General features: G+C 42.3%; 5 protein-coding genes across 5 annotated transcripts; 4 read left to right on the top strand and 1 right to left on the bottom strand.

Annotated features, from left to right (window-relative positions):
* Positions 1 to 5,199: 5,199 nt before the first annotated feature.
* On the top strand, positions 5,200 to 8,156 carry NPPC (natriuretic peptide C). Its single transcript, XM_066605724.1, has 3 exons — positions 5,200 to 5,326; positions 6,308 to 6,616; positions 7,922 to 8,156. Exons 1-2 carry the CDS (start codon positions 5,234 to 5,236, stop codon positions 6,605 to 6,607), a joined length of 393 nt encoding a protein of 130 aa, XP_066461821.1. The 5' UTR covers positions 5,200 to 5,233; the 3' UTR covers positions 6,608 to 6,616; positions 7,922 to 8,156.
* Positions 8,157 to 35,802: 27,646 nt separating this feature from the next.
* Positions 35,803 to 38,006, top strand: LOC136631436 (natriuretic peptides A-like). Its single transcript, XM_066605723.1, has 3 exons — positions 35,803 to 35,988; positions 36,652 to 36,940; positions 37,849 to 38,006. The coding sequence occupies exons 1-3, from the start codon at positions 35,872 to 35,874 to the stop codon at positions 37,863 to 37,865; spliced, it is 423 nt and encodes a 140-aa protein (XP_066461820.1). The 5' UTR covers positions 35,803 to 35,871; the 3' UTR covers positions 37,866 to 38,006.
* Positions 38,007 to 43,401: 5,395 nt separating this feature from the next.
* NPPA (natriuretic peptide A) lies at positions 43,402 to 48,595 on the top strand. Its single transcript, XM_066605722.1, has 3 exons — positions 43,402 to 43,570; positions 45,094 to 45,417; positions 47,973 to 48,595. Exons 1-3 carry the CDS (start codon positions 43,454 to 43,456, stop codon positions 48,000 to 48,002), a joined length of 471 nt encoding a protein of 156 aa, XP_066461819.1. The 5' UTR covers positions 43,402 to 43,453; the 3' UTR covers positions 48,003 to 48,595.
* Positions 48,596 to 56,561: 7,966 nt separating this feature from the next.
* Positions 56,562 to 92,265, bottom strand: CLCN6 (chloride voltage-gated channel 6). Its single transcript, XM_066607468.1, has 23 exons — positions 92,115 to 92,265; positions 86,063 to 86,122; positions 84,641 to 84,706; positions 83,299 to 83,364; positions 82,177 to 82,243; positions 81,515 to 81,621; positions 81,311 to 81,437; positions 80,971 to 81,038; positions 80,502 to 80,560; positions 79,782 to 79,914; positions 79,468 to 79,581; positions 75,456 to 75,622; positions 75,251 to 75,377; positions 73,816 to 73,945; positions 73,569 to 73,722; positions 73,330 to 73,489; positions 70,675 to 70,781; positions 70,255 to 70,441; positions 68,697 to 68,854; positions 65,938 to 66,094; positions 65,666 to 65,773; positions 62,914 to 63,039; positions 56,562 to 61,506 (listed from the first exon to the last, which is right to left on the bottom strand). Exons 1-23 carry the CDS (start codon positions 92,184 to 92,186, stop codon positions 61,426 to 61,428), a joined length of 2,601 nt encoding a protein of 866 aa, XP_066463565.1. The 5' UTR covers positions 92,187 to 92,265; the 3' UTR covers positions 56,562 to 61,425.
* Positions 92,266 to 92,370: 105 nt separating this feature from the next.
* Positions 92,371 to 109,827, top strand: MTHFR (methylenetetrahydrofolate reductase). The gene is made up of 12 exons (XM_066607467.1): positions 92,371 to 92,488; positions 100,449 to 100,687; positions 100,829 to 101,067; positions 102,155 to 102,265; positions 102,592 to 102,785; positions 102,941 to 103,191; positions 104,014 to 104,148; positions 104,228 to 104,408; positions 104,526 to 104,708; positions 107,359 to 107,460; positions 107,536 to 107,655; positions 109,092 to 109,827. Exons 1-12 carry the CDS (start codon positions 92,459 to 92,461, stop codon positions 109,287 to 109,289), a joined length of 1,983 nt encoding a protein of 660 aa, XP_066463564.1. The 5' UTR covers positions 92,371 to 92,458; the 3' UTR covers positions 109,290 to 109,827.
* The last annotated feature ends 34,352 nt before the right edge of the window (positions 109,828 to 144,179 follow it).

The following is a 144,179-nucleotide window of genomic DNA, read 5'->3' as shown; positions in this document are numbered from 1 at the left end:
CTATTACTACTGAGGCCATTGTGGGGTATCACTATTACTACTGGGGCCACAGTGGGATGTCACTATGACTACTGGGGGCCGCTGTGGATGTCACTATTGCTACTGAGGCCACTGTGGGATGTTACTATTATTACTGGGGCCACTGAGGGGTATCACTGTTACTACTGGGGGCATTGTGGGATGTCACTATGACTACTGGGGCCGCTGTGGGATGTCACTGTTACTACTAGGGACCACTGTGGGATGCCACTATTATTACTGGGGCCACTGTGGAATATCACTATTTATACTGGGGCCACGGGGGATGTCACTATTTATACTGGGGCCGCTGTGGTGTGTCACTATTAAAACTGGGGGCCACTGTGGGGTGTCACTATTACCGCTGGGGCCACTGTGGGATGTCACTATGACTACTGGGGGCCGCTGTGGATGTCACTATTGCTACTGAGGCCACTGTGGGATGTTACTATTATTACTGGGGCCACTGTGGGGTATCACTGTTACTACTGGGGGCACTGTGGGATGTCACTATGACTACTGGGGCCGCTGTGGGATGTCACTGTTACTACTAGGGACCACTGTGGGATGTCACTATTATTACTGGGGCCACTGTGGAATATCACTATTTATACTGGGGCCACGGGGGATGTCACTATTTATACTGGGGCCGCTGTGGTGTGTCACTATTAAAACTGGGGGCCACTGTGGGGTGTCACTATTACCGCTGGGGGATGCTGTGGGATGTCACTATTACTACTGGGGCCACTGTGGGGTATCACTATTACTACTGGGGCCACAGTGGGATGTCACTATTACTGCTGGGGCCACTGTGAGGTATCACTATTACTACTGGGGCCACTGTGGGATGTCACTATGACTACTGGGGGCTGCTGTGGATGTCACGATTACTACTGGGGACCACTGTGGGATGTCACTATTACTACTGGGGCCGCTGTGGAATATCACTATTTATACTGGGGCCACGGGGGATGTCACTATTTATACTGGAGCCACTGTGGGGTGTCGCTATTACAACTGGGGTCCACTGTGGGGTGTCAATATTATTGCTGGGGGCTGCTGTGGGATGTCACTATTACTACTGGGGCTACTGTGGGATGTTACTATTACTACTGGGGCCACTGTGGGGTATCACTATTACTACTGGGGCCACATTGGGATGCCACTATTACTACTGGGGTCAGTGTGGAATGTTAGTATTACTGCTGGGACCACTGTGGAATGTCACTATGACTACCGGGGGCTGCTGTGGGATGTCACTAGTACTACTGGGGACCACTGTGGGATGTTACTATTACTACTGGGGACCGCTGTGGGATGTCAATATTACTACTGGGGCCACTGTGGAATATCACTATTTATACTGGGGCCATGGGGGGATGTCACTATTTATACTGGGGCCGCTGTCGGGGGTCACTATTACTACTGGGACCATTGTGGAATGTCAGTATTACTACTGGGGCCACTGTGGGATGTCACTATTACTACTGGGGGCCGCTTTGGGATGTCACTATTTCTACTGGGGTCAGTCTGGGAAGTTACTATTACTGTTGGGACCACTGTGGGGTATCACTATTACTACTGGGGCAACTGTGGAATGTCACTATGACTACTGGGGGCTGCTGTGGGATGTCACTATTACTACTGGGGACCACTGTGGGATGTTACTATTACTACTGGGGACCGCTGTGGGATGTCACTATTACTACTGGGGCCACTGTGGAATATCACTATTTATACTGGGGCCATGAGGGGATGTCACTATTTATACTGGGGCCGCTGTCGGCGGTCACTAATACTACTGGGGCCACTGTGGAATGTCACTATTACTACTGGGGCCACTGTGGGATGTCACTATTATTACTGGGGGCCGCTTTGGGATGTCACTATTTCTACTGGGGTCAGTCTGGGAAGTTACTATTAATGTTGGGACCACTGTGGGGTATCACTATTACTACTGGGGCAACTGTGGAATGTCACTATGACTACTGGGGGCTGCTGTGGGATGTCACTATTACTACTGGGGACCACTGTGGGATGTTACTATTACTGCTGGGGACCGCTGTGGGATGTCACTATTACTACTGGGGCCACTGTGGAATATCACTATTTATACTGGGGCCATGGGGGGATGTCACTATTTATACTGGGGCCGCTGTGGGGTGTCACTATTACTATGGGGGGCCACTGTGGGATGTCACTATTACTACGGGCGGCCACTGTGGGATGTCACTATTACTACTGGGGCTGCTGTGGGATGTCACTATTACTACTGGGGCCACAGTGGGATGTCACTATTACTCCTGGGGCCACTGTGGGATGTCACTATTTATACTGGGGACACTGTGGTTTGTCACTATTTCTACTAGCGGCCACTGTGGGATGTCACTATTAACACTGGGGCCTCTGTGGGATGTCACTATTACTACTGGGGGACCGGTGTGGGATCTCACTATTCCTACTGGGGACTGCTGTGGGATGTCACTATTACTACTGGGGCCACTGTGGGATGTTACTATTATTACAGGGGCCACTGTGGGGTATCAATATTACTACTGGGGACACAGTGGGATGTCACTGTTACTACTGGGGACCACTGTGGGATGTCACTATTACTACTGGGGCCACTGTGGAATATCACTATTTATACTGGGGCCATGGGGAATGTCACTATTTATACTGGGGCCGCTGTGGGGTGTCTCTATTACAACTGGGGGCCACTATGGGGTGTCACTATTTCTGCTAGGGGCTGCTGTGGAATGACATTATTACTACTGGGGCTACTGTGGGATGTTACTATTACTACTGGGGCCACTGTGGGGTATCACTATTCCTACTGGGGCCACAGTGGGATGTTACTATTACTACTGGGGCCACTGTGGGATGTCACTATTTATACTGGAACCACTGTGGGGTGTCACTATTACTACTGAGCTTCACTATGGAATGTCACTATTACTACTGGGGGCCGCTGTGGATGTCACTATTACTACTAGGGCTACTGTGGGATGTCACTATTACTACTGGGGGCCACTGTAGAATTTCCCTATTACTACTGGGGGCCACTATGGGATGTCACTATTACTACTAGGGCCACTGTGGGATGTCACTATTACTACTGGGGCCTCTGTGGGATGTCACTATTACTACTGGGGCCACTGTGGGGGTCACAATTTATACTGGGGCCACTGTGGGATGTCACTATTACTACTGGGGCCACTGTGGGATGTCACTATTACTACTGGGGCCACTGTGGGATGTTAGTATTTATACTGGGGCCACTGTGGGGGTCACTATTACTACTGGAGGTGCTCTGGGGTTTCGCTATTACCACTGGGGCTGCTCGCTATTACCGCTGAAACCGCTGTGGGGGGTCATTATTACCGCTGAAGCTGCTGTTGGGGGGTCACTATTACTGCTGAAGCCACTGTGGGGGGGGGTCACTATTGCCACTGAAGCCGCTGTGGGGGGTCACTATTGCCGCTGTGGGGGGTCACTATTACTGCTGGGGCCACACTAGGAGGGGGGTCACTATTACCGCTGGGGCCGCTCTGGGGTGGTCACTATTACCACTGGGGCTGCTCTGGGGTGGTCCCTATTACCGCCGGGGCCACTCTGTGGGGTCACTATCACTGCTGGGATATGTTTATATGAGGCAGAAATGCTGTAGAATTTCCTCAACGGAAATTTTCGTGGCAAATTCCACAGCATTTCCGCATCAAAAAGCAGTCGAAATCTGCACGCCATCTATTTTGAAACAGCCCGGTCCTTTTAAGAACGGCGCAGGTAAAAATCATACGTCGTGATAAGCCCCGCCCCCTGACCTGTTGGCACTTTGCGATAAATAAGTGGGTTTTGGGTTGCAGTTTGGGCACTTGGTCTCTAAATGATTCACCATCACTGGCCTATTCTAACTTTATACCACTTATTAGTTGGCTTAGTTTTCACCAAAATTTAGGCCAATTTTTGTCACATGATGTTGCATCCAACCCTTTTGTTGAATGAGTCTTTAAAAAAGTTTCTGAAAGTGTCTAAAACATACAGTAAATCTGGCATCAAACATTTTCAACAGTTTTCTGGTGCAAGTTGTACCAGAAAGCTGTCAAATGTTTAATAGTAAATCTGCCCCTGTATGATATTCAACTTTGCATTATATGTTCTTCTCCACATCGTATGTTCTTCCTCTACATTATATGTTCCGTTCGATCACATTATATCTTCTCCATATCCTATGTTCTTCTTCTCCATATTGTATGTTGTGCTCCTCCACATTATATCTCCTCCGCATTATATGTTCTTCTCCCCCACAATTTATGCTCTGTTGCACCCCATTACATGTTCTTCTCCTCCACACTATATGTTCTTTTTAAGGTATGTTCTGCTTCGTCACTGCATATACTGATCTTTCATATCTACTGTACTCCTCCACATTGAGTATTATGCACATCCACACATTCCCCTTTCTCCATTTTGTATTAGTCAAACCACCATTGTTCTTGGTTATATTTCCCTTATTTACTTAAAAGTTTGTAAACCTTTGAGCAACACTGAAAGTTTGAGGAGAGGGAGAATGAAAAGAAAATGAAAGAGGAAATAGAATTATAGTGGGTACTGGAATACTGCCATACAGTGCCCAAATAATACCTCCAAACTTGCAAAATATTGAGGGTAAATAAACTGCATAGTATTCTATAACAGTGAATGTGTTAATGGTAAAGCCCCTGGGAGTCTAGGACAATGAAATGGTTAATAGTAGAGTTCCCAGTAGTCTAGAGCAATGAGGGTTTATATTTTCCCCTCTCATTCTGCCAGTCCTTGTGTTTCCAAGTGTCCAGATTGTAACCTCATAACACTGGTCCTGGGGACAAGAGAGATAGGGGATCAGGGACAGAAACAAGGGACAGGGACAAGAAGACAAAGAGAATATACAGAATATTAATGTAAATTAAAAGGCAAAATCAACCCCCTCTTTTCTTTGATACATCAAGTAACCCATACTAAATATATACTTGCAACATGTCCTATATACAACTAATATAATACATAGGAAATATGGAAATTCTGGACAAGATAGTCAGAAGAAAATAAGCAGCCAATGGGTAGAGTGTGAGTGGGATGGCACCCCTGGTGGGGCATGAGAGATATAAGGAGAGGACTATAGCTCAGACCTGGAAGGACGCATAGAAGACTCCACCAGGGCAGTAGAAGCAGGGAGATGCATTACAAGCGCAGCACTTGCCTTGGATTACTCATGATCCTCATCTTCTGCAAGCAGCAAGCGAGAGCCAAACCGATGAGCAGCCTGCAGGTGAGATCCATGCACTACTTCATTATATGTTATGTTACATTCTAGATACATTGTTTTAGGGCTGAGCTCAGGAGAGGAATAAAAGAAACATATGGATGAGTCTTTAAAGGAGTCCTTCTATTCTCCAACCTGTGACTTTCCAGCTGTTGTGAAACTGTAACTCCCAGGATGCCCTGACAAGTGAAGGCTCTCCAGTTGTAGCTTCACAACTGCTGGAGATACACTTTCATGACCACAGCATATTCAGTAACATTTACCCATGATCTGACCAGCCTGAATTGCTAAAGGTGCAACCAACTATGTCACTATGGTGACTTTCCTTCCAAAAGACGATGCACTGTGATCACGATTTGTGTGCAACTGCATGTTGTCTTATGGGAGCTAGAGGGTTAATGCAGTGAGGGACATTTAGAATCAAAACTGGTGCAAAGGAAAAGCAGAGCTGTTGTCTTTAGCAACCAATAAGATCTCATTTTGAGGTTATTGAAGGGCATGGGCAATTACTTGACTTTCCCTGTACTCAAGTTTTCATGAATCTCTCCCACTATATCCCAAATATGACGCCGATTCGAATACTTGCACTAGAACGTGAGACAAACTACAAATAGAAATTCTAAAATTCATTGAGAAAACCAATTTATTGCATACGATAATAGAATGATATGGTTAGCTGATATGGGCAACTAAACTTTTCATTCCTTTTAATATATCTTTCCCAACTATCACCTAAACTATTTTTGTTTACTCAGGCTCTGCTGTGTACAGATGTAGCAGAGCTGCATGTGCGTGATGCAGTAGTTGAATTGGTTATTATGAATAATTCCTTTCAATGGGATATCTGTGATTTTACATAGGACTGTAGGTAAACCTACTTCATTATGCTGCATGAACAATGCAGAGTTAGATGACAGAGTCAGCTCTGCTATATCTGTACAAGATACAGTGGTGATTCTACCATATATTAATAATTTGCTCTTACAGAGTTTGTCCAGGTTACTCGAGGACAACTTTGACCGCTCCTATGGGTCCGATGAAGCAGATCATGGGGAGTTGGTACCAAATGACTCACTGGACCAGCTGCACCCTGACAACCAGTGGAACAAAAACAGGGTTGATCAAACGGAGGGTTCCCATTTAAATGAAATCACCCTGCAGCAGCTGCTCAGTGACCCAGCAGGCGCCTCCAGAAGATTCCAGCAGAGGAGCAAGAAGGGCTTTTCTAGGGGATGCTTCGGGGTGAAGCTGGACAGGATCGGGTCACTCAGCGGTCTGGGCTGCTGAAGTATCCAGGTGAGTTGGTATAAAATCACATCAGTGTACTGAAGCAAGTTGCAGCAGTCAGGGCATGCTGGAGGTTGTAGTCTGAGATGACTATTGTGCATTGGGGCATGTCAGATGCTCTTGTATTATAACTGGATCTTGCTATGCACAGCCTAATGTATTACAGACAGTAGTGATTATATCACACTTATAACATACAGAAGTGGGTTAAGCTGGTGGAGGTTGGAAGGCCAGGATACATAAAGTACTGATATTAATATATTGATAGTAATGAATGTGTTGGGTTTTTTTCTCTAAAATTAAGTGAATTTTATCTGATTGCCCTGTGAGATAAGAAAAAAGCAGCAACCAGAACTGCCACCAAAATTATAAGAACAAGAATAGTAAAGCTACTCATTAAAGACACAATACTCTTGAGCTAGAAAGTCATTTTACTAATTGTCACCACTCCCTCCAAGATCGTGCAATTTGGGGTGTTATTAGTCCTTCGTTCAAGGTGGCGGGCACAGGTGTCTGGTGCCAGGCTTTGGGCACACTCTTACATGAGATCCAGATGCCTTTATCTCTCCTGTCTCCTTGATCTTTCATAGACTTTTTATTTGATTTCCCTCTCCAGCAGTAAGTGACAGCCTGGCAGGAAGAGCTGAGTAATTACCGCTGTCCAGGGTGCTGACAGCATGCAGAGCCTCTCAGCTGCCCCTGCTGGGAAGGGCTAAATGTAGAGTCATGATGGGATTTAATATCCAAGGAGAACATAATTTATTAACTTATAATGATGCTATGAAGAAACAACATTCCCAATATAATTATATGATGGTCTAGATATCTGTGCAATCCACACAATTATGGACCATCCACTGTAACTGATGGAGCAGGGACAAACTTGTCAGATGTTGCAAAGCTAGCCTGATGTATCAGAGCTAACTTACTTGTTAGAAGTCATATCTTGACCTGTTATGTCTATGCAGGTAAATAGTGAATCATGGTGGTGCAGTTACATGATTAATTGAACTCTACTACATCTGTGCATCCATATTATATCCCGATGGTTAAAACCTTGTATCCAACAGAGAGTTATGTAAGTGTAGTCCAGAGAAAAGGAACTGTTTGCATGTCAGAACAGCAGTAAGGATACTTGCTCTTTTTAGATACTCCCTGTCTGAACACTATGTGGGTAATGTATAGTTTCTAGTGCAGGGGAGAAGCTGCGCCCCTTCTGAACGGTTGCTGTCGGTTAGCACTGTTACTATTTGTACTGATTCTTATAATGGTATTGCTATAATAGTTCAGCTGTCACCCTTCATCTCCTTACAGATTGAAAATGAATTTCATGTGCCAGTTATTATTCAGGTCCACAACAAACACCCTGTTAATTGCCGTTAATGTCCATTATGCCTCTGCCATCACCCGGTCACTGTTGCTGTCCTTTCTCCGACCTATGCAGAATGGTCGTCACTTTGAAGAATAGAAATTTATTTTGGACTCTGCCTGTTCCATGAGCGCTGTATGTTGTAACTTGTAAATGTGACAATAAAGTTGTTTCCACGTTTGTAGTTCTGCTTTCTGTTTATAGGAGGATGACACTGAAAAATGCAAACTACTGAGAACTGTCTGCTTAGGTGCTGCAGCGACTCCCCCATGCTTTACACTGCAGTTCTGCTTCAAAGTTCAGTGGTTCCAGCTTAGTTGCATTGTCAATTGGAGTCTGAGGTAGTCTGAAATCTACCTCCTCTCTCACCAAGGATTGAGGGCTGTGTTCCTCCCCATTCTTACATAACTGCTGTTCTACCTACTCAGTTTGGGGGGAATTGATTGTGTACTGCAGTATGTTTTTGCTATAAACTGTGCTAAAAATTGTCACACCATTGCATGCATTGCTTGTCAAAGGATGGAAAAGTGGGGACATAGTGCTTCAAAAATTACAGAAGATGGCCATATTCACTGGTATACAGACAAAAAATACAAGGGCAGGCATAGACACCACATTCCTCAGCATGCAGATGAACTATATGGAGAAGCATTGTGCAATATACTGATGATCAACCACCCACATGCCTAACATATATTGGGGGATTAGCTGTTTAGTATTATACTTGCACACAGATGAGGTATGCAAAGAGTGCTAGACCAACTGATACATGTGCTGCGCCATGCAGGCTTATAACCTATTAATGATGCCACATACAATTTGGTCCAGCACATTGCCCTGCACCTCAAAAGTAAACCCCATTGGACCAATACACTGGACTCCAAAATGCTTGCTGCAAAAATAATGATACATATCATTTATTTTCTGGTTTTAGGAAAGTCCAAAATATGTCAAATTTATTGAGAAGCATGTGCCATTTAATATATTTGGTGCAATTCACTCGAGCAAACTTCTTTTAGACTGATCTATGAAATGCCGGTCTTACTAAATGTGGGCCATAATCTTCTGTATATAAGCACATGGGGGCCTGGAAGTGACTGCAAAGAGTAATTACACACTACAAGCAGCTGCAAGAAGACACTATGGAATAGATGCACTGAGACACGGAGACTACCAGCGATGTTTGCATTAACCCTTTTATAATTTATACCTCTTCATTATCCTACTCAATCAGGAAATTTGGCATTAACCCCTTCACTACACTAAACCTCTCACAACCGGTGGATGCTGGGAATGTTCACAGGATATCAATTCTATTCATCGCCAGATAATGAATCATCCTTAATGATCCACCACTGTTCCTAGTTTACTCTTTTTATACAGGTTGGATGATTGCATTTAGAATGCATTTGTCAACCGGCAATACCCTAATGTGATGCTCTTGTAAGTGGGGCATCGTATATAAATGAGGATGGTGTCACATTGCAGTCTGTGACTCCAGCGCTGGTTCTGTCCTAGTTTCTGTCTTTCATGCGGTCTTCTTTCTATCCAGTGTAAAAGACTGACAGGGAAGGTAACTATGTAGAAGGAGATCAAAGAGGTCCTTGTCTTACAAATTCCCCCCTATGGTTCCGTCCTGGTTTCCATCCCTATGTGGTTTTTATTTAGTTACTTTACACATTTATATAGCACATACTTATTCCGCAGCGCTCTGTATCACATACTGTCACCAGTGAGGCTCATAGCCTAACTTCACCTATCAGTATGTTTGTGGGGGAAAACTGGAGTACCCACGTAAACATGGGGAGAACATACAAACTCCATGCAGATGTTGTCCTCAGCGGGATTTGAACTCAGGAACTAGTGTTATAAGCCCTACCCTGATGTATGGGGTATGGGGGGGTTGAAATATAAGCCCTTCCGTGAAAATAAGCCCGAGCTACACTAGGTGAAAAAAAAACCACACAGCAATACTCACCTAGCCACCAGTGTCTTGGTCCATCACGCTGGTCTCACCGGGGCTGCTGTGTCCTCCGCACTGACAGAGGATTCTCTTCTTGGTAACGGGGCTTTAAATACCCCACATCCAGCAAGCGAGCACTGTGATTGGATCGAGCGCCAGCCAATGAGAGCCAGTGCTTTATCATTCACAGCCATTCAGTAAAGGACATCACTGAATGGCTTAGATTGGTTCATCGAGTGCCGGCTCTGATTGACTGGCGCTCATTCCAATCACACCACTCACTTGCTGGAGGCGTTGCTTGCAAAGCCCCATTACCAAGAAGAGAATCCTCTGTCAGCGTGGAGGACACAGCCGCCTGCTGCAACACCAGGGAGACCAGCGCGAGGGACCAAGACGCCGGTGGCTAGGTGAGTATAAGACATCCCCTGAAAATAAGACACTGTGCCTCTTTTGGGGCAAAAATTAATATAAAACAGTGTCTTATTTTTTGGGAAGCATGGTACTAATCACTGAGCATTTTCTGAATAAAAGATGGAAACCAGGATGGAACTGCACTGGATTCACAAAACGCAATGTGAAATCAACCTTATAGGTACAGCACCATTATTTTCACGGGGTGAGGCATACTGTGATAGCATGTAGCATTTCTTAGACCTATAGTGACATGGAAGATTCAAGCAAGAGCCATCAGCCATCTTGGGTATGACCTGAATTTACATAATTTCTGCCCTTCTCCAGTTTAAGAGACTGTACACACCAAGTGTGAGGAAAGCCATGAACCTTCGCACGTCTTCTAGAGTCTGCAACCATTACATGTTTGTACCACTTAAAGTTACAGTAACTAGAAAAAGAGTGCTTGTGCCTCTACACTCTTGTTGGAGCAAACAATTGTCTGCAATGTTCCAGAAGGGGTTAGTAGCATCCTTTACACTCCCTACCAATAAATGCAATACCACTTTGAATGTACTGGGTTGAATAGATAATTACACATACAGGTGTTGTTTATGGTAGTCTATAGTCTGCAAATGGAGTGCAGGCTATAGGCTGTGATCAATAAATCTAGATTCAACCAGTGAAAATGACTGTGAGAGTGAGGAGTATAAAGGGGTTTTATGTAAATCAGGATTCATTGTATAATGAAACGTTCTACAACTTTCTACCAAATCTGTTTGCTTGCCATCATTGATTAGCAGCATACTTGTTTACATTCAGAGGTTAGAAACTCGACAGATCTAATACAGTTATACCACTTTTAGGTTGGTCTCAGTCAGTGGTTCCATCGCAGATCCGGTTGCAAATACCGAGAGCAAAAAGTGCTGCGTGCAGCGCTTTTCATTCTGTCCCAAAACTGGGCAGCTGGGCGGAAAGCAGGCGAATCCCATTATAGTCAATGGGGTCCGTCCGGCGCTGTTCGGTTCTGCCTAGAGACCATGGGATTCCCCTTTCCTGTGTCCAGAACGGAATAGGAAGGCACAATCCCCAGTGCCAGTGTGAAAGCACCCTTAGACAACCCTTTCTTCTGAGAGGAGCCAAAATTATCATCACTAGTACAGGTAGACTGGTAAGGCATGGATGCAGTCTGTGATCATCTTGTGTATTTCCACATAAGAACCTCGAGAAGTAGGTTTTTCAGTAAGTTTTTGAGTGTGATGAACATGAAACATATATTGCTATACCCCTATAAACAATACCAGCTGCATTATATAGCACTATATTGGGCCATCTTCAGTTGCCGGAAGGACCCGAAAGCGGCCAACGAAGCAGGAGCACTCTGACGTGAAATTGCAGGTTACTTTTTAATTGGCTCTTTATAGCTCTAAAGAATTACCTGTGTCTGGTCAGTGATGACTATGATGTGCAATCCGTTAGATGGGCACAGTTTTATTTAATTGGCACCACTGCATAGTAAAATATGCTTTTTTTAAATTGGAATTGAAACAGAAATTTTCCACTAATCTGAAAACTCTGGGTGATTATATTTTTTATATATACTTGTAGCAGTTAGTGCTTTATTTTTTGCATACAGAGTTCCAAATCTACACCATAGATAGATTTAAAAACATACCTCTCTGACTTCCTGCAGCTGCCAATAGATGGAGATTTATGCATACCTCGTATGAACTATATATGTATCTGTATAGAGTACGCTCTTAGGCTCCCTCTTGTGGCAGATTCAGGTAGCCAGGAATTGGTTAATCAAATTTAAGTCTATGCAGGAGGCTCTGTGTTAGAAACACTAAATTTAAACTGCTAAGATATATTGTGAAAATATCAGTACAAAATTCTAGACCTACAGAAAAAAACATAATATGTTCAAGGTAGGTGAATTTGAATTTTCTGGAGAGCTCCATAGATCCCTCTCTTAACTTACTGGCTTTCTTAGTATGCTATTAATCAAGGGGTAGTTTGGGCTCTTTTCAACTGATGACCTATGCTCTGGGTAGGCCCTCAGTAGCTGCTGGTTGGGGGTCCACTGCTCTGGACCCCCCCTCCATCAGCTGATTGTCTAGCCCGCTGCCCAGTGCTGAAGTTCAGATATTGGGACCAGCAGACAGTGAAGGAATTGGGAGCACTGTCTTAACTCCCATTGAAATCAATGGGAGTGGCACACTGCTATTACACTTCAGTAGGAGTGAGGTTGGCGCTCCTACTTCCTCGCTGAATGACAATGTCTGGTCCACTGCACTGGACAGCAGGTCAGATGATCAGCTGATGGATAGGTCATCCCTTTAAACTTGAAGTGCTAAAAGTGACCTTTCCTCTTGCAGCAAAATTCACGATCACTACAAAAAGACTGTCTGTTTCCCCTTTAATAAATCAGCAGGAAGACGCTGATATTATAACTAAGCCTCTTCCAGTAATGTATGAGTCAAACAAACAGAAAAACAAGATTCTTTCACTTATTAAAAGTCCTTTCTTGATAAATGGGGGTGATAGCTGATGGCACAGGAATAAAATACAAGCGGTCCAGTAAGTTCAGGATCACGCACAGTCCATAAAAGGACAATTATGTGAACATTAAGGAACACAAACCTTGTTACATGCAACCTTGATGCCTCCCATCCCCCTCCTTTATGTGTGTTTACTGATATACGTTATTTCCTTTGCCAGTTTATAACATCATTAGCTTCTGCCTGTAGTGTTGAATTGTCCCATTGCCTCCAGTACAAAATAAATAAGTATCAGGATCTTAGTGGCTAACATCTAGATGATGCATGGAGATATGCTGTATGTGAATACAATGTTTCTCCAGCCCCAACATATCATTGACGAATCAAAGGGGTTGCATGAGAAGGCTTGGGCATGATCATGATCTTTATATACAGCTAGCTTGTTCTCAGCTTGATTACTCCTTATGGGAAGGAGTTTCCTTTTATGCCAATATCCTACATTCTAACTGTGAATGTTCAGCTTTAGCACAATGTTATTTAGAGGTTTTTCTGATACAGAGCTCAGAATTCCCTATGTAGACACAGAGGTTACAAGATAAGATCCAACTCCTGCCACCACCTCTGGCATCATTACCATTACTTATGAACTTACTGTCTGACACTCATATACTGAAATCAAAGGTAAAACAGCATCTGATGAGCTCCCAACTCCCCCTAGTGGAGGATAAACTGTGTCTTTTAAAGGGAATCTGTCACCAGGTTTGTACTGTCCTATCTGAGGGCAGCATGAAATAGTGACAGGCACCCTCATCATAGCCCTGGTTCACTTTATTGTCAATTTTGTGTGTGGTTTTCATAAAATCACTGTTTATCATGCTGAGCGAGCAGAGCGCTGAGTGAGCCAGATGTCTGCAAATTAATGAGCAACAGGCTCCCACCAAATGCTGATTGACAGCTTTCTCCCTATTGCTGTGCATAGGGTAAAAAACTGTCAATCAGCAGCAGTTAGTTGGGAGTAGCTTGCTGGTCATGTATACAAGGATTCCTGGCTCAAAAATCCCTTTGCTGATCTACATCATGCCCATTTCATCTGAGAGAACCTGTAAACCGCTTGATGATGTTAAAATATACATGTAACCCATTTGGAGAAGCAATTAGTTAATATGTACAGTGCGGTCTATTTATGTAGCCCTTGATGTCTACACTATATGGACAAAAGTATTTAGACATTGCATGTTTTTCAGAAAGAGTGCCTTTTTCTTCTATTTAGTAACGCGTCGGCCCTCCTTTTGCTTGTATTACAGCGGTAACATGTTGCAGCATACTTTGCACAAGTTCTCTGTAAGTCTGGGCAGGAAGAGCTTGCCATTCCTCCTGCAAGGCTGTAAAAAGAGATTGTTGTGAGGATGGGCGTGGGTGGCGGTGTCGTACCCTTCGCTCAAGTTCGTCCCACAAGTGCTCAATGGGATAAATGAATAGTTATTACAAGATGAGCAGCTTTTTATTTTACCCATGCCCTTCCCAGCATACCGTTCGGCAAACTCAGTATTTGCATATTTGTTGATTTTCTGCAGTGTCCAAATACTTTTGTCCATATAGTGTATATTCTGACATCTAAAAGCCACAATTTGGGCCCAAATGCCAAAATCCTTCCTTTTAGGGCATATAAAGCACACCCCACCACTTTTTAAAATAGTAGGTGAAGCCACTAGCTCATAGCTGGGCACATGCTTTACTTAGATTGGTCTGTGAAACACTGGCCTAAATAAATATCCCACAGTGTATCTGTGTACCACAATCCTTCCCCTTTAGAATATATGCTCACTATTTAACATTATATCATTTATGGGTTAAACATTTGTTTCTCAGATACACAGCTCTAAATTCCCTGCACAGACATAAAAAAGGATCAGAATCTTGCTGCCTGCTGTCACCACTAGATGGAAATAAGCAGTTTACTGCATACCACTTATAAATTGACCTTGAAGGGGTTGAGCAGTTACTGGACAACATTCTCCCTATGCAAACTGTGCTAAAATCTAATATAAATAAGCCTACATGCTTTTTCTTGCACCGCACTTTGCCCCCTTTGCTGTAACTTTGGTGTATGATGTTGGTGTCATTAGATGACACACATGCTCACCGTGCCGTAAAATCATCAAATGTGAGTGTAATACATTCATGGACTGTCAGATGGGTTGAAAGATACAATGTTAAGTCTATGGGCAGTGCTGCTGCTTCAGGCATGAGCTGGAATGAGTGAAGCGTTGCTAAGCAACACAGCATACCATGCTAAGCTGCCCCATACACTGCCCAACCAAGAGCGATAGAGAGACAGACAGAGAGAGAGAGAGCGATAGGGACAGAGAGAGAGAGAGAGCAATAGAGAAACAGAGAGAGCAATAGAGAGACAGAGTGGGAGAGTGATAGAGACAGAGAGCGATAGAGAGATAGTGAGAGAAAGAGAGATAGAAACACCGAGAGAAAGTGATAGAGAGACAGAGAGAGAGAGTGATAGACAGAAAAAGATAGTGAGACAGACAGAGAGAGAGAGCAATAGGGAGACAGGTAGAGTGATTGAGAGACAGACAGATAAAGAGAGCAATAGAGAGATAGACAGATAGAGCAATAGAGAGACAGACAGATGGAGAGTAATAGTGAGACAGACAGAAAGAGAACAATAGAGAAACAGACAGAGAGCAATAGGGAAACAGACAGAGGGAGAGTGATAGAGAAACAGAAAGAGAGCAATAGAGAGATAGACAGAAAGAGAGAACGATAGAGAGACAGAGATAGCAATACACAAAGAGAAACAGACAGAGGGAGAGCGATAGAGAGACAAAGAAAAAGAGAGAGAGCGCATAGAGAGACAGAGAGAGTGATAGAGAGACATAGAGAGAGCAATAAAAACAGAAAGAAAGAGCAAGTGACAGACAGAGAGAGACAGAAAGAGAACGAAAAGGCAGAGTGATACTGAGATAGAAAGAGAGAGAGACAGACAAAGAAAGACAGAAAGAAAATTAAAGAGACAGAGAGAGACAAAGCAATATCGAGACAGAAAGAGAGAGACATAAACATAAACAGACAGAGAGAGAGAGACAGACAACGAAAGAGATAGATAGACAGAGAGAGAGGCAGAAAGAGAGAGACAAACAGACACTTTAAATAATCACCTAATCAAGCAGATTTAGAAGTTCACAACCACCCCTTTTGAAACATTTTATGGGACCACAGCAGGGCTACAGCGCTGGATTACTGTGTCAGAGGAGGGGTAAGTACTGATCCCTTGGTTATTTTAGCACAGTTAGTGGTATGGGGGAATGTTGTCCAGTAACCAGACAGCCCCTTAAAAATAAAACAACATGCACTAATCTCAATCTCTTTCTGGTGGTGGCTGCAGGCAGCCTGAACAGTATCACTGAGCCTCATATCTATACAGAGCATTTGTAGCTCTGATACTGATACATTGTAGCTATGTCGATAAAAGATGACTCACTGACTTTTTAATGCCCTTTGTTTACCAATGTTCTTAATAGAGTTCATTTTTAATGTTCCTTATTTACGACTTTTTACATTTTTACGTGATAAAATATTTTGAATTTCCAGAGCCTGGCATCTGAGGAACACAGATTTAGTATTTCGTAGGAAGTAAATGTATCTATATTTTCATCAATACGTTTCACTCCACAAATATGGAGATAATTGTCCTCTTCATCCACACAATAATGCCTTCTCTGCAGAGTTACAGCCACTCTGGGGCACTCCATAGGCACTTCATCTGCACATGGCAGAGGCACACTAGTAGATATATGGGTTAATGTGTCCTGAGGGCTTTATATATAACAATAAAAGAGCAAAAAGCATGCTCACCAGAGCAATATATATGACTTTCCCTTCCATTAGCATAATTAGAGGGGGCTGGTGGGCATGTGTCCTGGGTTTTGGGTTTCATCGGAGGGGGCAGCAAGCCACTCTGTCTTGCTTAATGTATTTAAACACAGGGCGTGGGCTGCACGCTGAATCAATCCCCTTAGTAAAGTAAAGCCTAATCACACCAGTTGTCTGCTGAGAATTGTAGTTGTATATCATCTAGAGAGCCACATGTAGGAGAGCACTGGGTAAGCCAGCAGGTTCACATGACTTCTGCAGACTTGTCTCCATATAGAGAAGGAAAATCCTGCTTTCAAGCAGTAACAAGGCAACTCTCATGTCCTCTTAACCCTAGTGGACACCTGGAGGAGCCAGTAGAGGGCGATACTGCAGTAGTTCCCCTTTCATAGTACTTCGCACAAACGATAAAATGAAAAGTGAAACGGCTCTTGTGACAGTTCCTTTAATGGTAGACCGTAATTATAGAGCAATAAGCTATTTAATAGTTTACTAATGTTGGCATAAATTAAGCAGGAACGCATTTAATTAACCCCTCATCAGACTATAGAAAGTGAGTGGGTGATACCTTGGGGACAGAGACGCTAGTAATAGCATCTCTGTAATTTCATCCCACTATGAGAGCTAAATTAAAACAAACCCTTTCAGTACCACGGACAGCTGCCAGGCTTCATCAAGCTCAGTGAGACCAATATATCATGAGGGCGGAAGATCTGCCTTATTATCCAGCACAGGAGTCTTATATAGTTGGGTTCATGAAATTTAGGGCTCATTCCCATGAGCGCATGCAATTTTGGTCCATAAAAAGCACCCCATTTTTATTGGATGTGTATATGCTTGTTACATGCATTTTTGATGCATGTATGTGTTTTTTTACATCTGTATTGAATCCACATTTACTGCATTTTTGACACATGCAAAAAAAAAAAACACAAGAAGGCACAATTGATGCCACTTTTTCCAACTGCATCCTACCAAAATGTGTAAAAAACACAGTGAATATACATGAAACTGTATTTTTGTGGGAGTTTTACACAATCCCATATACTTGAATGGAAGGTTTTAAAGTTAAAATCTTAAAAATATAATGAAATTTGAATGTGAAATGCAACAATCATCTGAATTTAGGATTTTTAACCAAAGGACTTTTTTCAGGGAACACATCAAGGTCAGCTGCTCTGCAGTACAGAATGCAAATTGTGGTTTGAAATTGCATGCAAATTATTGTAGATTACTTTCAAACCCTTTGATTCCACATATCCTGAGTTTGAAAGACAGCATTACAACATCCTCTAGTGCAGGATTTGGACAGTTTTGCTCTTTAGGATAAAGAATATTGCCATCACAATGGCAAGGAAAGGGTAATTAACCAAAGAAGACAGACTATTATAACCCTTAGAAGAGTAGGTTTGTCCTACAGGGAAATTGCTAAGAAAGTCAAGGTGGCAGTCAGTACAGTTTCCTATACCATCAATGGTACTTGGAAACTGGAAGCAACTCTGTCAGGAAGAGGTCTGGAAGACCAAAGATCACTACAAAATCAGATGACAAGTTTTTGAGAATTAGCAGTTTGCATGATCAGCACCTCACAGCACAAAACCTTCAAACAGCTTTATGCAGCATTCAATAAATATGTTTCCATTTCAACTGTGAAGAAAACACTTTTATCTGCTGGTTTCACCGGTAGAGTAAGAAAGCCACTCCTAAGATTGCAAAATATATTTAAAAAAATAACCTGCCTGGGTAAAGCAGCACCTCCATTGGACTACTGGAGAGTCAAAATTTGACATCTTTGGTCCATCACACAGGGTTTTTGTATGCAGTCAAGTAGGTGAAAGGATGATTACTGACACTGTGACACCAACTGTCAAACATAAAGAAGGAAGCGTGATGGTCTGGGCTTTTTTGCTGGATCCAGATTTGGCAACTTGCATCGGGTGATTGGCATACTGGACAAAAAGGGCTACCACAGAATTTGATAGGCTATGCAGTACCCTCTGGTGTACACCTAGTTGGTCGGGGGTTCATATTACAGCAAGACAATGATCCAAAACATACTTCTAGGTTACGTCAGAGCTACGTAAGAAGTCAAGAAGAATCTGCTGGTAGGTTTCAAAGAATGGAATAGCCTGCACGGTCTCCAGACTCAAACCCCATTGAGGTTGTTTGGGATGAACTGGACAGAAGGGTGAAAGCAAAGTGACCTACAAATGCAGCACATTTATGGGAACTTCTGTAACAATGTTAGGATGAAATTTCTGCACAATATCTGAACGCAATTATAGAAAGAATGCCTCGATCGTGTAAAGCTGTTATATCGGCTAGAGGTGGCTAGATTGATGAGTCAAAAATCTAGATTTAGGCCTCATCCACATAGGCAGATTTTTGCTGTGGAATCCAGAGTGGGCGTCCGCCTCCAGGTTCTGCAGCAATAACTCTCCTTAGCATGCTATGGCAAAATGATTCTTCATGCACATGACCAGAAACCAATTGCAGTTTCCGCTTGCGGATGAAAAATCCTACCATGCTTCATTTTCCTGCAGTTCCCGCAAAGACGGCTTCCATTGAGATAAATGGAAGCCGTCCGACTCGCGGCCTGTCGCCAATTGACATTGCGGACAGGCCGCAGATTCCGCGGGAAAAGCAGGAGTTAAAAAATAAATCTGTACTGTGCATGCCCAACGGTGAGCTGTGCGGACCATCCATAGTACAGATTGAGGAAAGCAAAAGCAGGTACGCACGGACGCCACTTCTGCCGTGTGCATGCGGCCTCAATTTGCTAAAACAAAGTTAAGCCCTTATTTTTATTCATCCTTGTTTATTTGTTCTATTCTTACATTTCAAAGTACATTTTAGACACTAAACTGTGTAAATATCAATACAAACTGGAAAAATTGAGGTGTACTTAAAGGGGTTGTCCCGCGCCGAAACGGGTTTGTTTTTTTTTTAACCCCCCCCCCCCCCCGTTCGGCGCGAGACAACCCCGATGCAGGGGTTAAAAAAACAAACCGGGTAGTACTTACCCGAATCCCGGCGGTCCGGCGTCTTCATACTCACCTGCTGAAGATGGCCGCCGGGATCCTCTCACTCCGTGGACCGCAGGGCTTCTGTGCGGTCCATTGCCGATTCCAGCCTCCTGATTGGCTGGAATCGGCACGTGACGGGGCGGAGCTACACGGAGCCGGTATTCTGCACGAGTGGCCCCATTGAAGACAGCAGAAGACCCGGACTGCGCAAGCTAATTTGGCCATTAGAGGCCGAAAATTAGTCGGCACCATGGAGACGAGGACGCCAGCAACGGAGCAGGTAAGTATAAAACTTTTGATAACTTCTGTATGGCTCATAATTAATGCACAATGTACATTACAAAGTGCATTAATATGGCCATACAGAAGTGTATAGACCCACTTGCTGCCGCGGGACAACCCCTTTAATCCCTGTGCTCTCTATTTCCATAGAGAGAGCTCCCTGTATAGTTTTCATATGTTTGGCTTCAAAGCCTCTGATTCCCCTTTACACAGCTAACAGCTCTATACAGTAATATGATAAAGTTGTCTGCCTGAAGCTGCCACTGGGGGGAAGCTCACTGGAGACAATTTTTTTTACTGAGTTTAATGAGATCTTGCATAAATCTGAATGTAGTGAGCCCCCTAGTGGTGACGGCAGGAAGCCCCCGTAGTGGTGACTGCAGGAAGCCAGAGTTTATCATATAAGCCTATGGCTAGGTGAAGGGCAGGAGGGGATTTGGAACTCTGTATCAGACAAATGGAACAATGACTGCTAGAAGGATAGATGATGAAACTGACCAGCACAGATTTTTGACCTATTTAGATAAAAAATGGTTGGTATGCTAGAATTCTGATGCAAAGATATAAAACCTATACAGTTTAACCAATGAAAGGCATATATACCTTAGTTGCACTGACTGTGGCTGCTTCAGGGCTGTTCACAGTGGAGCTAACTCAGGATGGGTGTGGAGAACATATGCTCAGCTCCCCTCTATACAGGCACTGAGAAAACAAGAGAGCGGAGAATTGATCTAAGGGTCCTAGAGTGAAAGGGCACAGCTATCAGAGCTGCCTGTACCATGTGCTTAGGGGTGTGCTGTTGTCATAGCGGTGTCATTTTCATCTTTCCTACCCTTTAGTCATATTAATAAGTATTTATCCTATTTTACATCCGTTTCCCACTAGACTATAACTGACTGTGACCATTTCATTGATTTCCTAAGGTGCACGTGGGCCGTCATATGGCTGTTTTTTCCGTAGTCTATGGGTGTCTTCCACTCATATACTGACCTAAGTAGACATCCTGTGAAAGTAAAGGCCAATTTACACGCAAAGATATTCTTTCAAACGATTGAAAGTTTTAAGGCCAATTTACATGCAACGATTATCGCTCAAAATTCGTTCAAATGATGGCATGTGAGTGATAATCGTTGTGTGTAAATGCTGCCATCGTTCACTCTTCGGTTGAATGATGATTTTAAGGTGAGATTTTAAAGTGCACAGGAGTCGGAGATTGCACGATGGCCGCGTTTATATGCAACGATTATCGCTCATTTTTGGTCGTTTGAACAAATTTTGAGCAATAATCGTTGCGTGTAAATGGGCTTTAATATGTAAAGATTGAGAGAAAGGTGTGAGACAGAGTAGCCTGTGTATGCTTATTAACAGGCTTGGTGACTCCATAGTCTGAAAGAAATGGCTGATAATACTGCTTTTCCTCAAAAATAAAACCCTGTCTTATATTAATTTTTGCCCCAAAAGAGGCACACGGTATTATTTATGGGAAGTGTCTTATAATACTTACCTAGCAGACGTTGTCCGGGTCCCTCCTGCTGGCCTCTGCAGTTCCAGCAGGCTTCCATGTACTTCTCAGCGCTGACAGAAGATCACTTGCTGGTAATGGAGCTTGAAAACCCTGCCTCCAGCAAGTGATTGCTCTGCTTGGTTCTCGAGTGCTGTGGCTTAGCCAGCCACTGCGGCGCTCGATGAACCAATCACAGCCATTCAATAGAATGGCTATGATTAGTTCATCGAGTGCCGCAGTGATTGGCGCTCGAGAACCCATCATAGCAATCGCTTGCTGGAGGTGGGGTTTACATACCCCGTTACCAGCAAGCGATATTCTGTCAGTGACTGGGAACTGCACAGAAGCCTGCCAGAACTGCGGAGACCAGCGGAAGGGACACGGATGGCGCCTTCTAGGTAAGTTTTTTTTTTTCATGTAGCATAACTTGGGCTTATTTTTTGGGTAGGGCTTATATTTCAAACCACCCCCCCCCCCACAACCATGAAAATCAGGGTAGGGCTTATTTTAGGCATAGGTATTATTTTCAGGGGGAGAAACAGTAGTAGCATCTCCCTATCCAAAGTTACAAAAGTCAGTGCAGCTCTGGAGCATAAACTGCTGCTCTAATGAATCAAATATTGTGCAGATAATTAAACAAGGTATGTCAGGAAATATTAAATTAAATAGGTTATCTAAAGTTATCCTCTATCCATGGGATAGGAAATAATGCTATAATCAGTGTGGGTTTCACCACTGAGCCCAACTGATCTTCGGAACAGGGGTCCTGTTTCCCATCCTCCTCGCTGCAGGCTTACTGCACCCCCAATAGTGAGGTTGAGATTGAATGTATTGGTGGTCGCGGATGCGCAATGCAGCTCCCTTCACTTTGAAATTATCCAAGACTCTAACAGAACTTCTACTGCCTCCCTGTGGCAGTTTATTATGGCAGTTCAACAGGTCATGAGACAGGTATACTACAAGAACTACCTAAGCAAGCCTCATTTTATCACCATTGCTTGTGTTTCTTTTCTAGTTCTCTGCTGCAAATCAAACAGCCAATATCCACTTCTGTGCACTCTAGCTATATCAGTCCCGCACCCATGTATAGCTCACATGCACTATTCACCTCCTTTAACCGCCTTAAATCATCTGATTCCATTGTACACCACAAAAGTCGCTCTCACAAACGCTCACTTACTGTATCTGCTCACCTCCCTATTCTCCTGCTATTAGCTGTTGGCGACATTTCTCTTATCTCTGGCCAACCATCTAGTTCTACTAACTTAAACCTCTTACCGGCTGCACAAAGAAACCCCTCAAATCTGCTCAAGATTCCCCGTCTACCTTTTTCTTGCCTCTTTGAGGTGTGCGCTCTGGAACTCTCAGTCAGCGTGCAACAAACTCACCGCCACTCACAACTTGTTCACCACAAAATTGCTCAATCTGCTGGTTCTCATACCAACATGGATTGAACAGTCTGACACTGGTTCCCTTCCTGTCCAAGCTATGGTGGCCTACCCTTCTCCCATACCCCCAGACCTGAGACCAGGCATGGTGAAGAAGGTGTTCTCTCTTGTGATATTCTAGCTCTCATTACGGGTGACTTTAACATCCCCACTGATGCCCCGATCTCCCCCTCTGCCTCTCAGCATGTCGCACTAACCGCCCCCATAGGCCTATCACAACTTACAGCTTCTTCCATACACAAGGATGGCAATATATTTGATCTGTTCTTTTTTCAGCTCTGTTCTACCTGACTTTTTAAACTCCCCCTCTTGTTCTCTGACCATAACCTTCTCTTCTTTAGGCCGCCTGCACACGGCAGAGCTGGATACCGCATGCGGAATCCTGTAGTGGAATCCGGCCCTGGTAGCAGTAGCGTCTGCGTGTACGTGCCTTTCTGTATCTTCATCTGTACTGTGGATGGTCCGCATGGTTTGCCGTCGGACATGCGCAGTACAGATTTTTTTTCTTTTAAATTTCTGCTTTCCCCCCAGAATCCGCAACATTTCCGCAATCTCAATTCAATCCACTCAAAACTTTTTCCGTTGCAAACGGAAAGCACAATTGGTTTACACTTGTGGGCAGGAAAAATGACTTTTCCAGAGCGTGCTAAGGACAGTATTTGCTGGGGAACCCAGAAGGCAAATGCCCACCCCCGGATTCCTCAATGTAAATCCGCCTGTGTGCAGGTGGCCTTACTCTCAAACATTCCTGTCTCCCCTAGGATACTCCTATCTCAGAGACAGACATACTGCTTTTGCAGTTGGTTTGGCTGAACAGGGGCCTAAGAGGGGAAGGGGGCCTTGGCTGCTGGGTCAGGCACAGCAGTCCGGACCCCTGATTTTAATTTTACCTAAAGTCTGATTACAAAAATAAAAACCATTACATACTCACCTCTCCATGTCCCTCCCCGGCAGCTGTAGTCGGCACCTCTGAATTCTGGGTTGTACGATCACATGACACACATGATTACTTGCCTCACTAATGCTTAAGTATGGGGACTAACTACAGCGATTGTGTGTCTCACGTGATTGACCAACCCGCAACTCAGCAGTGGACAGCAGTGCTGACCACCTCCACTAATTCACTCTCAACATTTGACTCTATAATGAAAGAAGTAGTCACCAGGCTCCCATCTTCTTTTCGCCCTACTATCTGAATGAGTGACCTTCTCCCTGACTGTCTTGGCTCAACCCATTACAATATTAAACCTCTCTTTTTTTTCTGGTAACTTTCCCTCCGCCTTCAAAAATTGCTGTCATATCTCCATTGCTAAAAAAAACTAGCTCTTGACTTGTCCTGTGCTGCCAACTACTGACCCATCTCCAATCTCTCCTTCATCTCGAAACTCCTGGAATGCCTGGTCTACTCTTCTCTAATCGCCTACCTGTCTACAAACTTTCTGTTTGATCCCCTAATCTGGTTTTTGGACTCTATATTCTACAGAAACCCCCCTTACAAAACTGTCAAATCACTTCTTGACAGGTAAATCAAATGGTGACCACTAGAGTTGAGCGAACGTACTCTGTCGAGCTTGATGCTTGTTCGAGTATTAGCGTAATCGATGGTGCTCATTACTTGAACGAGCATCAAGCTGTGTTCGACCCCGACCCAGTTTTTGGCTCCTCCCCGCTGTGACGTGCCTGTTTTGGCCCCTCCCCGCCGCGACGCAGCGCGTGTCAATGGCAAATTTTTTGTCTGGCAGGCAGGGGAGAGAGAGAGAAACACACGAACCAAGAAAGAAGAAAAAAAGCTCGGCACCTGGCGTCCCACATACAAAAATGCTCGAGTCTCTCATTGTAGCCAATGGGGTTCGTTACTCGAGAAGAGCTCTCAAATCTTACGAAAAAAGCTGGACTCGAATAACGCGGACCCGAGCATTTGGGTGTTTGCTCATCTCTAGTGACCACTCTCTACTGGTCCTCCTGGATCTCTCTGCTTCTTAGACCACCAACCCCTGCCTAAGAGATACTGCTCTCTTCTGAGTTTCCGCCTACCTCCCTGGTCATTCAGAGTATTATTCTCTGGCACTGCTTTTTCCTTCCCTCTTGCTGTTGGGGTTTCTAGGCTCCCTCCTTTTTTCATTTACATGGCCGCTACTGGAACAAAGTATCAGCAGATTTGGCTTTCAGTGACATGTCTATACTGATAACACCTGTCTTCTTAATGAGACATCACCCTTTCACTACTACAAATATCAGTGATTGTCTGTCTGCCGTCTCTATCATCATGTCCTCTCTAAAACTGAATCTTTCTAAGGGCTCCTGTCCATGGGCGATTGTGCACTGAGTTCCTCGTGGCGATAATCCGGCCCCAGGGAATGCAGTGAACGCTTTCGATAGCGTTGCTATGAAAAAAGCGCAGCCGCTCTGTCCACGAGTGGAGAATCATAGCAATTCTCCACTCGTGGGAGGCAAATCGCGGAATGCCGCGATTCTCCCCGGTGAGCCCATTTGTCAGATACGCTCACCATGGAGAACTGATAGTTTTCTCTCCTGCTCCCGGGTGGCAGAATATCACTAGCGATATTCCGCAACGTCCGTAGACAGGCGGCCTAAGACCGAACTTCTTGTGTTTCCACCTTCTAATTTACTTAATCCTGATATCTTTATCTCTGTGTATGATATTATTATAACTCCTCAGCAGCACACTGGCTGTCTTGGCATATTTCACTCTGACTTTTCCTTTGCCCGCTCTATTCAATTACTTCCTTGCTCCTGCCACCTGCACCTCTAAAACATCTCCAGAATCCAGCTCTAAAACTGTCATTATTGCCCTGATTCATTCATGGCTTGATTACTGCAACTTGTTACTAATCTGTCTTTCCCTCACTAAACTCTCCCCTCTCCAATCCATCCTGAATGCAACAGCTAAACTAATCTTTTTGTCCAGCTGCTTCACTGATGCCTCCACCCTGTGCCAGTCATTACACTGGTAACCCCTGCACTATAGAATTCAATTTAAACTTATCACTCTGATCCATAAAGCTCTCCACGGTGCTGCACCGCCCTACATCTCCTCCCTCATCTCTGTCTACCACCCTACCCATGTGCTCCATTCAGCCAATGACCCCACTACATTCCGCTGTAGTCCGAACCTCACGCTCCCGTCTCCAAGACTTTTTCTGAACTGCTCCAGGCCTCCAGAATGTGCTACCCCAGAGAATCAAGTTAATCCCTAACACCTACAATTGTAAGCATGCCCTAAAAACGCATCTCTTTACGGAGGCTTCTCACATCTCCTAATCTCTTTCCCACCCATCCTGTTTTTATGCTTTCCATCTCAACATGATCCTACTCTCCCCCTAGATATGAATATACTTATGTATATATGTAGATATTGGCTGGGGACCTTCTCACATAGCATTATGGTAGGAGGGTAGGAGGCGAGATTTTATGAATCCCATAACCAGAAAGTGATCTTCCGTGGGTGGCCAAGGACTGCAGCAAGTGCGTTGGTGCTCTGCAGAGCAGCGGGAGGACATGGACCAAGGCTGCTAGGTAATGTACTGCGTTTTTTTATGTAATGCAGCTAGGACTTATTTTTGGGGCAGGGCTTATATTTCAAGCATCCCCTAAAATTCCAAAAAATCAGGGTAGGTCTTATTTTTGGGAAACCAGGGTATGTTGATGCATCATGTGATTGCCAGCACAGCACAAAGGAAGAGAAAGCACTGAGAAATCCAAACATCAAGATGGTTTCTGATAAATATCAGACAGGATGCAGCACTGCATGGAAGTGACTGCAATATAGATAGAAGTCTAAAGTGTGACAGGCAATCAGGTGAGGAAGGCATGAATGAATAAATGTGTTTTCATTGAAGTTGCTCTTTAAGTAACAACAACTCTGCAATTTAAAATAATTTAGCACCCAGAGGAAATCAGAAGAAAGGCAAAGATGAGGGTGGAGGCAAACAAATCACAAAACGACAAAGGTGATTATAACATCACGAAAAGCAGCCTGGGCTTCTCCACTGTGAAAAATCAGGAAAGTGTTATACAATAGTAATGACAAAAAGATCTGAACTGGGTACAGAACTTTATTATCTACTCCGAACTAGAATCATAGAATGGTAGAGTTGGAAGGGACCTCAAGGGCCATCGTGTCCAACACCCTGCTCAGTGCAGGAGTCACTAAATCATCCCAGACAGATGTCTGTCCAGCCTTTGTTTGAACACTTTCATTGAAGGAGAACTCACCACCTCCTGTGGTAACCTGTTCCACTCATTGATCACCCTCACTGTCAGAAAGTTTTTTCTAATATCTAATCTGTGCCTCCTACCTTTCAGTTTCATCCCATTGCTTCTAGTCTTTCCTTGTACAAATGAGAATAGGGCTGATCCCTCTGCAGTGTGACAGCCCTTCAGATATTTGTAGACAGCAACTAAGTGTCCTCTCAGCCTTCTTTTTTGCAAGCTAAACATTTCTAGATCCTTTAACATTTCCAGATCCTTCATAGGACATGATTCGCAGACCGCTCACCATCTTGGTAACTCTTCTCTAAAGTTGCTCCAGTTTGTCTCTGTCTTTTTTAAAGTGGGGTGCCCAGAACTGTACACAATATTCCAGATGAGGTCTAACCAAGGAAGAGTAGATGGGAATAATTACCTCACGTAATCTAGACTCTATGCTTCTCTTAATACATTCCAGAATTGTGTTTGCGTTTTTGGCTACTGCATCACATTGTTGACTCATGTTCAGTCTATGATCGATTAGTATACCAAAGTCTTTTTCACAAGTACTGCTCAATTCCTTCCATTTTGTATGTGCTTTCTTCATTTTTCTTGCCCAGATATAGGACTTTGCATTCCTCCTTGTTAAATACCATTCTGTTAGTCACCGCCCCCTGTTCAAGCTTTTCTAGATCTTTTTCAATACTCTCTTTCTGTTCCCTAGTGTTAGCTATCCCTCCTAGCTTTGTGTTGTCTGCAAATTTGATCAGTTTCCCATCAATTCCCTCCTCTAGATCATTTATAAAAATGTTGAACAACACTGGGCCTATGACAGAGCCTTGTGGTATCCCACTTGATGCATTCTGCCACTTGGATGTGCAGCCATTTATGACCACTCTTTGAGTATGATCACTCAGCCAGTTGTGAATCCATCTAACAGTTGCCTTGTCAATCCCATATTTGGTCATTTTTTCAATATATATGGTATGAGATACTTTGTCAAATGCTTTACTAAGGTCAAGATAAACTCTATCCATCACATTTTCCTGATCAGCCCAGTCGGTGATTCTGTCATAGAAGGAAATTAGATTAGTCTGACATGACTTGTTTGTTACAAACCCATGCTGGCTCTGGTTAATTACTCCATTTTCTTCCAAGTACTTACATACATGCTGTTTAATAATTTGTTCCAAGATCTTTCCCGGTATAGAAGTCACTATAGGTATCAATGTATAGTATAATCTTCACCACATGATAAATGCATCTGTGATCACTAACATAAAAAAGTTCTGTTATTACATGAACATTAGAACAAGTGATGTTATAGTGAGAGTTTGTATGACCAAGGATCAATGTTCACAGGAATCTATATTTTTGTACATAGGTGCAGTATAAGGCCTTAGTCAGACGGGCGTTTTTAGCCGCGATTTGCGCATGCGCATGCGTCCGGCGATTTTATAAAACCATTGCTTTGCAATGGTATCGGACACATGAGCGCTTTTTATGCGCTCGTCCGATAAATTATAGAACAGAAATCGCAGATCGCACCTATGTGCGATCTGCGATTCCTGTTCTCTTCTCTATATGCGCTCAATGGGGCCGGCGGCAGCAGCGCCGACCCCATTGAGAACATATAGAATACAAATCATTCTTCTCTGCCACAGCTGTAACAGCTGTGGCAGAGAAGAACGATGTTTGCCCATTGAATTCAATGGAGCCGGCAATACAACCGTCTCCATTGAAAGCAATGGGCTGCCGGCGAGCGCTGGATGAATTGTCGGCAAGGGCTTAAATATATAAGCCCTTCCCTGCAATTCATCCTAAAATGTGTTAAAATAAAAAAAAATTGTATACTCACCTTTCTGCTGCAGCCGGAGTTCTGCCACGGCCGCTGTCAGTTCTCCTGAACTGCTTCTCGGCACTATTCAGCCGGCGGGGCTTTAAAATCCCCGCCTGCTGAATGATCTGCCTCTGATTGGTCACAGCCTGACCAATCAGAGGCAGGTTTCACTCACACACCCATTCATGAATTCATGAATGGGTGAGTGACTGCTGCCTCTCATTGGCTCAGCGGGAGCTGCCCCTGATTGGTCCCGCTGAGCCAATGAGAGGCAGCAGTCACTCACCCATTCATGAATTCATGAATGGGTGTGTGAGTGAAACCTGCCTCTGATTGGTCAGGCTGTGACCAATCAGAGGCAACTCATTCAGCAGCCGGGGATTTTAAAGCCCCGCCGGCTGAATAGTGCCAAGAAGCAGTTCAGGAGAACTGACAGCGGCCGCGGCAGAACTCCGGCTGCAGCAGAAAGGTGAGTATACAAATTTTTTTTATTTTAACACATTTTAGGATGAATTGCAGGGAAGGGCTTATATATTTAAGCCCTTCCCGACAATTCATCCCGGGCTCGCCCGCAGCGCATTGCTTTCAATGGAGCCGCCTGTATTGCCGGCTCCATTGAATGCAATGCGCTGGACAGCTCCGGCCCGTTTCTAATGAAACGCGGCTAGGAGCAGATTTTCGGGCGTTTTTTCGGCCGATTTTTCGGCGCCGGTCACGCGATTTGCGCATGCGCATCCGTCATGCGATGCGCAAATTGCGCGAAAAAACGCCCGTGTGACTAAGGCCTAAGGGCTTTTTTTAATGCAAAAGTAAATAGGACTCAAACACATTCAAATTTTCATGCAATGTGTTTTTCACATTAAAAAGTTGTTTTGACTTTTGTATAATAAAAAAATGCAGCAAAATCCGGTGAAAAAAATGAGAAAAAGGCAAGTGTGCAGGAGCATTATGCTAGTGATATTCTTGTACATAGGAGGCACTATTATAGTAGTTATAATCTTGTATATAGGAGGCAGTATTATAGTAGTTATAAACTTGTACATAGGAGGCAGTATTATACTAGTTATATTCTTGTACATAGGGGACAGTATTATAGTAGTTATAGTCTTGTACATAGGGGACAGTATTATAGTAGTTATATTCTTGTACATAGAAGGTACTATTATACTAGAAATATTCATGTACATAGAAGGCAATATTATAGTAGTTATATTCTTGTACATAGGAGGCAGTATTATAGTAGTTATATTCTTGTACGTAGAAGACAGTATTATAGTAGTTATATTTTTGTACATAGGAGGCAGTTTTATAGTAGTTATATTCTTGTACATAGGAGGCAGTTTTATAGTAGTTATATTCTTATACATAGGGAGCAGTATTATAGTAGTTATATTCTTGTACATAGGAGGCACTATTATAGTAGTTATAATCTTGTATATAGGAGGCAGTATTATAGTAGTTATAAACTTGTACATAGGAGGCAGTATTATAGTAGTTATAAACTTGTACATAGGAGGCAGTATTATACTAGTTATATTCTTGTACATAGGGGGCAGTATTATAGTAGTTATATTCTTGTACATAGGGGACAGTATTATAGTAGTTATATTCTTGTACATAGGGGACAGTATTATAGTAGTTATACTTTTGTACATAGAAGGTAGTATTATACTAGAAATATTCATGTACATAGAAGGCAATATTATAGTAGTTATATTTTTGTACATAGGAGGCAGTTTTATAGTAGTTATATTCTTGTACATAGGAGGCAGTTTTATAGTAGTTATATTCTTGTACATAGGAGGCAGTTTTATAGCAGTTATATTCTTGTACACAGAAGGTAGTATTATACTCGTTATATTCTTGTACATAGGAGGCAATATTATAGTAGTTATAATCTTGTACATAGGAGGCAGTATTATATTACTTATATTCTTGTACATAGAAGACAGTATTATAGTAGTTATATTTTTGTACATAGGAGGCAGTTTTATAGTAGTTATATTCTTGTACATAGGAGGCAGTATTATAGTAGATATATTCTTGTACATAGAAGGCAGTATTATAGTAGTTATATTCTTGTACAAAGAAGGCAGTATTATAGCAGTTATATTCTTGTACATAGGGAGCAGTATTATAGTAGTTATATTCTTGTACATAGAGGTAGTATTATAGTAGTTATATTCTTGTATATAGGGGGCAGTAATATAGTAGTTATATTCTTGCACATAGGGCAGTATTATAGTAGTTATATTTTTGTACATAGGAGGCAGTTTTATAGTAGTTATATTCTTGTACATAGGAGGCAGTTTTATAGTAGTTATATTCTTGTACATAGGATGCAGTTTTATAGCAGTTATATTCTTGTACACTGAAGGTAGTATTATACTCGTTATATTCTTGTACATAGGAGGCAGTATTATAGCAGTTATATTCTTGTACATAGGGAGCAGTATTATAGTAGTTATATTCTTGTACATAGGGGGCAGTAATATAGTAGTTATATTCTTGCACATAGGGCAGTATTATAGTAGTTATATTTTTGTACATAGGAGCAGTATTATAGTAGTTATATTCTTGTACATAGGGGCAGTATTATAGTAGTTATATTCTTGTACAGAAGAGCAGTATTATAGTAGTTATAATCTTGTACATAGGAGGCAGTATTATAGTAGTTATATTATTTTACATAGGGAGCAGTATTATAGTAGTTATATTCTTGTACATAGGGAGCAGTATTATAGTAGTTATATTCTTGTACATAGAGGTAGTATTATAGTAGTTATATTCTTCTACATAGAGGTACTATTATAGTAGTTATATTCTTGTACATAGGAGCAGTAATATAGTAGTTATATTCTTGCACATAGGGGGCAGTAATATAGTAGTTATATTCTTGCACATAGGGCAGTATTATAGTAGTTATATTTTTGTACATAGGAGCAGTATTATAGTAGTTATATTTTTGTACATAGGGCAGTATTATAATAGTTATATTTTTGTACATAGCAGCAGTATTATAGTAGTTATATTCTTGTACATAGGGGCAGTATTATAGTAGTTATATTCTTGTACAGAGGAGCAGTATTATAGTAGTTATAATCTTGTACATAGGAGGCAGTATTATAGTAGTTATATTCTTGCACATAGGGCAGTATTATAGTAGTTATATTTTTGTACATAGGAGCAGTATTATAGTAGTTATAGTCTTGTACATAGAAGGTAGTATTACACTAGTTATATTCTTGTACATAGGAGGCAATATTACAGTAGTTATATTTTTGTACATAGAAGGTAGTATTATACTAGAAATATTCATGTACATAGAAGGCAATATTATAGTAGTTATATTCTTGTACATAGGAGGCAGTATTATAGCAGTTATATTCTTGTACGTAGAAGACAGTATTATAGTAGTTATATTTTTGTACATAGGAGGCAGTTTTATAGTAGTTATATTCTTGTACATTGGATGCAGTTTTATAGCAGTTATATTCTTGTACACAGAAGGTAGTATTATACTCGTTATATTCTTGTACATAGGAGGCAGTATTATAGCAGTTATATTCTTGTACATAGGGAGCAGTATTATAGTAGTTATATTCTTGTACATAGGGGGCAGTAATATAGTAGTTATATTCTTGCATATAGGGCAGTATTATAGTAGTTATATTTTTGTACATAGGAGCAGTATTATAGTAGTTATATTCTTGTACATTGGGCAGTATTATAGTAGTTATATTTTTGTACATAGGAGGCAGTATTATAGTAGTTATATTCTTGTACATAGGAGACAGTATTATAGTAGTTATATTCTTGTACATAGGAGGCGGTATTATAGTAGTTATATTTTTGTACATAGGAGGTAGTATTATAGTAGTTATATTTTTGTACATAGGAGCAGTATTATATTAGTTATATTGTTGTACATAGGGAGCAGTATTATAGTAGTTATATTTTTGTACATAGGGCAGTATTATAGTAGTTATATTTTTGTACATAGGAGCAGTATTATAGTAGTTTTATTCTAGTACATAGAAGGTACTATTATATTAGAAATATTCTTGTACATAGGAGTCAAGATTATAGTAGTTATAATCTTGTACATAGGAGGCAGTATTATATTAGTTATATTCTTGTACATAGAATACAGTATTATAGTAGTTGTATTTCTGTACATAGGAGGCAGTTTTATAGTAGTTATATTCTTGTACATAGGGAGCAGTATTATAGTAGTTATACTCTTGTATATAGGAGGTAGTATTATACTAGTTATATTCTTGTACATAGGGAGCAGTATTGTAGTTATATTCTTATACATAGGAGGCAGTATTATACTAGTTATATTCTTGTACATAGGGGGGCAGTATTATGGTAGTTATCTTCTTGTACATAGGAGGCAGTATTATACTAGTTATATTCTTGTACATAGGAGGCAGTATTATAGTAGTTATATTCTTGTACATAGAGTTAGTATCATAATAGGTGTCAAGCAAGTCATCATGTCACATGTAGTTGGTGGAGTCGTAGTAATTTCTATAATCAAGATGCGAGACAGAAGCGAGACGATACTTTAAATTTGAGTTGGCATGATTGAAAATAATAGAAAACTTATACTGTGGGCTAAGATAGCATGCAGGGGAAAGATGTCTTATATTTTTCTTTAACCCCTCTGCATCCACCATCTATATATATATACATATACATCCTACTTGTTGATGTACCATCCATACACAAGTGGTGAAACAGAATTCTTCACATGAACTTGGTCGCAACTTCCATGATAAAGTTTTTAGGAACCAGAACGATACCGTGAACTACAGAAGGAAAGTTGAAGCCTGAGAGCTTCATCTAAGAAGTATCGGAATAGGAAATAACCTCCGCATGTCATATTTCAATATCAAGGCGTCCAAGGTCAGTGGGTGATGTGTGTGGCGTTATCAAAATATTTCAAAGGAGCAGCATCAAACAGTTACTCCTTGCTCAGGATTGGTTTGCATTTCAAAGAAATGTACAGAACACGGGAGCCTTGTAATGTGCCCCAAACCATACAGTGAAGGCAACAAGTCTTTTCTATCAAGTCATAGTGAAACAGTCCACAAGCCACAAATAGTTCTTGAAGACAATATAAACATTCCTGTCAGATGCGGAAATAGTACGAAAAACAACTTTAATTTTCATAACAAGCAGAGAATGCTTCGTGTTAATTGGAAAAAGCTTAGCTGACACCCGGAACAGTTGATGGATCTGATGCAGAGGAGACCGGAACGTCACCTTAAAGGGAACCTGTCAGCCCCCCTACTGTTTTCAAGCTGTAGGCAGCATGGTATAGTGAAAGACAGACCGATTTCAGCAGTCTGTCACTTATTACGATCGGTTTAGTAGTTTTACAAATCTTTCTTTTGAAACTTTGCAGAGCTGGACTGGAGATGAGTCCAATGAATCTCATGCATGTTCATATATGCACACTGCCACCTTCTTCCTCCTCCCATCAGATGCTGATTGACAGGTCTCTCTCCATGCACAGTAATATGGAAAGACCTGTCAATCAGCATCTGGAGAGAGCAGGAGGGTTGGGGAAATATGCATATACGAATGGACATAAGCTTCATTGGACTGATCTCCAGTCCGGTCCTGCAAAGTTTCAAAAGTGACCAATAAGCCGGTCATTATAAATGACACACTCTGATCTCAGCGATCTATGTCACCATTCCATGTTACCCTGGGCAGGTTAGGGGACCTGACAGGTTCTCTTTAATCTGGTGTTTATCATGTATTATGCATCGGAACAATATTTAATCACCAGCATATTTAATCTGTTAAGTATTCTTCATATCAGTAGGTCTCCAATGGTTGTGATACCAAGACTCCCAATATGTTATATCTTATGGTAAACAGATGTCAAAGCAGTCAAATGAAAGCATTGATATAAAACTGTATATAAGAACACAGTCTAGTAACAAACTTGAAATAATGACTACATGGGATAATTGTGGGCTACATAAGTAAAGGATGCTGAATAACAGAAACTAATGACCCCCATTACAGCCCAGGGCAGTTGTCATCCAGCTTTACATAGACTGTGAATGGTAAATGCATCAGCAGTGGTATTCATTGTTACTGATTTCCTTCTCTAAGTGCCCTGCCTGTGTAAGCGCCACACTTCTAGCATTCTATTAATGAACCAGGAGGCTCGGGATGAGCAATGCTACAGGTCTTTCAAAAATATTCAATTCCAGACTCTCTCCCCAAACTAAATAGATAAATATGGAAAGGGATAACAATCCGGAACACCTGTCATATATGGCAGATCTACTACAGGAACATTGAGTTCACACATAGTCATGTATCAATTGAGTGAGGTCACTCGGCTTTCTCTACAGGGTGTAACAGCTAATTGCTTGTTCCAGGGAAGACAGACCCAAAGACGTCAATGAGGTCTGCATCTAGTGAATGGACTGTCTATGGGGAGCTGTGAGAAGCCAGCAATTATTTCCTCTGCACAGAATAGAAATCTCCTAATTTAGTTGGCTTTTTGGGATTAGCACCTGGACATGGTGTCCCAGGATGGAGAATGGGGGTGTAGGAGTAAGGGGGGCACATTCCACCAGCAGGACCCTTTATGGGAATCTTTCATGGACAGCCCTACACACAGTGCAGTCTGGAGAATGCAGGCTTGATAAGGCTGCAGATAACAGGTCACAGGGTAGGGGGTATAAATGGGAGAGGGGTTTGGTACAGGCTCCAGATCACTGGGGAAACAGAGAGAGGGAGTCACTTCCAGCCGCAGGGATATCATCAACCCTACAGAAAAGCCACCAGCTTATTCTATTACCTGCTCACAATGGAGATGAAGCTTTCTACCTTCTGCACCCTGCTCTGTGCCACCCTGCAGCTGCTCTCCTCCACAGCTCACCCCATAGCTGATCCAGACACTGACAGAGAACTCGACTCCTTCAAGGTAAGCATTAGATTGCAAGCTTTTCTGTACCAACTGCTCTATGCAAGTAATGGGGCTATAGGAAAACTAATATTGCTCTGACTTGTAGTCCTGCAACTTATAGCTATGGGTAATGAATGGCATTATGAGCAGGTTATACTGGATCTAGAGGAGCAATGCTTACGTCTAGGTAATATAGAGATATAGGTAAAGCATGGAATGCTGTGTCTTGTAGTTCTACACTGTATGAAGGAGCATTGCTTACTAATCTATAGGATCAGTTTAGACTTGGACTACGACAACTGCTTATGTATAGAAAATCAGAAATAGATGGCTAGAACACGGAATAGTTGAAAGGGTAGGACATGCTGAGAGTAGTAGTGCAACAACATGTAGAGGATGTATAGCACAGTGGTAAGCATTTTAATGATTCTCTGGTTCTATATTATCTATAGGAGCAATGCATATGCTTGGAGTAATCCATACAAGTTTCAATTATTTTGATTGCTGGGTGTTGTAGTTCCAGGTTATTGGATCAGTTGGTATGATGGCAACAATGCAATAGATTGTATGCGATGATGCTTTATATAAGAGAAGACTGTATGTGATATATGGGGGTGGGGGTCAAAGGTCATGAGGACAGTGACCCTACAGAGCATGATATATACAACATTATACACACAGGATGTCCTGGAGAGACTGGAGGAGAAACTGTCAGACATTGAAGATTTACAGCAATCAAATCCCAGTGTCCTGGGAACCAGATCAGAGGATCACGTACCGACAATAACCCAAGAAGAGGCTGGAGCCCAAATACCCGAGTCCAGAGGGGTCCCCAGCAAGTCCTTCTCCATTAACAACGCCTTCCTCAAAGGGCTGAGATCACTGCAGAGCCCCAAAATGATGAGGGGTTCAGGCTGCTTTGGGAGAAGGATTGACAGGATTGATTCCTTCAGTGGACTGGGCTGTAATGGTAAGAGGAGCTTTATATGGGTCTTTGTAGTCATTGGGGAGGTACAAGTCTCAAATATTGGAATATATAATAATCATATATATCTGTATAATGATTAGACTCATGCAGAGTCCTGTGTCTTTTGGGTGGTTCCTAGGGAAAACTACAACTTATAATAGGGCATTATAAAGTTTGTCGCAGCACAACAGCCGGAGAGTCACGGGTTGAAGTGTCATAGTGGTCTTAGGGACGCTATTACACAAGCGCTAGCAGCCGTCGCCAGCATCGCAATTTGCAGTTTATTACCAGGCTGCACCTAGACATGGCAAATATTAGCAAACACTGGTGTAGTAACACCCTGACAGTATATATACAGATGTAACACCGCTGATACAGACATGCGGTGATAGCGTTACCGGAATCTCCGTAACATTTCATTATATTATGAAGTCACTATGAATAGAGCCAGACAATAAACACAGCTCTGCTACATCTGCGCATGTTATTATAATAATGTCTACTATAGCACTATATTAAGGGGGGGACATAGTGGGCATAGTGCTAGTAATTACTTAGTACCCTATACCGTATTCCACAACAGCGTCCTCGTTACCCATAGCAACCAATCACGGACCAGCTCACATTCAGCGCTTTGACTGGTTGCTATGGTCAACGGGAACCATTTTCAGCTGTCAGACTTTTTGACACATAATTGCTGGCAGCTATATAAATAAACACAAATGGCTGCCGTCACCATGGTATTGTTTCCCATAGCAACCAATGTTTCTGACTACCTTTTATTGACTACTATGGACAAAAAAAGGCCTTTGAACCAATTCTGATACGTAGGGTCCTCCGAGTGGAGAGGCGTCCTCAGTAGTGCCCGCTAGTTCATTACATAGAATAATTCTTGTCTTTTCTCCCTGCAGGATCCAGAAGGTTTTGATACAATTGGAGTGTGGGAGAATCTTGCACTACTTGAGACCCTCCCAAGATGACTCACCGATACATTACTTTTCTATTTATGACGATTCTGTTCATATTTATTTATTTATAAGTATTTATTTCATATTTTATAATTGTAATTTCTAACACTTCATAGATCATAATAAATATATTACACACTTTCCTTCCGTCTCCATGAATTACCAAAAAAATCAGTTTGTTGGATAGTTGGGAAGAAGTTGCCTTAAAGGGGTTGTCCCGCGCCGAAACGGGTTTTTTTTTTTTTCAACCCCCCCCCCGGTCGGCGCGAGACAACCCCGATGCAGGGAGGTAAAGAAAGCTTACCGGAGCGCTTACCTTAATCCCCGCGCTCCGGTGACTTCAATACTTACCGCTGAAGATGGCCGCCGGGATCCTCTGTCTCCGTGGCCCGCAGCTCTTCTGTGCGGTCCATTGCCGATTCCAGCCTCCTGATTGGCTGGAATCGGCACGTGACGGGGCGGAGCTACACGGAGCCTGCATTCTGCACGAGCGGCTCCATAGAAGACTGCAGAAGACCCGGACTGCGCAAGCGCGGCTAATTTGGCCATCGGAGGGCGAAAATTAGTCGGCACCATGGAGACGAGGACGCCAGCAACGGAGCAGGTAAGTATAAAACTTTTTATAACTTCTGTATGGCTCATAATTAATGCACAATGTATATTACAAAGTGCATTATTATGGCCATACAGAAGTGTATAGACCCACTTGCTGCCGCGGGACAACCCCTTTAAGATGGCTGCAGACAGGAAGAACTAGCCCGATCTGACTTAGTAGTGGCAGGGGCCAACAATGGAGGGAGTCCTGGACCCGAAAGGACCCTCCGTTCCCCACTAGGAGACCACTATTCTAAATGCATCATAGGGGGCCCGGGTACATATTTTGCATGGGGACCCAGTGGATTCATCTTCCCTGTCTAGCTGCTGTACTGTTCTGAAACCGGGCAATAGAAGCGCACGCACACGCGTGTATTACAGGTCAGTGTTGCACAGAGCCGTACAAGACACGTCCATACAGAATCTGGGAGGAAAAACTGAGGAAATGTTTCATTGCATGCCACATTACAAATACGACACCTCTCAGAGGCGCTATATGGTGCCACATGGACAGGGTTGTCAACTGGACATTTTCTTTTTTCTGAACAGTTTTTCTGAAAATCATAGACAGACAACATTTTTATGGCCAAATCAGAAAACCATAATGCATAATAGCGATTAGAAGCGATAGGCGCCTATGGCTCAGAACAGTAATATGGACACTTTAGAAGAATTCATTGTAAAGTGTAAAACTACAAGAATTACAATCATATTAAGCTGAAGAAGCTCCATTAACTTCAAGAAAATCACGGGCGTATGAACCTTTTTTATGTAGACTGTAAAAAAAAAAAGTATTTTTATAGACTGTCTAGGAATTTAAGAACAATTGATAACCCTGAACATGGAGTGCCTATGAGTCTGGAAGGGTGGATTCACACCTGCACCCGGGGTACCAGTTTCCTGCTTCTCTTGGGGAGCAAGCAAGGGGAATATTGCTTCCGAATGGCTCTGCCTCAGGACGTAACCAAACAGTGCGAAACAGACCCCATTGATTATAATGGGGCTTGTTTGGTTTCCGCTCCGCTGCCTGGATTTTCGCTGGAAGAAAAAGCACTACATGCAGTACTTTTTCTTCCAGCATTTTGAGCTGGATCTGCTGCAGAACCTCCAATCAAAGACTCCAATGCAGACGTGAAACCGCCCTAATACAGTACAAAGCACATACTATATTTTCTTTCATAGGGGCAAGGATTCAGTCTTCTACTATAGTCTTGTATATATGAGTAAGTACCTTGGCCAAGGCACAGTGGTTTGCTGGCACATGCCCAGGTAGCCCCCCTCCAGCTACACCCCTGCTGTAGGGACTTCATGTGCTCTTTAGAGTGGTGCGCGCTGACGCTTTTGTTGTGTTCCTGGGCGCTAATTTTTCCTCTGCTAATTATAAGATATGAATCTAGTATTTATCAATAACATAAAAAATGTACCAAAATGGTCCAAAATGTGTTCCAACAGAGATTCTGTCACCATCTTTTTGCACTGGGGTGGGTGTGGCTAGTCTGCAGCTCATGAATATGCAGGACTAGTTTGAGGGTTGCTAATAAAATAGAGGTTTCTCCTAAACTACTGCACAGATACATACAATAGACATATCACTGTAATCAGTGTGATAGCCGCTACTTTATGGTGAAGATTGCAAAAAATGGTGACAGATTCCCTTTAAACATAATAATTATCATTAACACATTAGTGATAAAAAAAAATATGGTGGAAAATCAAGTTGTCTCTTCTGAAAAATGGTGCATTGTGCACGATATCCTCATTAATGTCACCTCGTTAGTTCTCTGTCGGCATACTGCTGGTCTGACCTTTGTTTAGCTCATTCATAACATAGGAAATGAAGTTGACATTTGCACAGTTCTCAAGTCTCAGTATTAAAGGGGACATATCCCCTTTTAAGGTATTCCTTCTATTTACAACCATTACTGGTGATGGCAGTCCTCAGATGACTGTTTTTCAAACTTTATTGACTTTTACAGTTAGTTTTCTAACTTGCAGCACCGCTGTTTTGTGTCAAATCTTTTCCATAGGCAAATGATGAACAGCACCCCTAAGGTCGTCAAATCACTTCCATAGAAACTTGTAGTCTGTGTTGCCTTAATAATGGCAAAATTTACAAAGCTCAATACAAGTTTTGGCCATACCACCAAAAAGAATCATAGCTATAATTTTAAGGCCGGTGTCACGCGGGCGTAAGCGCATTAATGTGTGCATTTGCGCCACATATTTGTGAAATGGGTGTTGCATATTTGCCCACTCATGTCTGTGTTTTACTATACTTCTTACTCGCAAAAATCGTGCGTATTAGCGTGAACAAAAAAAACATGCAACCATGATCCCATTCATTGAAATGGGCAATTAGTGTAATTTTGCATAAAACATGTGAGCTCAAAATACTCTAATGTGAACGATCTCATTGAAATCAATGGGTTCTATTTACTGAGTTTTACGTGCGCATATCTTTCATGCGTTATACGATACGCAAATCCGTGCAAGTGAATCTGGCCAAAGGCTGGTTTCACACACAGCAGAAGATATCCTCTCTCTCTCCCCCCCCCCCCCCCACTCCCAGCTGCAACCCCCCACTCACCCACGGCGCCCCCCAAATCTTTTCGCCCAAGTACGGAAGTACTCGAAAATCGTGGCGCTCGGGCGAAAAAGGGGCGTGGCCGAGTAGGTTCGCTCATCTCTACTAGGGATATAAAATGTCCCCTTGAATTGTTTCAAACTGAACTGCTTCCAGCACATTGTCTCCATACTAAGTCCCCGTAGTACATGCTAAGCACAGTGGCGCCAATCTTGAACTCATTAAACTCAGCAGAGTTCTACCTACAGTCTTACAAAACTGCCCATCATCTTGTTCGGGTCATGTAGCAGCACCTATAAAATAGTTCCAAACACACAGTAGTGGCAATGGAGTCGATATTGCTCCAACATTGCCCATACAAATGTGCCAGGCAGAGCAGTGTGTATACAAATGCCCCAGCCTCAATGTATATACTGTATACTACAGCACATATCTCCTCTCCTCTAACAGCAACGTATATGTGAGCAGCTAACCAGCAGCCACTTATACAGTAAATTACTATGGCTTCTCCAGTTGGGCAAAGACTCCAGAACTGACACATTAAAATCTAGAAATAGCCGAGGTTGGGTAGTCAGGAGTTGCACAACAGAAGTCACCGGCTACATTTAGCCGCACTGAGTAAATACAATAACTGGCTTGATTACTAAGCAAATTCCAACATATGGAAATGTACATGTGATTTGAAGGTCTCTCTACCACCATATAATTGTCATAGTCAGGGAAGATTAGGGTTGCAATGGCCCATGGACTGTATGAAGATTGTGGGCCCCCACCAGGATAACATGAACAGTGCCAGACAGACCCCACTGACTATAATGGGGTCCAGCCGTCTGCTTTCTCGCCACCTGCTGTTCTACTGGAGAAAACAGCACAGCATACGCCGCAATTTTGTCTATGATTCTGTACCAGATCAGTCTGTATTACGGACCGAAATAGCCCACTAAAGTCAATGGGATCATGTAAATGTATAGTGAATATGCATGATGCATGTGCATTCACTTCGTATTTCATATCTCTTGCTCTGCTGTCCCCACTGTCCTGGTGTTCCACACACACAGCTGGTTGGCAAACTGGCGCCCTGCGTGCCAACGACATACTCAGAGCACAGTAGGCCATTTTCCACGTGCCTGACGTGACCTGCTGCTGAGCAAGGTAATGGCGCTGTGGGGCAGGGCGGGCGCAAATATAATAGGGTCAATAGCGCTGTATTAGCTGATACTAATGGTGGTCAACAGATTGTAATAGTGGCATATAAGGTGGCTCCGAGCCCAGGGCGGTCGCCCCTACCACCCCATTTTAATGCATCACTGGTACTGCACCCTTATTATAAACTATGTATGTTTTAGACCAGTGGAACCCAACCAGTGGCTCAGGACCCTTTGCTGTGTGGCTTGCCATGGGAGTCCTGAGTTTTATCCATATGCAGACATATGCTAACCACCAAAAAGGGATAATACAGATGGCATAATACTTTTTTCACATGTATTCTGCATGGTCTACATGGCAGCTTTCGGCGCAACACGTGTCACGTGGCCAAGGATTGCACTGCAGCCCTACTCCATTGCATGTGAAGGCATCTAAATGTGGTTATCAAGTTTGGATTTCTTGTACTTGCGACATAGCAAGACCATGATGCAATCTTTTGATGCATGACAAGTGTTGCACCCAGAAATGCCAAGTAGCCCTAGCCTAAAAATTGCTCTCCATCGGTGAGTTGAATGTGGCTCCCAACCATCACTCAAAGATGAATGCGGCTCAGGAGGTATAAAAGTTTGGGGGCCCTATGCTTCAGCAATGATTTTAGGTTTTGGTGGAATTTATCCCCTCTTTATAACCCAGCAGCTCTATTTATGGTCATCTGCTACTATAACTCGCCAATAAACATGTGATGTGCAGATGTCCTGGTACAAAAATAGTATTATAAGTTTGGTAGAAGCCGGATCACATTGTCCTCATTCCATAGGCATATGCACACTGGGTATTGGTCAAAAGGTTGAATTCTCTGATTTTCCATGAGACATATCCAAATAATTCAGGTATGGAGAGGTGAGAAGCCTCTTATGGCAGGAATTTCAGGCTGTCAGCAGTCAAAGGGTCAAGTGGGCAAGTTGGCTCTTCGGAAGGCTCGCTGCAATGGAAAGGAAAGGATAACTTTAAAAGGGAATCTTCTACTGGCCTGAAAACAGCCTCTTTATCTTTCGGAAGTGATAGAATGTGGATGAGTTCATGCCTGGGACAAACTCGTGTCAGCCTAGCACATATATAACCAGTCAGTGTTGTGGCTCTTGGACAGACGGGACGGTAGACAACCATACCAACAGACCGGGAAAGAAGAGACTGGCTTCTTATAGAATTAATCCAACAGTGGCCATGGCAACCTCAATCATTGGGTACTTTACTTGCCTCCTGCTTTTTCTGGCATTGACCAAGGTCCATGGAAGTCCAGTGTACAGCTCCATGATATCATCAGACTTGTCTGATCTAAAGGTAAGACAGAAACAAAATATACTCAGATACGTTATAATGTCTCGAATAGAGAATTTACATATGTAGCAGAGTTGAGCTTGCCAATGAAGTTTATCCTGGGCTTTTTATGGGGACACAATTGGTGTCTGAGGGAGCCCCTTTACTACATCATTTAAAAATGACTCACATAGAATAAATTGGGGTGGGGGGCGGGGGGGGGGGGGGGGGGGGGGTAGATGCCTTCGTAAAAAAAATAGTAAAAACTAGAAACCCCTTTAACGGACTGCAAGATTACTCTTCATTGAAGGGATTAGTAGTAATAGAGCTCAAGATCTGAGATTTAGCCTGGTGTGAAGTGTTCACATAATACAGTAATCTGCAGGTTTTGTGAAACTATAGCTCCCATCAAACCCTAATAGCTGGAGGTCATGAAGGAAGTCCAGGGTTGCAGGGATTACAGGTAATACAGTACTTGTTTGAAACCGCTATTGTAATATTAATGCTGAATTTCCATGTGGCAAATTTACTGCAGAAATATCTGCAACTGAAAATCTATGCGATACATCTGGATGGAGTTGTTTGGTGGAAGGAAGATGGATTTCTGCAAGACCAAGTCATATGAAGGGGGCAGTCTTCGAAATTTCTGCAACAAATTTGCTGCATATGGAAACTGGTTTTGTGGGATTTATGCTAAGGACTGCAAATGCCTCCTTTTACGCCTTGCATTAATTTTAATGGAGGGCACAGCCTGAGGGAAACCAGATGTAACGATCCTCAACTCCATTCACTTACCTGATCGTGTCTGTGTACAAGCACAGGAGCGATCATCACTAGGAAATTCTATCGGGCATCTGAGCCCAACAGGTCATCCCGTGTAAGAGAGCTCTAACTCAACCATAGCAGAGGGCCACTACAGTGAGCAGCTCTCACATCTGCATTACATAAACCCCTATTGATTTCAATATGTGCTTTATAACACTTCAAACTACAAGGGAAATTAGTATTTAGCCTGAGATATCTGCAGGACCTAATTAATGAAAAGGGGTTGCCCAAAGTGATCAATCCCTTTAGTTCCCTATAGTTCAATCATCTGTTTCACCTCATTATATTGGATACACTGTAAGTGGTATAATGTGAAGCTGAATCTGGAGCTACTTTAAGCCTTATATTGAGACATTGCACTATTGGCAATTGCCTATGATATATCTATTGCAAGCATCGCTTCTGCTAATAGTCGAGGCGATACAGAAGGATCCAGCAGTCCACGTTACACCAGACTCATTGCTACTGGGAGGCTGCAGTGAAATTGTAATTCCACTAGTAGATATACCATAGTAAGTCACTCAAGATGCAATTCCCTAACGTAAAGTAGCTAAACTAAAGCTTCTTTGTTGGATCCAAGGTATTTTCTAATTTATGAATGTACTGGGAAGTAGTTTTAGAAACTCCTTAAAGTGACAGCTTCGTTAATATCATTCCTACAGACAAAGGTTATAGAATGTATTGCATTGAAACTACATTGCAGATGTTGATGTTCTCTGTAGGGTCTTCTGGAACGCTTAGAAGATAAACTTCCTGTAGAAGAAGCAGAGGTTCCAGCTCAAGACATATATATGGGAAACTATGATTCATCCGATTTGCTTCAGTCTTCTAACTCAGCTCCATCCTGGCCTGCAGAAGCTGCCCGCCTTCCCGCAGACATGGGCTATAATAAAGGGTCCTGGGCCCAACCTGATAAAATCTCTCCACTGAAGAACAAGCTGCGAGAGCTTTTGAATGCCCCCCGGAGCATGAGGCGGTCTTCAGACTGTTTTGGGACTCGAATTGACAGAATTGGGGCTCAGAGTAACCTGGGATGTGGCCGCCGGGTAAGGATCAGGCAATTTCTTTAAAAGATACTCAGAATATGTCCTCATGTATGGAAGTGCGGCTAAGAGGGTTAAGAACCTTTCACACTTGCAGAAAATGTCTGCAAGATGCACCTAAAGATGCAGCTTAAGCTGCTGCTGTGGATTTCTGTTCCCTAACCTGTGTATACATGTGGATTTTGGCAAAGAGTGTCTTTAGGTGCATCCTGCAGAAATACTGCATGCATGTGAAAGGTCCCTTAGTTCTCCTTTATAATGTCCCCAATGATCTGACAATAAAGCAGTGAAGAAAGGTCAAGATCTAGAGTAAGAGTCAATGGAGAGGGTGTAATGAAAAGTTCTGCAACTCCTTATCATTTTTATGTTACCTTTGATGCATGTGATGAGCCTTATATTCTATAATGGGGCAGTGTGCTGTCCATGGAATACACAGACAGTACACAGAGCCCACAAATACTGTTGTATACTTTTGGCCATATACCTACCCTCCTCAATGTTCCCCTACTGCCCACTGTCAAAGTCGTCACTGCATGCAACCAACTAGTACTCTCATTCTATGCATATGCAGTGGCTGTGAAAGTGGACAGCGGGGAACACCGAGGAGGGCAAATATTATATTCACATACCGGGATTTAGCATTTCAGCTCCTATGATTCCATAAGTTCAGTTTATGGGGCTCATTAGCGGCTGACAGATTCCCGGTAACTTGCACTGATGCATTGTAACAAACCATTAGGACTGAAAATATATTTGTACTACTGATGCATTTAGTTCACGGAGGATTGTGTAGTCTGGATACAGCTGTAACAAAACCTCAGCTGTGAGAAGTACTAGGTGTGTTTTTTAGTCTCTAGCTGTAAATAAGATTCAAATTCATTGAACGTAAGCAAAAGATTCTGATATGCTTTCCCTGCTTGCTGTAACACTATCACAGTAACTATATGCAGCTGCCACTAGGGGGCGCTCTCCCTAGTGGTGGCAACAGAGACAGAATGATATGTTTTATCAAGGTAAAAAAAAATCAGAGCTTCCCTGTTCAGATATATGAGTCAGCATTGAATTGTGGTCCTGGAAATGGTACCTAATCCTTTAAGGTACCAAACCAGGATGTTTTGGTAGTAAAGGACCAGATACTTTTTAGGGATTTTACTCATGTGGTGGTTTTGCTGCCCTATTTTTTCCCCTTTGACCTACAAAAAATATTTTTGCTGCGTTTTTTCCCCAATGACATATAGGGATATTTTTTATACAATTTTTCAATGACTTTTTTTTCCATGTTTTTTTATTAGGGGTAAAAAGCAAAATTTGTTTTAAATTTATAGTTTATTTTTAAAATTTGTATATTTACACTAAAATAAAGTACCGGAATGGGTTCCTCATTTTGTTTTGGACGTTTTGATATATAATTTGCATAGATATGGACTATAGGGCACATATGGAAATGGTTTAGGTTGGTGTCAGCGGTGGGCCGCCCTCTATTTTATGTATATATTTTTATTTTATTATGTAATTATTTTTTTTACTTATTTTTGCAACTATTTTTTTTTTAACATCTGTAACCCCCATGACATCATATAACACCTCTGTGGGTCGTTCACATTGTCTTTTTGTTTTCATTTCACACTTTCCCACTGTAGCTTGGGCATCCATAGGAACCACAGTTATAGGGGAAACCATCCCCCTGTAGTAACAATAATCACAAAGGGAGTTGATCAGGGTCTGCTAGGACCCTGCAACTCTGCAGTGACTGGGACTACCTGGCGGTCACGTGATCATCGGGTCAAATAACGGAAGTAACACTCCTGCTTTCTCTCTTTAGAACATAGCACTATGTAACCCAGAAAGGAGAAGGCAGAAGCAGTTAAAAAACGCTTCTCCCTTCTCCTCTGGATCCTTGGCTGTATCCGACAGCTGAGGACCTGACCTGCTCATGCTTGATTGCAGGAATAGGAGCTTTAATTATGCACCATACTATTGATATAGTCCAGGATTAAAGCCGAGGATCAAGCTCCATAAATATACAGCACTTGATCCTTAAAGGATTAATACAGTAGTCTGAAAACTCTGGTTCTCCAACTGCTTTTAAACTACAACTCCCAGCATGCCCTAACAATGGCCTGCTGTCAGGGCATGCAAGGAGTTGCAGTATCACAGCAGGTTCAAAGCTACAGGTTACTGATTGCTTTCCACCTTTCATACCTTAGCGTAGTCAGGTCCTACAGTACCTAGAAGTTGCTATTCCCTGATAAGTATCCTATTTCTAGAATGTTTAATACTGAAAGCAACATTGTGTAAACAGAACAGTCACTCATAGAATAATAAATATCCTGCATTGTAATAGCATCTATGTGCAACATGAAGATGTCACAACCAGCGAGAATTAAATCAGTAACCCTAAAGAAAAATGTCGGATACAAAAGTAGCCCCGTCCTGCCTGGAACGGACCCCGCTTTCTTGCTCAGAAGCCATGATGTGTTCCATTGCTTACCAGTTAAAAGTATCTGCTTCATGTGTCGATAGAACATAACATCATCTTCTTCTTCTTCTTTTTACAGTTTTCAAGGGAAAGTCAAGTACAAGAATAAAAGAGGATTGGAGATGCCCGCAGGAGGTCCTGCCCAACAGTTTAAAGGGGCACTCACCCTAAAATAAAAATAATCCCCATCTGTCAAGTTCTTAAAAAAAATCAATTCCATTGTTTCATAGTTATAGTAAGAAAACTGGTTAATAAATACGGACATCCACCTTTTCTAAAATCCCAAATGATATATTTACCAACTTGTGAAGAAATATGGGGGACAGTGGGACTAAAACTGTGCAAACTACCAGATTTAGCCATGAGCCATTTACACAATTAGAAAAACATGGTTGCTTTCCTCCAGAAACAGCCCCACACCTGTCCACCAGGGGTACGTGGCATTGTATCTCAGTCCCATTCAATTCTTGCAAGCTGGGCTGCAATACTTGAAACCACCTGTGGGGCAGATGTGGCACTGTTGTTAGAAATAAGCAGCTATATTTTAGCTTTCAAGGGAGGGGGATCAGATGATTAAAGCAGACCCTTTGCTCAGAAACAGCACCACTAAGGTCCATAGATTGTGTCTGGTATTGCAGTTCAGCTCCATTCAAGTACCAGTACAGACCAGAGACAAGAGTGCTGCCGTTTATGGAAACAAAAAGGAAATATTTCTTTTTTAATCTCAATCAGCTTCTTTAAAGAATCTGGGTTAGTCTACATTTACACAAGCGCGAGTTGTGTGCGTTGCGAGACACACAAAACTTGCACAAACATGAACTCCCGGCGGATATACGGCGTCCCTCTCTGCAGGGGGAGGAGGCTGGAAAAGTTGGGAGTAGTGCACTGAGCTCCCGCCCCCTCTCCACTATTTGCAATGGGAGTGGCGGGATGGGGGCGGAGCTAAGTCCCAGAACTTAGCTCTGCTCCATCCCGCCCCTCCCATTGCAAATAGTGCCGAGGGGCGGAGAGGGGGCGGGAGTTCAGAGCACTGCTCCCGGCTCTTCCAGCCTCTTCCCCCTGCAGAGAGGGACACCATACATGGGCCGGCGTGAATACCCGACCGATATATGGTCGTCTGAAGCCATCAGAAAAGAACCCACAGTTTTCAGTGGGTTCATTTACATGAATGGTTTTTCGCTTGCACCGATATCACAAAATTGCAACCTGGCCTATTTTTGGGTGGCTCTGTTCAAAAATTCCCTATTATTTCCTATGGGAGCCCAAAAAAATTAGATTTTCATGCGAGCGCGTTCTTTTCTATTTTTACTATTTGAACATGTGATTTTCACATGAACGAAAATCACATGTACCACAATGTGCAACGTTTTTCTCACCAAACGCATCGCATTTAGGTGTAAAATCGCAGGTTTGCGGGGATGATATTGGTCCAATTCTATTGGACTGATATCTCGCTCGCCCGTATAAATACACTGTCTACATCTGTAGGCGCTGCTGTGGCGGCCATAGTGATTGCCTCCACCTTTCCCCGATAATGAATAAAATGAAATATTTACTGGAAAGCTTTTAATTTGGGGGAAAACCCCCTTTACGGTTGACCCCTAGTACTTGGCGCCACAGCGCACTCAGCACAACTTTCCTATTTAAATAATGTACAAAAATCTATTTATTGTTCTAGCTTGTAAGAGTGTAGCCTGATCACTGGGGGCACCGAGCGATTCTGCTAACGAGAAGATTAGTGCTGCGGACCCACTCACCTTGTATGGAATACAGATGCGTTTTTACAACCCTCGCGGCGTCGGCTCTGCAGCTGTTGTCATTATCTCTGTACCCCAGATACATCCTGAAATGATGTAGTGTTGGCTCACACCGGCATCTCCATCTAAACACACAAGTTTAATGAGTTCTCATCTCTACATGAAGCCACCAAGAGGGGGCGTTCTTCAGGATTCTTGCAAGGCATCTGTTGGTCCTCCCAGGGACTTGTCAGGCTCTTTAATCTCAGCAGGCACTTGCAGCATTGAAGTCCTAAGGAAAGTAACATCAGTCGCTGTATTGATGTGTGGCTGGAAGAAGATTAGTGCGTCTACTGCACAGAAGATGCAAAAACTTGCCCAGAGCTTCAGAAAAATGGTGGAGTGACGGGGGAGTGTCAGGTCACCGCGTTGTTGGGTGTTGTAGAAATAAAGCTTGGTCAGTATATAGAAGAATGAAAAGATCTGCAACTTTTTTCTAAACTTCATTTGAAGTTCCCTCTTGTTGTCGGTATATAAATGAGCATGTTCCCATCTACTGAAGCTAATAAGCAGTCCTGTACACACAGCTAGGGGTCTTGTACGTATGTGCATGGATTAGTGCAGCGGTTCCCAAGCTCCAGTCCTCATGCACCCCCCAACAGGTCATGTTTTCCCAATCAGGGGTTAAATGCTGCACAACAGTAGTCAATAAAGTCTGCACCAAGTATTGCGGGTTTGAGGCAGACTTTTGCGTATTTTGACTTTGTGCCTTATGGGGAAATGCTGCAGATTTTGCTGTAGAATTTTCACCCCATGTGAGCCCAGCCTCAGGGTGTGTTTACATGCAGCAGAAAATTCTACAGCAAAATCCACAGTATTTCCGCATAACAGAGGGTGATGGAATAAAATCCGTACAGTGCCACCTATTGTAAGGCAGCATTCCTTCGAGCCAAAGTCAGACTTTTTATACAAGCCTTGTAACAATGACTGGGAATTAAAAGCCAAGCCAGACTCCATGCGCAGACAGCTGTTTCAGGGTTTTTGCCCTTCATCAATGTACTGTAGGAGTCTTGCTTTGCTAGTAAGAAGCCTGGGATGGTGGGTCAGAAACGCTATCTTTTCTCCTTAGGGAGAGCACCTAGATGGTGAGTGAGGAGACTCAAATGGCAATGCACGCTCCTCTGGGTAATATGCAAATAAGGGAGATGGGCTAAAACCTCTACATTGCCACCTATTGGATGGCAGCATTCCTTCAAGCCAAAGTCAGACTTTTTAAACAGGCCTTGTAACAATGACTGGGACTTAAATGGAGTCTGGCTTTGCTTTTAACCCTTTCCAATCCAAGTTGTATCCTGGTTTTCCTAGGGGGCTTACTCTTTTTCTGCCATTATACAACGGCGCTATATGCTGGCTAAAGCCAGTACTGAATGAGGTGACGTTGGATAGGCTCCGACCGCAAAGAGGCTTCTAACATCAGGGCTGTACAGCCTTATATCATTCATAATGTCTTCAGAGGTCAGACAGTGGATTGGAAAGGGGTAATTCCCAGTCATTGTTACAAGGCTTGTATAAAAAGTCTGACTTTGGCTTGAAGGAATGCTGCCTTCCAATAGGTGGCACTGTAGAGGTTTTATTTCATCTCCCTTATTTGCATATTACCCAGAGGAGCATGCATGGCCATTTGAGTCTCCTCACTCACCGTCTAGGTGCTCTCCCTAAGGAGAAAAGATAGTGCTTCTGAACACAGAGTCAAAATACCGCACCATCAGTATGGGTTTTGGCTCGAAAAGATACTGCATTCTTCTGGAGAAGAGTCTAGAAATTCCCAATCATTAGTACAAGGTTTGTTAAAAAGTCTGACATTGACTAGACTACCACTAGGTGCCACTATAGAGGTAATATTCCATCTATACATGAGCTATAGAGGTGTAACTTGAAGCTGCCAATCCCTGCTGCCAAATCTGTAATAGTCCCCCAACAGTTGTAGTGATGCCAAGTTTTTGGTTCCAGGGTTCACTGCATGAGATAAATAATTCATTTCAATGGGACCACCGGAGATAGACAAACAGTGAAGTCAATCACTGGTGGTTCCAATGAAGTGAACGGAGCATCGTAAAATTTGTAATCATTGCCTTTAACCCCTTAAGGATGTAACCCTTTTTTTTATTAATTTTTGTTTTTTTCCTCGTCACTTAAAAAAAAAAATCTTAACTTTTAATTTCTCTATCCAGGTCGCTGTCTGAGGACTTGGCTTTGTGGGACAAGTTGTATTTCTAAATAGTACTATTTAATGTACCATATAATGTACTGAAAAATAGTGGAGTGAAATGGAGAAAAAAATTCTGCCATCTTTGGGAGGGGGTGGAGTTGTTGTTTTTACGGTGTACACTGCAGCAAATGTGATACAATAACTTTATTCTATGGGTCAGTATGATTACTTCTGTACCAAACTTACACAGATATTTTTTACTGTACTACTTCCAAAAAAATTAAATATCTCTGGAAAAAAAAAATTCTGCTTCCATCTTCTGACAGCTGTAACTCTTATTTTTCTGTTGGCCTGTAGTTGCTATTGCTACCATGGTGGAGGACATCTGACTTTTTGATCACTTATTACATTTTTGCAGATGGGAGAGACCAAAAAAAAGTGGAATTCCGGCGTTGTGTATTTTTTTTTGACGATGTTCACCGTGCGGGATAAATAATGCATTACTTTGATATATCAGACTTATGGACGCAGCCTTATCCAATATGCTTTTGCTTTTTATTAGTAGTATGAGAAAGGGTTTTTTTTTTTTAACTTTTATTACGTTTTGTTTTAATAAAACTTTTTTGAACTGATCTTTACATCTTTTTTTTAAACTTGCGATGGTTTGATCGCTCCTGCAGTATAACACAATACCACAGCACTACATTATACTGCGATCTGACAGACAGTCCATCAGGCCACATCACAGGAATGGCTTGATAGGCAATCTGCAATAGCAGCTCCGGGGGCTTTCAGAAGGTCCCTGCTGCCACGGCAGCCAAAACGACACCCCAAACTCCAAATAGGACATTTAAACCATTAACAGCGGGTCAGTGGCTGAGAGAAACAGCGGGCACTTGCATTGTATGGGTTCCCGATCCCCATCGATAAAGTAATGTCATGGAAGGTCGAGTTTTTTAAACACCTAACGCTCCAGGATGTAGCGTTATTAAGGGTTTCTAATATAAAAAACAGCTTTCGGGTGAAGTCACACGAACGTATATCGGCTCGGTTTTTACGCCAAGCCGATATACATTGTTCTCCTCTGCAAGGGGGGGGGGGGGGGGGAGGATGGAAGAGCCAGGAGCAGGAACTGAGCTCCCGCCCCCCTCTCTGCCTCCTCTCCACCTCTCTGCACTATTTGCAATTGGGAGAGGTGGGACAGGGGCGGGGCTAATTCTCAGAACTTAGCCCAACCCCGCCTCTTCCCATTGCAAATAGTGCAGAGGGGCGGAGAGGGGGGCAGGAGCTCAGTTCCTTCTCCTGGCTCTTCCATCCTCCCCCCCCCCTGCACACGAGGACAATGTATATCGGCTCGGCGTAAAAACCGAGCCGATATACGTTCGTGTGACTTCACCCTAAAGCTCATTTTTTGCTTCCATGTCCCCCATGGTGCAGCTACTAATCTGTCCAGCTGTGGGCAAGTTCTGGTCAGTATCAGTCTCTTTTCCCTTCTGGAAGCCAACCATATTCTTCTTAGTTTCCATATACAATGGGCCAGGTTACTATTTGTACTGGCCATCGTGAAAAGAGGATCAACATGTAGAGACTCGGCTGTCGGAAAATGACTGACCATGTGCATCTTCCAGCACTCGGCACAATAGGTGGACACACGTTGCTATACACTCTGAACACCAGGTGGTGCCATACTACATAAATGTTATAACTCTTCACTAGGTAGTTTTTTGTTTTCCTTCCCTCCCCCGAGTGTCTAAATTTATAATCTATCACTGGCAGATTGTATTATCAGCAGTTTTGGCAGCTACCTTCGGCTCCTGAAGGGCCTATATAGCTAGCCAAAGCACCGAAAATTTAATGCACACTGCAGTTTTAGTGCAGAAAAAAGCAAAGCAAAACTGCATTTCGCAGTGATTCCTGAAGCAACCATGTGCAGGACCCCTTCCTGTACAAAAAAAAAGTCACATGACCTTTAGGTGCAGAGCCTGGAGAAAGAGCAGAGCTGCAAACTCCGTGGTCTGTATTTAGGGGTTTTTGTCTAGAGGTTCGAGTCTGAATTAGTTGGAGTGGTTTGGTGTCAGTATTTGTATAGGTGGGATCTCTGATAGATCTCAGACCATACCCCTGAACTATGTTAAATTTTGGGTCTAATGTTTTGAATGCGCTTTAGGCCGGTCTCACACACCGCATACTTGTTGCAGAATTTTACCACACCACCGGTCAATGGACAGTGCAACATTAGTGAATAGGGTTTTAGCCAACAGTGAAATAATTCCACTGCAGATGCGAGTTATGATGCAGATTTTCAAATCTGGAGTGTGCTCTGTGTGTTGTGCAAAATTTACTGATGCATTCATTCATTTCAATGTAATGAGGGAAACCCGAGGCTAAATCCAAGCTTTCCAAAATACAACAGGTTCTCCTTACACACTCATTTGCTGCTGTTTGCATCCTTTCTCATGTCTGTAAGGCCCCCTGCACACGCGTGGAAAACAAATCGCGGCATGCTCTATTTCGGTGCGGGTCTTGCAGAGGCCTGCACAGAAATATCAGCAGTGACGGGCCAGCTCCACTCTGAGCATGCGCCGGCTGGCCGTCACCTGGCACATAGCGGAGACAGAAGACGTCGGGAGTGGGTGAGCCGCAGGCCTCTGCAGGGACATGGGTCTGCATTCCGCTGCAATCCGACTCGGACGTCTGCAGGTGGCCTAATTTCTGATTTTCAGGTGGTCGTCTTTATTTCTTGTTCCTTTGTTTGCAATCGATTTTCGTCCAAGAGACAAGTTGCAAGCGTAGTATTCTGCCAGTAGTACACTGTCCTGCACTTGCTTGCCCCGATTTTCATGTTGCGTGGCACATTCTGTGGTACAATCTACAGGGGAACAGCGTCTTACTCAGTCTTTGGCTCTCCCCGGAGGAGTCAGGTCTTCTGGCCAAATTGTGAGTAAACCCAATATACACACACGCAGACTCCCAGTAGAGGCAGAGATTCTAGAGATCGTTATAACAATGTCTGCAGATTTGTCAGCATGCAGCCTCTGGGAAGATAGCAATGGGGTGGGGGAAAGCTAAGGAAACATCCCTATGTCCTTGTTACTACTGATGCTCGGTACCTAATGACAGAGAATGGATGGCAGAGAGGCTGGAAGGGAGACCCCCCTAGTAGCAGCCACTTTAAAAATTATTCCCAGTAGTAAAGTAACAACATTTTTAATGTCAGTGTATTACAGAAATTATGAGCCAAGGGGTCACACCAGCATAAATTAATTGTGTAGTACGCACGCATAATAGCGGTGAGTGCAGTCAATTAAAGTACATTAATCCTTTCACACTTCAGTATATTCAATGCATATAATACATGCATGGGGGGGGGGGGGGACACGACACACACAGCATGTGTTCTATTGTACCGCGCGTTATACACGCTAGAGCCCTATTGTGCTCTATGGGTGCATATAAAACACTATATATACACAAGTTGAAAAAAAATATATAAAAGAAACCAGGAAGTCAGTGCATGACAGCATGCATGAGATACGCTGTTATGCGCAGGCATATACAATCACAAGCGCAGTGATACACAACTCCACATGCCGGTACAATGCTGCCTTTTTTACACCGTGTTTTACCATATGGTCATGTGAGCCCGGCCTTATACAAGCTAATAGATGAGCAGTAGTTGTCTGTAAAGTTAGTGCCCCTTTAAAGACTCATGGGGACACCGATGGTCTCACATATTGAGCTCAATCCCAGTCTGTCTGTATGCAGGTTTTCTGCTTCTTAGATGGAAACCTACAGCAGAACCAGCGCCAGAGATAAAAAGGTTATGTGCAGAGAGCCCAACACTGAATGCCAGTACAGAAAGGTGGCGATATATACAGGCAGCACTGGTAGTAAATGACCCACATCTGAGATATAGCCAGGGCCTATGGTCTACATCACTGTAGCTCAACTCAGGTATCCCCAATGGGTCCTAATAGAGGATCTTCTATAGAGAGAACCATTTCTGAGGCACAGATCAGAATTACAGCCCTGTCCAATAGGAAGGAGATCCTGAAAACATGACCTGTTGGGGGCAATGAGCCCTGGAGTTCAGAAACACTGGGTCTACATAGTCAGCCACTATATATAATGAGATTAATACTTACGGTGGACGTGGCAGAGCCTTTGACCAGCAGGATAGGATGTATACCTTTAGGCTGGGTTCACGCGGGGCGGAATTGCCACAGAATTTCAGTGCAGACTTTCTGCATGGAAATTCCGCTGGCAATTTTTATCCCGGGATAAAGCAGCAAAGTGGACGAGATTTGCCAAAATCTCACCCACACGCTGCGGAGAAGCAGTTGCAGCCAAGCTGTGCTGAAACGGATATGCTGGATGGAAGTCATAGCCTCGGCATGTCACTTTTAATCGCCACAGCAGAATGCTGGCGGTGAAGCTGCTTTAAAACCCGTTCGGCACGAGTTTAAAAGCTGCATTTCTGCCGTGTGGTCCCGCTGCGGTCATTCTGCAACATTTATGCCCTGTGTGAACCCAGTCATGTTCCCACAGATCCCGTTTTTTTATTTTGCCCATACTTGTTCCCATTATGGAGCCCGCTAATGGTCCGTCGCCCAGTGTCAATGGCTAGTGTGATGTTCGATTGACACTACACAGTGAAGACCACTCAAATGTTCCAGCTGCACACAAGACAACCCAACCTGAGATACATAAAGTAGAGCTACACTTGGCGACATTTTCCTTTTATTTAGACATGAATTGGTAATACTGAAAAATTGCAAATTAAATTAAATACGTAACAAAAATAAATCTAGACAACCGAATATACAGTGGAGAAACGGAAAGTAGATGATTAGTGCAAACAAATAATTAGTGGTATATTATTACTACTACATTGTTACATCATGACTGGATGGTCTGTAGCCACAACCTGCAAGAAATCCTTCAATTAGGACGGTACGTACATCTCTAGTATACATATATACAGATGCATCACAGCAGAGTTTGTCATCTGGCACTACCTTTTGCTTGTATATGGCCAATGTATCTGGTTCGCAATCCTATAGGGATTATCAATTTGGACCGCAGCATCCAAGTGGTTAGACCGAGGGAGGTATGTCTGTCATAGTTAAAAGCTTAGTGAAAGCCTTCAACCTGCCTTCACTGTAGGACACCTATTACAGGGTGTAACAGGATGACACCACACTATATAATACACTGCAATACAGACAAAAAGTATGAAATATCAGAATTACTCTGTCACCTTGGCTCCCCCATAAATAAAATTAAAGAAAAAAATAAATAAATAAATTAAAAAAAAAAAAAAAAACACTCAAATTTGCCCTGCAAAAAACAGGTACTCACAGAGCTCCATCGACTGGAAAATCTAAGTTAGAGGGCTCTGAATTTGGCAACACAAATCTATTAAAAAGAAGAAAAAAAGAAAAAGTATTTTCTTAAAAGCAGTGAAACAAAAACTATATAAAATTTGGTATCACTGTAATTGTATGAACATGTAGAATAAAAAAAAACACAACAATTTTTTTACTGCTCAATAACAAAAGTGAAACCCAAAAGACAGAAACTTTTCTTCATTCCATTCTACTTTAAGTGTTAAAGTTTTCTAATACATTAAATGGTACCCTTAAAAACAAAACTTTTTCCACAAAAATTAAGCCCTTATGAGGCTATATCTACAGAAAAAGCAGGGATGAAAGAAGCTACAATGGAAACAAATGAAAACTTGCTGTAAGAAGAACAAGTTTGTGTCGCCCCGGACTGCTGCGGCACATTGGGACCCTCGGCTCCAGCACACGCATTGTGCACCTCCCCTCTATTTTATAGTCTGGTAGATCATTTTAAAGGAATGACAAGTTCAGCTCTGCTACATCTGTACATACACTCTGATGCACAACTCGAATTAGTAAAACGTCATGGGGGATGCGTAAGTACTTCATTCACATCCAGAGCTGCAATGCCACCTGTGTTGGTTTCCAGTTGGCTCCCAGGGTGCTGAGCTTCAGGGTCTGCGTACAGCTTGTGCTAGTGATTTACATTCTGGAAAGTGCAATCACAAGACAATGTACAATCGACTGAAGGAAAAAAAAAAATCCCAGCCTGCTGAGCAGCAGAGTACAACATTATTACACCTCTCTAATTGCTGGGGTGTTAGGGAATTTTAAATGCAGATTTGAATGGGACTAAAGTAGAAGACATGACAAGTAAAGGCCCATTTAGACACAACGAGAATCGCTCGAAGCCATCTTTTGAGCGATTGTCGTTCTGTCTAAATACAAGGACATAACATAGTTTTCGTGTACGAGTCGCTGATCGCTGAATTCTAGCTTGCTAGAATTGAGCGAACAGCTGTTACCTGCGGCTGCACTGATAAGATTCTCTGTGACTGTGTTCTGCTGTGGATTCACAGCGGGGACACTGATAGTCAGAGAGGAGAAGAATACATCGGTTTGCTTATACAAAACAGCTGTATTCCTCTGTTAGTGGCCGCGACTGTGTCCCGCTCTGCTTGCATATTCTATAGTAGATAATTAGCTACTATAAAGTATGCAAAGATAATCGCACAAAAGTGTCACTTGAACTATCGTTTGAGTGAGTTTTGAGTGATTATCTTTAAGTGTAAATGGGGTCTAAGAATCTGAAGCCTCTCAAGATAAGTAGATCAGTGTTCAGAGATGGAGCTACAATCTGGGCAAAACTGATGCAAATGGAAGATGGAACAATGCCTCTGCAGTGCCACCTATTGGAAAGTAGTATTCCTGCAAATCACTGTCAGACCTTTCAGGAATGCTACCTTCCAATAGGTGGTGCTGTGGAGGCATTGTTCCATTTTGGTTGGCTCCCTTTAGACCAGTATTTTGCACCATAATTGTGGCACATGCCATTAATAACCTACCGCATTTTGGAATCTTTAGCCACGCCTCCTTTGTGATTCACTTTTCAAATCTGTCTAGTGGAATGTAAAAGAAAAAAAAAAGTGTCTTATTCACATAAGGAATCTGCCACATGGCATGTACCCCCGTTTAGTGCATTTTGCTTAGCACATCTGCCATATATCACTTTTGCCAGAAGTGACCCTTTAATTAACCCTTCGGATACACTGTAGCAGGTACAGGTTTAGTAAACATAGAAGGATTCCAGGTTTTAAACATCATTTCTATCTTATAGGTTGCAAAACACAAAATAACCTTTTCAAAAAAGAACAAACAAAACCCCCCACTTCCTTAGCAGCATGAAAAACAATGCCCGCTTAGCGCAGAGCGGCTGTACAAAGTCCGGATGACTGATTTCCATGACATTTTAGCAAAAATAAATGTTCTGCCATTGTAAAGAAAAAAAAAAGCATTGGTCCAAAATATTCCATATTCATCATTCGATTAACGCGCCCTGAACACCACGCATTTCAGGGCAGAGGAATTAGTATACATAGACTTTATAAAGTCAACCTAAAACTGAGCATCCAGACATTCCGCTCCCAGTTTACTGACCCGCAGCCTTTGGTGGATGTTATCTGCTAGGGATAATAGTCAGGAACGGGGTCTTCAGATCCCACCTCCCCTCTGTGACTAAAGCTCTAAAGCCTCTGCAGGACTCTGCGGTGTCTGTAGGGCTCTTGACTATTGCAGAGCCTGTGGCTTTTTATACAGGGACTGGGAATCATGCACAGAGGATCAGCTGAGGAACCGTCTGAGGGGACACAGGTGGGAGTCCAGTATTGGGCTGACAGCCCCTTCATGGGACGGAGTACAGAGGTGACTATGAAATTGTACATGCTGTAAACATTTCAGAGAAGGACATGATGCAGGCTTTACTACTCTATGGATCTCTAATGCTACCAATTCCAGAATGCCCTGAAAGCCTGCTCAAGTACCCAGCACTGTGGTAGGATGTACATTAGTAAGCTGGAGCTATCCTAGATGCCATGTCACTGATGGGAATGTCTAACAACTTACCTGAACCATTTAATGACCACCGACACAGGACAATATATCATTGATAGAAAGCAGCTTGGGGGAAAACAGCAGATCACTCAGGATGATGGTGCCCCGGGTGGTCACCCGATACATACATGGCCTGTTACTGTGCAGCAACCAAAGCACTTCCTGTGCATGACTTACTATGCAGTGATAGAACAGGCTTCAGACTCCATGAGCTCAGGTTAAAGATTCACATTCATTTCACTGGAGTTTCCCTTTAAGAATAATGGGTGGAGATATGCAAACTGACCAACTATTCAATTCAATGGACCCCTGAGCCATTTACAGCAACATATATATATATATATAGCTGTTGTTCTGAATGAATCACGAAGCTGCAACAGCTACATGCCGCTGAAAACCCGTCCATGGTGGCAGGCGGCTGCACGATTAGAATGGTATTACTGCCCATTTATTGGCAAAATAGTGCAGTCATTGGCCACCATGGGCGGGCGAGGATGCAGTTGCATGCTATTACTGCGGTGTGAAACCCAGCATCAGCATAAGCTCCATCCCACAGAGCCATGCTTTCCATATCCTACACCGATGAGGGCCAGGGAGCCAGAAATCTCTGTATATACATTGGCCTGTATCTGTGCCATACACAAGCCATTCAGAAGATCCACGCAAAACAATCTGCTGCTATGCCATAAACACATGAGAAGCTCATATAGGTGAATCCTGACCTCAGCTACCAACAATTTCCATAATGAGAAGGCAATATAAAGTGCAAACCCCTTTGTATTAGCAATATGACTCCCACAGTCATTGATTTGAATGGACTTTTGGTAGGCGTGTTGTGTCAGATCTATTAGAAGAAATCTCTGAGCAGCGCCAAAGTGCCTGGAGCTTCCTATAGAGCTTCTGTACTTTGGAGTGAGATCCCAGACTCAGAGGAACCTTCTAAAAGGTCATAGACACCTAAGTGGACTTTCCCTTTAAAGAAGAATTATACTCTTTGTTTTAGTACCTTAGACCCAGACTACATTTGGTCAGACTGTTGATATGGAAAGTTATTGGCCCAATTTAGTACTACAAAGTATACTAATCACGAACAGAGAAAAAAATGGCCATGTGACAGATGACCATTGGCCAGAAGCCACAGTCTCACGATTATAGACGCTTGGACCCTCAAATCAATCTGCATGTATGTGTATTACACACTGTGGGGGCTGGATGTTTCACATTGATTTCCATGTGTAAGACAGGAGCCCCTTCTGGATCAGAGTGTCTCCACATGGGACCAACAGTGACCGGAGAAGCACGGAGATGTATATATAGACACGCGGTATGGATGTGACATTCAGCGGGTGGAGGGTCCCTATAAGGCCGGAATGGTTTGTCCTCATGCGAATTGTAACTTCATCCAAGAACATACATCAGTACTTAACAGAGAGATGATCTTATATAAGGAGGTAATTGAAGGTGCAGAAAAAGGAGAGCTGGAGCTGGCCGGCGCTGGAGTGATTACAAAAGCCCATCTTCAATACGGCAGAACCCATGCTAGGAGTCTTTGGAAAGCTCGACCACCTGGACCAGGGCAACTGTAGGGTTCCAGTTTCTTGATGAGTTACCAGTTCAGGTAGGACGGCGGTATCAGGAGGTCATGTAGTGCTGCCGCAGCCGCGCTTGTAGGGATTCATGGGTTAAATTATGCCGCGTTACTATTCCGACAATCTGTTACAGGAAAACATGATAAGAAAAGTCTATTAGGCAGGGAGTCCAAATTACAATTTTATATAGGAGATAACTGCCACCTACTATCCCCAAACTAGTACTGCCGGACTAAAAAGGGCTCTGTGGATGGTGTGGGCGCAGCTCCTGTACACGTACAGCCGTTAGAGTAGGAGCTGGGGTGTCATTAGACAGCCAAGTACCCGCTTATGTGCGGCACTCTGCCCCAGTTCAGGCCTCATGTCCACGGGCGGATTTGAATTGCAGAGTCCTTACGGAAGATCCGCAGTTCACACTTGAATTTACACATGCGGATTTGTTTTCCGGATTCCGCATGGGGAAAACAAATGGCAGCATGCTTTATTTTAGTGCGGATTCCATGCAGACGGCTTCCATTAAAGTTAGTGAAAGCAGTCTGATCCGCAGCCTGTCCGGATTCCGCAGCAAAGCAGGAGTTTGAAAAAAAAAAATGTACAGTGCATGTACGCTGGCCGCCACTTACGCAGTACAGAAAAAAAGAGCAACCGGACAGGTACGCAGGGTCCTTGGCCGCGGTCAGGGTCAGATCCCGCTGCGAATCCAACCCGCCCGTGGACACGAGGCCTTATTCTACAGTACTGAAAAAAGGCATATTGATGGTTGGTCCTTAAGACGGCTAAAGAGTGAATAAGCACTAAAACTTTCTAATAGTTCCTTACAGTTTTAATTATACCTGCTTGCCGTGAGTGAATGGAATCATTCATCTCTTAAATTCAGCGGATGAAAACCGTCCTGATCACTTCCTGCTGACAGAGGTGTCCGGCTGACTAGTAATAAAGTGATCAGCCTGAACTGATCATGTCCTGCCCAAAGTGATCAGTAAAAACACCCATTGTGTGTGTCAAGTATAAGGGCGCCTGCACACGAGTGGAAATTCCGCAGCGGGATTTTCCGCGGCTGGAAGCCTGCATAGGATTGCATTAACAAACGCAATCCAATGCAGACGGCCGCGATTTGGCCGCGCGAATTCTTGCGTGGCAAACAATTCGCGGCATGCTCTATTTCTGTGCGGGGCTCGCAGAGCCCCGCACAGAAACGTCACTGCCCGGCAAGCCGGCACATCAAACAGCCGGAGCGGCGGGCACGGGTAAGTACGCGCCACTCTCTGCAGGCGCTCGGGTCGGGTCCCACGGCAAGAATCCTTGCCGCCGGATCCGACCCGCCCATCTGCAGGCGGCCTAAGGAAGCAAATAATCCAGCAGGATCACCTCCTTTTCATGCTTATAACTGCTGGTGTAGGATTGTCCTTTTAACTGGACCTCAGTGTGGCAGAACTTTACAACAGATGTAGCATAGCTTATCATCATCGTCATCATCTTCCTTGTATGTTATTTTCACTATAAATTAAGTTTTGGCCCGCTGATCACGCACCTCTCCCACTGCATTCACCACCGGCAGATGCCGAAGACCCATGGTTCTAAACAGGTTGAAGACCAGTGAGACGGGGGTGTTCGGTGACACGGAGAATGGAGATGGGTTCATGTAAGGAGTGACGTCCTGTAACACAAGGAGAAGAGAATAATAGAAGATGGCATAAAGGACTACAGCAAACATCAGACAACTGGATGGATAAAGGGCATGTCATCTCATGCTCAGACAAGCTAATACGATAGACGTTTGGCTGCATAGAAACTACATGTTTCATATTGCCTGGTAACTCCCATAGAGAAAGCTGCGCTGCCCTCTGAAAGATGAAGTCACTGTGGGTTTTAGCTAGAGAATGCGCCAGCTGCTTCTACATGGGGCACAGCGCTACCTTGTGGCAGCACGGCAGAAAATTACATGACCTAATTCATTCTGTGATGTTGCAATTGACTGCGGTTGTTTTGGGCTTAGTGCCCAGGGCAAAATTGCACCTTTTGGAAATACTGCATTCTAAGTGTATGTCCGCAGGGGGCATAAACGCAGCAGATTTCCTGCATGGAAGATCCGCAGCATCAACAGTACAAGCCATGTGTTGGAGAGTTACATTTTAGCCACATGGTGTGGAAAAAAATCTGCATGGATTCTGTAATCATCATGCTATGTGGATTGTAAATCTGCAGCATATCAATTGTTTGCTATGGATTTAACCCTTTGTAATGCAAAAGGGTGAAATCTGTAACAAATCCACAGCATTAGGTGAACATTTTGCCACTGTAGAAAAACCGCAGCCGACCCAACCAATGCAAGTACACCCTAAAGTTAAATTCTTGGTTTTAAAATGTGTTTTTCTCTTTTCCCGGTGGGTCTCATGGGGCTCTCCTATTTAAAAAGTTCGACAGAACTAATCAAATCGGATCAATTTTTAAAGAAAAAAAAAAAAAATAATAATATATATATATATATATATATATATATATATATATATATATATATATATATATATATATATATATATATATATATATATATATATATATATTATATAAATAATCTTTTTCCTTTTTAGAATAAAAAAAAACAAAAACAAAAACATCTCTTCATCATTTTCCCCCATGCTCGGTATTAGGGTAGTTTGCTTAATAAATATCCTAATTTCCTCCTGCACGGCAATCTCAGTATGTGAACATATATAACATACGTGGACAGCGCAGAGAGCAAAAACCCGATTTGTGCTTTAAATATTTCTGTTTCTCCTTCAGTTTTAGATGCGGCCTCTCTATGTGGGTGATAATCACCCAACTCCAGGACCTTTTTAGTAAAGACAGAAAACCAGATGTGGCCGAGGTAGAAAATTAGTGGCCAGGGCAGTTTATTCTTTTTAATTTATTTATTTAAACATTTTAGTATATTTACTTTTTTATATTATAAAAGCACAAAGTCTTTTGTTTTCTTTCTGGGAAAGTTGGGCAACACAACCCAGCTATCGCCCCCCCCCAAAGTAAGACCTACTCCGAAGATAAGCCCTACCCTGGTTTTCGGGGGAGGCTTGAAATAAAAGCCCTCCTCTGAAAATAATGCCCTAGCTAAAGTACATGAAAAAAAACAAAAACACACATCAATACTCACCTGTCCCTCGCGATGGTTCCCGGCGCTGCAGCAAGCTGCCGTGTCCTCCACACTGAGATATCCTCTTCTTTCTGGTGACGGGACTTTGAATACCCCACCTCTAGCAAAGCGAGCACTGTGATAGGATTGAATGCGTCAACCAGTCAGAGCCGGCGCTCAATGATTCACAGCCATTCAATGAATGATATCTCTGAATAGCTGTGATTGGTTCATAGAGCGCCGACAATGATTGGCTTGCGCTCTACCCAATCACAGCGCTCTTTGCTGGAGGTGAGTATTCAAAGCCCCGTCACCAGAAAGAAGAGGACATCTCAGCACGGAGGACACTGCAGACTGCCGCATCGCCACCGGAGACCAGCAGCGCGAGGCACCGGGACGCCGTGAACCGAGTATAACCCCCCCCCGAAAATAAGACACTATGCCTCTTTTGGGGCAAAAATTTATATAAGACAGTGTCTTATTTTCAGGGAAACACAGTATTTACAGATACATTCCATGCTTCCTTACGGACATGCTCTTCGATACTCTAAAATGTAGTTCCTACAGTCACTCAACTTTCTTAAGCCATATTGCTCACTGAACATCTGTATTATATCATAAGGTGTTCCTCTCTCTTAAAGTGAACCTGTCAGCAGGTTCATGTTGCCTGAACCACAGGTAGCATGAACCCGGGATAGAGATGTGCAATATGCCTTATTCTGAAACGCTGTGGTATTTCAGAATAAACCTACTTTGAAGTACGATTTGAAAAGGAGCTTCGAGTCGAAGGGCCGGGTCTTGATGGATTCTTCCTGCCTGCATCATGCAGGTAGCGGCCAGCATAGCCCACCCATACAACTCAAAGCTCTGTTCCAGCTCCCCTCCAACTCATACTTCGAAATATGTTTATTCTGAAACACTGCAGTGTTTTAGAATAAAAAACATTCATATATGGATGCACTGTACATACCTGAATCTGATGACAGGTTCCCTTTATGTAGGCATCACATGGCTGCATGTTCGTGGATGTGCCATATGATCCCATTTAGCTAAACACACTTGCACAAGAGGATGCCCTCAGACAAGGGCTTCAAGAGATGCATTCTCTACTGCAAAAGCAAGGAAAACAAAATGGAAGAATTCCTGTTCTTACCACAATCATTCGTGGGTTGAGAAGTGTAAGGTTGACATCATGGATGTCGGGATAACGGGGATAGTCCTCTGACATCTCGGCATGGGAGAGGCGCGGCTGACTGGTACTCTAGAGTAACACAACATGAAGGTCCATTAAAAGTTCACAACTATGAACCCAAGAAAACATGGTCAAATCACAAACACTTATGGACGGGAATGAAAGAGGAAGAAGAAGCTATAAGAAGGGAGGAAACAGAAGATTTCTTTATATGAGGGTTAGGAAGAACTTACAGACTGCGTCTCAGAGTAACAGACTCCTCTCACTAGTAAGGTGACCAACTGGGAGCGCAGGATGAGACCGTGGAAGGTCAGAGGTCGAAAGCGTTCCTCCATGGTCCATTCCTCACTAGGTGACTGGTCAGGATAAAGGTTCGGATAAGGGGTGTACCTGGAAATACAGTAACACAAATCAGTTAGTTTCTCTCAGATCTTAAACTGCTAAATGGTATATTGAGTATGCTCTAGGGTCACTTGAAGCTGTGTGACAAGAAAGGACTCCCTCTTATAGAATCATAGGGTTGAAAGAGACCTCTAGGGTCATCTGGTCCAACCCCCTGCTCAGTGCAGGATCACTAAATCATCCCAGACAGATGTCTGTCCAGCCTTTGTTTGAACACTTCCATTGAAGGAGAACTCACCACCTCATGTGGCAACCTGTTCCACTCATTGATCACCCTCACTGTCAGAAAGTTTTTTTCTAATATCTAATTTGTGTCTCCTCCCTTTCAGTTTCATCCCATTGTTTCTAGTCCTTCCTTGTACAAATGAGAATAGGGCTGATCCCTCTGCACTGTGACAGCCCTCCAGATATTTGTAGACCGCTGTTAAGTCTCCTCTCAGCCTTCTTTTTGCAAGCTAAACATTCCGAGATCCTTTACCCGTTCCTCATAGGATATGATTTTCAGATTGCTCACCATCTTGGTAGCTCTTCTCTGAACTTGCTTCAGTTTGTCAATGTCTCTTTTTAACCCCTTAAGGACATTCCCCCCCCCTCCCCCCCACCAATTTTCGGGTTTTTCCTCCTGCCTTTTAAAAAAATAATAACTCTTATTTATCCAATCGCCGTAGCTGCCTGAGGGCTTGTATTTTTGTGGGTCGAGTTGTACTTCTAAATGGTGCTATTTAATGTGCCATATAATGTACTGAGAAATGTTTAAAAAATTCTAAGTGGAGAGAAATGGAAAAAAAACTAAATTCTGCCATCTTTGAGTGTGTCTTGTTTTTACGGCGTACACACTGAACAAAAACAAAAATGACCTGAAAAACTTTATTCTATGGGTCAGTACAATTACGATACCAAACTTATAGGTTTTTTTTTTTTGTTGTACTACTTTTTTTTTTTTTTTTTAAAAGATAATTTTTTTTTCAAACTTTCTCTATCTTCTGACTGCAATAACTTTTATTTTTCCGTCGACATAGGTTGTGCGAAGGCTCATTTTTTGCATGATGTCCCGTAGTTTCTGTTGGTACCATTTTTTAATACATACGACTTTTTGATCGCCTTTTATTACATTTTTTTCTTGGAGACAGGGTGACTAACAAAAGAAAGCACAATTCTGGCGTTCTTTATTTCTTTTTCTGACAACGTTCACTGTGCGGGGTAAATATTGCGTTACTTTTTATGCATGGCTTTTTTTACATTATTTTATTATAAATATGACAAAAAGGTTTTTTGTTTTTTTTTAAACTGTTATTACTTTTTAATAATCGCCCACTGTTCAAGCTTTTCTAGATCTTTTTGAATACTCTCCCTCACTTCCCTAGTGTTAGCTATCCCTCCTAGCTTTGTGTCGTCAGCAAATTTGATCAGTTTTCCATCAATTCCCTCCTCCAGATCATTTATAAAAATGTTAAACAACACTGGGCCTAGGACAGAGCCTTGTGGTACCCCACTTGATGCATTCTGCCACTTGGATGTGCAGCCATTTATGACCACTCTTTGAGTACGATCACTCAGCCAGTTGTGAATCCACCTAACAGTTGCCTTGTCCGTCCCATGTTTGATCATTTTTTCAATAGGTATATTATGAGATACTTTGTCAAATGCTTCACAGAAATCAATATATACTATATCCACCGCATTACCCTGATTGACCCAGTCAGTGATTCAGTCATAAAAGGAAATTAGATTAGTCTGGCATGACTTGTTTGTTACAAACCCTTGCTGGCTCTGGTTAATTACTCCATTCTTATCCAAGTTTTTTGCATACATGCATCATCCCATTACATTGTGTGAACTATGGAGTTCTTGCGAACAAACGTAATAGTATGACAGTGATTGAGAGAGCACAGAACTGGCTATGAGGAGCCAGGTGACTATAGTCATGAAACAATGGCTTCCAAACAATAGCCACCCATGAGAGGAATCACGTAACATTTCAGTATAGATATAGCTAACAGTGCACGGCACCATTCATTCCAATGCATGTAAAACTACTTCTCGCCTCTAATTTCTCAGTGTAGGAAAAGGAAAAGTATTATACAGCCAGCACCCTGCTCTCTTCCCAGATGTCTAACCCCTCAGATGCCACAGCAAAGCAGACTACAGCATCTATGTGGTTAGACAGAGGCAGGAGGCTGTCATCCCAACAATGCAGGAGGCTTAGTCATCTCAACGATGTGATGGCACAGTGCCAAAGGGTTACTATGGCAGATAGGAGGGTGTAAGAAAATGCAAAAAAATAAATACAAATGCTATGGGTCTTGAAATACAGCAATGCAAAACCAAATTGAAATAAAAAATATATATAAATAAACAGTAGCAGTGAGACATAACTATACAAAAAAAAACAACACACATCTCATCCATACATGCCAGTGGACCTACCGTATGGGGAGCTTTTCACAGATCATACCCCCAACCATATTGCCCAATGTGTCAGTCATCACTGCAGTCCTGCATTCAGTTTATGCAGCCAGGAACAGCAGGCTGTACATAAAGGACCGTGTTTAGAACTACATTGCAGTGAGGTTAGATGAAGTTCCCTTACTTCCGTTCTAGCATTTGCTGTAGCAGGTCTTCTTTCTCGGCTGGTTCTTCAGCAGCCACGTGCTCATCACACATGTTCCGCAGTTCGCTGGACGGATACGATTTCATAGACTGACTCCTCTTTCGCTGCTCACCTGCACGGGTCAGGATACTGGACTTCTATACAAGGAAAGACAAAGTCAGGAGAATCGTGTTATCCAGTATCAGATCAATCTAGTCTTAAGAGACTCTTAACCAGTTGGCACTCCCCTCCAACCCCCCAAAAGAATTATAAAAGCTAATCATAGTAAAAGATAGAACTATACACATCTGGTATTGGCGTAAACTTAGGACTCCCTCGCGCACACGTTGCAGTAAGCGCCATGATTTAAATGCTCCAAAATAGAACAGAAACCAATCGAAAATCCCGGTGCTGAAAAGCGCTGCGTTCGAGCGACTCCCATTTTTAAAAAATGGGAGCGTTATATCGCAATTAGCGTGGTGCTGAAAGCAGCACAGTAAAAAATGCAATGTGAGGGAGGCCTTAACCTGTAGGCAAAGGAAAACAAATCAAAACACGCAATTCATTGAAAAAAAAAAAAAGGACCATTAAAAAGAAGTCTTTTTTCAAAAACCTAGTCTTCCATCTCCTTCCCCCACAATGCCCTTGTGTAAGCTGTATGTGGCAAGCTCACCCATGTCTAGGGCATGCACTGATACCACCCCATACACAGTCCTCCAGCTAGTAGAGTAATGGGAACCACTGAAAGTCTAAAAAATAAATGGTCGAAAACGCTTAATAAAATCCAGTTACAACCAGGATTTGCTATGTGTACATGGATTTCACCTTGAGGCAGCCTTCCCCATTCTAAGCGTCCCTCCCCCTCTCCCAGTGTTTGTTCTGGAGGCCATTAGTCGTGTGTTTATATAGTTATCTTTAGTTTTCTGTACTTCACAATGTTCTACATATCAGTAATTGTGCTACAATTGTCAATACGGGCCTTGTTACTTCTGCTATGACAACTATAAAAGAACAGTCGGGCCAAAGTCAGTTTCCTCCCCGACTATGGTACACTATATGACTAGGTTATCACTTTCACAGCATTCTCAAAACGGTTCAAGAAAAATTAAGAATGAATCATTAAAAATTATAAACACATCGATTTAAAAAAAAAAAAAAGCCCACAATTATTTCATGGCCTCTGCTTGCTGTCAATGAATAGGAATTTTCATTATTTACTCCAGAGGCTCTAGACTACCTGCAGTGCACAGGGCAGCAATATGTTACATATTACTGCAGACAATACACTGTGAGCTAACACAGAAATCTCACTTGTCCTTTACTGCAGGCTGATATAATTCGCACCTATGAGGATACATTGTAACAAGCTGCAGCTGTGCGACCAAGACTAGGTCATATACTTTTTCCAGCCTCTGAGTGTAATCAGTGAAGGTTTTCACTCACTGACAGCATGCAGAGTTGTTGAAGAGGTTCAAAAGTTATATTAAAAAGTTGCAGAACTTTTCACTACCCACTGATTAAACTACTTGTGTATTTCATGTCCTCTCCTCATCCTGACCTTAAACTTGATGTTGTTGCTGATCAGCTGGTTTCCTTTCATAAACTCCCTTTCGTTTCCTCTGTTCTCAGTCACCACGGGAAAGGCGTGATGGGCAGTCGTGCGCAGGATGCTGACCAAGGACTGGATACGTGTGTGAGGGTACACATAGGTCAGATTGGGCTCCATGATGTCGCAGGCTCTCAATCTGTAGTCAAGGAAGCTTGTATTATTGAGGGTAGTTCAACAGCCCAAAGTTCTAATAAGGCCCCCCCAGCTCATGTCACAGAGGATCTAACTGTTCCTCTGAGGTTAGATATACTGCATGTACATATCAGTCATCGTACTGAACTGGGGTGTGTATAGGGAAATAAGCAGCTAGAGAAAACCTACAACTCCTGAAATCCCCATCGCTGCTGGTTAATACAATGGGCCCCTTACTTGTCCATCTCCTCCTCTGTCTCCCACTCCAATAGCGGAACGCCTCTCAGCGCCACATGAATATCATAGATGCCTTTGTTAAAAAAGTCACCGGTCCACTTGGCAACCTAATTGGAAAAACACAGAAACTTTTAGTGACCTTGAATGAGCACTGGGTAAATGAATGCTGCTTATCCCTATATCCCACAAGTTTGATCATCTGTTCCATGGCAGGTGCGGAGGGACCATAGACGGTCATCCGATTGATTGAAATGGATAACTGCTGCTTTTTGTTCTGCATGTTGTGTAAAACACTGATGAGACATGTAGCGCTTGCTTCAGGAGCTGTTGTAATCTGATGCAGAAGGATAGTCCTCAATGTGATGCCATAAGGTAACGCTACCACTGCACTAGAGAAGAGTAGCTAAATATCTGCAGTTTGCAGCCTTTTTCACTTTTTCCTAGGATAGCTTCTATTTAAAAAATATATCTATTATAATATAATAGAAGCTGTCCTAGGAAAAAGTGAAAATGCAGTGAATATATATATATATATATATATATCTCACGTTGTACTAGCGGATTTTCTCAAAGCGCAATCCTTATTTCAGTTCATAATTTCTTTAGGATTGTACTAATTTTCAGGAGTCCAGCAGTTATGGAAGACTCATGTTCCATTTCCCACCTTGGCTGTATTGTTCGTCAGGGGCAGAATATGCTAGTGCGCAGGGTGCAATTCTAAAGAATGTGGGACTCATTTATCAAAACTGTCTAACAGTAAGACTGTCCTTGTTGCCCCTAGCAACTGATCATTTTACTAGGTTTCAGAAATGAAAGCCACGCTCTGATTGCTTGGTATGGCAACAAGGACAGTCTTACTGTAAAGGCCCATTTACACGATTATCGCTTAAAATTCGTTCAAACGACCCAAAATGAGGGATAAAAGTTACATATAAACATGGGCATTGTGCGCTTTTTGTTTGAACGATGATTTTAAGGTAAACTTAAATCTATCGTTCGGCTACTGAGAAATAAAGAAAACACGTTTATCTCTCAATGGACCACAGGCTGTTATCTTATACTAGCCAGGGGATAACAATGTAATCTGCCAGCAGCTGAAATCAGAACAAGGCAGCTGTGTGCACAGCTGGGCGTGTGATTAATCTGGGCTCTGTAAATAGCTCCTGGAGGCCCTTTTACATGCAAATTAAGATGATAAAGTGTTAATCACAATTAACACTTTGTGCATATAGATTGCTCAATCTTTCAGTCCTTCAAAAGATTATTTTTGCGTGCAAATGGGCCTTTACAGTTTTGATAAATGAGGCCAAGTCTCATCTGCAGGTTCTCACTGCTGAGGGTATTGTATGTTTTTCTAGTACACACATACTGGGTGACCAGTTAGTTTGTGGAACGTCAGCAGCAATTGCAGACAAAATTTTGAGATCGCATCATACCCAACAAGACAACCATTTGGCAACTAGCAAATAAACTGGAAGCAACAGGAACTTGTTGGATGCCCATCTGGAAAGATAGCCGAAGAGGTCAGCGGGCAGAGTCCAGAATGTGAGGGCATGTTTGCTCTATTTCCTGCCGAAGCCTCTTCTCCTCTACCACAAGAAGCCCTCGGTAACATAGCAAGAGACCTACAAAGGATGTGACGTCAAAACCCCGCCACGTCACGGCTCTTTAGGAACTGCAGCAACCTGATATGGTGAAGCATGTGGCGTACGGGGAGTGGTGCCAGTGAAGTTTAGGACAACATCAGAAACTGTTGGCTATAATGTGGTTCTATCTGTGTGGCCAGGTAAACAGCCAAAGCACATGGATTTGGGCCACAACTAACCTGCATGAAATCCACGTCAAACCACTACATTGCATAAAAGTCGTATGTGGTGCGCAGTCCCAAGGTTGCAGCATCAGTGCCAAGTTCTTAAATGTCACCATCAGAATTCATGAGCCATCTGGATGATGAGGAGCTGCAGAATGCTTACTTCATTGGAAAGTTTTCAGGCGGAAATTCGTTTTTTTCAAGGGGGACAGGATCATCTCGAAGGGTCTGTGGCCACTGAGCTCACCGGACTTTACCCTTTAAGTGGCCCTACAGGAAAGAGTCTGCCAATGTAAAGTGTTCTCCAATAAACTTCCCACCATTGCCGCACTGAACAACAACATGAGACGTGAAACTGCCAAAATCGATGTGGGCATGTTGTAGCGCACTTTCGATAATTTGGAGTGCCGGGTTCAGAAGTGCTTGCAGGTCAGCTGTGGCCCCAACTTCTAGGACGGCTCAGAGTTAACCAAAAACTAAGCTAGGCGTCTATATTCACTCGTGAGATATCATGGTCTTGAATACAAATATTACAAAATTACTGGGTTTCGCTTTCAGTAAAATGCCCTGTATTACTACACGTAAAAGACGTTTTCCCTGTATTAGCCATTTTAAACCCTTATGTGCTGAAATAAATGCAGTAACATTTTGGATGTGACTGGAGCAAAGGACATTATGTGACTGAAGATTGCAAAAAGAGGATTACAAGACTCAATTCTTTACAAAATTATCTAGGAAATACAGCAAAAAAGATATAGTTTGCCACCCGCTTAGACAGATCGCCATGGCAACAGCCTCTTGCATACACGCCAATATGAAGCAGAACGTGTGGCTTTACTCCTCACCATTAGTGTAATCATTATTGGTAACCCATAGGAGATTTCATTGGTGGATTCAATAAGAATGACCGTGAGGCTGATCGTCATTCGGACCACACCGCCCAGGAAAGCTGCAGCTCCGATCAGGGCAAACGTTCCAGAGTAGATGTGAGTCAATCCCAAGTAACTACGACAGATATACAAAGAGTTAGTATCCAAAGCCGCAGCCACGGTGTGAGGCCAGGACCTACTGAGGAATATTCTACCTTTTCAGGAGGTTAGCAACCAAGCGACCAAAGGCTGCTCCACAGAGCAAGGAGGGGACAAAGAGACCGCTGGGAACAGACATCCCATACGTCCAGCAGGACAGGAGGAAGTACACACAGCAGAAGAAAGACAGAGTGACTGGACTGAAAGTTCCTGTAACACAAGAGACGGACAGAAGCCTTCACACAACTACAGACACAGCCTGAAGAGCCAACGTGGCGTAATATTAGCGTCCTACAGACTGACCATCCTGGTGGAAGAGCTGCAAGATGGCCGACTCCTGGGGGTTGAAGAACAGCGTCGCCATATCATTGTAGGTGTTGTTTGGACAGAAAAACGTTTTGATGCTGGAATTGACCTCATCGGAAGAAGAAACCTAAAAAGACGTACAAATAGTGTGTAAAGCAGTCAAACAAACAGCACTGCAAAATGTTTATAAAGTTAACAAACTCTTTCAATGATTTAAAGGGACCCTCCGGCCCTGGAGAAAGAAAGATGGCTACACCACTTCATCCGACTGCATGATGCACAGTGTGCATTAGATTGTATCATAAAACTCGTATATCTTTGTATCACTTGTAGGCCGCCTGCAGACGAGCGGAAATCCCGCGGCAGGATTTCCCGCGGGATTTCCGCCGCTCAAAGCCTGCATAGGATTGCGTTAACAAACGCAATCCTATGCAGACGGCCGCGGTTTGGCTGCGCGAAATCTCGCGCGGCAAACAAACCGCGGCATGTCCTATTTTTGTGCGGGGCTCGCAGAGCCTCGCACAGAAACGTCACTCACGCAGCTGGCGGCTCCGGTCTGCGCATGCGCCGGCTGCCCGGCAGCCGGCACATGAAAGAGCCGGGGCCGCCGGGCGCGGGTGAGTGCGCTCATCCCTGCAGGCGCTCGGGTCGGGTCCCGCGGCGAGAATTCTCGCCGCCGGATCCGACCCGCTCGTCTGCAGGCGGCTGTAGTCTGAGACACTACACTTGTCTCGATTGACCAGTGCTGCCACATGAGCAGCGCTGACCGACAGAGCAGAGTGTATGTCTTAGGCTACTGACATGAGATACATGTTCTTCCAATGCATAGAATGGATAAAAGCGACCCACACAAGTGTTTGCTGGAGCATGGCAACCCCTTCACTGCAGTACCTGTCACAGTTCAGTCTGCACAGATGTATTAGGTATTGCAGTCCAGTCTGTTCAAGTAAAGTGGTGGTGTAGCAGGTCATGCAGTGACTGGTATAGGAAATAATGAGGCAAACTTATGTGCCTAAATTGCATCTTACAAGTGGACACCAGTGTGTAAAACAACTGACACCCATCCACAATAGAAGATAACTCTGATTGCAGTCAATTAACCACTGAGATCATATGGGCAATGCTGACTGTGACAGCGAAGCCGTTAGATAAGCGGCCTTCTTCACCCTTTCAGTCCTCCGCTGCACTGTGCACAAGTGCCAATGGATTGACATGGCAGCCTGGGACATAGTGGATGCTTCCAGGCCTGCCATGTATTCCAGACCATTAAACCTTGCCTGTGAGTGAATAGGCTAACATTTAATGTACCGTATACTGTAATCCAGATGATACCAGGGGGAGATTATAGCATGAGAGGACAGACCAACAATGCAGGACAAGAAGTGGTAGAATGCTCATTTCCATGTTGTTCATAGCAGTAATAACACAGTACCTGTATGGCAGTGGTGCTGTTATTCCAGTCATTAGGGGGAGACAGTGAGCGGCATTCTCCCAGGACCATTGATGACACAAACACAATGATGGTGGTGACTAGCGAGACTAAGAGACTCTCACAGACTCTGGAAGAGAAGGAGAAGCATCATGGTGGTGTATAAAGAGGAATTTGAAGAACTCTGATCACTGGGCGACGTCATTACCTGATCAGCTTAGGCTTGGGGTGCACATTCTTCATCCGGTATTTTGCCAGTCTCTTATTCAAGCAGTTAAATGTGGCTCCAAGCAACCCCCCAACCACCCCCATGAGAATAAAGAAGGCCAAATCCAACACTGTCCACAGATGACACTTTTTATCAGAGTCTGAGCACTAGGAGAGGAAAACAGAATATCAGAACGTTATGACCGTGCAACACTTAGAAACGTCCCTGACGTCTTAAAGGGGAGCTTTGGAGGTAGATTAACCATATTAGGAAACTCACCGTAAAACCCTTTTCTCAGATGTTCATTGGGGGACACAGCAAAGACCTTGGGTATATCTGCTGCCACTAGGAGGCGACACCAAGCAAAGGCAGAATTGACTCCTACAGTACCAGCAATACCCCTCCTGGAGTCACTTCCCTAATCAGTTTGTACATGAGCAGGAGGCGAGGAAAATCCCAAAGGATAACTGAATATATAACTTAAAACGACATACAACTAAACAAAGAAGTGAAGGGGAAGCTTGGGGCAGGTGTTCTGTGAACATCTAGGACATCGGAAGGAAAAGTCTGAGGTGGTAGAGGAATCATGGTCTTGTATGTGGAGAGTCTTTTATCACTTGTATGAAAGGGTCTACCAGAGAAGAGGCTTTGGAAGACTGTTCCTCATCCAAGGAAGCGTTAGAATACGATATTTTGTCTGCAGGGCGGGAGCTGTCTATAGAAGGGATTGAGTGGGATACTGTGGGTGGAGGCGACTTGAACTTGAGGACCGCTGATGTTTGAAGGATCTGTCACATGTGCGTTACGGTAGGAACGATTCCTCAGCCCCTATTAGTCGGGTTCTAGCTGGATATCCTGCCCAGCATCTCCACAAATGGACCTGAAGGATTTTGTGAAGTCCCCAACTGCCACAGAGTGGGTATGTGCCCATTTGTGTTCAGGACCCTGTGGGGGCGCAGCAGTAGATGTCCCTGGGATGGGTTCTCTAGGTTGTTTGGGAGGCAGGCATTTCATGCAAAGGGGCTTGCATAAAAATTTGCTACGACAGCAGAAAATATCACCCAGGAAATTGGAGGCAGGAAATACCACCCCCGGAGGTGTGTGTCGACCAATCATAGTCCCTTACATTCGGCTTGCCTATCAGCCACGAGCAAAAGTGAAAAGGAATTCCTCCTCCTTGTGAGCGACCAACAGAGCACAGCAAGCCATCGTGAGCAGGCCAGAAGGTTAGGCGATCACAGTAGCGCAGGCACCAGAAGTTTAAACTGACAATGTGGCACCAAAATAGGACGTGTGGTCGTGAGGATCCAAATAATCACTAGGCTCGAAGAAATGATTGGAAGTCCCCATAACATGGCGTAGCAGCCCAAGAAAGCACCCTAAGAGAAATTACTTTTCCCCCTCCGCAGAGAACCCTCTCTTCTGGGGCCATAAGGGATCCAGTAGCATTAAAAAAAAAAAAAAAAAAAAAGGACCACACAAATAGTGGTGGGAAAGGATACTATAGTTTGCTTCCCTGGAGGGGAAGGGCCACATGCGGCTGAATCAACTGCAGCCTAATCCTCTGCTACATCTTGCCTCCCTTTGCTGGGGAAGCCCGGGGATCCAAGCAGCAGGATCTTCAATGGCAGCTCACAGAAGAGTTAATGCTTTTCTCTGTCACCTTGCCTTTGGGAGGTAGGGAAGTTAGTGGCAATCCTGGTGTCCCTCCTCTGTAGTGTAGTAGGGGGGGCATTCTGTCACCCTGTGAACCCACAAAGTCCAAAGAACTCCAGGATCTTGAAGACCTGCAGCCAGACACTAAGCTGAAACGGATTTAGCTGAGGAGGGATATAGCAGATAGGAGGAGGAAACTCTTCCTTTGCTTAGTGTCTGCGTCCTAGTCGCAGAAGCTATACAGGAGGTCTTCGCTATGTCCCCAATAACACAGCCAAGGAATAAAGCTTAAATTATTGTGGCTACACAAGGTTCAAACCCTCAACATTTTGAAGATCTCTATGGTTGGTGGATGATCGCATTCTTGCTTACAGCCTGTTTTCATCTAATACTAAGCTGGGACATGCTGCGGCCGGGAAATCGGCAGCGCTAGCTTCTGCTGCGAGGGAGTCGCTGTCCCGTGTGAACGAGATTTCTGAGAAATATCGTCCACATGGCCGGCCAACCCCAGGATTAGCAGCCGCAGGCGAAATTGCTGCAGCAAATCCGCCCTGTGTAAACCCAGCCTAAAGGTTGTGACTTTTTCTAGCTTGTGGAATCATATTCTATTACATGATCATGATTTGTCACATATTTCTGTATGTACAAGGCCTTACAACACGCACTGCTTGCGGTTTAGTCTACTTGTAGCTAGATTGAGTCAATATGTGAACAATGCTTAGAACAACAGGATATAGGTATTAGAGAAGGGGATTGGATTGGAGAATTCCTATTGCAGACACAATTATCTTTTCTGCAAGTGAACTATAAAACATCAAGGAGACCCACAACAGGGACAGGTTTGTGTCTGTTCCCACCATCCTCTACTTCTTGACATCTTACCTCCCCAGTCCCCTCAAGACCAGTCAGCTCCTTTAAGCAAGCCAAGTATCTTGTAAACCTTTACCTTATCTTTTCTGCTTTCACACTTTTATATACTGCAATAAAGCTGTCATTTATCTTTTAACTACTTGGCTTGTGACATTTATTTGCTCATTAAAATCTTTATGTCCCAACACAGTGTTACACTAGTCTAGGCATACATCCAAGTAATGCAGTTTGCAAGGCTGAAAAAGTACATCCAGAAAGTGGAGTCACTTTGTAAATATTGTACAAGATTATGTATCCTGTACTGATCCTGAGTTATATACTGTATAGAGATGAGCGAGTATACTTGCTAAGGCTAACTACTCGAGCGAGTAGTGCGTTAGCCGAGTATCTCCCCGCTCGTCTGTAAAGATTCGGCTGCTGGAGCGGGTGAGAGGGAGAGAGATCTCCCCTCCGTTCCTCCCCGCCCCCCGCATCTTTAGAGACGAGCGGGAGGATACTCGGTTAAGGCACTACTCGCTCGGGTAGTTAGCCTTAGCGAGTATACTCGCTCATCTCTAATACTGTATTATACTCCAGAGCTGCACTCACTATTCTGCTGGTGGAGTCACTGTGTTCATACATGATATTACTGATCCTGTACTGATCCTGATTTACATATTGTATTTTACTCCGGAACTAAACTTGCTATTCTGTTGTAGAGTCACTGTGTATATACATTACATTAGTTATCCTGTACTGATCCTGAGTTACATCCTGTATTACACTCCAGAGCTACACTCCCTATTCTGCTGTCGTAGTCACTGTGTACATACATTACATATCCTGTACTGATCCTGAGTTATATCCTGTATTATACTCCTGAGCTGTACTCACTATTCTGCTGGTGGAGTCACTGTGTACACACATTACATTACTTATCCTGTACTGATCCTGAGTTACATCCTTTATTATACTCCAGAGCTGCACTCACTATTCTGCTGTAGAGTCACTGTGTTCAAATATTACTGATCTTGTACTACAGCTTGCATTATACTCCCGAACTGCACTTACTATTCTGAGGGCTTCGAAGTTAAGATTTCCCAGCATTCCTTGCTTGCACAATGTGTACACAGAGTTTCCCCTGGTGATCTGAATTTTAGGAATTTTTAGGTGATTATGTAGTCCCAGTGGAACAGCATTTTGCTGCATGTTTTTAACTCTATGGCATACAAGTAAAGTATTTGTTTTTCTGTATATTCAGAGTTTATCCATTTACCCAGGATTGGCCTCTATACACACTATGCCAGCACCAGTTACTGTTTGAACCCTGGAGAGTGCCAAGGCTGCTCACGGATGCACAATGAAGTTAATCATTCATCATCTGAAGGAATACAGCTAGATCCGCTGCACATTTAAAGTTCATGTAAAGGGTGTTCTTATAGAAAAGGATACCTTGCATGGCAATCTGTCTTAAAGAGCTACAGATAAGGATGTAGTTGGTACACACCTTGAATTCTCCGAAGTTCAGCAGACCTGGCACTTGGAATGACCCCCAGCTTGAAAACAGAATCCCAGAACGGAAGAAATTCAATGTAAATGTGGCAGACATGGAGCAGAAAAGCTGACAAGAAAGGAGAATTAGGTAATCAGATCCGTATAGAGTTCTCAGCAAAACTCGCACAAACCAAGATCTCTTTATCTGAGAGGGTGAGTCTAAGTTACCCAGATGTGATTATATATTATTGCAGATCTATACATACATAACCAAAAGACTCAGCATGTATCCCTTTTTATTACTTGTAGTGGGCATGTCCTACTTACCACTTTCCATGTAAGTCCCTGATTCCAGAAACTTGACCCTTCCTCCAAACTAAACAGTGTACCCCCAATAGGAGCTCCAAAAGCAGCAGCCACCCCTGCAGCAGCTCCAGCAGACACAAAGTCCCTCTTGTCCCTAAAAGCACAGCAAGCAGCATCAGTAAATGACATCCTCAAGGGTAAGGCACATGAGAACTGATCTATATGGTGAGCAATTTATGGTACCCACACAGAGGGAACGACCAAGCAATCAACAGCCAGGGACAACTATATGTCCTGGTGAATTGGGATTCCTTGGGCAGATTTATTAATGCAATTATACCAGTTTTCTAGCTACCTGGTGAGCCTGTACTATAAAAGGCGAACATCAACACAATATTATCAACTTAGTTTTGAAGTGAGATTCCAGCAGTAAACAAACACTCCATTTTCCTCTATTCACATAAAAAAAGTTTAAAAAAAAGTGCCGATGTCAGTCGGTCTGGCTTCTCTGGGGGATCAGCTGCTATCCAAGGGAAAGATGTGGGCAGGCCGTCATTGCAGGTACATCTAGGCCGCCAATGCTGAAAACCGCTAACTGCAGCAGAAACCCTCCAAAGTCAGCCCATCACTGAGAGATTTGTTTCATGCTAAGGGGTGATCCAAGCACATAAACAAGACCCCCTCCAAGTAAAATACCATAATGAGAATATATGTAGTGAAATCATTCCTATAACAACTCACCTGTCACTGCGGAAATAAGGGAAGTCAAAGCGAATCTTTTGGAAGGAAATACTCTGGAACTAAAAAAGGGGAAAAACAAACAAACAGATGTTTTTGATACTTTAAGGATCAATATTAATTCTGTCTTCATTCTAAGAAAGCTCATTGGGAAGCATTTAAGGATGATCATCTCTGTTTTTAATGGAGTTTCCCTCACACCTGGATAAATCATTTAAAGGGGCACTCCAGGAATTTAACATTGTTGGACTATGGCTGATTAGTGTGGGACTGACCTCTGGAGACACTCACTGATGAGTAATGAAAGGGCAGCAGTTCTGCAAGCAACACTCCTCCTTAATTGTGTGCATAGGCGCAGCGAATCGTCCGTATGAGCAGCTATAGCTGGTACTGCAGCTCATTCCATCATTTGATGTGAATACCAAAAAAAAACAAAAAAAAAACAAAACACTAAACTTCCCAAGTATCTCACCTGGGGTAGCCCTGCTCCCACAATGGCCCCACTGTGAATCATTGGTCCTTCCTTTCCTACAAAAAGTCCTGTAGAAAAAGAAAAAAAAACATCATAGTTTAAAATAAAAAAAATAAAAAAACCTTTAGAAATAAACATGCAGAACATAGAGCAATGTATTTCCTGGGATAGCAGTCAAAGAAGGCGGCCCCTGCCAAGCCAGGAGGCGCCCCAGAAGGCAGCATTGTCACTTCCGACCTTTGTGCTGCTCCAGGCACTATACAATTCTAGGACTAGGAGAGAATCCAGTCACATTACGTTAATGTGCCTGGTGCAGTCCAGGAGATGTTGCTGTCCTTACCTCCAGACACACTGAATAAGACCCCCAGAACTTTGCAGACAAGTGTTCTGAGCCGGACCACACCTGGGACCTTGACACCATTCAGGTAACATTTGATCTCAGGAATTCCAGAACCAGCTGCCACAGGCTGAGTAACAAACAGAGACGTAGCTAAGATCCTCTACTTCTTGATCTTCTATTGTTTTAGGTCTTATGAAAAATTACCTGTATGAGGACGAATAATGTTGCAATGAAGGCAAAAATCAAGTTGAACCCAAGAAGCTCTAGCAGCGAGAGAGCAAGGCATCCTCGGTCCGTGCAGTCCTCCACAGCTGGCACAATGTTAAGGAACCCTCTATGAACTAGATCTCAGTGCAGGAACACATGGGACACACACACGTGATCCCAACTGACTGCCATAGGGCTTTCATGAAAAATTCTTCTGCTTTATTTCAGAATGTGCTCAATTTCAGGATTACATCCGAGAACGCATGAGGTGAACAAGGTTTGTTTTGAACTGAAACGCGATCTCAGATGTAATCCTGGAATTGAGCACATTATGAAATAAAGCAGAAGAATGTTTTACAAAAGCCTTTTGTTCCCAAGTCTTGAATCTTTCGTATACAGATAGCCATTGCAACTGGATGGCAGAAAAAGGCTTGTGAGTATATGTGCATTAATGCAAGTGAGAGCAGAAGACCAGCAGTAAAAGGTGGGATATTATCTTTAGTTCATGCCATATAGGTAACACAGACCTGGTAACACACAAGGCCACCTGTGCATACAGAACCACAGGGCTCGTATACCTGATAGTGCCAAATTGGGCGGAAAAAAGTGCTAAACTAAATCCAAATGGAGACAACTCAGGCAAAAGTAGGGAAGGATACAGCCTTGTACCACCTTGAACTTAAACTGAGAAAATAGGCGAACAAAGTAATCCACGAAGAGCCCGACCTGCGTACGTAAAAAGAGACATCAGCATATAAGTCAAACCTATAGTATACAACCTTCATTAACTTTAATTATGTTTAATTTGTTACGAATGCAGCAATACCAAATAAGTGCACTTTTATTTTTTAATAAAAAAAAAAGGGGAAAGTGGGCAAAAAAAGTTTTTTTTTTGTTTTTTTTAAATACACATTTTCTGTCTTTGTAGCAGACTTGAACCCGCAATTGTATGATCGCTATGGTAATACATTGCATCACATCTGTACTGCATTGTATTATCACTATTACTAGCGATCATATACCATAAGCAGAGTCGGACACCAGTCAATGGTGTTAAACTGCCATGGCAACTCATCGGCAATGACAATGCGGCGAGGGATTGTTGTATGTAAGGGGTTAACAGTGGAGACGGGTGTTTACACCGATTCCCTCTGATGCAGCTGGATGCCAGCTGTCAGTCACAGCATGCTTGCGCTCAGCTTCTGAGCCCGGGCCATGCACGTTTACGTCCTGCAGCATTAGGCACCAGGCAGCCAGGTCGTACACTTACGTCCTATAGCGTTAAGGGGTTAAAGGGATCTTCTCACCATTAATATTTTCATGTGGATGTCTCTTCAATGTCCAACTGCTGGGACTAGCGCCGAACCTGCACTTACCATACACTGAAAGGATATACTCCGAAATTAAGAGTTGCTGTATTTACACCATATATCCCCTGTAATGCATATGTGCCATTTATCTCTTTTTAGTTATGCACCATTAGGACACTGCTATGATCACTGATTCTAACTTAGCTGGACTGTCCATTGGAGCCTGAATTCTTCCTCCAGTCTCAGGCAATCAGGCTGCTGCTGTCTTGCCATGCTTTACACTGCAGCTCTGCTTGCTCAGATTAGCTGCTGTGTATAAGTACAAGCCCAGCTCATATCCAGCAGAAGTTCAGAAATTACAGTAAGGACTGACTCATAAACCAGAGATAAAACAAGTATTGCTACCTCTGGTAACATCATTGTCATAAGTAGCAAAATTATGGAAATAGAAGACATGCTGAAGCTCCGTACCAGCCCTGTGCACACGCCGATGGCAAACACCATGATCCACCGCACCGCCTCGTACCGCCGAGACTTCTGTCAATAGAGGGAACAACAGGGCAGAATCAGAATAAGACCGGACTTAAAGGGCTTTATGTATGTAAAGTGTAAGGGCCCTTTACCACGGCCGATCATTGTTCAGCTGAGATCCTACAAGAATCTGAGCAATGATCGGGCCGTGTAAATACCCCGCAGCGACTGAACGATGCAAGCATGAAAATCAAACAACCATTGGCCATTGTAAACAGGCAGTCATTCATCTGTGAAGGACAACCTGTTTATTATGGATGGAGGTGGGTAGGACAGAGATCGTTCCAGCCCGCCTACCTCCATTCAGTGAGCGCGATTATCGCTGGAGTGGCGGACGGTGGTTGAATCTCCCGACAGTCACCCTTTTGAAAAGGGCTCTTATCATAGGAGTCAGTTTCAATTTATAACCTTCAAGATCTTAGCTTACTATTAGTGAAAACAAACATTTCCCGTTTATATACATTGTCTGAAAACCCATGATGACCCAGTCCTGCTCACTGAGCGGAGGGTGTGTTGCAGTGTGTCAGTGTAGACCAGACTGGGAGGACTGCCTGCACTGCACTGATACATTGTAACAATCTGCAGGGATTCTCTTTTTAGAAGGGAGATGCTGAAATAGGAAAGAACTGCAGCAGCAGGGAAATCCAATTCCGTTCCAATGTCCAAGGGCCGTGGGCACTGTTCATGGCATCCTGTAGGCTACTCACTGCAGGAAAGTGGCTAATTCCCCTGTAAATAGTTAGTTAGTAGTTGTACCATGGAGTTTGAAGCAGTGCAATGAAAATAGTAGTTGCTTACTAAGCAATCATCATAAGCAGTCTTCTCAGCGTTTCTATATATTAAGGTGCCACGGTAGCGGCTCTGGCCTGATCCGAATAAGTAGGGTAGAAGCAATTTATATAGGCTGTCGTTCAGTGAACAGAGGGTCACTAGGCCAAGAACAAGAATGAAGATCCAGCAGTTGGGAATGTGACTGAGCATGTGTGTCCACCAGCACTCCGCCTATTGGATGGGCACGCACATTGATATACACTGTGAACACCAGGTGGCACTGTACTACACAAGTGTCATAACTCTATACCGGATTGTTTTAATGCATGTAAAGGGAAAAATATTCTTATATTTTTTTATTGGTTGGACAACCCCTTTAAGGTTTAACCATTTATCCAATCCCTTCACACAAGTATACCTCCACCAGCCTCATGTTCACATAACCCTGTATGGATGCACTGGTTCAGATTACACCTATATGATGGTGGTGCTTCCTCTCCTTAAAAGTTACCTTGTGGGTAATGGTTTCCAGCACTTCCAAGTAGGGGTCATTGATGCATCGGTCATAGTCCAAACTCTGCAACACAGAGAGACAAAGTTTAATGTCTACAATAGAGAACCCAATGACAAGAGAGCAACAGGAACCCTCGATGTATCTAGATTAGAGATGAGCGAGCGTACTCGGAAAAGCACTACTCGCTCGAGTAATTTGCTTTATCCGAGTATCGCTGTGCTCGTCCCTGAAGATTCGGGTGCCGCTGCGGCTGACAGGTGAGTCGAAGCGGGGAGCGGGGGAGAGCGGGCGGGAGAGAGGGAGAGAAAGATCTCCCCTCCGTTCCTCCCCGCTCTCCCCTGCAGCTCCCCGCTCCGTGCCGGCACCCGAATCTTCAGACCCGAGCACAGCGATACTCGGATAAAGCACATTACTCGAGCGAGTAGTGCTTTTCCGAGTACGCTCGGTCATCTCTAATCTAGATGGATGATGAAGCTATGCCTATACACTAGGTACTGTACATATACAAATTCCATGATTCTAGGATGTTCGGCCCGTGTCTGCGGAGCCAATTAGAGTACAGGCTGCCATGACTGATGGATTTTGTTCTGCTGATGATATCGTCATGGTAAGAACTTTCTCGTCATTATGTCCACAAAGCGACAACGATGGCTGCCAAGTCGTCACAATAGAATAATGTGGCTTAAAAAAAAATTTTAAAAAAGGGAATCAAGATTTTTAGTTTTTCAGTAGCTCCGGGAGCAAAGTCCTGTGGAGCTATGGGGAAACTCTGGACAGTAATGGACATAAGTAAATATTCATCAGGTAATGTCTCTAGCACCATAATTAACTAATGGACAGGCCAATGCTAAGTGACATGGCTCATGGTTATCAGATAACCAAAAGAGGGGCAAATACAGGGTCTTAAAGGGAGCTTTCCAAAGGGGGATTCTCTTTAAATAATATGATTCTAACTGCAGGCAATTGCCACTAGATGCTTCATGATAAGTCAGTCTACAGTGAGCTCCCTCTAGTGGTGACAATGCTCCTGAATCACTCTGAAGGGTGTTTCTGTGCACACAAGAGGTCTTGTAGAGATACAGAAGTATCATGAACGTTCGGCATAAAATACTTCTAGTCTCGGCAATAGGGAGAGGAAAAGGGGGAATATGACCCAATGCTGGAGGGGGCAGCAAGAGGCACATGGGCAGACTCAAGATGTAACTAGAAGCTCCTGAGATGCGTACCCAAAGAGGACTTGTACATCACACTGTATATAACCTATACAATCTATATACATAGCTCCAAGTAGTGGGGACACATCTATAGGATAGGTCATCAGAGCTCCATCCTGCTGGATTCTCATGCTATTGTCTCAGGGACTATCTGCAAATGTAGCCCTTACGGCTGTGCCCTAGGTGACATTACAAAGATGCTTACTTCATAGTCTTTGCGAGGTAGGATTTCCTCATCTTCTTCCCGTGTCTCCCCCAAAATAGTCTAGGAAACATAAGGGATGAAGTTAGCGATTATGTCAGGAAAGACTCCAAAAAAATATATAGTTTTAAATAGTCTGTCATTGGGTGATTCTGTGGTTGTAAAACTATAACTATATAATAACCTGCCCAAAGCCCCATAAACTAACGTATGGTGGGATTAGGCGAGGTGACAGACAGTTGGGTGGTATAATTTTCATACTTGCCCGGCGCCCGAAAATCCAACTCTTTTTAAAGCCCTGTGTGCGCTCCTATACAAGTCTATGGGCAGGAAGCAGGGGAGTATTGAAAATACATCACAAGGCTCGCTGTCACCTCACCTAAGGGCACCAGAGGTACTTTAGGCAGGCGACAGCTTCCCTCCAACCCCTTAAGTTTATTTTAATACACACTGTCAAATAGACCACATGCAGGCGGCCGGGTCGGATCCCCTGCGAGAATTCTCACAGCAGGATGCGACCCGCGCCCCTGCAGGGACCAGTGCGGGTCTCACCTGCTCCCGCGGCTCCGGCTCTCTGATGTGCTGGCACATGCGCAGAGCGGAGCTGGTGCACCGGGAGGACATCCTGTGATTTGTATTTTCATGCGGCCGTCTGCATAGGATTGCGTTTTGTAATGCAATCCTATGCAGGCGGGCACGGGCGGAAATTCTGCGGGAAACCATGAAGTTTCAACCACTCTAGAGGGAATTTTCAGTACATAAACATTACTTTATTTACTTAAGGTTATTTGCACTGTTGTTGACACACTGGCTGTCACATAAGCAGAAGTTGTTTGGAAAGTTAGTGACCACTTCTGCTGCAATTCCACGAGTTAGTAAAAGTCTCAAAAAGGAGATAAATAAAAGATCACCGAGCTCATAAATGCCTATCTTCCCTTAGGCCCAATGTCCACGGGCAGGTCGCATTCCGCGGGCAGCAGCCTGCAGCAGAATCCCACGCTGCCTGCGGCTGAGGACCCTGTATACCTGTGCGGGCAGGCAGCGGTGCCCACGTGGACCTTTCTTCTGCCAGGACATCTGTATTGCAGATGTTCCGCACGGCTCGCCGTCGGACATGCGCTGTACAGATTTTTTTTTTAATTTCCTGCTTTCCCGCTGGATCCGCGGCCCGTTCGCAGTGTCAGCTTCCATTGATCTGCACTGAAAACTGAAATGGAGCAGGCTGCTTTTTTTTTTACTTTTTTACACAGACCAAAAGGTCCGCAAATCAAGTCTGCACGCTTTATTTCATTTGCAGACGCCCATATATCCCTGTGGGTGGCTTGATTTGCGGATCTGCAAATCATATCCGCCTGTGGACATTGGGCCTTAGGCCGCTCTCACACAGTTTTTTGCTGTACATGTCGCACATGCAAGATACGCAGCATTACACCTCCATGTATTTCAATGGGGCCTCTCACACTAGCGGTTTTTGCGCTGTGTATTTTATGTACGTGGCATGTCCTGTTTTTGGCATTTTAGTGCATATTTCACTCATAAAATCGCCAATTGAAATAAATGGTTTGCCACCAGGAGGGGGAAAAAAAACAAAACTTGCAGCAGCATCAACTTGCTTGCCTGCGTTTTTATTGTGCAGTAAAAAACGCAAATGCGCACAAAACCGCAGCTCTGCACGCAGTACAATACCCAGCATTTAACATCGGGTGGTGAGAGGGGCCCTAGTACAGAGCGCCTCTTTCCTCTGGAGGTGACCACACCTTCCTTGAGTGTTACCATCATATAGCCACTCATTACTTCAGAAGGGTCGGTGATCCGGGGATTATTCCAATTGCCAGATTGGAGTCAGAAAGGTTTTTTTTCTCAAATTGGGGTTAAATTACCTGGGTGTTTTATTTTTTGCTTTCCTCTAGATCAGTGTTCCCCAACCCCAGTCCTCAGGGACCCCAACAGGTCATGTTTTCAGGATTTCCTCAGTATTGCACAGGGGATGTAATTATTGTCGGTGCCTCAGACATTGCCACAGGTGTTCTCTCTATAGTATATCCTGAAAAGTGACCTGTTGGGGTCCCTGAGGATTGGGGTTGAGCCTGAGTGTAATAGGCTGAACTGGATGGACTTTTTTTTTTAACTTTACATACTATGTTACTAGGAAGCAATTTTGGAAGTTTTGGAGGATGGCCGTTGGTCACCCATCTCCACATACGGACAACTTCCTCACCTTGTGCTATAAAACTGCCTTTTCTGCCAACCTGTCCCAATACACCAGGAGCTGGCCCTCCTAGAATGGCCACCTGCCAACCCCGGTATACTAGTCTTGTGAGAGTCATTCTGTGGTTGTTGGGATCTCCTCCATTATGGCTATACTTGAAATAGCATATTTGCAGATGAAGCAGCGTGTGCTGCGGCTCAGAGATGGAAGCACTTGAATCCTGCAAATCAGCATTCCTGACCATTTCTCAGGCCGTGCCGACATCCACCCTGCCAGCTTGTCACAGTCATCCATGTATCCATCAGCATTGAGAGGGTTGTCCAGGCGAGAAGAACATGGCTGCCTTCTTCCAAACACAGCGCCACCCTTGTCCATAGGGTTGTGTCCGCTATTACAACTCCCATTTACTTCACTGGAGCTGAGCTGCAATACCACACACCACCCTACAGACAAGGGTGGCGCTGTGCTTGGAAGAAAGCAGCCATGTTTTTCTAATCCTGGACAACTCATTAAACAAAGACAAAAGGATTCTGCTCATAAGAGTTGACAATCTAAGGCTCAAGTCACATCTGCGTTAAGGCTGCGGTGCCAATTTTGGAAAAGAGAAATGGATTTAACCCTTTCCAATCCACTGTCTGACGTCTGAAGACATTATTATTTAAGGCTGTACAGCTCTGATGTTGGAAGACATCCGTCGGGGTTCTCTTACTGTATATTGCCAGCCTCTCTGCTGTCGGAGCCTATCCAATGTGTCACCTCATGCAGTACTGGCTTTAGCCAGCAGATAGCGCCATTGTATAACAGCAGAAAAAGAGTAAGCCCCCTAGGAAAACCAGGATACAAAATTGGATTGGAAAGGGTTAAACCTGAAATAAACCGATCCGTTTTTCCTCCATTGATTTCAATAGGGTTTTTTAAAACCAGAAAGCAAACAGAGCTTTCTGTTTTGTTTCCGCTTTAATTCAGTTTCTCTGCTGCAAAAGCGGCGCAGTGGCCCGGGGAGTACGGCTTCAGCCCTAACGCACATGTGAACAGAGCCCAAGGCCGCTGTCACGCTGCTGAGAAAATCGTACAAAATTTGGGCATTGCGAGACGCATGAATATGAACCCCATTCTTTTAAATGGGATCATACATATAAGCAATCTTTTCTTACATCCTATCTATGGCCGTGCCCTCACATCGCATCACCCATTGTTTTCAATGGGGCCGGCAAAGCATCGTACCGTGTGCTAGGGGCACACCAGTGTGAGGTTTCCCATTGAAAACAATGAGGAAACACTCCGCAATCCTCCACCGCGGCCATCAACTGCGCCGGGGCACCGCTACTTCCCTGAAGTGATGCCAAGGGGTTTTAACACAAAAATGCCTTGCATCCGCAGGGATATTGCATGGTGGCGAACGCGATATCAGGACAAGGTTCACGGTCCAATATCGCACTTATATGTGTGAAGTTAGCCTACAGAATAGAATCTTCTGGTCCTTCAAGGGTTAAGAAATATTGCAATGTGCAAAGGTGGTTATAAACTGGCAGCGGGCTGGAGGTCACCAAGTGTAAGGGCTCACGAGCGCAAGTTCACCCGGATTACGCACTTCTAATATGTGGTGAATGGAGTCAATGAATGTACATTGATTTCAATTGCCCCATTCACATTAGTGTGTATACAAGGCGCGTTATATATACAAGGCGCGTTATATACACATGGCGTGTAATAAGCACATCATTTATTTCACCGCATATTACGTGCATACAGTCCTTTTTGTTCTACATGGACAGCATATTCAATGCTGTAGATAAGCAATACATTGCATACGAGTGACACACAACGCCGCTATGAGAAGCATGCATAAAGGGGGTGGCGAGACCCCTGGCATCATCCCCGGCTGCTAGTGCTGCATTAATGGGTCACTTAAAAGACTGAACTATGTAGCAGAAAGCTCTTTGCCAAGTTTTGTCTGGCAGCCACGAAGCGTAGTTGTGGGGGGCTGAAGTTGAACTTTCACACCTGGCCAGCAGGCCTTTCGCTACGCCCCGGGATTTTGTTCTAAAGAGATCTCAAGAACAAGTGAGTTACTGGGAATTAAAACAATGGAGAATCTGAGTTATGGCGGCGGTAGTGCTGCCAGTGGGCACATAATGAATGTGCTTACTGACCCCTAATGGGAGCGCCATCTACATAGCCAACATGTAAGAGAGCCCTGCGCCCCTGTAATGGTGTGTCCCCCAGGCCGTGACCCTCCTCACATACTATCTGCAGATTTGCATCCATGAGACATGCGGCTGGCAGATACCGCAGCACGTACGGGTTACACGGGGCTCAAACACTTCCAGAAGTTAAGCAGTTCTGGAAAGAGGTTAAATAGAAGAGTCAAACAGTACAGCGGCAGGCCGGGGGGCACCGGGCACTGCCAGCATCTGGGTGTGCCCGCTGATGGTAGCCAGAAGATACAGCTATGGAGGGGGATCCAGAGGGTATGAGGGGTGACCAGTGGGCATCCACATGGTCAGGTGTATAAGGGGTGCGCTGGGTGTAATCACAGGGTGCCAGGTGTATGATGGGGTTTTGGGGGACAGGTGACTGTCAGCAGTATTAGGGAGGGGCTGGATTGGATACATGATGGACAAATGTGGGGTGTATGAAGAGGTGCGGGGTGTAATCAGCGGGTGTGATGGGTGGGTCAGGGATCTGATGGGATAGCCTCAGTGAGTGGCGGTGTATGAGGGGTGTGATGGGCTGGCGCGCCGTGTATGGCAGATTCAAGAGGTGTCAGGCTGTGGTGGGCAGGAGTCCAGCATGTGGCACAGGAAGGACAGGTACCCAGCATATAGGGTATGCAATGGGCAGGTGTCCAGTATATGGGGGAAGGACAGGTACCTAGCATATGAGAGATGTGATGGACAGGTGCCCAGTATATGGGGGACTGAGCAGGTGCCAGGCATGGGATGGGCACGTACCTGACATATGAGGGAGGTGATGGGTAGGTGCCTTATGTATGAGGGACTGAGCAGGTGCCAGGTGTGTGATGGTTAGATGCCAGTGTATGCAGGAGGTGAGGGGCAGGTGTCCAGCATGTGGTACAGGGAGGACAGGTACCTCACGTACGAAGGATGCAGCAGGTGTGTGATAGGTGCTGGCACGTGAAGGATGTGATGGGCAGCTGTCCGGTGTGATAGGTGCTGGCACATGAAGGATGTGATAGGCAGGTGTATGAGGGGATGGGCAGGCGCCAGTGTATGAGGAATATAGTGGGCCGGTCCCCTGTGTGAGGGATGAAGTAGGTGTGTGATAGGTGCTGGCATATGGAGGATGTGATGGGCAGGTGTATGAGGGGATGGGCAGGCGCCAGTGTATGAGGGATAGAGCAGGTGTCAGGTGTGTGATAGGTGCTGGCATATGGAGGATGTGATGGGCAGGTGTATGAGGGGATGGGCAGGCGCCAGTGTATGAGGGATAGAGCAGGTGTCAGGTGTGTGATAGGTGCTGGCACATGAAGGATGTGATGGGCAGGTGTATGAGGGGATGGGCAGGTGCCAGCGTTTGAGGGATGTGATTGGCAGGTGCCTGGTGTGTGATAGGTGCTGGCACATGGAGGATGTGATGGGCAGGTGAAGGGGGACTCAGCAGGTGCCAGGCATGGGGTGGGCAGGTAGCTGGCACACGAGGGTTGGACAGCTGCCCACTACGTGACCATGTGGCTAGGCAGAGCGCAGGAGTGATGCAGCAAGTGGAGGGCAGACACTGGGGAGACACTTGACGGTCATGTGGGATCAGGCTGATAGCCAGCCATCACTATAGCGCTCTAGTCAGACCCCGCCCCCCGCATTATGTCCTACACCCCACTCTCACCAGCTCCTCTGGGGTGCGGCTCTCTCGGTCCCCGCAGCAGCAGCAGCACACTGAGCCCCCGCAAGTCGCCATCTTTATTGTAACCCCCTCCTTCTGGACAGGCGGCAATCACATGACAACAGCAATCCCTAGAAGCCCCCCTAGAGGCACCCGCAAGACACGCCCAGAGCACACCGATCACGTGACTTGTCCGCTCGTACGAGCTGCGCCTGGAAGGCTCCGCCCCTAAGAAGGCGGTGCTATTTGGCCGGACTGTGTGGTCACGTGTTGCTGCCGCTGTCTGTAAGCTAATGACGTCACGAGAGGTTTAATGCTCTTCTCTGGCGGGTCGGGGGCGAGGATCCATGCGGCGGCGTGCAGACCATAAAGAGGAGGTGAGAGGGGGCTGCGGTGCACGGGCTGTATATCTATACCATGCTGTGTCATGTACAGTGTGGGAGGGGATGCGTGAGTGAGTGAGTAAGTGAATGAATGAATGAATGCATGCATGCTCTTCAGCTGCTGGTGGACTACAAGTACCAGTATGTCATACACTCCACGTGATGATCTGTAGCATGCTGGTTCTTGTAGTTTTACAGGATCTCTTTTGCTGCAGCTGACTGATTATTACATAACGTGTGTGTATATATATATATATATATATATATATATATATAATGTGTGTGTGTCTCTGTCTGCAGCTCATCTGTAGACATGTATAACCGCTTCTTCCTCTGCCACACTTTCCAGTTATGACTTTATAAAAGGTTTGGAGAACGCCATGTCCCATTTACAGCAGATGCGTTGTTATACATCCGCCCTGGCGTCACGGGTCTCTTGAAATCGCATCGCCACTACGTGTTTTCTGCACACGACTTGCAGAGTTGTGTAGATGTATTCTTAAACGTCTGGTTTGCTGAAAGCTGCCAGCCCTCTAACTAGCCCAGTCTTGCAGATACAAGAGCCGACCGATCTTACATGAATCCCTGAGATGAAGGCGACTGCTATTATGTGACGCTTTGGTTATGGCACCATTTTCCTTTTGCAAAAAGACCTTACGCCATACTTGGCAGCCTCACCCGGGCATCGCTGCCAAGGCAGTGTCTAGAGAATCCATGCATTTTGTAATTCCCCGTATTATAAAGGGATAGTAAACTTAAACTTCACGTTTCCTTTGTCATTGAATGCAATCTATTATCCTCTGTTACCAGCCATGTCAGGGCTGGAGAGAGACTGACTGGTATCCTTTAGGGCTCATGTCCACGGGCAAAATAGGATTTAGGATCCGCAGCGGATTTCCTGCATGCGGATCCGCATCCCATAGGGATGCATTGACCACCCGCGGGTAGATAAATACCCGCGGATCGTCAATAAAAGGGATTTAAAAAAAAATGGAGCATGGAAAAATCCGGACCATGCTCCATTTTCGTGCGGGTCTCCCGCGGGGACGGCTCCCGCGGGCTTCTATTGAAGCCTATGGAAGCCGTCCGGATCCGCGGGAGACCTAAAATAGGAATTTAAAGTATTTACCATCCGGCGCGGGCGGGGAAGATCAGCTGTTCCTCACGGCCGCATCTTCCTTGCTTCGGCTCGGCGGATGTGCCCGGCGCATGCGCGCGGCACGTCGACGACGTGCCGGCGACGTGCCGCCGGCGTCAGGAATTCATCCGCCGGCCGAAAATGAAGATCCGGCCGTGAGGAACAGCTGATCTTCTCCGCCCGCGCCGGATGGTAAATACTTTTAAATTCTTATTTTCGGCGCTCATGTCCGCGGGGCAGGAGGGACCCGCTGCAGATTCTCCATGGAGAATCTGCAGCGGATCTGATTTTCCCCGTGGACATGAGGCCTAAGTGTGATGACCAGAAAACGTGCGATCATTACTTTATTCCCCTTCTCTTCAGTAGGTGTTTACATGAATGGAGCTACAGTTGAGCATGCGCACCCAGTGGGACTGCCAGAGAGAAGAGAGTACAAGTGCTCCCCTGTCTCTGGGAATCCCACTGGAATGAATGGTGTGATGGTGCGCATGCACGAACACCGATCCATTAATTTAGACACCTCCTGAACCCCCATTTTCTTGATCAATGTCGCCCCCAACTGATCAGATATCTATGCGCTGCCCTGTGAATAGGTGATCCTTTTTATTTTGGGAGACCACCCTATTATTGTAGTGTTAAATGTTCTGTAACTTTGTAATGTATTTACTTCATCTCAGCACTTTGAAGATCTCCACTTGCTGTCCGTGATTGGGAGCCCGCTGTGAGTGGAGAATCGCTATGATTCTCCGCTCGTGGACAGAGGGGGCTGCGCTTTCCATAGCAACGCTATGAAAAGCGTTCACTGCGTTTCCTGCCGCTGGATTATCGCCGCGGGGAATGCAATGAAAATTCGCCCTTGGACAGGAGCCCTAAAACCTCTACTAACGTTCGTAACCCTTCCGAAAACAATCGGCTTTACCTGAAACTGTTGCTACTCAAGGTAATTATTTCCATAGGAATCAATGTAAATCCAATTAATTTGTTCTAGACAATCCAAAAAACACCCCAAACCCCATTTAATGGAGAATAAATGTGGTCTTTAATACAAAAAAAACAATAAATGAATATAAAACACTACTGTAAAGAATAAATGAACATTTAACATGTTGTTGAACGTTACTGTGTGTTATCTGTGGTGTTACATAGGACTGCGGGTGACATCATTATCTGTCCTCAGCGTTATCACTGTGTTCTCTGTGCTGTTACATAGGGCTGCAGGTGACATCTGCTGTGCTACAGTACATCATCTGTCCTCAGCGTTATCACTGTGTTGTCTGTGCTGTTACATTGGAGTGCAGGTGACATCTGCTGTACTGCAGTACATCATCTGTGCTCACCACTGTGTTCTCTGTGGTGTTACATAGGACTGCAGGTGACATCATTATCTATTCTCAGCGTTGTCACTGTGTTCTCTGTGCTGTTACATTGGAGTGCAATTGTAGTGTACTAATGTATTACCCATCGCCGACAATGGAGAAAGGTGGGTTGCATTAGCAGCAGGCGGAGGAGTCACTGAGCAGGAGATCACGTGGGCCGGCACACGCCGGTGTTATTAGAGGCAACCAATGTTACCACAGACAAAATTTTGGCTAAAAAAACAGCCTTACTTGAAATCGGCTTTAGTAGATGTCAGTGCCAGTAGAGGGTTTACTGTACTACTCATAGCTGATACATTTCCCTGCGCCCAGGCTGATACATTTCCCTGCGCCCAGGCTGATACATTTCCCTGCGCCCAGGCTGATACATTTCCCTGCGCCCAGGCTGATACATTTCCCTGCGCCCAGGCTGATACATTTCCCTGCGCCCAGGCTGATACATTTCCCTGCGCCCAGGCTGATACATTTCCCTGCGCCCAGGCTGATACATTTCCCTGCGCCCAGGCTGATACATTTCCCTGCGCTGCTCCATTGTAACAAACAGGACAGGAGTGATATTTCTGCTCCTGATGTCTTCCTCGCTGTCTAGACTTGTGATTAATCTGCTATGATTACATGAGCCGAAGATTAACACATAAAATGGCCAGTGCCGTGTACCCGGTGTGGGCGCAGTCTTGGCAGCGCTTGTTTTGGGCTGTGCAGATGTAATACTATAACCACACGTGACTTGGCACTAGAACCGGATGACTTTTCACCTAGTTCAGATCTGGTGCAAGCAGCCGCCTGGATTGCCAAGGATTATAAATTCCTGAAGATCTCATAGTGGCATTCTGCAGCGGTAGGTCCGTGCCGCTCTCTGAACCTACTGGTTGATGCCATCCTGCAAGTAGGACTCCTGATGGTACCTAACTTATAGGCGCATATTATGAGACCGCTGGTCATTGTTGTAAACGGTACCGATCCAATTGGCAGCACAAGAACCTAAAGTAGACCCGAGGGGAGGGTGGTGAATTCCTGGCAGGTGCAGGTATGCCTTGTTCCCCACAGCTGTACAGATGATCTATACTGTGCCTGCTCACAAATCTCTGATTCAGGAATTGCCATGTGAGTGTTGGCGATGGTGGTGTGCTATTGTTTGGACCTCTGCTAAGTTTTTGCATATTTAATAGTAGGAAGGTATCTGTAGATTTATGTATGGGTGTCATTTCCATATGCCCTGCTGGCGGAGTGTCCTAAGCAGGTCTTTTAGAGTCTGGCACATCCAGATACCCTGTGGGGCTATCTACTTAAAATAGTGTGTGAAATGCTGTACTAAGTAAAGCCCGTGCCCGGCTACAAGCAGCACGTGTATTAAGAGGTGCAAGCTTCCTGATACATTTGTCTTTCACCTGGTAGCACATCCCTCAGAACATGAGCTAGTGTTATATGTGCTGCTGGGATCTGTATTAGAGATGAGCGAACGTACTCATTTAGGGGCGATTTCGCAATCGAGCATCGCTTTTTTTCGAGTAACTGACTACTTGAGCGAAAAGATGCGGGAGGTGGGGGGGTTGCAGTGGGGGGGGGGGGCGAGGAGAGAGAGCGCCCCCCGAATCTTTTTGCTCGAGTAGTCAGTTATTCGAAAAAAGTGATGCTGGATTGCGAAATTACCCTAAACGAGCACGGTTGCTCATCTCTAATCTGTAGTTCTAAGCTTCCTAGCAGCACAGCCCTCACTAACCAAGAGTCCAGCAGAACCGGACAGAGTTCACACAGAACGCTGCAACAGGACAGGACACAGCAAGCTGACACAAAACTGACAGAATATAAACAAACATGAACCAGCAAGACACAGACCACACAGCAAACTTCAACAGACAAGGATTCATGACTGCTCAGCCTGAACACCAGACAGAGACTGACAGAAGCTGGGTTTATATATGAGCACAGACCCAGGAGATTGGCTAGCAGGAAGTACCACACCCAGCTCAATCAATTAACCCTGTGAGGGCTGTTCTGCTAGGAAGCTTAGAAGTACAGATCCCAGCAGCACACGTAACAGCTAGGAGCTGGCATTGGTTTTGTTCGCTACTTTGTGAGTTATCTGTCACTACTGTGTGTGTGTGTGTGTGTGTGTGTGTATATATATATATATATATATATATATATATCTTTTGATGCTATCTTGCAGGATATTGCTGTGTTTATACCACCCGAATAATATCATAAATCTAATATGTTATGGAGAAATAAAGTTTTTAAGTAATAGAGTGTTTGCTTTTTTTATGAATTGATGAAACATTTGTGAAATGAATTTAAAAAGTGGTGGCAGATAACCCCCAAGTACTGTTTCTTCTATATGCTATGCCAGTTTCTGACATAGACTATAGGAATTGTGACAGGCGGTGCATGGCCATGTCCACTTTTTGAAGAAAATCACAGAGGCAGAGGGAACTATTTTATAAAATGCCCAAATTACAGAAGATCCCTTAATTAAGGGCACTTTTTGAAGAAGTTACATGGTTCAATGTAAATGCGGAAATTGTTGCAGTTTTTGCATGTGCGCCAAAATTGTGACTTTTGGATGCCCGAGTGCTTGTGTTTGGCTTGCTGATTGGCCCCACTGACTATAGTGGTTGCTGAATAATACTCTTTACCCTACAGTTCATGATGTGTGCAGTGCTCACTGGATGAACGTGGACCTCTTTTAAAGTAGCGCTATTGGTAATAGTTACACTGTAGTGAGCCATGTAGCCTTGTCTGATGATCCTGATTCCATTTACTGATAGTTTTTTTTTGAACCACATAGTATATTATAAATGTATTAGAACGTTCCAAGACTTGTCAGTATGCAATCAAGACTGCAAAACCATTAAATGTGATCTGTAGCAGAATGTTGCGCAGTTCCACATTTGATGGTGCTGGCAGCCTGCTAGACAGGATAATTTCTCAAGACCGTGCTGTGACTTGGTAGTGTAATTGTGTTATTAGGAATTGTCCTTCTGTATCCTCGGGCAGCTTTAAATTTCCCTTGGGGCGCCTTCAAGCGTATTTGTACACGTTTTTGCGGAATGAAAGTCGTGTTTTTTACTGTATTTTTTGCGTGTGCAAAAAAACAAAAATACACCTCTATGCTCCCAGCCATTGAAATGGCCAAATTCTTTAGTGAGTGCCAAAAGTTGTCTTGTCTTGTGCAGGAAAATAGAGAATGCTGCAGTTTTGTTTTTTATGCAGTGCACTTGGGTGTGCAAAATATGCATTTGTGAACAAACCTATTGAAATCAATGGGTTCCACTTTCTGCGTATTGCATGTGCAAGTTTTGCTCGTACAAATACACCCTTGTGAAGGAACGCTTATGGGCGCTATTAGAGCTCCTTCACGCTGGCGAGAGATATATTGGGCCGTGATTCACCCCGTTGAAAAAAAAATGGGTGATATCGCAAAAAAAATAGAAAATGCTGTGAATATCGTTTTGTTTTTTTTCCACGCAGAATTGCAGGAGTAAAAACATCACAAATGAGAATGAAACCATTGAAAATCACAGGTTTCATAATCATGCGTTCTCACTCACTCTCGCATTGCTAGGAAATTGCGCAATTGTCTCGCCAGTGTGAAGGAGCCCTTACACTGCAGCATTTCTTCTCTGCAAAACACAGGTGAAGCTTTGCTGATTGTGATCGGCACCTGGACTCATTATATGGTTTGAATAGATGAGTCTAAGGCTGGATTCACACGAACATATATCGGCTCGGTTTTCACGCCGAGCCGATATACGTTTGTGTGAATCCACCTTAAGTATCAGCTGCAATCACTTTCGCCACTTGTATTTTGCAGGGAAGAAATGCTGTGTAATAGCACCCTATGGACAGAAATGGTTAAGTGTGTTGGCCATGCGGGGTTGTTTGAGTTAACCCCTTTTGTCGTCGTCTTCTGCAAAATACCTGAGCAGAGAAGTTCCTAGAAGTTCCGGGGGCCGTTCTCTAAACATCCTGGTGCTGAGACTTCAGAACATAAAGATCAGATATCACAGGGCGCTTTAAATAGCAAACGCTCTTCTCCGCTCCATTTTGGGACCAGCAGTTGTGAAAACTATGGAGATGGTGCGCGTTCTTCTATAAGGCTGGGGTTGCAGTGAGGCTATTATCCGCAATTGGATACCTCGTGCATTTTTACTTATTATACACATTGGCTAGAAACTTTTTCCTATTCCAGACACCCAAAAATTGTGTAGAGCCCTTTAATTTGTAACCTATATACAATGCAACAATGACAGAGGCTGCAGCCTCCTTCTTGTGAGGTACCCATCCACACATAACTTGGCCTATACGGATGTCCCAGCAGGCGCTGCATCTGATTTTATACCTGGGGGCCAGCTTTGTAGGTGCAGCTACACCAACTAGTGTTATTAAATTGAGGCGCCAAAAGGAATTTTCTTCTCCAGCAGCAGATTTCCATAATTCCTACATATAATGGCAACAATTGCTTTAATAAGCACTTTATGAAATTGCAATATAAGCAGATTTGTTTGATTTATCTCCACCTTCCCGATTCTAACATTTAGCAATCATTCTACATTGTGTGGGGATCATTTGTAGTGGTTGGGGTACCCGCAATGGACCAAGTGTGAGATTTAGGAAATTGAGTTCTAGTTGTTAGAGCCCAATTTTGGTCCTGGTGGCCAATGTGGAGCACAGAACAGTGTAACTTCTACATTTGGCTCCCTGGCAATGTCTGGTGAGTAGGCTGAGGTTCCCTTTAATTGGCTATAAAGATTGCATGTGACACATCACCTGACCCTCTGTCATAGGTGTGATTGCAGCAGGTAATATTGTTATATCTGCAGATAACTGTTATGAGTCGCTTCCTATTGTGCCTCCAGTGAAAGTCCCCATGTGTCACCTGTAACCTGTGTATTAACCGCAGGACCCCGGCGCTGTCATGACTCAGCAGCTAAAGTCCAACACCACCAGTACAAGCACTGGGAGATAAACGTGAGATTGGGAAAACTGTCCTTTTGCCTGCATTGGATGATAAATACATCACTATATTTAGTACATGGGTCCGGAGTATCAGGCAGCGCTAAATAGGAATTTCTATCTTGAAGATAAAAAATAATCTGAAATTGATGTCTAGGATCCAATGTTTCTAGCCTGCTGTCTCCTATCCTCGTGTGCACTTGCTGGACTAATGTGATTTCCAGAACCCCAGACTGTTGGAATCTTCCATATTTGATAGATCTATATGTCATTAGTGCAGTGCTGCCACTCAGCTTTCCAAGGCCTCTGAATGGTAATTTTCCTACTTACGGACCACGACCTAGATTGACTGTGCAGGCCAAAATGCTGGGCGACAACCCCTGTGTAATCTGTATTGATGGCTATATTGGTTATAATTCAGTCTTTCTAGGAACAGCTAGAACTAAGAAATGGCTGACTAGATTTATATTTTGTGTCTCCTCAGGTCTGTTCTCTAGTTGTCACCATGGTGAACGCAAACAGCCTTGATGGCAGCAGCGCAAGCTGTAGCAGCACAGATAACTCCAAGGAGAGCTCCAGATGTTCCACGCCAGTCCTTGACATAGAGCGGCACGAGCGGCTGCGGGATAAAATGCGTCGACGTGTTGAAGCTGGTGACAAGTGGTTCTCACTGGAGTTCTTCCCACCACGAACAGCCAGTGGCGCTGTCAACCTCATCTCCAGGTATGTGAGTCATCGCCGAGCCACCTGGTGAACCTCTGTGGTCTAGAGTGATGCCATGTGGGAACTTTGTGACTTTTGTGTTTCATTAGATTTCATGGCTGATGTAAAAGCGGATTTATCTTATTAGATCTCACATTGCAGGTTTGATCGCATGGGATCTGGGGGCCCCCTCTTCATCGATGTAACCTGGCACCCTGCCGGTGAACCAGGTTCAGACAAAGAAACCTCCTCAATGATCATTGCAAGTACTGCTGTGAATTTCTGCGGACTGGAAACCATACTGCACATGACTTGTTGTACCCAAACCAAGGAGGAGATTACAAGGCATCTTCAGAAGGCGAAACGCAATGGGCTGAAAAATATAATGGCTCTTCGAGGAGGTATGTTATACTGCTCACTGCTTGTGACTCACCCTGTGGGCAAGACTATAGCCAGTGTGATACTGCCTTCTGCGTATAAGAATACAACTACAAATAATACTGCCCCCTGTGTACAAGAATATAACTACTATAATACTGCCTCCTATGTACAAGAATATAACTACTATAATATTGCCTCCTATGTACAAGAATATAACTACTATAATACTGCCTCCTATGTACAAGAATATAACTACTATAATACTGCCTCCTATGTACAAGAATATAACTACTATAATACTACCCCCTATGTACAAGAATATAACTACTATAATACTACCCCCTATGTACAAGAATATAACTACTATAATACTGCCTCCTATGTACAAGAATATAACTACTATAATACTACCCCCTATGTACAAGAATAGAACTACTATAATACTGCCCCCTATGTACAAGAATATAACTACTATAATACTGCCTCCTATGTACAAGAATAGAACTACTATAATACTACCCCCTATGTACAAGAATAGAACTACTATAATACTACCTCCTATGTACAAGAATAGAACTACTATAATACTGCCTCCTATGTACAAGAATAGAACTACTATAATACTGCCTCCTATGTACAAGAATAGAACTACTATAATACTGCCTCCTATGTACAAGAATAGAACTACTATAATACTGCCTCCTATGTACAAGAATAGAACTACTATAATACTGCCTCCTATATACAAGAATAGAACTACTATAATACTGCCTCCTATGTACAAGAATAGAACTACTATAATACTGCCTCCTATGTACAAGAATAGAACTACTATAATACTACCCCCTATGTACAAGAATAGAACTACTATAATACTGCCCCCTATGTACAAGAATATAACTACTATAATACTGCCCCCTATGTACAAGAATATAACTACTATAATACTGCCTCCTATGTACAAGAATAGAACTACTATAATACTGCTCCCTATGTACAAGAGTAGAACTACTATAATACTGCTCCCTATGTACAAGAGTAGAACTACTATAATACTGCTCCCTGTGTATTATAATTTCACTGTGAGCCTTTTCTGTGGTCCTTTAGATCCTATGGGTGAAGAGTGGGAGGAAGAAGCAGAAGGATTTAATTACGCCGTTGATTTAGTGAAGCACATCCGCCATGAATTTGAAGACTACTTTGACATCTGTGTTGCTGGTAATTCACTCTCTGGAGTCTTACTTATAATTGATGGGAGAACATGAGTGAGTGTGAGTTCAGGCTTGTTCACATTGACGTTGTGCATTTCTTTGTTCAGCTCCATCCTTGGAGACAAATGTTGGTAAAACTGGAACTCCTGGACCCAGACCGCTCAGGACGGAATCCATTCCACTTCCACACCAGCACTTGCACTGTTGATATTGCACTGCATGCTGCGCTGCTTCAGCTTGGATTTTAGCGGAAATCTGCAGTAGAGGCTCCGAACGGAGCAGGCGATGCAGATGTGAACAAAGCGTAATATGTGTCTGTCTTTATCTGTACAGGTTATCCCAAGGGCCACCCTGAAGCTGAGAGCTACGAGGCAGACCTCCAACACCTGAAGGAGAAAGTGGATGCTGGAGCTGACTTTATTATCACTCAGCTCTTCTTCCGCTCAGAGACCTTCCTACATTTCCTGAAGGCTTGTAGAGCCATCGGCATCACGTGTCCCATCCTGCCAGGAATATTTCCAATCCAGGTATGTGTGTAGGAGGGTAAGTGGCTTTGTGTGACGTCGGCCATTTTTTAAAAAAAAACTTGTTTCTTCTGGTCTCGGGTGTTGATGAAACATGTCAGCAGATGGTACTGATTCTTCCCCTTCATCATATACAACACCTTGTTGTCTTTCCTCAGGGTTACGGTTCCTTACGCCAGCTGGCGAAACTCTCCAAACTTGAAATACCGCAAGAAATCAAAGATGTCATTGAGCCAATCAAAGACAATGATGCTGCCATCAGGAATTATGGTATCGACCTTGCGGTGTCCATGTGCCGGGAGCTGTTGGACAGTGGTCTTGTGCACGGCTTACACTTCTACACTCTCAACCGGGAAGTGGCCACCATAGACGTGCTCAGACGGCTGGGTTTGTGGCAGGAGGATCCGAGGTGCGTGGCCATTATCTGGTGAAGGTCACATAAGTAGTATTGACAGGGTTTAGAATATAATTAGTATGACTGTCACCTGTATCATTAGGAGTGTTTGTCATCTAGTACTACAGCTATGAATTTTGCATGGATTTCTGGGGGTTCTCCTTCTGCTGCATCACCCAGCTTTTTACTTTAGTATGATGATGGCCCCTGAACAGTGAATGCAGTATTATGCATCCATTTAAAGGGAACGTGTCATGAGAAAATGATCTATTTATATTAATCACTTTTTTGTGTTCAAACATATTTTTTAGCATTTTCAGTCACAATCTATACTTAAAAAAGAAAAAGCTGATAATCCTGTATTTTGCACAGAGCCTAGTAGGCTGATACTTTCTGATATCTATAGAGACAGCTTTACAGCAGTCCTCTCACTAACACCAGAGACAGGTGAAAGGTAAACACCTATATGTAGATAACACAGGATCCACCATTCACAATAGGTATAAGCTGTGACTATCTGCTCTACCTGTCTGTAAAATGACCCCTGCACAGGTCACAGAGCAAGTCTAGAACAGTTTGCAATACAAGTCAATGGGTCCCCTCTTGTCCATTGTGTGGATGGCCCATGAAGCTGCTGTAAAGCATATTTTCTAAATGCTGTTAAATGTAGCTACAAAAATATTAGAAAAATAATAGGGTCTAACGTCAAGGAGCTCAAAACCAGAGCTGTCATTATTTTTACACAGTCTGGAACCAATAGAGAAGTTAATAATTGACATGAAAGTAGACATTTTTCTCTTGTGGAGTAACTTGTGAACATTTTTGGTGGTTTATCAGGCGACCCCTGCCATGGGCAGTAAGCGCACATCCCAAGAGGAGAGAAGAAGATGTCCGTCCGATCTTCTGGGCCTCTCGACCGAAGAGCTACATTCACAGAACACAGGAGTGGGACGACTTCCCCAACGGACGTTGGTTTGTATCTTGATCAAAGAAAGTGTCCCTTCCTTCATCCTCCAAGGAGATAAAACTAAGACTTGTTTGACTTTTATAGGGGTAACTCTTCCTCTCCAGCCTTCGGTGAGCTGAAAGATTATTATCTCTTCTACTTGAAGAGCAAGTCTCCCCGGGATCAATTACTGAAGATGTGGGGTGAGGAGCTGAGCAGCGAGGAGAGCGTGTTTGATGTGTTTACCTGTTACATAACCGGAAACCCCAACCATAATGGCCACAAAGTAAGTTCTAGGCTTGTAACGTAACTGATGGGTAACATCACCCCGAAGAACCCACCAGTCTTCTTCTATAGCCTGTGTGTGGTGAAAGCCTCTAACATTACATTGTATTCTGACCAGGTAACTTGCCTCCCTTGGAACGATGACCCCTTAGCTCCAGAAACCAATTTACTAAAGGCCCAGCTGGAGAAAGTTAATAAAAGAGGAATTCTGACCATTAATTCCCAGCCTAATGTTAATGGAAAACCCTCAACAGACTCTGTAGTGGGATGGGGGCCGAGTCGAGGTTACGTCTTTCAGAAGGTAAGAAACTGTGGTAGAATATTAAAGATTAGGGGGCATCACTGCTAATGGCTTGACCGAACATTACCAGTGGGGGATGGAATACGTCTGTATGAGCACTTTTGTTGCAACAGGAGCAGTAAACATGATATTTTTGGGTTCTTTCAGTTCTCATCATCACGCCCCACTAGATACATAAATAAACCAAATGATTGTCAAGGTTTAAAAGCTTAGAAATTGCATAGAATATACAAAAACATGTCTGCTTTCTTCTAGGAACAGCGCCGTCCTATAACCATGTGTTGTCTCCTATTGCAGCACAGTCATTAAAGGGGCTGTCCAGTTACCGGACAACATCCCTTCAATAGGGCTGCCTGTAGTAAACAACAAACTGATCAGTATTTGCCTCACTGTTGGGATCCGGCGCTGGAGCCCTGCTGTGGTCCTGACGTTTTGTTGTGACAGTTGAGGTCACCAGAAGTCAGGTGATCGCTGCAGCATCACCGCTCATTCTCCTAACGTCAGCGTTCACATCCTGAATAACAAGCTGCCGGAAGTTGAGGAATGTAACACTCCAGTGTCTGACTGCAGCTGTCACAAACAAAGGTTTTTCTAATCCTGGAAAAAAGCATAAGTTTTGGGGAAAAAAAATGTTCTGACCTGTCAAAAACATTTCATTGGTTAGAGTCTGCGAGCTTGGGACCCAATGATCACTGGAATTAAGGGGCTTTAAGACCAGCGTGGTTTGGAGAACTGATGTATTCAAACTAAATGTTGATAGTGCCTCTGTAGACCTGAATTGGGCTGTAATGTGCATGCGCCAGGACCCCTTTCGTTTTAGTGATCTCTAGGGGCTCCAGCTGACAGACTGCAGTCTGACGTGTCTTTCATAGATGTAAGATTTCTCACAATATGTTGAGCATTCTGTGTTTGAGACTGGTTCAGAAGAGACATGTCATTTGAACACTGGTTGGTGGGGGTCCCTCCTGTAGGATTGACAGTTGCCTGGATTTGGTGGAGAGCATTTATACTTGGCATAACTCCTATACATTTTATTATACATAATTACATATACATGGCCTGCTCTTCACCAGCAACCAGTACTAATCCAGGCCATTCAAAATCCTATCAGTCAGACTCCCACAATCTAACGTCCTCTCTGTGTCACTTAAACACAAACTGAAAAAAAGAAACTTGTTTGAGCAGAGGAGAAAACAAATGTACCATTCGCAGCAGCCATCTGGCATTGAGTGGGTTTTGGCCATAATATAGGTCTTATGGCCCTTTTTAGACAGAGCAAGCTGGTGCTATCATCACCAGCTCGGTTCCGCTCAGGCAGCCTGTTTAGACTGCACTATTCTCCCTGAAAATCGTGTAGTTCTCGTTCACTTATTCTTCATTGTTTCACATTCTTTTGATTTGAAGGAATGCTGCCATCCAATAGATGGCGCTGTAGAGGTATTTTCCTATCTTTCTTATTTGCATAAATTTCCCAGAGGAGCATTGCCTTATAAGTCTCCTTGCTCATCTTTTAGGTGTCTCTACACCCCTTCTGGTTGCTCTCCTTGGGGAGGGACTATACCATCCCATGACCCACTCACCCCCTAGGTGTCTCCACACACTTTCTGGGTGCTCTCCTTAAGGAGACCCGACACCACTTCTGACCCACATCATAGGCCCCTCGCAGATTAAGCCAGAAGCCTGCTGCACACTGAGGAGGGGTAAACACCCCAAGAAAGTCTGTCTGTGCATGGTCTTCTGGCTTAGTTTCATATTACCAATCATTGTTAAAGGAGATGTCCCGCGCCGAAACGGGTTTTTTTTTTTTTAAACCCCCCCCCCCGTTCGGCGCGAGACAACCCCGATGCAGGGGTTAAAAAAACCACCCGCACAGCGCTTACCTGAATCCCGGCGGTCCGGTGACTTCAATACTTACCGCTGAAGATGGCCGCCGGGATCCTCTACCTTCGTGGACCGCAGCTCTTCTGTGCGGTCCACTGCCGATTCCAGCCTCCTGATTGGCTGGAATCGGCACGTGACGGGGCGGAGCTACACGGAGCCGGCATCCTGCACGAAAGGCTCCATAGAAGAAAGCAGAAGACCCGGACTGCGCAAGCGCGGCTAATTTGGCCATCGGAGGCCAAAAATTAGTCGGCACCATGGAGACGAGGACGCTAGCAACGGAGCAGGTAAGTAAAAAACTTTTTATAACTTCTGTATGGCTCATAATTAATGCACAATGTATATTACAAAGTGCATTATTATGGCCATACAGAAGTGTATAACCCCACTTGCTGCCTCGGGACATCTCCTTTAAGGCTTCTTATAAGTCACTTTGATTTGCAGAAATGCTGCCATCCAATAGATGGCGCTATAGAGGTATTTTTGCATCTTTCTTATTTCCTTACATTCCTATGTGAAACGCTGAATGATCGGTGTTTAAACTGCCTGACAAGTGAATGAGCCGGCACTAGTTTTTATGCCAGCTGAAACTAAACTGCGAATGAGAGACGCTCGATCCTCACTCGTCGGCTGCGTTTAGGCTGAATGATTGTTAGCTTTCGTTCGCTTGAACGATTTTGTGAAAGAAGGATTATCGGTCTAAATGCACCATTATCCTGTCATCACTACTTGGATTTTCGATGACTTGTCCTTTCCTTTCTCGGCACAGGCATACTTGGAGTTTTTCACATCTAGTGAGATGGTAACCGCTCTCATCAAAGTTCTAAAAAGATATGAGCCTCGTGTCAACTACCATATAGTGAACGTACAGGTATGGCTCGGTGTGAGATGTTAAAGAAGTGTCCAGGTGTAATGGCAAAAAAGGTAACTGATTGTGTCACTTCAGGGTAAAAACATCACCAACTCCACCGACCTGCAGCCAAACGCTGTGACCTGGGGCATTTTTCCGGGCCGTGAGATTATCCAGCCGACTGTTGTGGATCCTGTCAGCTTTATGTACTGGAAGGTAAGCGGCTTGTTACTGTCATACTGGAAGGGATCTGCCGGTTCATTGGCACGGATTTTGCTCTGGTAACTTGCATTCTGGGAAGGCCCTATAAAATCCTCTATTGTAAGAAACCGTTCTGCTTTTATAGGAGTTCAGCTTATCTGTTACTGATGTCTGTCAACAAGCTTGTTGACTGTTTCCTATGAGAGGCATCAGAGTAGTGATTGCAGCTCTGAAGTATAATACTTTACTTATCTTGGACTGATCCGGAATGATATATTGTATGTACATAGTGACTCCACCAGCAGAATAGTGAGTACAGCTCTGGAGTAGAATACATGATGTAACTCAGGATCAGTACAGGATAAGTAATGTAACTTATGTACACAGTGACTCCACCAGCAGAATAGTGAGTACAGCTCTGGAGTAGAATACATGATGTAACTCAGGATCAGTACAGGATAAGTAATGTAACTTATGTACACAGTGACTCCACCAGCAGAATAGTAAGTGCAGCTCTGGACTATAATCCAGGATGTAACTCAGGATCCGTACAGGATAAGTAATGTATGTACACAGTGACTCCATCAGCAGAATAGTGAGTACAGCTCTGGAGTATAATCTAGGATGTAACTCTGGATCAGTGCAGGATAAGTAATGTAATGTAATGTACACAGTGACTCCACCAGCAGGATAGTGAGTGCAGCTCTGGAGTATAATACATGATGTAACTCAGGATCAGTACAGGACTAGTAATGTAATGTATGTACACAGTGACTCGACCAAAAGAATAGTAAGTGCAGCTCTGGAGTATAATACAGGATGTAATTCAGGATCAGTACAGGATAAGTAATGTAATGTATGTATACAGTGACTCCATCAGCAGAATAGTAAGTGCAGCTCTGGAGTATAATACAGAATGTAACTCAGGATCAGTACAGGATAAGTAATGTATGTACACAGTGACTCCATCAGCAGAATAGTGAGTACAGCTCTGGAGTATAATCTAGGATGTAACTCTGGATCAGTGCAGGATAAGTAATGTAATGTAATGTACACAGTGACTCCACCAGCAGGATAGTGAGTGCAGCTCTGGAGTATAATACATGATGTAACTCAGGATCAGTACAGGATAAGTAATGTAATGTATGTACGCAGTGACTCCACCAGCAGGATAGTGAGTGCAGCTCTGGAGTATATAATACATGATGTAACTCAGGATCAGTACAGGACTAGTAATGTAATGTAATGTATGTACACAGTGACTCCACCAGCAGAATACTGAGTGCAGCTCTGGAGTATAATACACGCTATACGTCTGCATTAGAACAGGATAATAATTGTCTACACAATGACTTCCTTAGCATTGAGTGCTATTTAGGATCAATAAAGACTTTGTAATGTTTTTACATAGTGACTCTGTTTTTTGGTTTTTTCTTTATCACCATCTTCAGGATGAAGCTTTTGCTTTGTGGATCGAACAGTGGGCAAAATTGTATGAAGAAGAGTCTCCATCCCGGATGATCATCCAATACATTCATAATAACTACTTCTTGGTGAATTTAGTGGACAATGACTTCCCCCTGGAAAACTGCTTATGGCAGGTGATCGAGGACACCTTCCAAGAACTGGATAGTCCCACTGAGCAGTGACTGTAAGACGGTTTCCATTGCTATTGCTACCTCATGAAATACTGAACAGCACAGGGCAACAAGTCCACCCCTCCCTCCGCTAGAGCTGATGGATGGCCAAGCATTAATCTCCGCACCCCTCTAAGCAGACATTATCGCTGTACGTCCTGGCACCAGGCGATGAAGTCCTGCAATATACGTGACTGGGATGTATATTTACATGATTTGGAGCTGAGACTTGTGTATACGGTTTTTATCCACTAGTATTGTCTCCAGATTAAGACTTTATATTTTTAGTAGCTTTTTAGACTTTATACTTATTTATATTGTCCGCCTACTCTGTTGTATGGGAAGATTGTAGACAATGCCCCGTGCATTACAATGACCTAATGGTAAGCGTACCCAAAGAAACACGGGGGGAACTGAACAGTCTGTGCACAGAACTTAGTGGTAAGCAGTTGTAACTGTCTGTGGTTGTCTGATGTTAAATGAACCATTAGATTTGTGTTGCTCTATAAAGAGGACTGGGTCGCGGCTGATGCCCAGCGCATTTACACTATTACTAGAGGGGTTTTTTTTTTACCCATGTTGCTTTATTTCATCCATAGAACACACAGTACACTCATTTTCTTACCAGCATTTGTCCCTAAGCCACAGAATAGACTTAAAGGGGTTGTCTCGCGGCAAACATCAAAATTTTACATTACCCCATTCCCCCTGTCACCCCCCTGGCATAAAATAGCAATTTAAAGCGTTTTTTAAGCCGCTTGCTACTCACCAATCCGACGAAATATGAACTTTAAAAGATCTTCTCCCCAAGATGGCCGCCGGTCCTTTCCCAGGGATGCAATGCTGTTCTCTCCCATGGTGCACCATGGGCTCTGCGTTCCATTGCCGATTCCAGCCTTCTGATTGGCTGGAATCGGCACACGTGACGGGGCGGGGCTACGCGATGACACGTAGAAGGGGGTGGAGCCAGAACGCCGCTCATGCCGGACCGAAGAGAAGCCAGAAGACTCTTCTGCGCAAGCGTGTCTAAAAACGCCAGAAGACAGCAGAATTAGACGGATCCATGGAGACGGGGACGCCAGCAACGGAGCAGGTAAGTGAATAACTTCTGTATGGCTCATATTTAATGCACGATGTATATTACAAAGTGCATTAATATGGCCATACAGAAGTGCTTAACCCCACTTGCTTTCACGAGACAACCCCTTTAACTATTGCATATGTGGGTCTGGACACTAGGACCCCTTATTGATTACTCGGCTGATACCATATCTCCATTGTGGTGGTTTGTGAATATACTTGTCCTATACACTTGTATATACACTATACAAGTCCTTCTGTGGAAAGTTCTGTCTTCCAGCCATTGGGAATTGTAGCAGTGTGGAACTACAGATTTAACATTTTATCCTCTGGTAGGTGACATGGTGGTAGGTGCTAAAGACACTTAAAAACTGACAGTCCATGGATTCCCTCCACCCTTTAATAAATCCCTAAGGAGTCTTCAACTTAAATACACTGTGGCGTACGCTCCATCTGGATGGGGACTCAGTGGAGATAGTCTTGTATCAGCGCAGCTCCCTTTACTGAACTGTATAGGTGACATAGAAGGAGCCAAACTCTATAGAGTTTAAGAGACAGGGCTACACAACACACAAGCTTACCTCTCTCTTCAGGTGCAAGGTAGTTGTCCTGTAGAATTGGAATTAGGGGACCCCTGTTCTCCAAATACCTGAGGGTCCATAGGTTAAATTCAGATATTCATGGTATATGGGGTAGTGGTGTGGAATCTTTAATACTTGGGCATGGGTCACATCCTCCTGATGCAGAACAAAGTAATTTTATGTTCTATTAGCCCACGTTCCTCCGAATCCATATTCTGAATTGTGTCTCTCTGTGGAACCTGGCTTGTTATAGGGAGTTTTTATCTCCATGTATAAACCAGAAACAATAGAAAATCATTGAACCTTGCTTGTGACTGACTTGTTATAATGCAATTCTGATTGAAATGAAACAAGATCATTATAAAATCATCTGTGCTAAGTTACATGATGCTGTTATTTAAGGAGGGGGTTAAATAGGTATTCCGTGCACAGACTAACGCTTTAAAGTCTAATGCCCATCATCACAATAAGTCATCTTGTATTAGGTTCCCTGTACCTGATCTAGATACTTTCTTCATTTCCAATCTGTCACATGGCTCTCCACCTGGAAAATGTCTTCACTTCCTCTGATATCTTGTCCACATTTGCTACTTCCTCCCCTATCCATAGCCTCTAACATTCCGTGAGCAGTGCATTATGGGAGGACACGAAGCGCTGTGCTGTATTGCTTCTGTGCAGTTCAGAGTGCTGGAAGCTCCAGTTTCTTTGCACTCAGAGAGGGAGGTTGGTGCTGGTAAGTTGTAGGACCGGTGAGCTGTGGGCGGAGCTACAGTGCTGGCCGGTAGACAAGCTCTAGGCATGCTGGGAGTTGTACTTGTAGGTAAGTCTGTTGTGTTTACTGCAGAAGTAATATATGTAATCACAGCGGCAGAATGGCAGCTGCACGGGATGAAGAAGAGGGGCCAGAGCGGCAGATAAAAGGTGCAGGTTGCTGCTACTTGGCTGCACCTCCTAGATTTCAGCATTTTCAGAATTTTCATTTTGTGCCCCGAAAACCCGTTTTAATACTGCTCACTGAATAATGCATAATCCTATATATTGCCATTATGGAGCCAGGCTCTGCTTGCCTTCAGAAAATAGGGACAACCTTCTTTGTATCCGGAGGCTGAAAACCTGTACAGATCTACTACTTCTCAAGGTGGAGAATTTGCCACCACTGCAGAAAACAGCACCTCCAATAGTGAAATAAATGTGGCGCCCGTACACATTACAGTGGCTATTCTGAGAAGATATATGTACACAATGTGTGGGCAACAGCATACTGTGGGCACCAAGAATTGTCATCATTGAATATAAATTATAGCCATGCTATATTTCAATATGTACAATATTGCAATTAATACAATTAGAGTATTTTTCTTGTTGCTACTTCTTGCAGGGTGCTGTTACACCTTTTGTACATTTGCTGCCCCCAGCCTCAGATTCTATCTGCACTGATAGCTTGTAGCAAACTCCCCAGCCGCTGATTTGTGCTGCTGATGTATTAGGCTCAGACAGAATCTTCAAGACTGGATACATTTTATTAGGTCTGTCGGGGTTTTCAGCCTCAGCATGTAAATATTTTAGTCACTGATGGCAAGTGAATATATTGAAAGTGGTGATGGTTTGAAACACTGAAGCGCTTACTTATCAAGACGGGCATTTTCTACAAATGTATTAAACTAAACCACGCTGTAGCAAGATGTGGCAAACTTAGTAAGAGGAGTATATTGCTTAATGAATTTGGCACATCTTATGGCAGTCCATGCACCAGAAATTAAAACTACGGCTTCTTTATGCCAGTTTTTTTTATGCAGGTATTATATTATTGTAAGGTTTCCCTGAAAATAAGGCACTGTCTTATAGTATTACACCCCCCCCCCCCTTATTTTTCTTATTTTTTGGGGATGTCTTATTTTACTTACCTAGCAGTCTCTGTCCACGTCCTTCCCACTGCTCTCTAGAGCCCACGACGCAGTTCCTGCAGTCCTCTGCTGCCCACACAGCATCACTTCCTAGTTACAGGATTCATAAATCCCACCTCCATGAGGCGATGCCTGTGATTAGTTATTCGAGTGCTGCATTGATTGGCTGAGCCGTGGCGCTCGAAGAGCCAATCACAGCCATCACGTAGTGGAGGCAGGATTTATGAATTAATGGCGGCTCAAAGAGCTAATCAATGCAGCGCTCGATGAACCAATGCAATGGAGGCTCAGCCAATTCATAAATCCCGCCTCCACAGCGTGATGCCTGTGATTGGTGGTTCAAGTGCTGCATCGATGGTTCTTTGAGCGCTGCTCAGCAAAATCTTGTGGGTGGCCGAGAACTGCGTGAACCGCAATGAGGCTCTGGAGAACAGCGGGAAGGACCCGGATCGAGCCTGCTAGATAATGTATTCCTATTTTTTTTTTTTTTAATGTAATATAACTAGGGTTTATTTCCAGGGTAGGTCTTATATTTTAAGCCTCCCCCCCAAATAGCTGGCTAGGGCTTATTTTTGAGGACACATGGTAGTAAATGTCAGGCTTCTGGAGGTTACACCCTTTTTAGTCCATGCCCACTTTTAGGAAACTTTTTGAGCATGATTTAAAAACTAAAATCTGCTAAAAAAGCATATTCCAAAATCTGCAACTTTTTATGTGAAAACTGGCACAATTAGGCTTATAACTTTGATCCGAAATAATTTACAAAGTTGCAGAGCTTCCTTCCGTACATGATTAAAGAAATTGTGCCATTAAATAAATGTATTCCCTATCCACTACGTAGGGCATACATGTCTAAGCGCCGGCGGTTGATCACAGAACCCCTCTGACTGAGAGCAGTGCACCCCGAATTCCCCATGTAAATAGAGTGGCAGCATGTTTGCTTGACCACCTCTCCATTCAGTTGTATGGGATTAGGAGAGATGGCCCAGAGAATTGGTCCCTCTCTCTCCCATATGCAACTGCTGAGCATACGCATTGCTGTTCCATTGTCATGGTGAATCGAGGATGCCCCATTCTCCGGATCTTAAGGAGTCCCAGTGGTCAAAACTTCAGTGACCGGACATTTATTTTCTATCCTGCGGAAGAGGGATAGATATCTTAGTGAGAGCATTCTTTTAAAACAAAGGCATCATCAGCAAATGATCTATTATTTAAATCAAGTATTTGTTCTAGATTGTGAAATTGAAAATTATATGTACATTAAAAAAATAAATAATAAACCCTGCAGTTTTCACACTGACTGCTGAGCCCATGATGGGCTATTTCCTGTTCCGTTAAAACTTTTCACTGTTCGCCTTTTCATCATAGGCAGCACTATAATGAATGGTATCATCTATACATAGATACCACAGGATCCACCATTCTTGATAGGTGATGGTTGTGCACAGCACACCTCCTCTTCCTCTCTGCACAGATCACTCGGCATACCCACAACACTTTCCCACAGAAGTCAATCACTTCTACAGGTTCCTGTGGCCTGTGAAGCTACGGTAAAGTATATCTCTTACTGTTGTTATCAGTAAGGCTTTATGGATGGATACTACAGAGGGGAAAACTAATAAAAAAGTGTATAGACAAGCCATATAAAAGCCATAGCTAATCTTACTCCCCAAGTCGCCCAAACCAACAAGTATGCTTTAATATGCTCTTAAGAATGGTTTCTTAAGTAGCTATGCAATGTAAAAAAAAAATTAAATGAATGCAAGTGACCTAGAATAAAGAAGCCCTACTGACCTCTTGTCTCCCCGGGGCTGTAGTGCGGGCTGTCCTTCTAGTCTTTCTTTACAAGTGACCCACATGTCACCATGGCTGCAACCATCACATTCTGGCTGCTCGTCCAAAATTGTGAGAAACCCTGTTAAAGGGCCACTCTGGGAATTTATCTTTCTTATTCATTCATTATGTAACTATCTCTCAGTATATAAGTAAGCATTGTTTTACTGTGGTTAGTTTCTTCTTTCTGTCTGAAACTTTCATCCTCTTTTTCCTCAAATAGTCATGTGATCTCAATTTTGACCAGCTCAGATCTGCTTGGGGTTATGATCTGTGGAACTCGTCAGATTCTCAATTTGTGTGATGCTGTTGCATGAATCCTACCACAGAAACTGCCTAGAGGACACAAACACTCCTGTCAGTTACTGATGATGATCACACAGCTGTAGTCACACAGTTATAATAGAGGAGATCACAGCTCAGCCCCCTGACTGTATACTTATGATCTATAGCAGTGTTTCCCAACTCCAGTCCTCAAGGCACCCCACCAGGTCATGTTGTCAGGATATCCTATAGTAAGAGCACCTCATGTCTGAGGAAATCTGAGAATAATTACATCATCTGTGCAATACTGAGGAAATCCTGAAAACCTGACCTGTTAGGGGGTGAGCGGGGGCGTGAGGACTGGAGATGGGAAACACTAGTCTACAGCTTATTTAGGTGAATACGGAAGGCAATGGTAATTAAACTGTCCACCCAGCAGGCAAAAATGGTATAACTGTAACTAATGCTGTGCTGATGCAGCATGGGATAGATGTGAAGTTGAGAGTAAATAGATCTCACTTTTGAGATGGTGCTTCATAAGCATCAAAAAGGGGGAAGCCCTGCAGGGAAGTAGCTGGAATACACAGACCTCCAGTGTGACAAGCAATCGGGAGCAAGAGACAGGGATGGAAAAATGTGTTTTCACCGGAGTGACCATTTAACCCCTTAATGACGAAGCATGCTTGCACCTTGGTGTCAGAGCCAAATTTTGGAAAGCTGACGTGTCACTTTAACATAGAATAACTCTGTAAAGGTTTTGCATATCCAAGTGATTCTAACATTGTTGTACTTCATGTTGTACTTCATTTAGCTAGTAATAACAGACCAATAGAATTTGTGTATATTTATTAAAAGCGCCAAAATTGGGCCAATTTTGAAACAATTGTCATTTTTTCACATTTTCAATTGCAATATGTCAAATATGTGCAAACATGCTGTACAAATTTTTGATAAGATATATATATTTGCATCTATTCTGGATGCACATTTGAAAAACTTCTGAGTTTTTTTTTAACCATTTAGGAGACATATAAATATAACATTAATTATTAACATTTCAAGGAACATTTTATTTTCCTGTACCAAGCCAAGATAGCAAAGGCTCATAGGTGTCAGAATGACAGATACCCTCACAGATGACCCCATTTTAAAAACTACACCCCTTAATATATTCACTGAGGGGGTCAGGAGTATTTTGACCCCACAGTTTCTTTTAAGGAGTTAATGCAATTTAGAGGAGAAATAAAATAAAATTTCATATTTCTGCAAATATGTCATTTTAATGTCAACTTTTTTTTTTAGAGTGCACATAAAAATGAGGATTTGCACCCCAAAATGGATCCCCCTGTTTGTCCTGTGTTCAGAAACATACCCATTGTGGCCCTAATCTTCATTTTGCTAGAAGATGTTTTAGGCCCCATAGCACACTTAGAGCCCCCTCGAGCGGCCAAAATGATAGAGAACCCCCACAAATGACCACATTTTGAAAACGAGACTCCTAACGAATTCATCTACAGGTGTACTGTGCATTTAGACCACACATTTTTTAAATGAGTCTAAGCAAAGCAGACGATTTTCATTTTTTTTGGCAATTCTGTTGTTTTAAAAACAGTTTTCCAAAATGGATCCCCCTGTTTGTCCTGTGTTCAGAAACATACCCATTGTGGCCCCAATCCTATGTCTGTATGAACAGCAGGGTCCAAACCGAAAATAGCATTAAACTTACTTTCAACTTTTACGTGATCGCTATTATCCATTGGATAACGGTGATCACATGACCAGGGTCCGCTCACTGTGGCCCTCGATCACTGCTCCAGGCTCTCGGCTACCTTAAGTAGCTAGGAGATTTAAAACTTCCCAGGTACTCCCTTAGCTTCTGCGCTTACGTCTGCCATTTTGGCGACGGGCGCATGCTCCGAAGTTGGAGAAAGGTCCGCGGATAAAGATCCAGTCAGGGGACATTGTCAGAGGACTAAGATAAGTTATTTTACTTCCCCTCACGGATCAGATCTATGACGGGAGGTGAAATTTAACCTTTTTTTTACTTTTACGTGATCTCCGTTATCCATTGGATAGCAGCGATCACGTGACCAGGGACCACGTACTGCAGCTACTCGTGAAATCTCCAGGCTCTCGGCTATGTTCTGTAGCCAGGAGCAGGGAGATTTTAAATTACCCAGGCAATCCGTGGCTTTTTCACATGTGTCTGCCATTTTGGTGACGTGCGCGAAACCCGGGGTAGAGTCCACGGATAAATCCGAGGGCCTTGGATACGTAATTTCATCTGTCATGGATATAATTCAGTGGATAGCGACGATCGCGTGACCGGGGGTTGCTCCCCGCGGCCCCCCATGACAGCTCCAGGTTGTCGGCTACCTCTGACAGCAGGAAGCTTTCACGTCCTCAGCCCATGTAGCTTTAATCCCCAGAGCGAGCGTGTTTTTATGGCCCTGAGGATTTTATACCCACTCAGCCAGGATGTAAAAAGGCAATAGGGACGTCACTAAGGGGCTAAAGAAGTTGGCTAACTTCTGTAAAGGTGCTTTCACATTTACCAGAATATTCTGAATGTCCTAACATGCAGATTTGCGTCAGAATTTAGCCGTTTTCAAATCTGCATGTTAGCATGTGTTTTTTTTCCCGCACGGTGCAATATTTTTCTGGGTGTTGCTTAATAGTCTGCTAAGCATAAAAGCCACTAGTTCTCCAGCGCTGCATGAACTACAACTCCTAGCCAGCCTGATGGAACTAATGTGCGGCTCCAGAGGTGGGATAGGCTGTAAGTTTTCACTACAACGTCCCAAGAACTTACACTTCAATGACATTATATGGGTCCAGTGAAGTAGTTGTGACGTTTCCTCCTCTTACAGATATTATAAACGTTGTCTCTACTTTTCTTCATGCTGCTGCCACCACCATCTTTCAGCTATTCTTGCACTTTATGTATGGTCGTACCTGGTAAAAAAGATACTTTGGGTAAATTTGTTTTTTTCACTTTTTCTATCAGACAATGTTTTTGTCAAGTTACAAATAAAAAAAAAAAACACATATACAATCTTGTGGAAAACATATCTCCCCAAATGTTACCATAATGGGCTTGCCATGAATGGCATTACTTTTATCCATGGACTACAACTTGCCCCCTTTTAGTATTCTCATCAAACCTGTTGGATTTCTCCTATCACTTCTCAGGAACTTGTAGTACCTCCACATGTCCCAAAGGTGTCACTGTTGTTGTAGTATACACAATCAGAGTTGTTCTTGAATTGCACACCAATGCTTGGGACTACAAGGTGACTTTGGTCACACGTCATCCAGAAATACAGGTATTAGTGCATTGTCTGAGACTTACCATTATACAGCAGTTGCTAAACTGTCTTAAGGTGGGATTTGTTTGGAAGTAGAAAAAAATGTATCATGTTAGCATGGAGAACACAATGTTATAGTTCTCAGTGCTGAAAGCAATAATGTTTTATTTGCAAGCCCCATGCTAGTTAGGATTAGCAACTCTCAAAAAACACCCAAGAACAATAAGTTCCTGACAGGTTGTTAATGTGTTTAGTCACAAGGTATGTTGAACTCTGTGCTGCCAAAGTAACTTGCGATTGGCAAACTGCGACCAACAATCTGGCAGATCTGGATTTTCTGCAGCATATTGATTGTGCTAATATATCCACATTCACAAGTTGGGAGGTGAGAGGTCTTCAAACGTTGGTTTGCAGTGCTGATCAGTGCGTGTCATAGTATCTCCTTCATAAGAAAGATGCATTTTCTTTTAAAGGGGTTGTCCCGCGCCGAAACGTTTTTTTTTTTTCAATAGGCCCCCCCGTTCGGCGTGAGACAAACCCAATGCAGGGGTTTTAAAAAAAAAAAACGGATAGTACTTACCCGAATCCCCGCGCTGCGGCGACTTCTTACTTACCTGGTGAAGATGGCCGCCGGGATCTTCACCCACGATGCACCGCGGGTCTTCTCCCATGGTGCACCGTGGGCTCTGTGCGGTCCATTGCCGATTCCAGCCTCCTGATTGGCTGGAATCGGCACACGTGACGGGGCGGAGCTACGAGGAGCAGCTCTCCGGCACGAGCGGCCCCATTCAGAAGGGAGAAGACCGGACTGCGCAAGCGCGTCTAATCGGGAGATTAGACGCTGAAATTAGACGGCACCATGGAGACGAGGACGCTAACAACGGAACAGGTAAGTGAATAACTTCTGTATGGCTCATAATTAATGCACAATGTACATTACAAAGTGCATTAATATGGCCATACAGAAGTGTATAACCCCACTTGCTTTCGTGGGACAACCCCTTTAAGCCAAAAGTCAGTTAAACAGATAACGGAAATCTAAAGAAAGGACTTCGACTGCCTTCAAGAAAATCGTGAGAGATTTGTGAGATGCACAAATATGAACCCTGTTCTATTGAATAGGGTAATAAGGGAGATGATGAACTAATACCTCCACCGCGCTACCTATTGGAATGCAGCATTCCTTCAAGCAGAATCTTTATACAAGGCTTGTAACAATGACTGAGAATTAAAGGTGTGATACACGCGAGTGGCTTTTCTCCTGCATGGCACTGCAATGCAAAAATCAAATTGCGGCTGTGCTATCTTGTGTGTGCTCTAGCATCGCACCACCCATTATTTATGATGGGGCCTGCGGCAGCATTGCGCCCTGTACAAAGTGCACATGCTGCGATGTCTCCCATTGAAAACATTGGGTGAAACGCCACGGTACAGGGTCCCTGCATTCCTGAAGAGATGTGAGGCTGTTGTTACATGAAAATGTCTCACATCCTCTAGTATTTCACATGGACGTCGAGCGCGATATGGGGGCGGAAATTCACGGCCCTGGTCGCTGCATGAAAGTTATCCTTGACTAATATGCAGTCACTAGAATCCATTGATTTCAATGGCTTTGCTCACATAAACGTATTTTGCATACAAATTTAATTTGCACCAAAACATATGCAGCATGTTCTATTTTTATGCATATTGCACACAAAAATAGCACATATTAAAGTAATTAACCCCTTAATGACACAGACCTTTTTTTTTTCTTTTTTCGTTTTTTCCTCCCCCCTTTTAAAAAACCGTAACTCCTTTATTTACCCATCGACGTCACTGTATACGGACTTGTTTTTTGCGGGACGAGTTGTATTTTTCAAAGACATTTAATATTTCAAAATTATTTTCTGCTGCCATCTTCTGCACGCAATAACTTTTTTATTTTGCTGTCAACATATTTGTTCGAGGGCTCATTCTTTGTGGGACATCCTGTAGTTTATGTTGGTACCATTTTGGAGTACATACGACTTTTTGATCACCTTTTATTCTAATTTCTCTGGGTGACCGAAAAAGTGCATTTTTTTGTACGCCGTTCACCGTGTGGGATAAATAATGCATTACTTTGATAGATCGGTCTTTTATGGACGTGGCAATACCAAATATGTATTTTTGGTTTATGATTTAGGTTTTTTTTATTATAGATATGGCAAAAGGGAGTGATTTAAACTATTATTACTTTTCCTTTTTTTCTTTCTTTTTTTACAATTAATAAAACTTTATTGATCTTATTTTTACTTTTGTTTTTAGTCCTCCTGGGGGACCACAACTAGTGATGCTTTGATTGCTCCTGCAGTATGATGCAATGCCATAGCATTACATTATACTGCAATCTGACAGGCAGTCCATTAAGCCTCCCCACGGGGATGGCTTGATAGGCAGTCTGCTAAGGCAGACATCGTTCGAGGGATTTAAATGGCATTGTCAGAATTGACAGCGGCATTCAAGGGGTTAATACCCGCGATCAGTAATAAACAGCTGACGCCTGTGCTGTATGAAGAGAGGTCACACCCCGATCTCTCTTCATTCATAGGCCGCTGATACAGGCCGTCAAAAGGTGTATCGGCGGTCGTTAAGGGGTTAAACTTAATGGCCCATTAAAAGCAATGGGAGCCTACTTGTATCTTTTTTACCTATGCAAAAAATATAGTAAAATATGCAGAACACAAGGCTCATTGCACAGATATGTGTGTAAATACCCTTACCCCCATATGAAGCTGGCCTTATACGTTTTCTTTCTACTGGTTCAAGATAGAGAGTGTTGCTGCTGATGAGTTTAGCTCAGTGGATTGTCTAAATTAGATACAATTGTAACAAACCCTCAGCTGTGAGATGTATTATCTCAATGGCTATAAAGAATATACTCATTCACTGACAGCAAGCAGATAAAAACCTATCAGTAAATGTCAGAACTATTTATGAGATTGGAAAACCCTTGGTGCCCTCTTGTGGCTATTCTGCAGCATTGCATAGATTTTCTTGTGCTTGCCCTGTGAGGCTGGAGTGCATGCATGTACTGCTCTCCTCTGCCTCGTCTAGGGCCTGGAGCGCAGTCTCATGATCAGTGTGGGGATAGCACCGACTCTGTCATATCTGATGAGGAACCAAAAACCGGTTGCATCAATGAAAGTGAAACTTCTGAAGAGAAGAGACTTCCCTGTGTAATAATAATGGCATATGACAGAAATCGCGCTCAGTCAGCTGATCTGCATAAAATGCTTGCTGTTTGGGGGTACGTCTCCCAGTGTGATTTACACTGGACTAATGACAGCTCTAAGGGGACTAATGATTGTATTAATGGTCATGCATACCATAAGGCCAATTACACTGGCCTACAAAAGGACTTTTTTCTTTCACAAGACTATCTAATAGTGAATCTAGTAGTATTTCACCTCCTGAACTCAATCAAATATGCTGTTAGAGCTTTTTCACCAGGCGGGGTGTTTTTGTGGCACACGTTTCAACTTTTATAAAATTAGTTCTTATGGAAGTTAACATTATGTGAAATACATTTTACCTAGAAAGTTTTTGATTGATGGTAATATGTAGCTTCTGGGATGTCTGTCTTCATGGTCCAGCAATGTATTCAGCCAGCATATTGGGACTTCACTTGCCTCGGTATCCCCGTTCCATTGGCTGATGGAGACGCTCGCCACGACGGTCACTGACAGCCCCAAGATTTTCTGGGAAGAAGTCTTGGTGAGAGTCCAAGAAGTGAAGTTCTAAGGACATATTGCATCCCATAGCTTACGTAAGTATATACAAAACTGGTAGACAACAGCACTTGAGCGTAACTCAAAATTATAGAGGGAGGCTTCCAACGTGTAACGCAGGCTCAGAGCAATGGGCCCGGATGCATAACCCATACATATACCAGTAGACAGTCCCAGGAAAGAGGTGCATTAGGGGTACCAATAATACAATGTCTGATAGATTAAAAGTGCTTCATCTTTATTTGTTGCACATAAACCTGACAATGTTTCGGCTGTCGCAGCAGCCTTTGTCCAGTCACTATTGGTACCCCTAATGCAGCTCTTTCCTGGGACTGTTTACTGGCATCCTCTAGCTTGGTAAGATTTCACAAGATCACTCACTATGTCACAAGAGTTTTCTGAGAATTGAGGAGACATTTCTGAATGACGACCCGGCTGCTTTTTGCAGTTGATTTAACAGTTCCTGTTATTTTTCCTCCTCCATCACTGATCTTATTTGTGGCCCGATAAAAACTCCTTCTCTCAGTTTCGTATCACTAACTTTGGGAAAGTTAGATTTCAAATACATAAAGACAGAATTTCTATCAATTGCTTTTACAAATTGCCTCATCAGTCCCAGTTTTATATACAGTGGAGACTTGTGCACTTTTTCAGGATTCAGTAAAGGAACATTTGACACATTTTGATATCCGGGAATAAAGGCCCATTTAGACACAACGATTATTGCTCAAAAGAGGACTTTTGAGTGATAATCGTGTCATTTACAGCGCAAGATGAGCGATCACCTTGCGCTCTGAGTGGAGGATGCAGAAGACAAGTATGGTGTCCCCGCTTGTCTTCTGCATCCAGCTGTTCCCCCACTCCAGAGCCCAGCTGTTATACAGCCGGGCACTCCTACTGGAGGATGCAGAAGACAAGCGGGGTGTCCCATATTGCTGCAAACATACATATGTGTTGTTTAGGACCCTAGAAAAGCTGCGTATAATCCACATGAGAGCTGTGATGGTGGCCATAACTATTTTCACAGACTTTCCTAGAATGCTAACTGGCAAATCTGCCTAGATATCCAGTGCTGCACCCCATCTTGCTGCATAAATAGGCGGATTTACTAAGAGGCTAACAAAGCTGGGTACAACCCATATACAAGGTCTAATGATGCATTGTTATGGAATAACATAAAAGAGATCGGCGAACTTGAAGAAAGTGGAAGAAACTGCAAAGAAGGTGGGTGACCAGCTGACTGTATGACAGCTCTTCATGGCCTCCAAATGGTTGATGCTGATCAAGTTACTCACCCCTCCACATATCTGCCATTTCATTAATAACCATATCCATATCTAATTTATTTCATCCTCGGTCACGGCTGCAGCTTCAATTTCATCCTCCATCCTGTCAGTGCTCTCCTGCATCTCTTCCTGGGGATCATTACACTCTCATCTCCTCCGGATAATGGCACAATCTTATGTACGAAAGCGTGAATCCCTCACTTTAAGGAAATTGCCCTCATTTTCTGCAATCTCTAGGCAGTTAGAAAGAACACAAGATTTTCTCCAACATGACTGTCAGTGAATTTCTCTCTCCAGACCCCAAAACAAGAGAACCGCTGTCTGTGGAGGGAGGAGCAACATGTGCATGATCCAAGAATGATCCTGAGGATTGAGGCATAAGGCGCCAGTTAAATTAAGGTGCTTCTAGACAGAATGATTATCATTCAAAAAATCGTTCAAATGACCCAAAGTGAACGATAATCATTCAGTCTTAACGTGAGCCAGGGGCGAAGGTGAATCATTCGCAACTCAATCATCCAGTTTCTGCCGGCATAAAAATCATCGTTGGCTCGTTCACTTGTCGTTCCATTTAACCCCGTCTCGTTCAGTGTTTCACATAAAGAATGCGGCACATTGAATGAGACGTGAACCATTCTTGTTGGAGAAGCCAACGAATAATCTGCCTGTCTAAAACGTCCGCACGAGAGCGATCAATCTAGTGATGACGTCACCAGCTCATCCGCACATACAAATGAGATTGTGCCATCCAACATCCCATGAAGACTGGGTCATCTGACAGGGCTGCCTCTGCTGGTTATAGGGGAGCAGTTGTTTTGTATTCAATTCCATTCACTACTGCTGACACTGGCGTGAAAGGTGTAAACATTGGATGAAGTGGAGATGATGTCCCCCTGCTTCCTCAGTGACATTGGGGAATATTTATCAAGCTGTCTGCGAGTATGAATGCCCTCTGTTGTTCACAGGGTTAAAGGTTAGGGTTAGAATATTGGCAGGATACATATACATTTGTGTTAAATGAATTTATGTCCATGGGGACATAATCATCACTTGATCCTAAACATCTATATGTACAAGAATATGGAAGATATAAAACGCCTACACATCCCAGTTTAAATGCCATGATTTTGTCATGTTAAAAAAATGGATTTCCACCTTCAGTGTGACCCGTTATCTGTACAATTCCAGTGAAAAACAACCTGAATTTTTTTAGGGTGGTAAATTATAAAAAAACAAAACACAAACTAAGAAAATGTGGTTGCATAAATATACACACCCTAAAACTAATACTCTGTTGATGTACCCTTTGACTTTATGGCAGCATTCAGTGTTATTGGGTCGGTGTCTATCAGCATGGCACAATTTGACTTGGCAATCTCTGCCTGCTCTTCTTTGCAAAAGCGCGTCAAATCTGTCAGGGCATCTGGTATGTAGCGCCCTCTTCAGGTCACCCACAGATCTTCAATGGGATTCAGGTCTGGGCTCTGCCTGGGTCATTCCAAAACTACTTCTGATGAAGCCATTATTTTGGTGATTTGGAGGTATACTTTGGGTTGTTGTGCTGAAATGTGAAATTCCTCTTCATCTTCAGCTTTTTAGCCGAGACCTGAAGGTTTTGTGCCAAAATGGCCTGATATTTGGAGCTGTACATAATCCCCTCCACCTTGACTAAAGCCCCAGTTCCAGCAACAGAAAAATAGTCCCAAAGCCTAATGCTGCCCCCACCATCTTCACTGCGGTCTGGTGTTCTTATAGTGATGCACAGCGTTGGCTTTGTGACAAGCATATCTTTTGGAATTATGGCCAAAAAGTTCCCCCTTGGTCTCCCGCATACTTTTGGCAGACTTGATGTAGGTTTTGGCAAAACATAGATGGGCTTGGATGTTTTTGGTAAAAAGGCTTCCATCTTGCCCCCCTCCCCCACAGCCCAGACGTATGAAGAATACAGAAGATGGTTGTCACATGCACTACACAACCAGTACTTGTCAGGAACTCCTGCAGCTCCTTTACTGTTGCTGTAGGCCTATAGGCAGCCTCTTGGACCAATTTTCTTCTCGACTTTTCAGTAATTTTTAAAAGCACGTCCAGTTTTTGGTAATGTCACTGTTGTGCCAAATGTAATCCACTTCTTGATAACATTCTTCACCGTGTTCCATGGTACATGTAATGTCTTGGACATGTTTTGGTCATCTTTTCCTGACTGATACATTTAAACAATCAGATCCTTTTGATGTGCTGTGAGCTCTTTACGAACCACGGCTTTTACTGAAAAATGCAATGAAAATCTTACTAGTAGGATATTGGGGTTATATGGGGTAATTTATCTGCACATGCGGGGCATTTTTCGGGCAAATATGCATCGATCTGTGGAATTCCGATCCTCTCGAGTTTTACGCGCGATAATGGATCGGAAGTGTTTCAGGGAAACCTTGCATCACACTTGCATACACATCACACGGCATGTAAGAGCCATGAGAGGCATTAAGGGTCGCATTGAAATCAATGGGTGATGCATTCCAAGGAATGAGAAAAGTTAGGGAATGCCACAAATATCGCTAATGTGTACATGACTTCATTCAAAAGCATGCGGTTTATATTCATGTGAGTTCAGTGCGTCTTTCAATGCACAAATCATGTGTGATTTTCTCGGTTGTGGAAAACCTGCCTAATACAACCAAATTATTTTAGTTTTTTTTCAATTTTATTTTTCCATCCTAAAAGATTTCGGTCTGTTCTTCAGTGGAATTCTACAGATAACGGGTCACATTGAAGGTGGAAATAAATCTAAAATGATTCATCTTTCTTGGATTTTTTACATGACAAAATAATGGGATTTTAAAAGGGGTGTGTAGATATCTGCTGTAGAGCTATTATAATACTGTTGCCTATGGACACGAATATAACTACTATAATACTGCCCCTATGTACAGGAATAGACCTACTATAATACTGCCTTCTATGTACAAGAACATGACTACTATAATACTGCCCTTATGTACAAGAATAGACCTAATATAATACTGCCCCTATGTACAAGAATAGACCTACTATAATACTGCCTCCTATGTACAAGAATATAACTACTATAATACTGCCTTCTATGTACAAGAATATAACTACTATAATACTGCCTCCAATGTACAAGAATATAACTACTATAATACTGCTCCATATGTACAAGAATATAACTACTATAATACTGCCCCCATATGTACAAGAATATAACTACTATAATACCGCCCCTACGTACAAGAATATAATCACTATAATACTGCCCCCTATGTACAAGAATATAACCACTACAATACTGCCCCATGTACAAGAATATAACTACTATAATACTGCCTCCTATGTACAAGAATATAACTACTATAATACTGCCTCCTATGTACAAGAATATAACTACTATAATACTGCCTCCTATGTACAAGAATATAACTACCATAATACTGCCCCCTATGTACAAGAATATAACTACTATAATACCGCCCGCTATGTACAAAAATATAACTACCATAATACTGCCCCCTATGTACAAGAAAAAAACTACTATAATACTGCCCCTATGTACAAGAATATAACTACTATAATACTGCCCCTATGTACAAAAATATACCTACTATAATACTGCCCCTATGTATAAGAATATAACTACTATAATACTGCTCCCTATGTACAAGAATATAACTACTATAATACCGCCCGCTATGTACAAAAATATAACTACCATAATACTGCCCCCTATGTACAAGAAAAAAACTAGTATAATACTGCCCCTATGTACAAGAATATAACTACTATAATACTGCCCCTATGTACAAAAATATACCTACTATAATACTGCCCCTATGTATAAGAATATAACTACTATAATACTGCTCCCTATGTACAAGAATATAACTACTATAATACCGCTCCCTATGTACAAGAATATAACTACTATAATACTGCCCCTTATGAACAAGAATATAACTACTATAATACTGCCCCCTATGTACAAGAATATAAATACTATAATACTGCCCCCTTTGTACAAGAATAGAACTACTATAATACTGCTTCCTATGTACAAGAATATAACCACTACAATACTGCCCCATGTACAAGAATATAACTACTATAATACTGCCTCCTATGTACAAGAATATAACTACTATAATACTGCCTCCTATGTACAAGAATATAACTACTATAATACTGCCTCCTATGTACAAGAATATAACTACCATAATACTGCCCCCTATGTACAAGAATATAACTACTATAATACTGCCCGCTATGTACAAGAATATAACTACTATAATACTGTCTCTTATGTACAAGAATATAACTACTATGATACTGCCTCATATGTACAAGAATATAACTACTATAATACTGCCTCATATGTACAAGAATATAACTACTATACTACTATCACTATGTATAAGATTATAACTACTATAATACTGCTCCTATGTACAAGAATATAACTACTATAATACTACCTACTATATACAAGAATATAACTACTATAATACTGCATCCAATGTACAAGAATATAACTACTATAATACTGCCCCATATGTACAAGAATATAACTACTATAATACTGCCCCCATATGTACAGGAATATAACTACTATAATACCGCCCCTACGTACAAGAATATAATCACTATAATACTGCCCCCTATGTACAAGAATATAACCACTACAATACTGCCCCATGTACAAGAATATAACTACTATAATACTGCCTCCTATGTACAAGAATATAACTACTATAATACTGCCTTCTATGTACAAGAATATAACTACTATAATACTGCCTCCAATGTACAAGAATATAACTATTATAATACTGCCCCATATGTACAAGAATATAACTACTATAATACTGCCCCCATATGTACAAGAATATAACTACAATAATACCGTCCCTACGTACAACAATTTAATCACTATAATACTGCCCCCTATGTACAAGAATATAACTATTATAATACTGCCCCATATGTACAAGAATATAACTACAATAATACTGCTCCCTATGTACAAGAATATAACTACTACAATACTGCCCTCTATGTACAAGAATATAACTGCTACAATACTGCCTCCAATGTACAAGAATATAACTACTATAATACTGCCCCCTATGTACAAGAATATAACTACTATAATACTGCCTCCTATATGTAATATAACTACTATAATACTGCTCCCTATGTACAAGAATATAACTACTATAATACTGCCTTCAATGAACAAGAATATAACTACTATAATACTGCCTCCTATGTACAAGTATATAACTACTATAATACTGCCCCTATGTACAAGAATATAACTACTATAATACTACCTCCTATGTACAAGAATATAACTACTATAATACTGTACCCTATGTACAAGAATATAACTACTATAATACTGCTCCCTATGTACAAGAATATAACTACTATAATACTGCGCCTATGCACAAGAATATAACTACTATAATACTACCTCCTATGTACAAGAATATAACTACTATAATACTGCCCCCTATGTACAAGAATATAACTACTGTAATACTGCTCCCTATGTACAAGAATATAACTACTATAATACTGTGCCTATGTACAAGAATATAACTACTATAATACTACCTCCTATGTACATAATATAACTACTATAATAGTGCTCCTATGCACAAGAATATAACTACTATAATACTGCCTCCTATGTACAAGAATATAACTACTATAATACTGCCCCCTATGTACAAGAATATAACTACTATAATACTGCACCCTATGTACAAGAATATAACTACTATAATATTGTCCCCTATATACAGGAATATAACTACTATAATACTGCCCCCTATGTACAAGAATATAACTACTATAATACTACCTATATGTACAAGAATATAACTACTATAATACTGCCCCCTATGTACAAGAATATAACTACTATAATACTGCCCCCTATGTACAAGAATATAACCACTACAATACTGCCCCATGTACAAGAATATAACTACTATAATACTGCCTCCTATGTACAAGAATATAACTACTATAATACTGCCTCCTATGTACAAGAATATAACTACTATAATACTGCCTCCTATGTACAAGAATATAACTACCATAATACTGCCCCCTATGTACAAGAATATAACTACTATAATACCGCCCGCTATGTACAAAAATATAACTACCATAATACGGCCCCCTATGTACAAGAAAAAAACTACTATAATACTGCCCCTATGTACAAGAATATAACTACTATAATACTGCCCCTATGTACAAAAATATACCTACTATAATACTGCCCCTATGTATAAGAATATAACTACTATAATACTGCTCCCTATGTACAAGAATATAACTACTATAATACCGCTCCCTATGTACAAGAATATAACTACTATAATACTGCCCCTTATGAACAAGAATATAACTACTATAATACTGCCCCCTATGTACAAGAATATAACTACTATAATACTGCCCCCTTTGTACAAGAATAGAACTACTATAATACTGCTTCCTATGTACAAGAATATAACTACTATAATACTGCCTCCTATGTACAAGAATATAACTACTATAATACTGTCCCCTATGTACAAGAATATAACTACTATGATACTGCCTCATATGTACAAGAATATAACTACTATAATACTGCCTCATATGTACAAGAATATAACTACTATAATACTATCACTATGTATAAGATTATAACTACTATAATACTGCTCCTATGTACAAGAATATAACTACTATAATACTACCTACTATATACAAGAATATAACTACTATAATACTGCATCCAATGTACAAGAATATAACTACTATAATACTGCCCCATATGTACAAGAATATAACTACTATAATACTGCCCCCATATGTACAGGAATATAACTACTATAATACCGCCCCTACGTACAAGAATATAATCACTATAATACTGCCCCCTATGTACAAGAATATAACCACTACAATACTGCCCCATGTACAAGAATATAACTACTATAATACTGCCTCCTATGTACAAGAATATAACTACTATAATACTGCCTCCTATGTACAAGAATATAACTACTATAATACTGCCTCCTATGTACAAGAATATAACTACCATAATACTGCCCCCTATGTACAAGAATATAACTACTATAATACCGCCCGCTATGTACAAAAATATAACTACCATAATACTGCCCCCTATGTACAAGAAAAAAACTACTATAATACTGCCCCTATGTACAAGAATATAACTACTATAATACTGCCCCTATGTACAAAAATATACCTACTATAATACTGCCCCTATGTATAAGAATATAACTACTATAATACTGCTCCCTATGTACAAGAATATAACTACTATAATACCGCTCCCTATGTACAAGAATATAACTACTATAATACTGCCCCTTATGAACAAGAATATAACTACTATAATACTGCCCCCTATGTACAAGAATATAACTACTATAATACTGCCCCCTTTGTACAAGAATAGAACTACTATAATACTGCTTCCTATGTACAAGAATATAACTACTATAATACTGCCTCCTATGTACAAGAATATAACTACTATAATACTGTCCCCTATGTACAAGAATATAACTACTATAATACTGCCCGCTATGTACAAGAATATAACTACTATAATACTGTCTCTTATGTACAAGAATATAACTACTATGATACTGCCTCATATGTACAAGAATATAACTACTATAATACTGCCTCATATGTACAAGAATATAACTACTATAATACTATCACTATGTATAAGATTATAACTACTATAATACTGCTCCTATGTACAAGAATATAACTACTATAATACTACCTACTATATACAAGAATATAACTACTATAATACTGCATCCAATGTACAAGAATATAACTACTATAATACTGCCCCATATGTACAAGAATATAACTACTATAATACTGCCCCCATATGTACAGGAATATAACTACTATAATACCGCCCCTACGTACAAGAATATAATCACTATAATACTGCCCCCTATGTACAAGAATATAACCACTACAATACTGCCCCATGTACAAGAATATAACTACTATAATACTGCCTCCTATGTACAAGAATATAACTACTATAATACTGCCTTCTATGTACAAGAATATAACTACTATAATACTGCCTCCAATGTACAAGAATATAACTATTATAATACTGCCCCATATGTACAAGAATATAACTACTATAATACTGCCCCCATATGTACAAGAATATAACTACTATAATACCGTCCCTACGTACAACAATTTAATCACTATAATACTGCCCCCTATGTACAAGAATATAACTATTATAATACTGCCCCATATGTACAAGAATATAACTACAATAATACTGCTCCCTATGTACAAGAATATAACTACTATAATACTGCCCTCTATGTACAAGAATATAACTGCTACAATACTGCCTCCAATGTACAAGAATATAACTACTATAATACTGCCCCCTATGTACAAGAATATAACTACTATAATACTGCCTCCTATGTACAAGTATATAACTACTATAATACTGCCCCTATGTACAAGAATATAACTACTATAATACTACCTCCTATGTACAAGAATATAACTACTATAATACTGTACCCTATGTACAAGAATATAACTACTATAATACTGCTCCCTATGTACAAGAATATAACTACTATAATACTGCGCCTATCTACAAGAATATAACTACTATAATACTACCTCCTATGTACATAATATAACTACTATAATAGTGCCCCTATGCACAAGAATATAACTACTATAATACTGCCTCCTATGTACAAGAATATAACTACTATAATACTGCCCCCTATGTACAAGAATATAACTACTGTAATACTGCTCCCTATGTACAAGAATATAACTACTATAATACTGTGCCTATGTACAAGAATATAACTACTATAATACTACCTCCTATGTACATAATATAACTACTATAATAGTGCCCCTATGCACAAGAATATAACTACTATAATACTGCCTCCTATGTACAAGAATATAACTACTATAATACTGCCCCCTATGTACAAGAATATAACTACTATAATACTGCCCCCTATGTACAAGAATATAACTACTATAATATTGTCCCCTATATACAGGAATATAACTATTATAATACTGCCCCCTATGTACAAGAATATAACTACTATAATACTACCTATATGTACAAGAATATAACTACTATAATACTGCCCCCTATGTACAAGAATATAACTACTATAATACTGCCCCCTATGTACAAGAATATAACCACTACAATACTGCCCCATGTACAAGAATATAACTACTATAATACTGCCTCCTATGTACAAGAATATAACTACTATAATACTGCCTCCTATGTACAAGAATATAACTACTATAATACTGCCTCCTATGTACAAGAATATAACTACCATAATACTGCCCCCTATGTACAAGAATATAACTACTATAATACCGCCCGCGATGTACAAAAATATAACTACCATAATACTGCCCCCTATGTACAAGAAAAAAACTACTATAATACTGCCCCTATGTACAAGAATATAACTACTATAATACTGCCCCTATGTACAAAAATATACCTACTATAATACTGCCCCTATGTATAAGAATATAACTACTATAATACTGCTCCCTATGTACAAGAATATAACTACTATAATACCGCTCCCTATGTACAAGAATATAACTACTATAATACTGCCCCTTATGAACAAGAATATAACTACTATAATACTGCCCCCTATGTACAAGAATAGAACTACTATAATACTGCCCCCTTTGTACAAGAATAGAACTACTATAATACTGCTTCCTATGTACAAGAATATAACTACTATAATACTGCCTCCTATGTACAAGAATATAACTACTATAATACTGTCCCCTATGTACAAGAATATAACTACTATAATACTGTCTCTTATGTACAAGAATATAACTACTATGATACTGCCTCATATGTACAAGAATATAACTACTATAATACTGCCTCATATGTACAAGAATATAACTACTATAATACTATCACTATGTATAAGATTATAACTACTATAATACTGCTCCTATGTACAAGAATATAACTACTATAATACTACCTACTATATACAAGAATATAACTACTATAATACTGCATCCAATGTACAAGAATATAACTACTATAATACTGCCCCATATGTACAAGAATATAACTACTATAATACTGCCCCCATATGTACAGGAATATAACTACTATAATACCGCCCCAACGTACAAGAATATAATCACTATAATACTGCCCCCTATGTACAAGAATATAACCACTACAATACTGCCCCATGTACAAGAATATAACTACTATAATACTGCCTCCTATGTACAAGAATATAACTACTATAATACTGCCTCCTATGTACAAGAATATAACTACTATAATACTGCCTCCTATGTACAAGAATATAACTACCATAATACTGCCCCCTATGTACAAGAATATAACTACTATAATACCGCCCGCTATGTACAAAAATATAACTACCATAATACTGCCCCCTATGTACAAGAAAAAAACTACTATAATACTGCCCCTATGTACAAGAATATAACTACTATAATACTGCCCCTATGTACAAAAATATACCTACTATAATACTGCCCCTATGTATAAGAATATAACTACTATAATACTGCTCCCTATGTACAAGAATATAACTACTATAATACCGCTCCCTATGTACAAGAATATAACTACTATAATACTGCCCCTTATGAACAAGAATATAACTACTATAATACTGCCCCCTATGTACAAGAATAGAACTACTATAATACTGCCCCCTTTGTACAAGAATAGAACTACTATAATACTGCTTCCTATGTACAAGAATATAACTACTATAATACTGCCTCCTATGTACAAGAATATAACTACTATAATACTGTCCCCTATGTACAAGAATATAACTACTATAATACTGTCTCTTATGTACAAGAATATAACTACTATGATACTGCCTCATATGTACAAGAATATAACTACTATAATACTGCCTCATATGTACAAGAATATAACTACTATAATACTATCACTATGTATAAGATTATAACTACTATAATACTGCTCCTATGTACAAGAATATAACTACTATAATACTACCTACTATATACAAGAATATAACTACTATAATACTGCATCCAATGTACAAGAATATAACTACTATAATACTGCCCCATATGTACAAGAATATAACTACTATAATACTGCCCCCATATGTACAGGAATATAACTACTATAATACCGCCCCAACGTACAAGAATATAATCACTATAATACTGCCCCCTATGTACAAGAATATAACCACTACAATACTGCCCCATGTACAAGAATATAACTACTATAATACTGCCTCCTATGTACAAGAATATAACTACTATAATACTGCCTCCTATGTACAAGAATATAACTACTATAATACTGCCTCCTATGTACAAGAATATAACTACCATAATACTGCCCCCTATGTACAAGAATATAACTACTATAATACCGCCCGCTATGTACAAAAATATAACTACCATAATACTGCCCCCTATGTACAAGAAAAAAACTACTATAATACTGCCCCTATGTACAAGAATATAACTACTATAATACTGCCCCTATGTACAAAAATATACCTACTATAATACTGCCCCTATGTATAAGAATATAACTACTATAATACTGCTCCCTATGTACAAGAATATAACTACTATAATACCGCTCCCTATGTACAAGAATATAACTACTATAATACTGCCCCTTATGAACAAGAATATAACTACTATAATACTGCCCCCTATGTACAAGAATATAACTACTATAATACTGCCCCCTTTGTACAAGAATAGAACTACTATAATACTGCTTCCTATGTACAAGAATATAACTACTATAATACTGCCTCCTATGTACAAGAATATAACTACTATAATACTGTCCCCTATGTACAAGAATATAACTACTATAATACTGCCCGCTATGTACAAGAATATAACTACTATAATACTGTCTCTTATGTACAAGAATATAACTACTATGATACTGCCTCATATGTACAAGAATATAACTACTATAATACTGCCTCATATGTACAAGAATATAACTACTATAATACTATCACTATGTATAAGATTATAACTACTATAATACTGCTCCTATGTACAAGAATATAACTACTATAATACTACCTACTATATACAAGAATATAACTACTATAATACTGCATCCAATGTACAAGAATATAACTACTATAATACTGCCCCATATGTACAAGAATATAACTACTATAATACTGCCCCCATATGTACAGGAATATAACTACTATAATACCGCCCCTACGTACAAGAATATAATCACTATAATACTGCCCCCTATGTACAAGAATATAACCACTACAATACTGCCCCATGTACAAGAATATAACTACTATAATACTGCCTCCTATGTACAAGAATATAACTACTATAATACTGCCTTCTATGTACAAGAATATAACTACTATAATACTGCCTCCAATGTACAAGAATATAACTATTATAATACTGCCCCATATGTACAAGAATATAACTACTATAATACTGCCCCCATATGTACAAGAATATAACTACTATAATACCGTCCCTACGTACAACAATTTAATCACTATAATACTGCCCCCTATGTACAAGAATATAACTATTATAATACTGCCCCATATGTACAAGAATATAACTACAATAATACTGCTCCCTATGTACAAGAATATAACTACTATAATACTGCCCTCTATGTACAAGAATATAACTGCTACAATACTGCCTCCAATGTACAAGAATATAACTACTATAATACTGCCCCCTATGTACAAGAATATAACTACTATAATACTGCCTCCTATATGTAATATAACTACTATAATACTGCTCCCTATGTACAAGAATATAACTACTATAATACTGCCTTCAATGAACAAGAATATAACTACTATAATACTGCCTCCTATGTACAAGTATATAACTACTATAATACTGCCCCTATGTACAAGAATATAACTACTATAATACTACCTCCTATGTACAAGAATATAACTACTATAATACTGTACCCTATGTACAAGAATATAACTACTATAATACTGCTCCCTATGTACAAGAATATAACTACTATAATACTGCGCCTATGTACAAGAATATAACTACTATAATACTACCTCCTATGTACATAATATAACTACTATAATAGTGCCCCTATGCACAAGAATATAACTACTATAATACTGCCTCCTATGTACAAGAATATAACTACTATAATACTGCTCCCTATGTACAAGAATATAACTACTGTAATACTGTGCCTATGTACAAGAATATAACTACTATAATACTGCCTCCTATGTACAAGAATATAACTACCATAATACTGCCCCCTATGTACAAGAATATAACTACTATAATACCGCCCGCTATGTACAAAAATATAACTACCATAATACTGCCCCCTATGTACAAGAAAAAAACTACTATAATACTGCCCCTATGTACAAGAATATAACTACTATAATACTGCCCCTATGTACAAAAATATACCTACTATAATACTGCCCCTATGTATAAGAATATAACTACTATAATACTGCTCCCTATGTACAAGAATATAACTACTATAATACCGCTCCCTATGTACAAGAATATAACTACTATAATACTGCCCCTTATGAACAAGAATATAACTACTATAATACTGCCCCCTATGTACAAGAATATAACTACTATAATACTGCCCCCTTTGTACAAGAATAGAACTACTATAATACTGCTTCCTATGTACAAGAATATAACTACTATAATACTGCCTCCTATGTACAAGAATATAACTACTATAATACTGTCCCCTATGTACAAGAATATAACTACTATAATACTGCCCGCTATGTACAAGAATATAACTACTATAATACTGTCTCTTATGTACAAGAATATAACTACTATGATACTGCCTCATATGTACAAGAATATAACTACTATAATACTGCCTCATATGTACAAGAATATAACTACTATAATACTATCACTATGTATAAGATTATAACTACTATAATACTGCTCCTATGTACAAGAATATAACTACTATAATACTACCTACTATATACAAGAATATAACTACTATAATACTGCATCCAATGTACAAGAATATAACTACTATAATACTGCCCCATATGTACAAGAATATAACTACTATAATACTGCCCCCATATGTACAGGAATATAACTACTATAATACCGCCCCTACGTACAAGAATATAATCACTATAATACTGCCCCCTATGTACAAGAATATAACCACTACAATACTGCCCCATGTACAAGAATATAACTACTATAATACTGCCTCCTATGTACAAGAATATAACTACTATAATACTGCCTTCTATGTACAAGAATATAACTACTATAATACTGCCTCCAATGTACAAGAATATAACTATTATAATACTGCCCCATATGTACAAGAATATAACTACTATAATACTGCCCCCATATGTACAAGAATATAACTACTATAATACCGTCCCTACGTACAACAATTTAATCACTATAATACTGCCCCCTATGTACAAGAATATAACTATTATAATACTGCCCCATATGTACAAGAATATAACTACAATAATACTGCTCCCTATGTACAAGAATATAACTACTATAATACTGCCCTCTATGTACAAGAATATAACTGCTACAATACTGCCTCCAATGTACAAGAATATAACTACTATAATACTGCCCCCTATGTACAAGAATATAACTACTATAATACTGCCTCCTATATGTAATATAACTACTATAATACTGCTCCCTATGTACAAGAATATAACTACTATAATACTGCCTTCAATGAACAAGAATATAACTACTATAATACTGCCTCCTATGTACAAGTATATAACTACTATAATACTGCCCCTATGTACAAGAATATAACTACTATAATACTACCTCCTATGTACAAGAATATAACTACTATAATACTGTACCCTATGTACAAGAATATAACTACTATAATACTGCTCCCTATGTACAAGAATATAACTACTATAATACTGCGCCTATGTACAAGAATATAACTACTATAATACTACCTCCTATGTACATAATATAACTACTATAATAGTGCCCCTATGCACAAGAATATAACTACTATAATACTGCCTCCTATGTACAAGAATATAACTACTATAATACTGCCCCCTATGTACAAGAATATAACTACTGTAATACTGCTCCCTATGTACAAGAATATAACTACTATAATACTGTGCCTATGTACAAGAATATAACTACTATAATACTACCTCCTATGTACATAATATAACTACTATAATAGTGCCCCTATGCACAAGAATATAACTACTATAATACTGCCTCCTATGTACAAGAATATAACTACTATAATACTGCCCCCTATGTACAAGAATATAACTACTATAATACTGCCCCCTATGTACAAGAATATAACTACTATAATATTGTCCCCTATATACAGGAATATAACTACTATAATACTGCCCCCTATGTGCAAGAATATAACTACTATAATACTGCCCCCTTTGTACAAGAATAGAACTACTATAATACTGCTTCCTATGTACAAGAATATAACTACTATAATACTGCCTCCTATGTACAAGAATATAACTACTATAATACTGTCCCCTATGTACAAGAATATAACTACTATAATACTGCCCGCTATGTACAAGAATATAACTACTATAATACTGTCTCTTATGTACAAGAATATAACTACTATGATACTGCCTCATATGTACAAGAATATAACTACTATAATACTGCCTCATATGTACAAGAATATAACTACTATAATACTATCACTATGTATAAGATTATAACTACTATAATACTGCTCCTATGTACAAGAATATAACTACTATAATACTACCTACTATATACAAGAATATAACTACTATAATACTGCATCCAATGTACAAGAATATAACTACTATAATACTGCCCCATATGTACAAGAATATAACTACTATAATACTGCCCCCATATGTACAGGAATATAACTACTATAATACCGCCCCTACGTACAAGAATATAATCACTATAATACTGCCCCCTATGTACAAGAATATAACCACTACAATACTGCCCCATGTACAAGAATATAACTACTATAATACTGCCTCCTATGTACAAGAATATAACTACTATAATACTGCCTTCTATGTACAAGAATATAACTACTATAATACTGCCTCCAATGTACAAGAATATAACTATTATAATACTGCCCCATATGTACAAGAATATAACTACTATAATACTGCCCCCATATGTACAAGAATATAACTACTATAATACCGTCCCTACGTACAACAATTTAATCACTATAATACTGCCCCCTATGTACAAGAATATAACTATTATAATACTGCCCCATATGTACAAGAATATAACTACAATAATACTGCTCCCTATGTACAAGAATATAACTACTATAATACTGCCCTCTATGTACAAGAATATAACTGCTACAATACTGCCTCCAATGTACAAGAATATAACTACTATAATACTGCCCCCTATGTACAAGAATATAACTACTATAATACTGCCTCCTATATGTAATATAACTACTATAATACTGCTCCCTATGTACAAGAATATAACTACTATAATACTGCCTTCAATGAACAAGAATATAACTACTATAATACTGCCTCCTATGTACAAGTATATAACTACTATAATACTGCCCCTATGTACAAGAATATAACTACTATAATACTACCTCCTATGTACAAGAATATAACTACTATAATACTGTACCCTATGTACAAGAATATAACTACTATAATACTGCTCCCTATGTACAAGAATATAACTACTATAATACTGCGCCTATGTACAAGAATATAACTACTATAATACTACCTCCTATGTACATAATATAACTACTATAATAGTGCCCCTATGCACAAGAATATAACTACTATAATACTGCCTCCTATGTACAAGAATATAACTACTATAATACTGCCCCCTATGTACAAGAATATAACTACTGTAATACTGCTCCCTATGTACAAGAATATAACTACTATAATACTGTGCCTATGTACAAGAATATAACTACTATAATACTACCTCCTATGTACATAATATAACTACTATAATAGTGCCCCTATGCACAAGAATATAACTACTATAATACTGCCTCCTATGTACAAGAATATAACTACTATAATACTGCCCCCTATGTACAAGAATATAACTACTATAATACTGCCCCCTATGTACAAGAATATAACTACTATAATATTGTCCCCTATATACAGGAATATAACTACTATAATACTGCCCCCTATGTGCAAGAATATAACTACTATAATACTACCTATATGTACAAGAATATAACTACAATAATACTGCCTCCTATGTACAAGAATATAACTACTATAATACTACCTCCTATGTACAAGAATATAACTACTATAATACTGCTCCTATGTACAAGAATATAACTACTATAATACTGCCCCTATGTACAAGAATATAACTACTATAATACTGCCCCCTATGTACAAGAATATAACTACTATAATATTGTCCCCTATATACAAGAATATAACTACTATAATACTGCCCCCTATGTATAAGATTATAACTACTATAATACTACCTCCTATGTACATATTATAACTACTATAATACTGGGCAGATAGCTATGCTCAGTATAAGGACTCATTTTAATCCTGCTGATCTCCATATGAATACTGTGTTGTCAGGTGTTTCTAATACCATAGATTGTCTGGACTTGTTAGTGCCCCTTGTGGCCTGGAGGTCACAAATCTTATCTTAATGGGTCACTTAACAAGATGATGCTAATTGTCTCCATTGGTTTTGGTAATTTCAGGATAATCCCGGACCATCTGCCATCTCTTTTGCTTTCTTTCCTCAAATGGATTATAAACAAAAACAATTTACATAAAATCCATGAACAAGTAAAGTGTTTTATTCCTGCCCACACAAATTCACAAATCATCAGAATGGTGGAAGTCAGAACACTGGAGTCTACTATCAGATGGTAGGGTCTTTGCAAATGGGCAATATGCTAACATAATACCCATTTACACAAATTCTTGGGCCAGATTCACATGACTGTATGTATGTGCGTAATACGCAGTAAATGGAACCCATTGATTTCAATGTTCATTCACAAGTGCGTATTTTTCATTAGCAATTCCATTGCATGAAAAAATACAGAGCATGTTCTATTTCCCTGCGCTTTTACGAAGGGGACTAGAAGATATGAAACTGATTTTACTGATTATCCATTCCAATGGCTGAGACCGTGATTGCGTGTTTTTTTGAATGCACAAATAAGCACAATTTGCGCGTGCAAAAAGTGCTTTACAAAATGCGGTTGTGTGCCCAAATACTCAACTCCCTTTTCGCAAAACCGGGGCAGAAATGCACAAGCAAATAGGCATATGCTCGATGTTCATATTACAGCACCATGCAAATGTCTTGTTACACAAGCCCATAATACAGCGTCCAGAGGGTTGGAGCTAAAGACCTACGGGCCTTTGTACAAAAGTTCAGCTAGTACCCCTCTCTATGGTTGCTGGCCATGATGGTTGAGTGTCTTAAGTGGCCCATTGGTGCAGCAGCTAAACACTAGTCAGGAACCTCTCCCTTGGGTTTTTTTCTCCCTTGGAATGGAAACGTTTCCTGACCAAAAAAGCATAAAAGTTGACCCACCACGTGCTGATAGTATGCAGAGCTGTCATACATGCAAGGGGTTGATACTTTGAAGAGTCCAAAATTAGACATTATTTCCAGATTGTTAGAGACAGTTGGAGATTGATACATATTTTTTCTTTTTTGTTTTAACAAACCTATACATCCCAAAGATCAAAATTTTGGCCTATTTACACTTTTAAGGGATGTTTCCAAAGTTCTGGTGGGAACTTTATTTATACACTGAATGATCATTGCATTTGGAACAGCTGGTGTATGACATCTTGCAATCAGTAACAAGGTACCACATGATGGTCGAATCGTAATCTGAGGTCAGATAATGTGCTGACCTCTCCTCTGTGCAGCAGAAGGCAACATTTGGCAATCATGGATAAATGTGTTGATTTAACTGACTTTGACCACGTGCAGATTGTTGATGCCCAGATGTATAATGCCAGTGTTTCTGTTTTGGCTGTTCCCAAACCATGGTTTCAAGAGTATTCCAATACGGTATCCAAGCAGAGGCTGGCCATTGTGGGGGAGACAACTGGGTTCTCAAGATGGTTGTCACCAGTGGCTCTGCGATCTCTCCCGACAATGGCAGAATGTGGCCCAGCTCAGTCATGCGCATTGCAAAAACAGGCAAGAGCAAACAGTGGTAATAGTCCTTAAGCAATATGTCTCGTGACGCCAGTACCTCTTCACAAGTGATTGGTCACACGGTTTAAATAAAGAGTCCACAGTCAAGAATATAGTTTTCAACCGGAGGTACGCGGTTGTACTTTACTCACATAATCCAACTTTGATTTTCCAAGAACAGCTTGCAATAACAAAACGCTTCTTGCAAATTTCCTTACTTTTCAAACTTTGTTACACACACACGCTTTCCAGGAGTCATTCTTCCTTCCCTAAGTTTAGGTGCCCTCAGTCTAAGTTATTTGATAGACAATCCCCAGGGGTATACTCGGGGGTTGACACAGTTGACAACTCACAACTTTGCCTTTCTTTGCCTGCTAGGTACTTCCTCTAACTACTACAGCAGGATACTAACTCCGAGCTTCAGTCCCCAGAGGGGATACATCCCACGGCAAACGAGATAGGCCCACAAAGTAAACGAGCTTCAGCCTCTTGCTGACACATCCCCCTCCACGGACTACATTTCTGAACTCTCTCCTCTCTCTACTCTTGACTCCGCCTCCAAACTTGGCTAACCCTCCAATCACAACACAGACACCAAGTTAGAAGAGACAGACTTGCCATCACAAAGCTTGTTAGAACAAACACAGACTAACACGAATAAACAAAAGAACAAAACACACATGGCATACACACCTCATCCAAAGCCACCCCAACTCTAGGCCACTACACCAAGACTGGTTGAACCACAGACAGCCTACAGAAGATTACAGAGTGGCAGGCTGAATGTGGTTGATCCTAGAGGCGGGTGTTCAGTGGCATGAATGGTATCTTAGCTAGGACATGCCACAGTGGCCCAACTGACCCAGCAGTACAACAATGCAGAAGTTAGACAAATTGACCATGGGGCGTACCTTGTGTCAACTGAAGTTCCTTAGTAGAAAACCAACATGGGTGCCCCTGATGACCCCACATCATTGCCAACAATGCTTTGCATGGGCCCAGGAAAGACATCAATGGGGCTCGGACAAATGGCAGAAAGTTGTGTGGAGTGATGAGTCCTCTTCTTTGCTGATCTATATGGATAGCAGGATCTGCATCTGCGATAAACTGCATGAAGCCGTATACCATGAGTGCAACTTTAGGGCCACATTCTGGACTCTATTTTCCAACATCTGAAAGCCTTGATCAACCAGAGTGGTGGACCAACCTGTTATTGAGCAGGTGTTGCTAATCATTCAATTTTTGCATACTATTACCAGACTAACACGGCAGGCTTGGATAAAGAGGCTCAGCTGTAAGGCCAAATGCACACGGGTGGGAATTCCGCGGCGGGATTTTCCGCACAATATCCGCCCGTGCATGCTGCCATAGCATTGCATGAGTTTATGCAATCCTATTCAGACGGACGCGATTTGACCACGTGAAAACTCGCATAGTAAACAAATTGTGGC

Source organism: Eleutherodactylus coqui, chromosome 6, assembly GCF_035609145.1.
Source record: "Eleutherodactylus coqui strain aEleCoq1 chromosome 6, aEleCoq1.hap1, whole genome shotgun sequence".
In the NCBI taxonomy this organism is placed as follows: Eukaryota; Metazoa; Chordata; class Amphibia; order Anura; family Eleutherodactylidae; genus Eleutherodactylus; species Eleutherodactylus coqui.
This window is presented reverse-complemented; position numbering and strand designations above follow the sequence as displayed.

Excerpts from the sequence above, each read along its gene's own strand:
- NPPC (XM_066605724.1), top strand. The coding sequence starts at position 5,234 with ATGCATTACAAGCGCAGCACTTGCCTTGGATTACTCATGATCCTCATC. Across the intron at positions 5,327-6,307 it reads AACCGATGAGCAGCCTGCAG|AGTTTGTCCAGGTTACTCGA; the intron begins GTGAGATCCATG and ends TTGCTCTTACAG.
- LOC136631436 (XM_066605723.1), top strand. The coding sequence starts at position 35,872 with ATGGAGATGAAGCTTTCTACCTTCTGCACCCTGCTCTGTGCCACCCTG. Across the intron at positions 35,989-36,651 it reads GAGAACTCGACTCCTTCAAG|GATGTCCTGGAGAGACTGGA; the intron begins GTAAGCATTAGA and ends TTATACACACAG.
- NPPA (XM_066605722.1), top strand. The coding sequence starts at position 43,454 with ATGGCAACCTCAATCATTGGGTACTTTACTTGCCTCCTGCTTTTTCTG. Across the intron at positions 43,571-45,093 it reads CAGACTTGTCTGATCTAAAG|GGTCTTCTGGAACGCTTAGA; the intron begins GTAAGACAGAAA and ends TGTTCTCTGTAG. Across the intron at positions 45,418-47,972 it reads ACCTGGGATGTGGCCGCCGG|TTTTCAAGGGAAAGTCAAGT; the intron begins GTAAGGATCAGG and ends TTCTTTTTACAG.
- CLCN6 (XM_066607468.1), bottom strand. The coding sequence starts at position 92,186 with ATGGCGACTTGCGGGGGCTCAGTGTGCTGCTGCTGCTGCGGGGACCGA. Across the intron at positions 83,365-84,640 it reads TGGAAACCATTACCCACAAG|AAGTCTCGGCGGTACGAGGC; the intron begins GTAACTTTTAAG and ends CTCTATTGACAG. Across the intron at positions 73,723-73,815 it reads GCAGCTCTTCCACCAGGATG|GAACTTTCAGTCCAGTCACT; the intron begins GTCAGTCTGTAG and ends CTTGTGTTACAG.
- MTHFR (XM_066607467.1), top strand. The coding sequence starts at position 92,459 with ATGCGGCGGCGTGCAGACCATAAAGAGGAG. Across the intron at positions 92,489-100,448 it reads GTGCAGACCATAAAGAGGAG|GTCTGTTCTCTAGTTGTCAC; the intron begins GTGAGAGGGGGC and ends GTGTCTCCTCAG. Across the intron at positions 101,068-102,154 it reads TATAATGGCTCTTCGAGGAG|ATCCTATGGGTGAAGAGTGG; the intron begins GTATGTTATACT and ends GTGGTCCTTTAG.